General features: G+C 44.6%; 1 protein-coding gene across 3 annotated transcripts; it reads left to right on the top strand.

Moving 5' to 3' along the window:
• The first annotated feature begins 12,822 nt into the window (after positions 1-12,822).
• LOC120040961 (zinc finger protein 609-like) lies at positions 12,823-100,377 on the top strand. Of its 3 annotated transcripts, none has more exons than XM_038985932.1 (9): positions 12,823-12,905; positions 32,193-33,061; positions 76,897-77,119; positions 88,355-88,442; positions 91,538-93,929; positions 94,149-94,521; positions 94,659-95,015; positions 95,137-95,215; positions 97,015-100,377. In XM_038985932.1, the coding sequence occupies exons 2-8, from the start codon at positions 32,315-32,317 to the stop codon at positions 95,208-95,210; spliced, it is 4,254 nt and encodes a 1,417-aa protein (XP_038841860.1). In that variant the 5' UTR covers positions 12,823-12,905; positions 32,193-32,314; the 3' UTR covers positions 95,211-95,215; positions 97,015-100,377. The 3 variants fall into 3 exon arrangements, with proteins under 3 accessions (XP_038841860.1, XP_038841859.1, XP_038841861.1); XM_038985931.1 differs by having other exon boundaries at positions 94,146-94,521; XM_038985933.1 differs by lacking the exon at positions 32,193-33,061 and having other exon boundaries at positions 12,829-12,905; positions 94,146-94,521.
• The last annotated feature ends 24,214 nt before the right edge of the window (positions 100,378-124,591 follow it).

Here is a 124,591-nt window from a genome sequence, read left to right as displayed (position 1 = left end):
ACCAGGTCGGTGGTGATTCAGCATTAGCGCAAGCACGATCCCACTGTATCTAACACACTGCGTCGCTGCTGCACCAGTCACTCTGGCTCTCACTGTAAGAGCCCAGGATGATTGATGACCACTGGGGAGCTGGCTCCTTACTGGAATTACTCATGTACACAGGAGGAATCTGTTTCCCTCGGTTGGAGCACATTAGTATGGGTGACCCTTGTCACTGGGAGATTTTTCACTGGAAAACCTCCAGTCAATGTTATGTGAGTAGGTTATAGAGTTATTAGACCAGAATGTGCTCCCTCCTTCTCTCCCTCCTTCTCTCCCTCCTTTTCTCTCTCCCTCTTTCCCCCTTAAACATGTCCATTCTGGGCATTCTGTCCATTCTGGAAGTGGCCAAATATCCAGGAGTAGATTTCTGAAACGCTTCTTGATTATTTAAACCAACTAATTTGAACATGGTGTCTTCATAAGAGTTGTTCTGCTATTTGTCTGGCCAATCTCCTGGAAAGAGATGCTGTGAAGCAGGATTAATACCATGATGAAGTCATAGAAGAAACTATGGACGCCACACATGGCAGCCAGACTGATTCCCTCCATTTCGGCTCATTTCACTTCCATCGGCTTTAGCTCCCCATGTAGCAGGGTAAACCTCCAGGAGAATTGTTAAATATGATTCCACAAAGCACTTTTCTATTCCTCTCTATTCTCATTATTGTCTCACTTCCCCTCCTTCCAACCACCTGAACCCACCACCCATTCCCTGGACAAGGTGCGTGGCAGCAGGTGTGATCGACGGAGCGTCAGCCCCTATTTGGGACAGCGGCGTAAACACGTTGTCACCCTGCCTCGGAGTCGCTAGCTACCCACGCTCTGTCATTTGCCCTTCCCTTCCTTAACTGCCAGACTCAGGCTGCCGGTCCGGTTAGCCTAGCCTGTTGTGTGACTGACTAAAGCAGCGCTGCAACAACAGCAGCAGTAGAAATCACTCAGCCATTTCAGCCCCTCGGTGTCTGTGAAAACAGCTTGAGGGGGAGAGTAGAGAGAGAGGGGAAGAGGGAGAGATCCTCCAAGGGGAAGCTGCCTGCCTGCAAGTCGACTCACACAGCAGTACAACCTCCACTTGTAAATCTACCAGCCAGGGCTGGAAGAGAATGTAAATTAGGTGTGACTAACACCGGGATGAGAATCCAGGCAGGTTTCTTTCTTTTCCCCTCCCTCCTGCTGAATGATGTGTACACATCCACTTGGCTGCAGTAGTCAGTGTAGAGCCTGGAGATGTAGTCTAGGTCTGGCATGTAGGGATTCTCTTGAGGCTCACTGAGTACGAGCTCTATTGGAAAAACCAGAAACAAGATGGATGCCATAGTGTCATCCCCATGCCTTGGCTTTAGGCCCTATCTACACATAGATTTATACCCTGGGTATTCTCATGCCTGGTTGTATTCCTAAGCAACATTAGAATATAGACTATTCTTTAATAGGCCATCATTGTAAATAAGAATTTGTTCTTAACTGACTTGCCTAGTTAAATAAAGGTTAAATACAGAAATATAATAATGTATTTGTATGCTTTTTCTCTCCTCGTCCTCATCACAATCCTCTGTTGGTGTGGAGTAATTGCCTGTAGTCTGAGTGTATCAAGCTTTGGTTATATTTGCATAGCAATCATAAATCACCTTAGTGAATGGGGATTATCATTCTCCAATACAAGGTATGAATACAAATAGCTCCCTAGCTGATTCATTGATTGGCATATCGGATATTCATTGTTCCTTGTTTACGCCTAGAATTATTCCATTATCCCTCAATCGACAGTGAAGTGTTGCCTTTCAGTGTTTATGATCATCTCAAGGCCATTGTATTTAATTGGTGCGGTTGTCAATGGTCCTCCGTTACAGGGTAGTAGTATACAGACAGACCTCTTGGCGCCATCTCTTGGGTTCTGAGGCTGGATGTGAATATCAGAAACGTATTGGGCTCCTTCCCATCGAGCTGTAATGAGAACAGTGTGTGTATAGTATAGGGTCAGAATAGTAGTTTGGAGTGTGGCTACATATCAACTGGATAGTCTGTCCATAAGGGAAAATGCTATATTAAGCTTAGGTTCAGGGTTACAATTAGAGTAAACAGGGTTGGGAGTTTGGGTTAGAGTTAAGATTTAGGGAAAATATGATTTAAATGGAAATGAATTTGAGGTCCCCATGAGGATAGAAGAACATAACGTGTGTGTGCGCTCAAATAGGGGTGTATTTTACAGGCTTGATGATGTAGCGCTAGCCCTCTGCAGACACACTCCACCTATTATTGGACCTCCCCGGCTGTAGTGTGTGGGTAATAAACCTCTCTACAGCAGCCCCCAAACAGACCAGCAATCAATGGGAAATTATCTCACCCATCCATGTGACAGCCTCTCTCTTTCTGTCTCTATATCGCTTGCCCTTTCTCTCTCTGTCTCTCTTGGTCTCTCTCTTCTCCCCATCTCACGCTTTCAGCATCCACTCTGAAATGCTGTTGCTCAGCAGCCCACTCAGCAGCCCCTCCAGCCATTAACAGAGGAACTAGACTGAGCTGGTGTTAGCACTTCCCAGACACAATCAGCCGAGCTGGCCAAACGCTAACTCTTAATTACGCACTTGACAAGTGAACTATCAGCTTGCCATTCTGGCTTGTTGTTGTTCAGCTCCGTGGGTGTCATGGTAAATCGTTTAGGGGGGAAATACTAGTTGATTTTATATTGAGGCAGAGAAGCAGTCAAATACTGTTCTTGATTTGGTATGAGTGAAACTAGTGTACATGTTCTGTTAAAACCAGTCACCTGGTTTGGATTAGCCTATGCAAGAACACCATTTTTCTGCAAGAATTCATGTTAGATGTACAGTATGTACACAACTTCAGGGAAACTGTTATTTTTACTCAGCCTAGAAACAAAGTCCTCTGTGTGGTGCAGGGCATTGGTTTGTGACATAAACATTCCCAAGCATTCAACATTGTCACTTGGGCAACCACTGTATTTTTAGCTAGTTGCCAGAATCCAGAGGCACTCCCTTTGCTGTGGAGATTTGGCTCCAGGCATAACAGAGAGACACACAAATAATACATGTCAGTATTTGAGGCAAGTTTGGAAATGGTGAGCAAACAGCACTTCTCCTTAACAGCGTGCTTACACAGCCACTACCAGGGCATGGAGTTGAGCTCTAATGTGATGGGACACATAGAGAAACAAACAGAAGTGACAACCACTGCTGCCTGTTATACATACATCATGTTTGTCCTACCTCAGCCCCTTGGAAAACCAACCTCAGTGCGAACTGTCTGAATAGTATGAGTGTTTCTGGGCTCCGCCGTGCTAGATTACAATGTGTTTAGTTGTTAACTGCTGCTTCCACACAGATGATCTAACCTAATATGGCTTGTAGTGGCCAGGGATTACTTGAGGGGCCTATGTGGTGTGAATGACCTCTGTTGGGGGAATAGAGATGCTCAGTTTGGCACTAGCTACAGTATTAACGTTTTGCAAGGGCTTTGAGAATAAATAGGTAGGGTTATGTTAAATGTAGAGCCAGGTGACTAGTTGAATAAAGAAGAAATGGATGGGCAATGTTGGCGCTAAACTCCCAGATGGCTTCGATACGGCAATGAATAAGTACTGCTGAGAAATAGCCATGCTAAGAGCAACGCAAATGCTAATTCAAGACTTGCAAAGAGTTCAATGTCACCAGAGGGCCTACAAAGCAGAGACCAGCGTACAGCCAGCTCTTGATACCTGTTGTGCCGCTTGAATATCCACAGAGCTTTCTAGGTCAAACAGCCGCTGCTACATTTCAGTTTGAGTGATTTAGGAGACGCTCTTATCCAGAGCAGTTTACAGGAGCAGTTAGGGTCAAGTGCCTTGCTCAAGGGCACATCCACAGATTTCTTTACCTAGTTGGCTCAGGGATTCGAACCAGCGACTGTACCCACCTGGAGAGAAACAGAACCAGGGTTAAAACACTACACTAACCCTCCAACGCTCTTAACCACTAGGCTACCTGGCTGCTAGCCTGCCATTGCAGATTAACTTGAGTTTTCTGCACAGCGTGCCATCTGCCACTGGCCCAGGGTTGGCTTTCAACTGCTTATCTTGTTTGTGTTAACAAGCTAACTAGTAAACATTGCTTAACCTGCGATTACAAGATATCATGACTATGCTGCGGTCCTGATTGGTGTCAAAGTCTTGGCTGTTCAAATAATCCAGTCATACAACTAGGCCTACTGCAACATAATACTCTTCTGCTGTTTTGTACAATCTATCCTTGCCAGCAGCAGTCATATTGAGCCCTGTCATCACCCAAAGAGGAAAGTCTGCCTAGAGAGATTCTAGTGGATGACTAACTTGAAATGGTTGGGTAGGATGAGAAAAGGCTGGTACTCACTACTCAGATATACTTCAGAAAAGCAATCAGACTCATGTTTGCAATGAAGGAAGGGACAGTATCTGCTGGACATGTCTTGAATTGATGGTGTCAAAGACCTGTGGAAAGCTTCTATTAGGCTCTTATCTCCTCCATTGCAGGCTATGAGGCACGTTAGTGTATGTATGGGGGGTTTCTTTGCCACTTTGACTGGTCCATAAAGCCTATTAGGAAGTCAGTCAGTGGTGTAAAGCTGGGTTAACACTATGCTCTGTATTGATGGTCCTTTGAATGTAATATGCTGTCACCGTAGTAGCCTAGCGCCCTGTGAGGACACTTATCAAATATTTAACCATTTTTATTGATTTTCCACTGCAAAGGAATTGATCCCCACTCTGATAACCTTCCAGTATATATTCTTAATGATGAACTGGGTGGTTCAAGCCATGAATGCTGATTGGCTGACAGCCGTGGTATATCAGACCGTATACTATGTGTATGACAAAACATTTATTTTTACTGCTCTAATTACGTTGGTAACCAGTTTATACTAGCAATAAGGCACCTCGGGGGTTTGTGGTATATGGCCAATATACCACAGCTAAGGGATGTATCCAGGCACTCCTCGTTGCGTCGTGCAGAAGAACAGCCCTTAGCCGTAGTATATTGGCCATATTGCTTAAAAGTGAACCACCTCGTATAGGAATGGTTCTGTCCAGATGGCCACTATAAGCAGGGGCTTATTAGACCTAGTTATAAGTGTAGTGTGATTTAGCCTAGAAAGACTTGACTAGATGTACCCAGAACAAAAAGCTGAAGGCTAGTCTGTGGTAACAGCAGGATAAACAGCCTCGCTGGCCTTTTCCCTCCTATCTGCCCTGGACGCCTCTAATCAGCAGGCCTTGAGCTCTCCGAAAGGTCATTCTGTCCCTTTGATGGTGTTTTGATTCATTCCTCCCTCCCTCTCTCCTCCCCCCTCCCTTCCTCTCTGCTTTCCCCCTTTCACAGTCAAGCTGGAGAGTCAATATCATAGGGGTGCGAAGATGGGACTGGTTCCGTCGGCGGCCGTGTGACGTTGGCGAGAGAGCGAGAAAGCGAAGAGAGAGTATGGACCAGATGGAGGAGAACATCCAGAGTGGGTCATATTCTGACTACTGTGTTTTATCAGGAGTTCCAGCAAAAAATAAATATGGACACACTGGCTATACATGGCGTCCTCTCAAGGGATTTACAGTTTATAGACTATGACTGAGCAGACATTCACCACACAGGAAAGTTATTACCAGGTTCTCTACATTCTATACTGTCTACTCTTGAACACTTGTATTTTCTGCAATAAACAATGTTGAAATTTAATTTCTGTCTTTTATTTTTTGACCGTAGACAGGTTGGTTGTTTAGCAACAAAACCGAGGCGTTTGCAAATATGGGGCAAAACAGATGAGGTTGGCTTAGATTTTTGACCGCTTGTAAGCTACAGTATATTTTGTCTACAATGTTTATTGAAAACATAAATACATTTGCACAATGAGCACTTGTCTTTCAAATACGCTGTTACAGTTGTTGGTTAGCTAGCCAGCTATTTCTTTTTGCCATATTGACATGAAATGAGTCAAAACAGAACCAGTAAAAGGAGCTGAAACGAGCCACTTCTGATTCCCTGCATGGTAGGTTCTTGTCATTCTTGCTAACAGTCTGGTATCCATAATCACAACAACCCGCTGACTTGTACACCATGGAGACATGGTCTCATGACGTTGTCAGCTAACCCATCTATAATGAGGGGAAATCCAAACTAGAAAATGAATCTAAAAGAAATGTCAACCATAGCATCAAACTTGCTCTCTTGTCCTATCAGTCATCCTCTTGTTCACTCACTCAACCGTCACCACGCATTTTTTGTACATTTGTGAAATATAACTCTTTCCAGAAAAAAACACTCCTTTCAGATGTAGTGGGGCGGTGGAGGCCGAACATGGAATTCCGTGGTGACTGACGGACCAATTGGCCACAAGCGATTAAGTTCCTGTTCTCTCTCTCCATTATATAGCTGTCAGAAGCAGGCCTCTTGAAGTCATGTCAGGCTGGCCCTCGGTGGGATTGAGTGTTCTCTTGGTGACAGGAGCGTCTTTACCTCAATAGGAAATTAACAAAGGTGCCAAACGAGCATCATGACTCCACACAGAGGCACAGTCATTGAAAGCCAGCAGCGTTGGAGCCCATTAAATTAGTCTTATTTAGTCTGATTTGCACCGTTCTCACCTTCAAGAAGTCACTCAATTGTAATTTTCTTCAAAGCATGTGAGGTTTTCACAAGTTTTGATTTGTTTTTGTGTCGATGCATAGTAATTATGTGCTTCTGTGTTTTAACCACTTTTGCTCGGCGGTATGGTTATTTCCATCAAGATGTTTTGTTTGAGTGGTTGTTTGACTAAGTCCTTTCTTGCCCGAGGGGGTTCTTTGCCATGAATCACCTCACACACACCCATTGCAAGTTGTAATGTGTTTGTGTATCCATGCCTAGCATTGTAATTGGCCATTGATTAGCCTAGATTTTCTCTTGTTTGAGTTGCAGATTAAGCCACAGCCCTCCCATAGACAGCCTTTACCATGAGCCTACCTAATTGCACCAATCCTCCCAGTCATCTTCGCCACCCAGAGAGCGTAAGAGCTCTCTTTTGTAAAAGTTCCCCCCCACAAGGCTGTACAAGAATTCTCCAAATTTCAGCCTGACTGAATCAATGATGACAGCTACTTGCCCTGTGGGTGGCCTTCTTTCCTCACCCACCAGATCAGGGCTTTCACTGGATAACAACAGACACCCGGTTCATACAAACACAGGCCCTGTTTGTGTTATTCCGACATTCAAACATTTGCAATGTCACTAAGCATGTTTTAAATAAACACGACTTAAATCACTCACGGCGTTCCTCGTGCGCAAAATGACAGAGAGATCTAATGATGTTAACAAAGGGCCAAGTGTGAGACATTATAATGAGAAAGGGCCCGGTCCTCTGCTCTCTGAAAGGAGAATGAACTCTAATAGGATGGAATGTGAGCAGCAGCGGCACTTCCTGTTCTCTTCCTGTTCTCAGTCACGCCAGCTTCCTAACAGCAGTTTTCCCGTCTCTCCCCTGCCCGAAGCTAATGCTAGTGCAACTACTTCACACGTCCCCCCCCTCTGTTATCCACTTCCCTGAATGGGAGAGGACAGACACATGACTACCTGAGGCTATGAATAAGGGGGGCTACACCCAGGCCTCTCACGAGCTAAGACACCCAGCGACCACCTGCTTTATAGTGGGGGTTCCAATTCCTATTCAATTATTTCCAATCCAATAAATTGACTAATATGCAATAAGTAGCAGCAACTAGTTCATATTGGTCTTTTTCAATTATATTCCACTTGAATGTCTGAGTTTGAATGTAGATCAATTGAAATGGGGTGGGCTCTAGTAGTGGTAGCAGCAGGTCTTTAGTGTTGTTGGCTGAAGGTTGATTGGAAAGGGGATTGGGGGAAATCCCTCCCCTCTGGGCTTGGATGTGGAATGAGGAATTGTAGGAGGCGGCTGGGGAACAATGCAACACAGGAACGGCTTGTGGCGCATCATCCATTACTCTGTCGTCAACCGCCCCCCCTATTTTGGAACAATGTACCTTCAATTAAAATTCTTCATAGTCTTCCATATGGTTGAGAATGGTATTTTGAATCACCTTGAAATTGGCTGAAATTTGTTCTCAAGCTGCCAACATCTCAACAAACCTAAGATTTTTTTTCCATAGTAAAAAACTAAACTTGTTCACCACTTGTGAAACCCACCATAGATTGTCAGTTACTGTCTGCTCTCTGTCTCATCCAATCCCTCCTCCCAAGGTCTTGTGTGTGGAATGCATCATTTCCTCATCACACCCTTGATTGCCTGTGTGTTCGGCATGCCACGGATTCCTTGATGTAAGACTGGCTGATAAAGCTGTTAAGTAGAGCAGAAGTCCTGTCTGCAGCCGTGGCCTGCCAGCTCCAGTGTTCATCTGCACAGCCCGCATTGGGGCTCATGGCTCGTCAGCTTCAGTTAGTCAGGAGGTCGCAGGCAGGCCCAGTCAGAGGAAGTGAAGCACATGAACCTTTGAACGAACTGCCTGGCTGGCTCCCCAAAGGCAAGTCAGTGTGTAAGATGGAGAGGGAGAGCATTTTTATATCTGACATTCTCCTGTTATGGAGAATGCAGCTAGTCACCGTCCGCGGCAGATACTCAGATCTACAAGTCAGCCAAACCTCCAAACAACAGGGCATAAAGATGTAGATGCCAGGCTAAGATAAGTGAATCTGTGCACCAACCCTAGTGAACAACTCCTCCGGCTCCGCTTGATCATGGGTATTGGTTTCCGAACATCCGACAGCTGTGCAGAAGCATTGATCTATACCTTATGGACGTGTCCATTACAGATTGACTTTATCGCCAGGCAAATTCAATTGGCCCAATTTGTCTTCACCTCTTTTGACCTGACCAACTAAGATAGTAGCTGCAACAATTGTCAAATTTTATGGGGATTACTCAAAATGGTACAGGCATAGTATCGCCTTTATGCATGAAATAGCCAAAGCAGTGCTTCTTTGCCTGACAATGAATCTAAACCACATGCAGAGATACAAGGCACATATGCAGGATATACTATATGGACACCAATGCCATTATCATACCTGGACATGTCTACTCTCCATACTAAGCTTCCTACTGGGACTTTTTATGGAGCTTTTCAGAACTGTATTGTATTACTCTCAGCTGCAGAGACGTCTGTCCAGACGAGTCACTCCAATTTGGGACCTAATCTGTCATCAGAACTAAATCGGGTCACATGGGTTGGTCTAGCAAACAGCCAGGCTCTCTGTAAGCACTGCAAAGGAAAAAAAAAATTGCTATCCATCTTTCAAGCCTCAGGGATGGGTTCTTAGTCAAGTATGTATTATACTCTATGTATTTATAGGAGACTATCATCACAACATGATGGGAAAGCAAAGCACTGGTTGTTTACTGCAGGAGCTAGAGACGGTCGTTTTCTCATTCATTTACTCAACCTCAAAAACTGTGATGGAATGATAGATGGCATAATTGGTGCAATTTGCCAGCGGAGAGAGAGAATGAAAGAAAGAGCCACAGCGGAGGTGAATAGGAAACACCCTGCCATCTCCATCCCAATACTGTAGTTAACGTCTTCTGAAGTGTTTTTCAACACCAGTCAGGGAGATCAAATTGAATACACAGTTGTCTCCTCATGACTGTACTGGAATCAATGTGTGGCTGTTGTGATAAAATGCCCTTGCCTACCTGCCACATGGTTTCTGCATTCTCACTCTTGGATTCATTTGTAGTGTTTCCATCCGTCTTAGACACATCGTGCCAGTCTGAAGAGGTAACATTCTCCTCTGAGCCCTCCATTATAGTACTTTAATGTATGATTAATGTGGCCAGGACAGGAGTAAACAGTATTTACATTGTTTGGTTAGAGACACACTCAATGCCTTTTAGATAGCAACCACAGTGAGGACATCCTGTAATCAGATACGGTGGTGTAGTCCAGCTCAACTGTCATTGAGTACAGGTATATCACCAGGGTATGCTGATTACCTTCTCACTCCTATCTGGAACATCTTGTTCCAGGGGTTGGGGTCAATTCCATTTCAATTCAAAAAGTGAACCAAACTCCAATTCAAATTCTAATGTTTCCTCATAGAAAAGCATTGAAGAGAATTGGAATGTTAGTGTACTTCCTGAAATGACTGGAATTGAAATGGAATTGACCCCAACCCTGCCTTGTTCATCTTCAGTGTATGCTGTACATGATCCCATGCTTCTTAAACTTTAATCTACCCATATCAACCATATTCATATTAACACGTTCTCCTTTGCCAGACTGAATTTGAGCCATCATCTATCCTTTCTTTCTACTTTCTAAATGAATTAATGTTTATCACCAATCCCATTGTTGTGACAAGCAGTGTTGTGGACAAAAAAAGAAAGGTGCATTATTTGAAAATTACAAAAATTCGCTGTTGGCTCAAATTATTCGTAATTTGTGTTAGAACAATGCCTAAATGAAAAGAGTGTTTATCATCCCTGGGTGAGCTTCAAGGCTCACAGTGTCTCTTTAATGTGCTAATAGAAGATCACACTCCACAAATCAAACCGGTGCTTCTGTTATTCCAAATGACTGATTGATTTGCCATTTTTCAGCAAGGGAAAAAATATTACACTGTCGACACAGCTTGTTCATTTGGGTTCTGGCTGGCACGTCAGGCAGACAGACAGAGAGGGGCCTGGTCTAATGCCTGCGACTTGAAGGGCGAGTCATCAGTGATCTCTCTCTCCCGACTGTGCTCATTCACTGACTGTTATTTATCTTTCCAATGGAGACTGGCTGCTCCTTGGGGGAGGATGAGTGTGCCTGCCAGCGGGGAACGCATGGGAAGATGGAGGACGGTGGCTGACTGCTGCTTTGGCTCTGTGTGAAAATGAGCCCATTAATTCAGTTTCCCCCCAGGCCTCCCTGTGCCTGTTGTCTCTGTTTGTTAGTGAGATGATTCCTTCTGTCACGTCAAAGGGAACATTATCATATTCTTGTTGCCGGGGAAACCGTGCAGCAGCCAGAGAGAGGGCGAGGATCTCTTTAAGCCGTTTGAAGCGGGTAAACATGAAAGGTTATCTGTGGCGCTTTATGAGAAATGGCAACATGACAGACACATTTTTTTCCTTGTATCTCCTTCCTGTACTGTAATTCTTCTGCCTGCTTCCTAAAATGATACAACATAAAATATCTTGGTTGAGATGTAAGTCTTTCTGAACAATGGAATTTAGGTACTGTGAGTGAATCTTGTGAGGCCTTCAGACAGCTCATTCCATCAAAGTTAGGCTTATATAAAATCTCCAACTGACCTGCACTTCAAATAGTTCAAAAAAAGGAGTGAGGATCAAACATTTTGCTTTCACCTCACTGAAATGTCTTCCTGTGTCAATTGTTGTGTAATTACCTTGTTGTGTGCAATCAAAACCATCAACCCTGCAGTGAAAACTCTTGGAGATTCATCAATCCAGTGTAAGCCACACTATACCATTGAGGTCCCAGGCCATAAATGAAGAGCCACACTGACCTGGTCCAAGAATGTCTCCTAGGCACTTCTGAAAAGGCTTGAATAAGTATAAGCAACATGGGGAACATGTGGAGCTACTATATTGCTTATGCTTAGCTATCAGTTGAGGCTGCTGAGGGGAGGATGGCTCATAATAATGGCCGGGATGGAGTATATGGAATGTTATCAAGCACATGTTATACATTTTTTTGCATGTGTTTGATACCATTCCTTTTACTCCATTCCAGTCATTATTATGAGCCATCCTCCCGTCAGCAGCCTCCACTGTTAGCTATCCAATTCATTCAGATATACAAAGTGCCTACAGGGTGTGGGGTCTAAGGGTTGTTTCTGGACTGGACCTGTTTAAAGACAATAAAGAACAGATCAACTCATGAGTCAAGACATAACAGTATTGCTGGTAGTATCATTCTCTCGTTACATTTTTAGCCCAATAAAATATTTCCTATCATCTCCTCAAAACCAATAGCTGACAGATATATTCTACCCTGAAATATGTCATGGCATCCACATGGGAAATGTATTCTGCTCTCCAAATATACAGTTCTGAGTACATGGTGTCAAATAGGCACTGGAGAAATTGTTTTTATTATCCCTAATTGAAGGAGGCACTCTATAAAATACAATTTCCTTTAGGAAATAAATAGGTCATGCATGTTTTATTAAATGTTCTTATTATGTTATGCATTTTTTGTCAAATGTTATGATAAATTGTCACTCATAATGCAAGAGGACACATAATTAATTTATCAAGCCAATGTTTTTGTTTGCCATATAGTTTATGTATTATGAATGTATTACTTGGAGATGTGTGCAGATTTCATTACATTTTAGCAAACATTTGGTCAAAACAACAATATAATCCATTCAAATTCCAGATCTGTCTCTTTTTACTCAAGCACACCCCTCCTGCAAAATAGTTCAATCCGAATGGAACGTTTGTCCTGGATTTCCTAGCAGCTCGTTCTGCTTGTTGGTTACGTTGTATCAATCTCCAGTATCGGATGGTACTAACAACCAGCAAGATACAGATACATCGAAAGCAGAGGAATTAACCCGGGGAGGAAATCTGTTCAATGTTGGATTTACTGTACAGGGGACCAAAGGGAAATATTAAATCCTTGAATGGTTTGAGATTTAACCTAAAAATGACCGCCCGAGCCGGTATTTTCGATTTGGAACGGGATTCTCAAAGTGTGATGGCAGCAGTCCAGTGAATTGCTGGCCTCTCCTTTTCCTTGCCGTTGGATTTCTTGGGGAGTGCATTGGTCTGTGGTTATTTTGACAGATTTTAGTTGTCATTCTCGTCAATTACTTTTACTCTTTCTATCTATGGAGTGTACGTAATCCGTCGTTGTACTGGGGTTTGTACACGGGGTAAGTGTCGCCTAAATATAATTATCTTGTATTTTGATATGTGGTGGGACTGGGAGAGACTGCTAGCCAGCTAGCAATGAAGCTAGCTAACGTTAGCTAACTAGCTTTGCCCTGAGAACTCATTGTTTGAGAGACCTAGCTAACTAGCAATAAGTTTGTCACAGAAAGCAACGTTATTTGACATGGATACAGTTTAATGCTAGCTACGATATTAAGGAACTAGCTAACCAATATTTATTTTAGACGAAGTCCTTTTGCCACGAACACAGAACAATATTCTGAATCTTGGTATCAAATCGTGCAGCTAGAAGCCAACTAGCATAGCTAACGTTAGTTAGCAAGCTAGCTTGACACGCTTATTTCACAATATGCGACAGGGTAATAACAGTCTTTGGAAGTTAGCTAGTTAGCCATATTGGCATTATGTACATTTATAAACTGTGAGGTGATTGGGGTTCATATCTTCGTTCTATGCTAACCAGTAACCTAAGGTCAACTCGAGCAGCAATGTCAGGGCTGAGATTAACACCTCATGCACGCTGTGACATTATTTGATTGCTCAGCCACATGTATTGCAGGGATTGCCTGGAGTGGAGCTTGTTGGCCAACAGAACATTGCATGCCAATACAACTCTCCCTGGCTCTACATGTGTAAGCTTGCTAGCTAAACGCTGTATTCAAATCTCATACCATTTCCCAATCTCAAGCATATCTGCTATTATTACAGTAAGTACCACATGCTAGAGACTGACAGATGATTGATCTAGTTTGGACATGGCTGTGGGTTTCAGCAGCCAATACTGGTATAGGCTAGGCTTTGAGAACACTCACTGCTTAGTAAAATGATGAAAGTACAATGTCAACATGATATGAAGTTATTCTAGTACTTGAAATTAATTAGGAAAATAACAAGACTTTGGCTGAATGCCTTGGAAGTCTGATGGGGATTAGGCCCATGTTGGCGCTTTTAAACATTTCCACTACTAACAAATCAAACCAGATGTGGAAAAACATTGTTTATTGTGAGCCACACTTATCTTGGTTACTTATCATTACCTTCCCTAATACATAGTAGACAGTACTTTCCCAATAGTTGTGTGTGTATTCCATAGTACTGCTAGATATCCCTAGTGAGTCAACGCATTGTAAAGGCTACAGGTTCCATGCATGTGGGCAATTCCATGGTAATGGAATTACGCTGAGACTCAGATTTTTCACTTTAAAATGTAAGCCAAACAAACCCCCCCCCCCCCCCCCCTTTTTTTTACTGTAATTCTGTGACCAAACTTTGCACAGTTTTTCCAGTAAATGTTTTTTATTTAACTGTAAATTGTTCAAAGTAGTCATTGTTCATAGAGCTGTATGGTTTATTAAACTCGGAAATCAATGGTTTTTGTTTGGCATACATTTTAAAGTGTGAAACCGGTGTTTCAGCGTAATTCCATTACCTTGGACTGGCCCACATGGGTGACTCAGTGATTTGTAGTCTACTCTATTCTGACGATGGAGAAATCAAGCTTGCCAGCAGGACTTTGAGTGTGGACCCACGGAAGGAGTGAATTCTACAGTGACTATGTTCCATGGGATATAATGGTATGTCTCAGAAACAAACATGTTTTCATCTTACCTGTCTTGGATCAGCCAATCACCTATGAGCTCACTTTGAGAACCAGGAACAGTAGAGCATTAAACTACACTGAACAGTTATTTTTCAGCCTGTTTGTTTAGAGGCCTGAAGCATCCGATAGTTTTATTTCAGGAAAGGGATTACGTCAGTGTGGCTCCAGTCATCTGATGGTAACATCAGCTGATGACAAACTAGAGAGGATTTACATCCTAAAAGGTAGCTGGCAATTTGAAACCTCAGGGGAATCACTAACAGTCACTTGAACAAAGCCAATTCTCAGAGGTTGGCTGGAATTGAAATGAGGCTAAAAGGAGGGTTCCAATTGATTAAAGAATGTGTTTTTGAAATGTGCAGATTTATGATTGAATTGTTTTCTCAATTGTGTTTGCTTAGCCTTATTCAAGGATGTGTATTTCTGACCTAGCCTATAGCCTTACTTGAAGTGTTTTGCACACATTTTTCAGCTCCCCTGCCACTTTCTATTACAGTTTGACAAAGCTTTCAGTCCGGTGGGCTTTACCTTTATCAACAGGTCATGAGTAACACGGCTTCTTTACTGTACATCAGCATCTCTTATAAATGCACAGATTCCCACTGGCCAACACACACAGCGCTCCTCTCCCCCAACAGAAGTTCCAGGTATACAACTTCAAAGCCTATTGACCACAGGGTGAAGGTCTTGTTAAAACTCCAATGGACTCTGTGCAAATGTTGCGATCTTTATCCAGATTTTTAAAGTTGATCCATTTATGGATTTATGTTCTTGAAGCTTGTCCTGTTTAATTGCATTGCTTTATGTATCATTAACAGCTCAATAGCATTGAATAGCAGAAAGCGTGTGGTGAGACATTGAGTTTTGTGAGAACCTCAATTTATATTCAGTAGGCTTTGCTGCATTACATTTTGTAACTGAACTTTAAGCCTTTCTGAAGTCTTATGTCAAGGATGTGCCTGGTTTGTCTACTTTTATTAGTCTCTGTTGTAAGCCGTTATTGGACACACTACTCACATACACTGAGTATACGTACGGGATAAATGCCAACGTTCTGTATGTTACCTTGGAATTAATGGACGACGCAGCGGGAAGATGTGGAGCAGAGTTAATTTTTCCAAGGTAATGTACGGAACGGAGGCATTTATCCCGCTTATACCAAAGTTGCTAAAGAAAACAATATAAAAGCACTCTGGTAGAAAAACGTTAATTGATATTTTTCAATGCAAATTCATTCTTTCTCATCTTTTGGTTGCTAGAGACGTGACCCAGTCGTTCGTTCTTTGTTCCATTGCCATGCTCATGCTCAGTGGCAATGTTCTTATTCTTGCTTGCTGACACGTAGCTAGCCAACTAGCCATGGCTACACAGTCATGACCTCTGCAGCCAGAAAAACAGCAAATGCGCTGTTTTCTGTTGACATTCATTTGGATACATCCACAACCATGTGCTGATCATGCCTGATATTGCCTGGCATAGCTAGAAGAGTTTGCCTTTTCGTCAGGACACTCAACACTGTCTGTTAATTACGAGGAGATCGCTTTGCATATCAAACACTAGACGCTAGCTAAATAGTTTGTTGCTAGCAAAACTGCCAATATGACAACCGAATTAAAAAATCAGTTGCTGAAAACAGCTGGTCAAACTAGAAACATGGGAGGATTTGACAGCTTGAGTGGCGGAGGGGACAGGAGAAATTCATGTTAATCACCCACCACGTTAGGTCAGATGCTCAATTGTCTCTGTAAAAACAAATCAATGCTAGCTAGCTACGTCTTTTCCTCGGTGGACCTGCGTTTACAGTGTATCCATTTTCAGTTTGTTTGATTGTTGGTTTAGCTTTCTGTAACTGTGTAGCAAGTAGTCTGCATGTGTAGGTGCATATTGTCATGATTTGAAGGTTTCCCGATGTCTGGTTGTAATGTCCATTCTAGAATGCCCTTCTAGCCAATCAAAAACGACTATTCAACAATGCTGTGGTATAAAAAACTTTCCATGACATAGTCTGACCAGGTGAATCCAGGTGAAAGCTATGATCCCTTATTGATGTCCCTTGTTAAATTCACTTCAGTCACTGTTGATGAAGGGGAGGAGACCGGTTAAAGAAGGATTTTTAAACCTTGAGACAAGTGCCAAAATTAAAAAAATATTTCACAAGAATATGATTGTGTCATTATTTACACCCCTATTTTCCCTCGAGTTCAGCCACCCAGAGAGCATAGCAAATATTCAATTCCACTGCAATACCAAACTACTGTTAGAAATTCACACAGGATTCCTTTCAAGCAAACAAATTTCTGACAAAGAAATGTATGTGTATGTGTGCCATTGAGGGTGAATGGGCAAGACAAAGGATTTAAGTGCTTTTTGAACGGGTTTTGATAGTAGGTGCCAGGCGCACCGTTTTTGTCAAGAACTGCAACGCTGCTGGGTTTTTCACGCTCAACAGTTTCCCCTGTGTATCAAGAATGGTCCTCCACCCAAAGGACATCCAGCCAATTTGACACAACTGTGGGATGCATTGGAGTCAACATCAACCAGCATCCCTGTGGAATGCTTTCGACACCGTGTAGAGTCCATGCAACTCAATATTAGGAAGGTGTTCCTAATGTTTGGTACAGTGTAGTTGACAGCGATGAACTGGTGTGTATAGCCATTCTGTCCGACTATCGAAGGACCTTTCTCATCATTCAGGCTAGTGAGGTTTTCAATTGTCCACAGATTTCTGTATTACTTCTCCCTTACTGAGCTCACTTTGCAAAATACCGGTTTGTGGCCAATTCACCCAGTGTTCTGGCAGTGCCTCTTTGCATTGGTACTGATTTACGCAGCAGGGAGTCCTCTCAGTGCAGGAGGTAAAGTCTGTAGCGGTTTTCTAGGCATTGGTCACAGTGAGCAACTGTCTGGATCAACAACACGTCTCTGTACTTGCCCCCTAGTTTATTGTGGCCTCTGCAGATAATTGGATAAGTGAGAGAGAGGCAACGTTTTGCTGTATACTGCTTCCTGCCAAATGGAAAAGGATTCCAGTGTGTTTTCATGCTAATCGCACCGGGCCTAAATTACCAGCTCTATAATAATGTTATCTAGCTACTTCTGTTGGACATAATCCCACACAACCTACCTCATTCTGGTTTGGTTAGGCCTATTACTAGAGATTTTTTGAACTAAACCAGGATGCAACACAGTCTGTTTCAAATGGGAACAAATGAGCCATAGTGGGCAGAACAAGCAAGGAGGTGGGCAGTGCCAAGCACGAGCTAGCAAGATCCTATTGGCGCGTTCTAGCATTAATCTGCATGTTTCTGTTGGGGGAACGCCTGCTCTGAAGTGTGCAATAACTTAATTCGCCTTTGCACTCCTTCTAAACAACATTAATAAAAATAAAAAAATAAAAAAAACTTTAGGAAAGGGTTAAGTCTGCTAAACTTAGTCCACTCTGTTCGTAACAGATTGTAGTTTTGGGAACAGAACTGTATTGAGATCCAATGTTTAATCGGTGAGTAAATTGCCAGAATGTCGGCCTAAATCCATCTTCTCCCACTGCCGGCCACTGGGCTTCTTCTCACTACCATATTTGGTAGTGAGTGGAAACGCCATCCGGATGCTTCATATTTATACATCAGTTGAAATATCTGTCTCATTGTTCTATCTGTGCTATTAGTACCTGTTGCCTGGTTTGATCTAGCCATCTGACTGAAATGCATAAGACTAGGACAGTTGATAAGGCTTAGTTGTCTGTCTGTCTTTTCCTAGCGGTTTGTTTACATTGTTCACAGCAAGTGATTTGCAATGCCAGTTGTGTCAAACAGAAAGCTTATTCTCATTGCAAAAGATGCATTATGGGGACTTGGGACTAGCCTCCATGTACGGTCACTGCAAACAAAGATGTTGCTTATGATGAGACAGTAGTTCAGTTCATAGAATAACTAGTGTAGAAGCCATGGCCTTGTGGTGTCCCCCTTGTTAAACTAATTATTATACAATTGGCCTGTTTCTAGACAGGTGTCGGGCTATTGACGAACTGTTAAAATAAGGTGCTTGTCTGATTTGCGTTAAATACATTCAACACGTTATTGCTTTTGAAATGTGTGTGAGTGGTACCGTGGATTTTATAATGGTCTTTAATCCCCTCTTATAGCTCTGAGCTATATAGCAACATTAATCACTCACCCCACATCAAGATGCTGCTGTTGTCCAGGCCTAGGAACCCCAGGAAGAGTAGCTGCTGCTTTAGCAACAGCTAATAGGATCCTAATAAAATACAAAAAATGCTAGGGGCTCGTCTCTATTCAGTGTGTTTTAACATTTGACTTACCATTCTGGTTAGCCTCGTTGTTAGGTGAGATGTTCAATGTCCCCCATACAGACTTATGAAAGGAACAGTGTCTATTTCCAGTGAGGTATTTGGCCCATGTCCTATAATCCAATTGTAGGTATGGTATTGATTGACCAGATACTGGTATGAATGTAATTTTTAGGTCTAATTCTCCTTTATCATGCTGAACACAAGGAATGTCCCTTGAATTGGTCAAGACTCAAGTCTGTTGGAAATGAATTATGTTTGGTGAATGGCCCAGAGTCTAGATTCAGCCTAGTTCAGAATATTGACACACATTTGAGTCACTGTTGTCTAGATCTACAGATGGACTCTTGTTGGCTGCTCACTCACACAAACGTTCATGCAGTGAATCCATCAAGTCTATTGTGAATAAAGTTGAACTATGCAATCTGGAGAGGAATCATTCAAGATGTCTGCTGGGTTTGATCCAATTCATCTAGGAAACTAGGTGTTTTTTGTTGTCCCATCTGAGCTTTTGAAACGTTGAACATGCTGAATGGGGTAGGCTAGGTCTTTTATATAACGTATATCAGGGTATTTGGAAATAGCCATGGGATGGTTTTTCAATACCATCAATACTTTGAAACTATTTATTTTGAAGTTTTTCAATACATTTTTATATTTGTAGCTACTGAAGTGAATACCTGCAGTCAACTTGTGTGATGTGATAGATGAAATGAAGAACGTGATCTCCTTTATCTGTCACGTTATTTTACATCATGAAGCTTTTACCATAATTCCCCAGAACAGTTGAGCCAGTCACTTGTTTGTAAATAGCACAATGGTGTAAGCGGGAGCAGGTAAGTCAAGCTGTCTATTGACGGGTCGGCTTTTCTATTGAAAGAGAAGTGGGTTTTTTTATTTCATTTTTGCATAAATATAGTGATCAGGGACGTGCAACTTGTTTCACAGAAAATACATCAGTGCAACACATTTGGCAGAAAATAGCTTCATTTTCATCAGATGACAACAGAAGTGCAACGCTATTTGGCTGGTAGCCACAGTGAATTAGTAAACGAGCTGACAATGAAAAATCAAGTTTTTTTTGTTGTTGCTAAAACGATGCATGTCCATCCTATTTCTAATGTTTATTATAGAAAGAATACAGCCAGCTACATTTCCTAATGTTATGCTTAAAGTTAATCTTGCATTTTACCAGAGAAAAGTAGACTACACCAGTCAGAGGTCTGTCTGCTGATAGAATGCCGTTCTACTGAAGCACAAAATGAGTCTGATGACAGCAGAAATTACAATAAGAAGCATTTTAGGTCTGTGTTTATAAAATACATTGATTTCTTATGCGTTTTATGAAAAATAAAGAATTCTGTGTTAGAGACCCCTTAGGTTTAACTTGCTAGTTATCTAAATAAGTGTCTTAATAAGGTGATGGTGCATCATATTGTGTAAGCTTTCTGTCGTCTTTGAGAAGTCAAAGCCCTTTGGAGGAGTTATCCGTACAGCTGCCACTATCTTGATATCCTCTTCTTTCTCAGCCTGTCTGACCCTCCCTCCTCTGAGCAGAGCAGGCATTCCCTTTCCCTTGTGACTCCAGACACACGCGTGTGTGTGTGTGTGTGTGTGTGTGTGTGTGTGTGTACATGCTGCTTCAGAGCAGACAAGCAGTCTTCAAAACTTTGTTCATTTGGACAATGTCTCTCGTTCACATTCGCTTTTAAGTGTCCAAACTCACCACAAATTACATTCTGTAGCACCTACCTAGGCAATCCAGCTTATAAAGTTATACATGTATGTCTTTTAAATGTGTTTATTTTCGTTTGCGCTCCTTAGCATATTTAGCTAGCTGCCTCCATGGAAATTCTGTTACCAGAATGCTAACACAAGTAACAGATGCCCAATGGTGGGGGGGGTGTATATCGATACAGTTAGGCGTTTTGGCGCAGGTACCTACATATCGCAATATTATTTTGGACAATATTACATCGATATTCTGACTCAAAATATCGATTTGTAAAAAAAAATCTAGGTAGCGTTAGCGCCAGTCGGCTCTACCAGTGCCAAAACTCTGGTATTTTTCATCTTATAGCTTGTTCTCATCTTCTTTTTAAATTGTGAGCCAACATGTTTTCAGCACTTTTATGTCCATGAATTATCAAAAAATAATTCTCATGCTCTCTCCTGTTCCTCTTCAGCAGAGCATTATGTTTGGAACATTGAATCACAATACTTAGGCGCCGATATGGTATTGCGATTCTAAGTATCGTGATAATATCGTACCGTGAGATCCCTGGCAATTCCCAGCCGTACATGTTATCATTTGGTTGTGTTCAAACCCAATCAGATCAATTATTGTTATTATGTTTCAGTGGGTTTTATTTGAGTTAGGCAAATATTTTGCTTAGGCTACCTCAAGTAGCCTATTACGCAGAGCTTTTTGGTTTCAGAAATAGGCTCTTGTAGTCAGGCAGGCATGTGTTTTTCATTTTCATGCCAAGATTGCATTGGAGGTTTCCCTTTATGAAAATGTCTTCTCATGATTAGAGCTGTTAGCGATAAGCTGTTTCGCCAGCTGTTAAAAAGGTATGCTAACACATGGAACATGAGGAGGCCTGTCAACTAAGTGAAGGATCTCTTTGCTTGAATTCCTCTAATTCCGCATTGGCAAGTAATGCAGTTTCTTTGGGTGTAAAATGAAGGTCAGATACCTTGTACCAGGAAGAATCATCCAGGTTGATGTGATGGAATAGACCTAGAGATTGCTTTTATGAGCAGTTGGTATTCCTTACTGTGTTTTTGTTGTAGTTTGGAAATGTGAAATGGTCTAGGCTAATGCTGTCCTCCAGGAGCAGATGGTGCTTGATGTAGGCCTACTTGACTCCATTTAACTTACTCCACTTATATTAAGGTACGTTATCCTATTGATTATTGCCAATTGGTTAGTTCCGGCCTCACATTTTTTTTGTCAATGTGTAGCGTATTTCAGCCATGACAATTTATTAGGAAAAGTAGTCTTGCTTAGACTGTAATAATCTCATGTAGGCCCTAACCTATGTTCTGCATACAATGTGTATTAACATGTCTTCATAGAAAGTGGCCTTAGGCAGTGAAACTCTGGTGATAGGCTAACTATTCAGTTGTCTGAGTTTCTGCTACACAGGGTTATTTTTTCTCTGGGTTAGCTAGTGTTTCTGAAGTCCCAAAGCTCTTTGATGGGAAACTTGTTCTGTTGGCCAACTCACAGTAAAGTTTGGGGAGGCGAGAAATTGGTCTTGAAAAGCAGCGTGAGTCGACTTATCCATCGACCTGGATAAGGTTCAAGTTCAGAACAAGCTTCATTTTCACAATTGGTGTGTGGGGTATTACTGGGAGAGTCCATGACTGTGAGAAGGTCACTTCTGGTTACTGTTTTAAAGGACATTCTACTCCAAAAATCCTTTGAGACTCAGTTGAATTTAATCTCTTGATCTTAATGACGTCACTAGCCCGGCGTTACTGGATTTGATTGATTTTGTTCGTGCTCGCTGTCGACAAGACTGAATTATGCCGAAATCACAATTACATTCAGACAATAGTACATTCAATTAAAAATGTCCTAGCTTACAAGATTTTAGCTAACAATTATTTTCGCTGTGCACCCTTTTACTAAATTAAATATAGGAGAAACACTGATCATGCTGCTCAGATTTCAGTCTGACTTGGGGATTTGAAGTCAGTTAGTTAGGTTTGATTCAGTGCAGGTTTAGTGCTGATGCATTTGGCCTACATCGTTTAACAGCTGCAACAGCGTGCTTGTATGTCTTTACATTCCTTACACCATCTGCAAAGATCAACTGGGAGTTTTCCTTGAAAGTAATTTCGTCTGAAAGTAGACCAGAAGGAAGGATTGAGAAAGGCAGAGGTAAGGAAAGAAGAGACCATATGGAAGGAGAGAGACAGAAGGGACCATATGAAGGGAAAGAGAGGGTGAAGGAAAGAAGGGACCATACAAAGGGAGAGAGGGTGAAGGAAAGAAGGGACCATACAAAGGGAGAGAGGGGGAAGGAAAGAAGAGACCATATGAAGGGAGAGAGAGGGGGAAGGAAAGAAGAGACCATATGAAGGGAGAGAGAGGGGGAAGGAAAGAAGAGAGAGAGGGGGAAGGAAAGAAGAGACCATACGAAGGGAGAGAGAGGGGGAAGGAAAGAAGAGACCATACGAAGGGAGAGAGAGGGGGAAGGAAAGAAGAGACCATACGAAGGGAGAGAGAGGGGGAAGGGACCATACAGAGCGGGAGAGCGAGGGAAGCGGAAGGCTGAGGTGCAGTAATGTCTCCCTGTGTCTGGGGAGTTCTCTGAGATTGCCTGCTGTTATGGAGGAATCATGTCTGAATGGCGCTGCTGAGCCTATTAATGGAGTTGCTCTTGTTTCTGCCAACTTGTCAGCCTCTGAAGAAGGGTCCTCCCTTCCACCCCACCCCCACACCCTACTGTATCAACTACCTGGAAGAAATCAGTGACATGAGGGCACAGACAATTTCTCTTCAGGTCCATTAGCCAGAAGGCCTTCACTCAATTTACTGAAGCATTTTCCCCTTGGACTGGAGGTGTGATGACAAACGTTATTTGACTCAAGTACATTATCTCCCGAGCCCAGCCATAGTGGCAGTACATTACCTCCTGAGCCCAGCCATAGTGGCAGTACATTACCTCCTGAGCCCAGCCATAGTGGCAGTACATTATCTCCCGAGCCCAGCCATAGTGGCAGTACATTATCTCCCGAGCCCAGCCATAGTGGCAGTACATTATCTCCCGAGCCCAGCCATAGTGGCAGTACATTATCTCCCGAGCCCAGCCATAGTGGCAGTACATTATCTCCCGAGCCCAGCCATAGTGGCAGTACATTATCTCCCGAGCCCAGCCATAGTGGCAGTACATTATCTCCCGAGCCCAGCCATAGTGGCAGTACATTATCCCCCGAGCCCAGCCATAGTGGCAGTACATTATCTCCCGAGCCCAGCCAGAGTGGCAGTACATTATCTCCCGAGCCCAGCCAGAGTGGCAGTACATTATCTCCCGAGCCCAGCCAGAGTGGCAGTACATTATCTCCCGAGCCCAGCCAGAGTGGCAGTACATTATCTCCCGAGCCCAGCCAGAGTGGCAGTACATTATCTCCCGAGCCCAGCCAGAGTGGCAGTACATTATCTCCCGAGCCCAGCCAGAGTGGCAGTACATTATCTCCCGAGCCCAGCCAGAGTGGCAGTACATTATCTCCCGAACCCAGCCAGAGTGGCAGTACATTATCTCCCGAGCCCAGCCAGAGTGGCAGTACATTATCTCCCGAGCCCAGCCAGAGTGGCAGTACATTATCTCCCGAGCCCAGCCAGAGTGGCAGTACATTATCTCCCGAGCCCAGCCATAGTGGCAGTACATTATCTCCCGAGCCCAGCCATAGTGGCAGTACATTATCTCCCGAGCCCAGCCATAGTGGCAGTACATTATCTCCCGAGCCCAGCCAGAGTGGCAGTACATTATCTCCCGAGCCCAGCCAGAGTGGCAGTACATTATCTCCCGAGCCCAGCCAGAGTGGCAGTACATTATCTCCCGAGCCCAGCCAGAGTGGCAGTACATTATCTCCCGAGCCCAGCCAGAGTGGCAGTACATTATCTCCCGAGCCCAGCCAGAGTGGCCGTACATTATCTCCCGAGCCCAGCCAGAGTGGCAGAATTGAAAATAAAAGTACAGAATCTTCTTTATTATGCAGCATCATGGAGCCACTTGATTGATTGTGAGTGATGGGTTACATTGAGGCAGCTGGCCATGGGTCGGCACCGTCCATTACACTGTTGTTAACCAGTATATTGATTCTCCCCTTTTGGCTCATGTGCTGCTGAAAAGACACTGCATTGCTTGATAATGTTCAGCGGTGTCTGGCTTCAGTTCTTTTTCCACACACACAGAACCGGCAATGGAAAAGATTACTTTTCATAACATCGCTCACAAAATTATATTGCTTTGTTTATATGTATCCTGGGACTAGATAAAATCTACAGGAAATAGCCTACTTGAAGTGTTTTCACCGCTTAGGTTTTAGACTGTGTACTTCACCACCGTCTGAGCAATGGGGATGTTTTCAAAGCACTGTAGACACTTCACACACAAGATGGGAGTGTGGTTAGTCTACATGCTACAGTTGAATCAGATTAAATGTGTCAGATTGGGATGTGGCAGCTGAGCATTACTATTGTCGTATTGATGTAGGGCTTCCCAGCTACGTGGCAGAAAGGCAGTAGCAAGTTAATACTGGCAGTATTGTATGTCAATATAGCAGTAACCATTGCTGCCTTGCAGACACATAAACCAGTAGTGGACAGACTGGACTTTTTAATGAGCTCTGTTGCATGCCACAGGAAATGGAAGTCCCACTGTGAATGGGAGCTTGTTCTCCCCAGGTTGACATTAGCTGATATGGAAGCTGGCTGACCCGCAGGCTCCTGATTCCCATCACCTGGAGTTCCCTGTGCAGTTCTATTTTGGTAACCAGCTCCAAGCACACAATCCAATTACAAGGAGGTTACTGTTTGGCTCTCTGGACGGGGACCTGTCTTATACCAAGAGGCAGGGAAAACTTGCTCCTGTGCCAGGTTCTGCACTATTCAATTGAGGTTTTATTGGGTTATTACTCTGCCGCAGTAAATTATTGGGAAGGTCTTGGCAGGTGCCACAGAATATCTTTTTAATCTGCCGACGACTGTCAGCTTTCTCTGCATCGTAACCCTGTGACTTTTTGCACACTGGTGTTGTGTGGTGAGAAAAACCTCCCTTTATTTCATGGCACTCAAACAGCCAATGTGTTGTTGAGAAACTCTTACCCTGGAACTGTTCACTGAAACTGGGAGTGGTGCTCTGCTAACTAAGAACCGGGTGTGTAGCTTTAACATCCGATCCATTCCAATAAGACAGGGTTAGGAGAGAAGGGCTGAATGAGTCTAGCGGTGTTGCTTTTCACTGATTCTATTCAGGTTCTGTTGGTGTCTGGTTATCCATGACTGATTAGCCTGGGCTACGTGTTCTAGTCCCTAGTGTCTGCACAGATGGTACCCTCTAACATTAGGATGGAGAAACTAGCCTATATCAGCTCATTTTAATTAAAGGGATACTTACATTTTTCTACTTACGCAGTCGATGAACTTGTGGATACTATTTATATGTCTATGTGTGCACTATGAAGGAAGTTTAGAGGCTGTTTCGCCAATTAACTAGCGTTAGCGCAATAACTGGAAGTCAACAGGTAAAGTATACACTAGCGTACTTATAGACTTCCAGTCATTGCGCTAACGCTAGTTAGCACTGGCTTGTGAAACTACCTCCAACTTCCTTCATACTGCATGCATAGACATAAAATTATATCCACAAGTTCATCTGACTCTGGGTAAGTAGAACAACAGCTTCATTTTAAAGGTAACTCTTGTAGAGTTGGTACATTCTGTGTGCAAATAATATAACATGGACAAATCCTTTCTGTAAAGAGGTGTGTGTCTTTGTGCAGGCCAGATATAATCCCCACCCTGACATGGGTGTCTGATGGATTGCTGGGGAAAATTGGATCTCTGAGAAAAAGACAAGCACCGAGGGAGGTACATAGCCTCATGCCTTCGGTCAACAGGCCGCTCACTGGGACGTTTCCTCTGTGGCTCTTTTCAAAAGGCTTGCTCTGCAGTTCTGGCGAAGGGCAGTACAGTAGGTCAACCGCAAATAGAGCTACAACCCCTCTTTTATGAAGGTGTCGGATGATTTAGACCCCACCACTGTTTAGCCAGCCAAACGCCACAGCTGCAACCCCCCCCCCCCCCCGTTTTACTACACTTCCATGTAGGCTCATCATATGGCAGTTTACCTGTTTTACTACACTTCCATGTAGGCTCATCATATGGCAGTTTACCTGTTTTACCTCACTTCCATGTAGGCTCATCATATGGCAGTTTACCTGTTTTACTACACTTCCATGTAGGCTCATCATATGGCAGTTTACCTGTTTTACCTCACTTCCATGTAGGCTCATCATATGGCAGTTTACCTGTTTTACCACACTTCCATGTAGGCTCATCATATGGCAGTTTACCTGTTTTACCACACTTCCATGTAGGCTCATCATATGGCAGTTTACCTGTTTTACTACACTTCCATGTAGGCTCATCATATGGCAGTTTACCTGTTTTACTACACTTCCATGTAGGCTCATCATATGGCAGTTTACCTGTTTTACTACACTTCCACGTAGGCTCATCATATGGCAGTTGACCTGTTTTACTACACTTCCACGTAGGCTCATCATATGGCAGTTTACCAGTTTTACTACACTTCCACGTAGGCTCATCATATGGCAGTTTACCAGTTTTACTACACTTCCACGTAGGCTCATCATATGGCAGTTTACCAGTTTTACCACACTTCCACGTAGGCTCATCATATGGCAGTTTACCAGTTTTACCACACTTCCACGTAGGCTCATCATATGGCAGTTTACCAGTTTTACCACACTTCCACGTAGGCTCATCATATGGCAGTTTACCTGTTTTACTACACTTCCATGTAGGCTCATCATATGGCAGTTTACCTGTTTTACTACACTTCCATGTAGGCTCATCATATGGCAGTTTACCTGTTTTACTACACTTCCATGTAGGCTCATCATATGGCAGTTTACCTGTTTTACTACACTTCCATGTAGGCTCATCATATGGCAGTTTACCTGTTTTACTACACTTCCATGTAGGCTCATCATATGGCAGTTTACCTGTTTTACTACACTTCCATGTAGGCTCATCATATGGCAGTTTACCTGTTTTACTACACTTCCATGTAGGCTCATCATATGGCAGTTTACCTGTTTTACTACACTTCCATGTAGGCTCATCATATGGCAGTTTACCTGTTTTACTACACTTCCATGTAGGCTCATCGTATGGCAGTTTACCCATTTTACCACACTTCCAGGTGGAGGTTGCTGTGAATCGGCTGTTGTTAGGCTGCCATGAAAGCGCCCATTTGGGAGTCTACCGTTAAGGAGAGCTGAATAATGTGGACGCCTCCTGCTTCCTTTCCTCCCACCTCCATTAGGTCAGCAGGGACAAGCCTGAGAGCTGAATAATGTGGAGGCCTCCTGCTTCCTTTCCTCCCACCTCCATTAGGTCAGCAGGGACAAGCCTGAGAGCTGAATAATGTGGAGGCTTCCTTTCCTCCCATCTCCATTAGGTCAGCAGGGACAAGCCTGAGAGCTGAATAATGTGGACGCCTCCTGCTTCCTTTCCTCCCATCTCCATTAGGTCAGCAGGGACAAGCCTGAGAGCTGAATAATGTGGACGCCTCCTGCTTCCTTTCCTCCCATCTCCATTAGGTCAACAGGGACAAGCCTGAGAGCTGAATAATGTGGACACCTCCTGCTTCCTTTCCTCCCACCTCCGTTAGTTCAGCAGGGACAAGCCTGAGAGCTGAATAATGTGGACGCCTCCTGCTCCCTTTCCTCCCATCTCCATTAGGTCAGCAGGGACAAGCCTGAGTGCAATTGTGTCAAAAGCAGAACAGCTGATGTCAGGGCAGCTAAAGCAGACGCTGAGAGTGCGTCTGGAGCACAGGAGGTTGGTGGCACCTTAATTGGGGAGGACAGACTCGTGGTAATGGCTGGAGCAGAATATGTGGAATGGTTTCCATGTGTTTGATGCCATTCCATTCATTCTGTTCCAGCCATTATTATGAGCTGTCATCCCCTCAACAGCCTCCACTGGTCGGAAGTCATTGGAGAAAGTGGCCAACTGAATTTAAAAAAAGCTGTTTCCAATCAGAAGATCCACAAGGCTTTGTCTGCTCAAGTAGGGGAAAAGATGCAATAGATTTGATCATGGCTTTCCTCCCTCACACAAGCAGGAGCCTGCTGAGCACGCTTTCTGAGAGCAGCAATTCAAACGTTTCACGGCAATGACCTTCCAAATGGTGCAGATTCTTTTCATTTAATTTCAGATCCTAAATTACATCTCAGCGACAGAGGAATTAGAAAATGAAAGGTTTTGGCCAGCTATCAGAGGCAGGAGCCTTTTCTCTCCACAAACAGGTTGGCTGAAGTCCTGTTGTGTACACTGTTTGGCCCTGTGTTTTTGTCAGTGGCAGTGTGCAGCACAAAGAGAATCATCAGAATTCAGGCCTCTGAGGCGGTATTGATCTCATCTCCACAGACCCCCTCTGAAGAGTCTTTTGTGCTGGGTTTATTTGCCCCTGCACGTTCCTTATCACAGGGGGAGATGAGCAGTGCAGATGTGAGTGTTAATTATTTACTGGTTTGTGTTGGAGGGAGGGGTGCTGCAGGGGCAGAGGGGTCACGATGCTCAGACAGGAGGCAGTGTCTTCCACTCTGCTCCTGTTCAACCCAGCCAGCCCGATGCTCAGCGACGTGGAGGAGAATGATAAATGAGTTTCTGGAAGTTGTTTAAAGCCCCTGAAAGGGCAGCAGTAGCACAGACATGCTAAAATCCGCTGCGTGTGGAGCTTTTATAGGAGTCCGTGGAAAGGACCACGTGTTTGGGCTAGAGGGATTTATTGTCTGTTACGTGCTGACCAGACCGCGTCCGCCCGCCATCGCACACATTTGATTTTGTCCCCCCACACCAGACGCGATCAGGACACGCAGGTTGAAATATCAAAACAAACTCTGAACCAATTATATTAATTTGGGGACAGGTCGAAAGCATTCAACATTTATGGTAATTTAGCTAGCTTAGCTTGCTGTTGCTAGCTAATTTGTCCTGGGATATTAACATTGGGTTGTTATTTTACCTGAAATGCGTAAGGTCTTATACTCCGACAATTAATCCACAGATAAAACGGTAAACTGAGTTTGTTTCTAGTAATCTCTCCTACTTCAGGCTGCTTCTTCTTTGGAGTTTTTATGGCGGTTGGCAACCAACTTTAAGGTGCATTACCACAACCGACTGTAGTGTGAACCTCAGTTCATCTTTCAATCACCCACGTGGGTATATGCTCCTAAAAAACAATGAGGAGATGGGGGAGGTGGGACTTGCAGCTCGTCGAGCATCACAAATAGAACCAAATTTTATTTTAGCGCCTGGCTACATAGATGTTCGTTGACTCGCGCAAGCTATGATTGAATAACATGTATGTGTAAATATATTTTGCAACGCAGGTGACGCAAGCAGTGTGGTCAGCATGTTAGAGCAGGCATGTATATATATATTTATCCATCCATTTTTAAGTGAATTACAAATACAGAGGCCATGTTGGAGAAAGCCTTCACATCTGGTGCAGTAGACTGTATTTGAAGAAATGGTAGGCCTAGGCCTAGGCTATATGAAGCTAAGTGCTAACATGATCACAATGCGTTTGTGTAAGGCATGCCTTTTAACAGCGCTTTATTTAGCCTACATTATGGTGTTGGGCTGTGCCTTTCTTCTGGCATCATTCAAGTGTTTTCTTAAGCTGCCCTGTTGATGCAGAGGTTGTCAGTGTCCACTTGACAGAGTATGGCTATGTTAACTCTGTGAGGGTGAGTAGTGAGGCCAGTTAGTCTTCATCCGTCACCAGTGACATTATCAGCAGTCCTTGTGGAATGAGCCAGTCACTCAGAACAGTGGGGCCACGGTTGGCCGCCAATCAGGATTTACGTTTCCCAGGGTTGCCATGGTGACTGTGGGAAATGGTTATGGAGATCCGGATTTCTGTGCAACGCTGTAGCACCTTTGAGATTATGGTGGAGTTTGGGCAGCTTTTAGATAATGTAGTGTTAAAGGATGGATCATTGTCCCTGTTTAGTCACATTTGGTTAACAAAATGCATCTTTTGCTACAAGCATTTGGTTGTATTTAATCTTGAAAACAATGTCTCTACTACTGGGTAAAGAGAACTGTGGCTCCAGGATAAATAAGCCTATTTACTTACTTGCAGGACTAGTTGAATCTTTCTTTACCTTACCCCCGACCTTCTTGATTACCAGTTTGATTGAATAGGTCCCAATGTAATGGCATGTCGTTGTTTTGTTTTTCTTGCTAGTAAAGACATCACAAGCCTTCCTAATCCAAATAATGTTAGATCAAGCTGTAGGCCTGTGTCAGTTGTGTGTAGTGTTAGATCAAGCTGTAGGCCTGTGTCAGTTGTGAATAGTGTTAGATCAAGCTGTAGGCCTGTGTCAGTTGTGTGTGTAGTGTTAGATCAAGCCTCTAACTTGAAGCATCAGCTGTTAGAGCAGCTTACCGATCACTGTACCTGTACACAGCCGATCTGTAAATAGCACACCCAACTACCTCATCCCCATATTGTTATTTATCCTCTTGCTCTTTTGCACCCAAGTATCTCTACTTGCACATCATCATCTGCACATCTATCACTCCAGTGTTAATGCTAAATTTGAAAATGTGCTATTTATTTATTGCCTTTCCTCCCTGCTCTTCTACATTTGCACACACTGTACATAGATTTTTCTATTGTGTTATTGACTGTACGATTGTTTGTGTAACTCTGTGTTGTTTTTGTCGCACTGCTTTGCTTTATCTTGGCCAGGTTGCAGTTGTAAATGAGAACTTGTTCTCAACTGGCCTACCTGGTTAAATAAAGGTGAAATAATAAAAAGCTGTAGGCCTATGTCAGTTGCATGAATGGAGGACATGTGCTTAAATGTTTTGCCTTGTGGTCTGCACTCAGTCTTCATAGAGGTCTGGAGGGCTGCACTGAAATGTTATATTTTCTCATTAGAATTTGCAATAGCCCTCTGTCCATTTAAAAAAAAAAAAAAAAAAAAAAAAAAAATGTTTTATCCAATGTTCCCTGACTCTGTAGCTTTTGTTTCAGTAGTTGTTTGCAAGCTGGACAGAGTGAAGTGACAAATTGTAGGGCTGTTATAATTTCTACACAGTTTCGGTTTGGTTTTAGTCATTTCAATGTAGATTTAGGGCTCAGACACACCAATATAGCTTTTGCTGACCGAGAGAACTTAGCACCTCTGAACAGAGAGCCGGCTGTAATTTGCCAATCGAATGCACACCAATTTTACCTGTAGAATTGCATGAAAATGTCAGCAGTCAGACATCTACAGCGGGTGGTCCCTAAAACACAACGAGCTGAACGATTGGCAGACCAACGCTAGATCCACATTAGTGCAATGAGTTTGAGCCTTTAGGTTGTTTTCATTGGCAATTAAAACAACTCTTGAACCTTTATTCTTCATTGCTGTGAGAAGTTGCTGTAAGGTTTTATCACCTTCAAACTTTCTGTGAATTTTTGTTGTCTTCTGTGGTGCTGCTCAGCCCTTTTTGTTTTATGTCATTGGTTGGCTGAGCATTACCTACTGTATTGGATAGATGTAACTATTTTTCTCTTTTTTCCCCCCCAGGGCAAAATGTGGGTAAATAGGAAGGGGATACCTAGACCCTAAGGATTCTCTCAACCCAGTCCCCCAGCAGTCAGAGAAGGTGGCGGACCTCATTGAGGCAAACCTGGGCCGTTGGCACTAAAATGTCCTTAAGTAGTGGCACTGCAGGCGGGAAAGGTGTGGACTCGAATGCGGTGGACACTTACGACAGCGGTGATGAGTGGGACATCGGTGTAGGAAATCTGATTATCGACCTAGACGCTGACTTAGAAAAGGACAAACTTGAGATGTCTGGAACCAAGGACGGCGGGGGTATGACGGCTCCGCCCAGTGCTGTTGCAGCTTTGCCTGACAACATCCGATTTGTTAGTCCTGTACCTGGCCCTCAAGGCAAGGAGAGTAAATCTAAATCCAAACGCAGCAAAAACTCAAAAGACAATACTAGCAAGGTCTCAGCTGGAGATGGGGCCAAGAAAGAAGGGCAGACGCGAACCCAAGGGGAACCAACCAACACTGGTGCTACTGCAGGAGCCACTAGCAACAATTCCACTACTGGCAAAGGAATGGAGAAGGGTGGCAAAGTCTCTCGGAGCAGTGGTAAAAAAGACAAGGAAGGGGCAAGTGGGAAAAGTAAGAAGGAGAAAAGCGAGGGAGTGCCAGTGGTGGTAATAGCTGCCACTGAAAAGGAGGTGGTTTCTCAAGTAGCTTTGGGGGTTAACCGTAGTGCCCCCTTTGAGAACACACAATCTACAGACTTGGTAGGGGACGATCAGCTGGGAAATATTGCACTTGAGTCTGTTGGGATAGTTCCAGCATTGACAATTAAAACTGAACCGCAGGAGCTGGACAATGTAGAATGCAGAACATTAAAGAAAGTGAAAAATGAAAAGGTAAGAGTGCTATTAAACAAATGATTCCTTGGAATGTTTCAGCTGAATGTGTATCACTATGCAAGAGACCAACTTCCAAACCTTTGCCAAGCTGTAGGTTCGGATCTCATTCCATTTGAGATGTGCTTTTTGGTTGAACTATATTTGAACTTTGATCTTTATTGGAACATGATGTAGCCTTGTCAGGCGTTTGGAGATGTGCCTGCTGTTTCTCACCACTTTAGTTTTGTCTAATTGAAGACGTTGCCCTCATTTCACATCAGTTGTGAGTATCAGTCAGGACAATCTGGTCATGATGGCTTTTCTGAAATATCTTGTCTTTCGTTAAACAGGAAAAGCCTGGAAGAACTTTAAAGTGCTTGGCTACAGTTCATTATTATTACAATTGTGTCTGTGGTTATTAAACTACATAAATATCATAACATGTTCTACACAGGATATTTGTTTTTCAAAATGAATCAATTAGCTTGCTGACTAGCTAGGTGATTGCTGATGGCAACGCTAGTTTTCCTCTTTTCAAACATAGACATTGTCATGCAAGAAACTCATGAACAGTTGCTTAACTATTTACCAGCACTTATCCTGTCTCCTCATTGAGCTGGTCTATCAGTGTGTCTATTGTGTGCTCAGAAACAGCCTTTTCATGCTCTGTTAGTACCAGCAGTGGAGGGAGGTGCTGGGGATTGTTTTGTCTGTCGTCGTGTTCCATTCTTAATCCCACAAGCCCCGGCAATGCCTGGTGGGTGGGGGAGGGGGTGGCAGAGCACGCCCTCACTTTCGCTGCTGCTCTGAAAGTGAAGTGGGGGGAAGGGCCTTCGAAGAAGCAAGTTTCCCTCTGTCAGGAATGCAAAGCTGTGAAGTCTCCTCAGATAACTCAAACAGGGAAGGAAATCTAAGGACAAAAGGCTTAGCAATCAGAAAGTACTCGGGCAACCCAATGAGCTCAGCATGGATTGGTTGATGACCTTGAACAAAGGGTCAGACTCAGCACTGGGTTCTTAGACTCATCAGGGTCTCCAGAAAACGGTTGCCGATAGTGTTTCACTGAATTCATATCTGATTCCTTGAGATCCGATGGAAGTTGTCCAATGCCACGTTCTAGATTCGTAAGCTAAAGGCCTACGTTTAAACTGAGGCCTCAACACGTTAATTATGTTTTATGACATTGACATTTAAAAAATATTTTTTTAACCTTTTATTTAACTAGGCAAGTCAGTTAATAACAAATTCTTATTTACAATGACGGCCTAGCATCTGGACAATGGGTTTAACTGCCTTGTTCATTGGGCAGAACGACAGATTTTGACCTTGTCAGCTCGGGGATTCGATCCAGCAACCTTTCGGTTACTGGCCCAACGCTCTAACCACTAGGCTTCCTGCCGCCCCAAAAATATGGCATATTCAATGTTGTTCAAATGCTAAAATTAACCTAATCTTTATCAATGTTGTCCAACATGTCTCATCTCCATGCCATGGGTGTTCCAGAGTTCAAGTCACATTTGCCCAAACTGTGAACAGTATCTATAGTACAAGTCAATAAGATATTTGAATAGCATGTTAAGTCATCCAGACGGTTCCCAGTTAGTAGCTTGTTAGAGGTTCTGAGCTGTAGCTTAATAAAGGTGTTGTACGTGACGAGGCACGTGCTCTGCCTTCTAGACATTTGACAGTCACTGGGTGGGATTTTGTTATTCATCATCTCAAATACATTATTTTTTAAATTTAATGATGACTTACTAACTCATGCTCTTATCCTCTGAGTGTGTGACTGTGCTCGCACTGTCTCCATCTTCGGACAGAGCTCCTAAAGCATTGGCTCTTGTTTCTGAAATAAAACATCTCTGCTCCCTTAACTACAGCACTGCCCCCCCCCCCCTCTCTCTCTCTCTTGCTCTCTCTTGCTCACTCATTATACAAGCCTGGAGGAGCCAGGCGTTCGTCAGCTGCCTCGACATGATGCTGGCCTTGACGAATGGAGCAGCTCTTATGGAAAATTACATTAGCAATGTCAGTTCAAAAGAGGAAGGAGGAAAAAAGGGTCTGTGCTTGAGAGTGAAAGAGCCTGGTCACCACTGTGTAGTCGCTGATGTGTAGTTAGGGGAGAAAGGAGTCTCACGACAACTTTATTTCCTTTTCTTGCCTCTGACTTACTGGTGCTATTGTGTTACAGCTCATTCCTTTTAAATAACACCAAGGCTTTGAGGACTCTGGACGAGGAGGGAGGGATGATTGGATTTGAGGGGAGTGTCAATTGCGTAGACGAGGGTAGGCTATACTTGTTCATATATGCTGATTAGCCCAATTCCAACAAGAGACCTGATGTGTAGTCCTAAACACAGAACTTAATATTCTCCCATTTACATTTTTATTTGGAAAAACAAGGCGACACAGCAAGCAGGGATTGGGGAAAACCTGTATTTCCCCAATCTGTTCAGCCGAATCCTACCTGGAATGTTAACTTGCTTGGTCCTGCTGAGGCACCTTGCCATGAAGACACATTGTTTCAGCCCTAGCACCATGACGGTGCTTTCTTTTCAGCTGTTAGTCGTCTAGCCTAGACGTGTTCCGTTTGAACTGCTGAACAAAGCATTATGAAATGTAGCCGAAATCTACTCCATGTCGACCTGTTCATTTCAATCAGTTATTTTTATAGATATTTTACCACCTTTTTCTTCCCCATTTTGTGATATCCAATTGGTAGTTACGATCTTGTCTCATCGCCGCTGCAACTCCCCCAACGGACTCGGGAGAAGCGAAGGTCGAGAGCCATGTGTCCTGCGAAATATGACCTGCCAAGCCGCACTGCTCGCTTAACCCAGAAGCCAGCCGCACCAATGTGTCCGAGGAAACACCGTCCAACTGACGTCCGAGGTCAGCTTGCAGCCGCTAGAGTAAAATGAGCCAAGGAAATTCCCCCCCGGCCAAACCCAATTGTGAGCGGCCCTATAGGGCTTCTGGCCACGGCCGGCTGTGACACAGCCTGGGATCGAACCCGATGCTGTAGTGGCGCCTGAGCACTGCGATCCAGTCCCTTAGACCGCTGCGCCACTCGGGAGGGCCTCCATCATGTTTTGGCCCTAGCACTATGACGAAGCATTCTTTTCAGCGTCCAGCCTCGAACGTGTTCCTTTTCAACTGCTTCCTCACCAATATCAGTCTGGGTTCAAACTGAGCATTATGAAATGCAGCCTAAGTCTACTAATGAGTCAAATGTTAAATGACTACACTTCGCCCCGTGGAGCGCACAGGGACTGATTCTTTTTGCCCTCATTTCAGAGCAGAGAAACCATCCGATAAAGAGGCATGCAGCGCAGTGCTCTGTTGTCGCCTCAAGCGAGTGTGGAGAAGTGATTCCTCTTGATCAGCAGACTTGTATGTTCCATGTGATTGCCGCAAATGAAGAGCCCCCATTCAGGCTGTCGTGAGAGGCCTCTGTAGGTAATGGGAATCGCACAGTGAAATTGTTATCTTGTTAAATGCTTTGAAGGCAAGAATGATTGAATATCCTAATGCTTGGAAATGTGTATCATAGTTTTACTATGTTGAATCAATGGTATTTTCTTTGCCTTGGTGGTAACTATCCATGCTTGAATTGCTTTTCCTGGTATTAGCAACCTTGATTTCTCATTCCTCAAGGTGTTATTCTGTTCACTAGGTTCCTGACAGCCATCTGTCTGTGGTATAATTCATTAGCATAATAGAAAATCCAATGTGGAAAGTGAAAAAATACACTCCTTCCCCTGGCTCTCCTTAGCTCTTTGCCTGTGGTTGGCCTCCACCATTGCCCGGCTTCAATTTCATTGAAAACAAAGCTTGTTGGCCCTACATGCCTATTTTCAGTTGATTTGACAACCTACTGTTGAGAGAACCTGCATGAGTGTTTAGATACGTGTGTGTGAGGAACAGATGAAGGGAGGCATTTTGCAGCAGTGGACTCAGTCAGCGCTGCTGTGATTCCTGTAGTGCTGCCTCTATCTGTTAGAAACTCTCTCCCACAGGGAGCCCCCCCTCTCTACTCCAGTAAAAACACTCGACACTAATTGTTTTCCACGTCTGTCATTAGCCTCTGTCTCCACAACAACGTAAAAGGCTGTGAGGCTAAACACAATACAAGGGAGGGTTAGTGACGGCAAATCTACTTTGCCCACCTATTTAGAAAAAGCTATAGCCTTGGATTATTGAGGCTAGGTCAGTTAACTTTTGACCCCTTAATGGTGTTAAGGAGATAAGGATTGTAAGCTGATCTCTGACAACTTTTTAGTTGAGCTAGTCTGTTTCTCTCAGATCCAGAAACATTGAGGCTAGAGTTTGCCTGAAGTTGCGGTTGAATTCAGTGTTTAATGCGTTTCCTTTTGTCTCTTTATGAAAAGGACACATTCATTATCCTCTTTGTTTCCTCAGAGCATGTGCAGGCAAGCTGTTAAATGCCTTTTGTCTCGGCTCTTCTGAATTTCTCTAACTGTTGGGAAGCATAAACACGTTTCCTTTCAGTCTTTTATATAAATTGAGATCAGACAAGCTTTCATAATACTGAGGAACAGACCCAACATTTGTCACAATCTTTAGGCTGTCAGTTGCTGCAGATAATTGCCATAATCTATTCACATCAATATTATGCTAGATTCATTTTTGGCATGCCAGCAAAAAGCAGCCTTGAACCTGGAATTTGTGTCAATGTTGCTACTGGCTCCTCTGCAGTATACGTAAGGAGTTTTCTTCGGTAAGTGGGTCTTGTTTCCTTTCCAACTTTCCCCACTTAAGAAAGCCTTGTTATCTGGGGTTGCTATTGTCGTAGGGTGATGAGGCAACACGATGAAGTGGGAAATACTGATTCCTACTCCTCACGCGGGTGAAATCCTGTCCAGGCATATTCTGCTGTATAGCCACCACTTAGCCTTCTGCTCTCTCTTTACACTCACCCGCTTAGTCCCTCCTATACAAATGCGTTTCTTTGTTCTGTAGGCTAGATGGTGTGAATGATTCATTAACAGTCGGTCACAAATGTCTACCCTCAAGTTGTCTATATTTAACCAGCAATTTGCAAAAACGTTTCAGTTTGCTGTCAGCTAGCACAGTTCTCTCTAGTCCTTTTCCAAAATGGTACAGGTGTGAGAATTTACATTACTGCCAAGAACGTCTCACCAAATGTTTGTGCAGTGGCCTCAATGTACCATTACAAAAGGAGCCTTAGCTCAGGGCTATTTTTTGTCTGGGTGTTGTATTCCTGGTGTCCAATGTCACTTTACTGTGGCTGGGATTAAAGCCACGCCAGAACAGTGACTGTAGTTGTAGCAGAGCCATTCCCAGAGCTGGTTCTGCCTCAGGAACAAGGTTCCTCCCCATCCCCCACGGTCAGACCAGAGGCCTCGTCAGGGAATGGGAAAGCTGCGGCCCACTGAGTTTATAGTGCTGTCGGACAGTGTTCCAGGAAATCCTTGTCAAGAGCCTTGAGAGACCCTTGTGTGGAAATATTTAATATTGTAACCCAGTCTATGCTGGTCGTAAACTGTGTCTGTAGACATTTAGCAGGCTCCTTGACCTGGAAACGCACGGGCTTGATTTGTGCCCTCTTGTTCCTTTCTGAAGGCTGCTGAGAGCACTGAAAGATCTGCTTTTGTACACGAGAAGACGTTTACTTCCAGCTAGGTTTACATTGAATAAAACAAACTCTCACCGTCATCACAAGGACTACGATGTATTTCTGAAAGACAACACCATTGTCTTAAAGAAGAGTTGAAATGTGTTAGGCCTTCTGTGCGTTCTGCCTTCTATTTGCTGTTGCTCATAACCTAGAACGGTTTGGAGCAGTCTATTTAAGCTAACCATTGTTGGCCTAATCATTGTAACCATTTTAATCATGGATCTTTTGAAAATGGATAACTGTCAGCCTGTGCCTGTTCTGTAAGCTACTTTTAAGATTGTTTTCGTAACATATGGGGTCTTTGTCAATAGGGGGATGTGCCTGTTTTTAATTTGCTCCTGAAGGTGTCGCAATAAAATGTTGACTTTGACAAAGCTTGTGGAGGAGCCTATAAACCTCGCTGCACCGTGCTGGGAGGCCACATGCTATTTTGTTCCTCCTCTATTGGGATAACAAGGAGACTTTTCTGGGAATGGCAGCACTGTAGCCTGAGCCTTCATGCTGAAATAATGTCACTATCAATGTCCATTGTGATCATTTCACAATTCATGATGTTCTGATATCTAACAGAAGCATACAGTTATTTACTTTCCTAATGAGCAGTAAACTGGGTACCACCTCGGAGGCTAGATTGTAGATTAGATTAATGTATAGCAAAGGAAATGGAGGAGTAGGCTTATAATAATTGTGAATGAGCCTGTGAATTGATCTGTGTTCATATGGTTTGAGTTGCTGAGGAAGTCTTTGAATGCCCTCATGTTTTCCTCAGGTACCATAGGCTATTTGTTAAAACTAGATGTCGACCGATTCATAGGAATGGCTGATTAATTAGGGCCGATTTCAAGTTTTCATAACAATCGGTAATGCCGATTACATTGCACTCCACGAGGAGACTGCGTGGCAGGCTGACCACCTGTTACACAAGTGCAGCAAGGAGCCAAGGTAAATTGCTAGCTAACATTAAACTTATCTTATAAAAAACAATTAATCTTAACATAATCACTAGTTAACTACACATGGTTGATGATATTACTAGTTTATCTAACTTGTCCTGTGTTGCATATAATCAATGCGGTGCCTGTTAATTTCTCATCGAATCACAGCCTACTTCGACAAACGGGTGATGATTTAACAAGCGCATTCGCGAAAAAAGCACTGTCGTTGCACCAATGTACCTAATCATAAACATCAACGCCTTTCTTAAAATCAATACACAAGTAAAACATTTTTAACCTGCATATTTAGTTAATATTGCCTGCTAACATTATTTTTTGTTAACTAGGGACATTGTGTCACTTCTCTTGCGTTCTGTGCAAGCAGAGTCAGGGTATATGCAGCATTTTGGGCCGCCTCGCTCATTGCGAACTGTGTGACGACCATTTCTACCTAACAAAGACCGTAATTAATTTGCCAGAATTTTACATAATTATGACATAACAGTGAAGGTTGTGCAATGTAACAGCAATATTTATTCTTAGGGTTGCCGCCCGTTCGATAAAATACAGAACGGTTCCGTATTTCACTGAAAGAATAAACGTTTTGTTTTCGAAATGATAGTTTCCGGATTTGACCATATTAATGACCTAAGGCTCATATTTCTGTGTGTTGGTTATATTCGAATTAAGTCTATGATTTGATAGAGCAGTCTGACTGAGCGGTGGTAGGCAGCAGCAGGCTCGTAAGCATTCATTCAAACAGCACTTTCCTGCGTTTGCCAGCAGCTCATCGCTGTGCTTCAAGCATTGCGCTGTTTGACTTCAAGCCTATCAACTCCCGAGATTAGGCTGGCAATACTAAAGTACCTATTAGAACATCCAATAGTCAAAGGTATATGAAATACAAATGGTATAGAGAGAAATAGTCCTAATTCCTATAATAACTACAACCTAAAACTTCTTAACAGGGAATATTGAAGACTCATGTTAAAAGGAACCACCAGCTTTCATATGTTCTCATGTTCTGAGCAATGAACTTAAACGTTAGCTTTTTTACATGGAACATATTGCACTTTTACTTTCTTCTCCAACACTGTTTTTGCATTATTTAAATCAAATTGAACATGTTTATTTATGTATTATATTAAGTTAAAATAAGTGTTCATTCAGTATTGTTGTAATTGTCTTCATTACATATATATATATATATATATATATATATATATATATATATATATCTATAAAAATCAGCAGATTAATCGGTATCGGCTTTTTTTGGTCCTCAAATAATCGGTATCGGCGTTGAAAAATCATAATGGGTCGACCTCTAGTTAAAACGTGAGCTGTCGCTGTGTACACCTAGCAGCATTATCCTCATAGAAAATGTATGGGGAGGATGGCTTCAAGGTTGCAAAACATCTTTGGCTCGTCCTGTAAAAGTGATCACAGTTCTGAGAAACAAAGCCCTTTCATGTTTTGTCTCTCTCCACCCTCCTCTGTCTCCCAAGCTTTGTACAAGGCTAGGCGTGTGCGTGTGTCTGGATCAGTGTGCTGTCAGGGAAGCATGTGGGGGGAAGGGAGAGAGGCTAGCCCACGCTGCTAATTCAGCTCATGAAAGACTTATGCAGTGAGAGCAGCTGTCTTCCATTGTCAGCCAGCAAATTTCCAGCGCGCCTCATTTCGCCTATCAATGCGGGAGTAGCAGGAAAGCCCGGGGGGGGGGGGGGGGGGGGCAGAGGGAAACAAACAAACAAAGAACGAGTGGGGAGAAAAGGGAGAAGGCCAAGATTTGAGATTTTGATGGTCTGGAGTCGATGTATTTTCTCTGCTTAGGGGTGGAGAGGATGTGGTGTTGGTCAGCGGTCCAGTAATAAACCATCCATCTATTCATACGCCAGCTACACAAGGAAAAAGGGCTCTGCTGTTATGAGGGAAGAGAGGGCACATGATGGCTAGAGGAGTGAGGGAAATAGGGGGGTAGAGGACCAACTGGGGTTAAGGATAGGGGAGGATAGCCTGAATGGATCACCACTAGCGGAGTTGCCAATAACCGGATGAGCTCTCCGTTCAGGCGTTTCTTTTACGCCAGCTACGTTAGGTTATGAATGGATGAAGTCTTTAACCCCCTACACACTGAATGGTTTGTCTGCTCAGCTTCAGCTGCGTGGGGCTGGTGGAATGACAGGGAGAGGCTGGCTGGAAGGGCTGCTCTATTAAGACGGACACAGTTCCAGGGTTCTTGAATCCTTGAGGCATTTGGTCTGATTAGCAGAACAAAACCCACACAGTGGGGAGAAGCAGACGTGGCTTTCCCCTGGCCTGGAATGTTCTGCCTGTGAGCGAAAGCTGGCACAGTGTCTGTTACAGAGTCACTCTTGTTGTACTGTGTGTTTCAGGATTGTTGCCTGTTTTCAAAGGGTTTGGCTTAGTGCATTCTGTGGTGTGTCAATAATTTAGACCTAGGCTGTGCAGTACATGAAAGTGTCTTCCCCAGGCCTTAACTCATTTAGCACTTTGTCATTTTGTTCAAAGTGTTAACTGCATTATGAAACCACTCACTGTTGGACAAGCTTCCTCCACAAGGAGACATTCATGACTCGACCACTCATGGAAAAACTATTTTCAGCTTGAAAGAAATGTAGATTTGTGCGTACTGTTGGTGAGGCAACTCTTAAGAGGTTTAGCTAGGGCTTTCAACGTAGGAATGTGAAACCCCCCCCCATTGAGTTCCTTGCACAGAAGTGCAGTGGGAGAGGAGGAGGACTAGAGGCAGCTTCTAGAAGACAGGGAGATAAAAGAGAGATTGATGTCTGTGTGCTGCGAACCTGCGGCTGCCATTAGTAATCTTGTCTTTTTGCCTTCCCACTTTGCGTTAGAAAAAAATAATGATTTTAGAGGTTTCTACTTATACTATGAGCGGTTCTTTTACATTATGGGTAAACCAGAGGATTGCCTTTGAACAGTCAATTTACAGGGCTAGTTTTAGTCTGATTTGGTTTTGAGAACTTACATTGGAAATCATCTAGGTTTCTGCTTGTAGTTTTTTTTAAAAGCCCTTATGTTGGCCACTAATTGAAAAATACCCAAATCCCTTGGAAATGTTATTTCCACTTAAAGCCTCCTGCGTCAATTGAATGCTCATCCTAAGCATTCGTTGAGACTGGCTGAGATCTGCTACTCCGCTGCATACTGTACTGTATACTGGATTCTAATGGGTGTGCTGTGTCCAGTGGCCAAAGCATGCCTGCTATTTGCTCGTGTGGTTAGCCTAATTAGTCAGTTAAATCGAGTGAGTCAGAATGAAACACTGGCATTCATTTATATTTATCACCATGTTTCTCAAGCTACTTTTATAGGCTTGAAATGCAAGTGGGAATGTACAGGTTAGCCTGATGTTCAACTTGAGGAGTCGTTCCCCATTCCTTTCCCTTGTAGCAAGTCATTTTACTGCAGATTGAAAGAGTCTGGTTACAAATAGGATTATCTTCATAAAGGTAGGCTATATATCCAGTTCTGCGCTCATCTTGAAAGAGAGGCTTTGGTATTTTGTTGGTGACTGAGGCTCCATTCTACCCTGTACTCTTGACACAAAACCCGTGTCTCATTCCTTGATATAAGAACCAGGGTAGCAAGGTGTCAGGACCTCACATTTCACCCTGGTACTGAAATCACTACCATCATTTAAAAACTAGACTCTGAATGGTTAATGCCAGCTGCTCAATACAATAAGGGTAGCTGTGAAGTCTAGCCTAATGCCTTTCTTTTCCTCTTGCCATTGGGCCTCTGTACCTTAGCAACTGTACCTTGGCAACGCTCTCTTACCAATAGACACCATTCTGTTTTCACATTGAAATACTGGTGAACCAACATAGGAGGAAGACCAAGACATTCTCCATATTTGCAACATGGACTTAGCCCTGTAACTGAGACTGTTTGCCTTGTTATCCCATAGGCTTTTTCAAACATACTAATTAAAGCACACTTGCTGTGTACTGTCCTACTGTTAACTTCAGGAAATTGCTGAGGAATTGTTTACGTCAGCAAGGTGGGTTACATTTCTGGGCAAATGGGTTCAGTCTGGCTGGGCTGGTTTTGGCTCTATGCATTTAAATATGTCCAACGAGGGACGATCAAGTACAATTTATATGTGGGTTAGCATTCGCCATTTGGTGGAGCTAATTTAAAAAACGACAAAATAATGTGCAAATACTTTGAAACAAAGAGGGAAAATCATATGGAAGTGTTTCTTCAGGAAAAAACACTGCTCTTGTCACAACAACTATTGAAAGTACGTCAATATTTTCAGGTTAGGTTAGTTGACCTTGGAATTGTATAGAATAAAGGCTTGTTCTGTATTAGAAACAGACCAGGAGTAGGCATTTGGAAGACCCTCTCTCTCTTGCTGTCATTTTTCACCAGACTCTTCATGCTCCAACCACAATTTCTTCTATGTTAAACCACTACTCCATCACATTACTCAAACCCTATTTAACTCCAACCACAATGTCTAGCCACATTGTTGCTGTTTTCATCAAGGCCTTGTAGACTATCTGCATAATCCTCCAAAATACTTTGTCGGTGTAATTGTTACTAAATATGTTGGTCACTGTGGGCTTTTTGAAATGCCAAATAAACCCGGGTTTCAAAGCAAATTGTATTAGTCACATGCGCCGAATACAACAGGTGTAGACCTTACAGTGAAATGCGTACTTACGAGCCCCTAACCGACAGTGCAGTTTCAAAAAATACGGATAAAAGTAACAAGTAATTAAAGAGGAGTAGTAAAAAATAACAATATATACAGGGGGGTGCCGGTACCGAGTCAATATGCAGGGGCACCGGTTAGTTGAGGTAGTATGTACATATAGGTAGAGATAATTAAAGTGACTATGCATAGATGACAACAGAGAGTGGCAGTGGGGAGGGGGAGGGGGGGGCAGGCGGGCAATGTGAATAGTCTGGGTAGCCATTTGACTAGATGTTCAGGAGTCTTATGGCTTTGGGGTAGAAGCTGTTTAGAAGCCTCTTGGACCTAGACTTGGCGCTCTGGTACCGCTTTCCGTGTGGTAGCAGGGAGAACAGTATGACTAGGGTGGCTGGAGTCTTTGACAATTTTTAGGGCCTTCCTCTGACACCGCCTGGTATAGAGGTCCTGGATGGCAGGAAGCTTGGCCCCAGTGATGTACTGGGCTGTTCACACTACCCTCTGTAGTGCCTTATGGTCGAAGGCCAAGCAGTTGCCATACCATACCAGTTGCCATACCAGTCCAGGATCCAGTTGCAGAGGGAGGTGTTTAGTCCCAGGGTTCTTAGCTTATTGGGCACAATGGTGTTGAACGCTGAGCTGTAGTCAATGCATTACATTCTCACATAGGAGTTCCTTCTGTCCAGGTGTGAAAGGGCAGTGTGGAGTGCAATACAGACTGCATCATCTCTGGATCTGTTGGGGCGGTATGCAAATTGGAGTGGATCTAGGGTTTCTGGGATGATGGTGTTGTGAGCCATGACCCGCCTTTCAAAGCACTTCATGGCTACAGATGTGAGTGCTACGGGTCGGTAGTCATTCAGGCAGGTTACCTTAGTGTTCTTGGGCACAGGCACTATGGTGGTCAGCTTGAAACATGTTGGTGTTAGACTCGGACAGGGAGCGGTTGAAAATGTCTGTGAAGACACTTGCTAGTTGGTCAGCGCGTGCTCGCAGTACACGTCCTGGTAATCCGCCTGGCTCTGCGGCCTTGTGAATGTTGACCTGTCTAAAGGTATTACTCACATCGGCTACAGCGAGCGTGATCACACAGTCTTCCAGTACAGCTGGTGCTCTCATGCATGTTTCAGTGTTATTTGCATCGAAGCGAGCATAGAAGTTATTTAGCTCGTCTGGTAGGCTCGTGTCACTGGGCAGCTCTCGGCTGCGCTTCCCTTTGTAGTCTGTAATGGTTTGCAGGCCCTGCCACATCCGATGAGCGTCAGAGCCGGTGTAGTACGACTCGATCTTAGTCCTATATTGATGCTTTGCTTGTTTGATGGTTCATCGGAGGGCATAGCGGGATTTCTTATAAGCTTCTGGGTTAGAGTCCCTCTCCTTGAAAGCGGCATCTCTAGCCTTTAGCTCAGTGCGAATGCTGCCTCTGATCATGTTTTTTGGATTGGGTATGTACTAGAGCTCGACCGATTTAATCGGAATGGCCGGTTAATTAGGGCCGATTTCAAGTTTTCATAACAATCGGATATCGGTCTTTTTGGGCGCACCGATTTGCCGATATTTTTTTTTTACACCTTTTTATTTAACTAGGCAAGTCAGTTAAGAACACATTCTTATCTTCAATGACGGCCTAGGAACGTTCTGCCTCGTTCAGGAGCAGAACGACAGATTTTTAACCTTGTCGGTTCGGGGGATCCAATCTTGCAGTTAACTAGTCCAATGCTCTAACACCTGATTACATTGCACTCCACGAGGAGCCTGCCTGTTACGCGAATGCAGTAAGCTAAGGTAAGTTGCTAGCTAGCATTAAACTTATCTTATAAAAAACAATCAATCAATGACTGTCATTGCTCCAATGTGTACTTAACCATAAACATCAATGCCTTTCTTAAAATCAATACACAAGTATATATTTTTAAACCTGCATATTTAGCTAAAAGAAATCCAGGTTAGCAGGCAATATTAACCAGGTGAAATTGTGTCATTTCTCTTGCGTTCATTGCACGCAGAGTCAGGGTATATGCAACAGTTTGGGGCGCCTGGCTCTTTGCGAACTAATTTGCCAGAATTTTACGTAATTATGACAAGGTTGTAGGTTGTGCAATGTAACAGGAATATTTAGACTCATGGATGCCACCCGTTAGATAAAATACGGAATGGAATAAACGTTTTGTTTTCGAGGTGATAGTTTCCGGATTAGTCAAAGGTTTATGGTTTAGAGAGAAATAGTCGACGCGTTATAATTCCTGTAATAACTTGCGGCTGAACTTGAAAGGGGTTCCTTAGTTATTTTACCGTTCATGTCTTCCATAGAGAATGGCTTGATCTACTTCAAATAAGGTCTGTGTTTCGCGGAGGAGCAGACTGACAGGGGACCATGCAGACAAGCTCTGCTTTCTGCACTACAACCTAAAACTTAACTGGGAATATTGAAGACCCATGAAAGCTGGTGGTTCGTTTTAACATATGTTCTCATGTTATTTGAGACTAAATTGATTTTATTTATGTATTATATTAAAATAAGTGTTCATTGTTCATTCAGTATTGTTGCAATTGTCATTATTACAAAAATGTGTGTATGATATACACTGCTCAAAAAAATAAAGGGAACACTTAAACAACACAATGTAACTCCAAGTCAATCACACTTCTGTGAAATCAAACTGTCCACTTAGGAAGCAACACTGATTGACATTCACATGCTGTTGTGCAAATGGAATAGACAACAGGTGGAAATTATAGGCAATTAGCAAGACACCCCCAATAAAGGAGTGGTTCTGCAGGTGGTGACCACAGACCACTTCTCAGTTCCTATGCTTCCTGGCTGATGTTTTGGTCACTTTTGAATGCTGGCGGTGCTTTCACTCTAGTGGTAGCATGAGACGGAGTCTACAACCGACACAAGTGGCTCAGGTACCGTAGCTCATCCATTTTTTCATCCATCCTCATTTTTGTGTTCCCTTTATTTTTTTGAGCAGTGTATATATATATATACGTTTTTTTTAATCGGCCGATTTAATCGGCATAGGCCTTTTTTGTCCTCCAATAATCGGTATCGGCGTTGAAAGATCATAATCGGCCGACCTCTAGTATGTACGTACGGTCACCGTGGGGACGACGTCATCGATGCACTTATTGATGACGCCAATGACAGATGTGGTGTACTCCTCAATGCCATTGGAGGAATCCTGGAACAAATTCCAGTCTGTGCTAGCAAAACAGTCCTGTAGCTTAGCATCTGCTTCATCTGACCACTTTTTTATTGATCTAGTCACTGGTGCTTCCTGCTTTAATTTTTGCTTGTAGGTGGTGTAGAATTGTTTTCGCTCTCGTTGCACATTTAACATGTTGATAGAAACGAGATAAAACTGATTTAAGTTTCACCTGCATTAAAATCCCCGGCTACTAGGAGCGCCGCCTCTGGGTGAGCGTTTTCTTGTTTGATCATGGTGGAATACAGCTCATTCAATGCTATCTTGGTGCCAGTCTCTGACTGTGGTGGTATGTAAAACAGCTACAAAGAATATAGACAAACTCTCTGTAGGTAATGTGGTCTGCAGCTTTTCGTGAGCAATGGCTCGAGACTTCCATAGATATCATGCACCAGCTGTTATTTACAAAAATACATAGACCGTCGCTGTTCTATTCTGCCGCTACATCGTATAATCAGCCAACTGTATGTTGATATTGTCATCGTTCAGCCACGATTCCGTGAAGCATAAGAGGTTAGTTTTTAATGTCCCGTTGGTAGTTTAATCTTCCCAATAACGCGTCCATGTTATTGCCCAAAGATTGCATGTTTGCGAGCAGATTTGATGGGAGTGGAGGTTTATTCGATCGCCTCCTACTCCTCAGAAGGCAGCCCGTCCTCCGGCCTCTTCACGCAGATCATTGGGGTCGGAGCCTTTTCCAGAGGGAACCTGTTACGCACGCCTCTAAGAAGAGGGAACGCAACACCCTGCTACAACTCAACTCCCCGTGAAGTGAAAGAGATATGGGACTGTAGGTGCGAGTAAGGATGACAAAAGGCAGAATTTACCGTTTACTAGGAATTTATTCCTTCACACGGTAATATGGGGAAACGGGGCTGGATGGAACCAAAGCAAATAAAGTAAATATCAAAGCCCCCTCTCCTACCTACCCAACTTAGCGCTAACCAAAATACAGGGTGTGGTCCGCCCAGGTCTTACCTAGTGTGCCTAGACAGTGAATATACTACAGGTATATGTATGCCCGCGGGCCTCTTGCCTAAGCACTCCCTAGGTGCCTTCCCCTTCCCCCCTGGGAACAAATGAAACAGAATATTAAACAATTTCACAAATAAACTGAGAAACACAGGACATCAAATAAGCTCTATCTGAGCAACAAACTAACACCGAACATACCAAATCTGCTCCCATCATTGATCTCTCTGAGAACACAACCAGCATATGATATAACCCTCTGCAATGATCCCTCTCTCAGCAAGAATCTCAGGATATACAATCAATCTCTCTCTGCATTCTCCCTTCTGAACAGAAAACTGGCTTTTATATAGCTTCAGAAGAAATGGGTAATTGGAGACAGCTGCGTCTTGACGAGGGGGCGGGGTCAGCTCCAATTAGCCTTGGAGTTGACCAATCAGCTGCTTGGGGAGAATTCAGGAAGCCATCTCCTGAAACACACAAACTACAACACAGAAACTGGGGAATGTAACAGAGTCGTTTATCCTTCGCCTCGGGTTTTTCAGAGTCGTGAAAGAAGGGAAAGGATTCTGCTAGTCCGTGGTGAGTAATCGCAGTCCTGATGTCTCAAAGTTATTTTTGGTCATAAGAGACGGTAGCGGCAACATTATGTACAACAATAGGGTTTAGCATAATCGACTCACCCCAATAGCGTTACACAGCAAATTGGCTAACCCTCGTGCAACAGGTAGGCCTACCCTGACACATCTAACAGTTTTGTGCAGTGACTTTGTGGTTTCAACTTGCTTTGCTCTAATGAGGTTAGTGTCACCTAGCAGGAATCCTTTAATGTGATTTAAAAGCATTCTTAAAGACTGGCAACAGACATTTGATGGGAATGACATGCTGTTTTTTTCCCTCCACTAAAGGCGTCCGCGTGCTTCAGTTCGGCTGGCGCCTAGCCAAAGTCGGCGAACCGAAAGTGTGCTCGCGTACTTCCTTAAAAGACCTTTGCTTGAAAAACGAGAAAAAAGCGGCATTGTACTGTTTGTCCATTTTGAGACGCCATAGCCAGTATACACTTCTTTAAAATAGTCAGAATTAATGTAAGAAATCTATCATTCATTTTAAAGTTTTTGCAGAGGAGATCTTAGTCACACAATTTTACATCTAAGATGTTTGATGCAGTATTTCTCAATGAAGAAAAACTGTGCATGAAAATGAGTCGTCTCGTTGAATGACAAGAATCCCTACTGTTGACCAATCACGGACGAAGGGGCGTAGTCTCCGGCTTGCCTCCAGAAAAAATGCCAACTCACAGAAGTCCAAAACTAACGAAAACATCCCAAAATGTAATCATATTATATGCACAAACTCTTCTGAAATGATTCTGCTGGGAAGCATGCGGACACCTTTAGAGAAGTCACTCACTCTGCAAGCAGCATGTTTACCGCAAGCAGCACTAATGTAATTGTTTGAAGAATGTCTTCTCAGAAATCACACTCAGATGAAACATGTCTCTCTAAAATGAGATTGCCAAACAACCGCAGACAAACAAGTGATGGTCGTGGGCCTTTCATTATACCATGCAGAACATTTAACAGTCAATGCTTTAACTGTAGATAATCTGTCATGATGTGGGAATTGTGGTTACTTTTTATGTTTTTCAGTAGTAACAATAAAGAATTGTAGGTCCATTGTTGCGATATAGTCAAGGCCTAGACTTTGTCAGGGAGACTTTGGTTTGTCCCACCTGCTCCTTCCTCTGGTTTCTCAGTTGCAGATAACGCCCATATAATGTGCTGTTATGACCATGAGTCAGTCCTGTCAAAACGCCTCCACACTGAGGTTAGTCCATAGAGCAAGTCTTTCATATCAGCTTGTCTTCAATCTAGTAGATTAACTATCGTTATAAACAGAATTTAATCATCTGTCATCTATTTAAACAAGGCAAAGATGACTCGTTTTCTTTACAGAAGATAATTTCACAAAAAAAGACATTTCCCCATCTGGTGTATGTGTCAATAAAACGTGTGTGTGAGAGAGAGAGCTGGGAAGTGCGGATCTGAGATGAAAGGATTTTCTTTGCCATTCTAATCCACGTAGACCACAAGGGCCTTGGGATTATTACCAGCCCCTTCTCTCTCCACTCATCTCTTTGAATACGGCGCCTTTCTAATTCACCCTAAAAAGGGTTTGAAAAGGGGATTATGCTGCTGATAGAAATGAAAGAGGGTACATGGCCGTCCTTGGGGAGCAATGTCTAACACTCATGATTATTGGTGGGAAGCACAGTGCACAGTATGCGATTTTTATTCTGAGAGACTAACTGTTGCTGCTCATATTGGAAACCTGAGCTACCCCCCCATCCCCCACTCCGTTCCAACTGTAATAACATTAACCCACTGGCCTGCTAGTATGAAATGGAAGAGATTACACTGTTATACAATTGAATCGTTATGTTCTGTTTCCAGTTGCCTGTTTTGTAAATGTGTGATCTGTGCAACCCCCCCAAGAAAAGTTTTTCGTTTTTTTTATCGGATGGTACAATGATCTTACTACGAAGGGTCTCCCTTTTTTAAAGCCTCTGCTAATTGGTTTAAAGGAATTAATTTGATTGGAGATCATCTTGGGAGCTCTTTTGACCGAGAACAGGCTTGATTGAGCTCTGAGCTGCACAGTAGTCATGGCTACAAGGCTTGTCTTCAGAGTAGCACAGTAGAGCTGTTGTTGAAGAACATGGAGAGACCTTGTGTGTGACCGAGGGAGGGGAGGGAGGGAGGAGCATACTATCCTGGTCTTTGGACAAAGGCCTCATCACCACAAAATCACAAAATCCTCACCCAAATCAAATGCCCCCAGATTAGATTGTTATTTCGGAGCATTACTGTCCCATTCCTGTTGAAATCTATTTCCGTTCAGCACTGGTTGCTGCCAAGTTGTTCTAAACCCTGCGACATGGAGCCATTGGCTTTGGCACAGTCCACCAGTCAGTTGGTGTTTACATGACATTTACATCTATTCAATTGGCACACACACTGCCTTCATGGCCAAATTGGCTGAATGCATTAGAACAAGGCATGTGAAGAGAAGTAGCCTATAGATACCTCATAATACTCATATAGTTACGAGGGACCGGCAGGGAGGATGTATAAACAACCTAGTCAAACACACAGTTTGGAGTGCACGCTAAGTTTCAAGATATTTATTGCCGTACACGAGCCATAGCATGTTTACAGAGCCCAGCTGAATCGTGGTCTCGTTTCTGTCAGCGTACAATTTGATGTTTGTCTTTCTGCGAAAGGCAAACAGTTTGAGGAAACTATTAAAGGAAGCCATTATTATTTAAATATCTCTTTATTCATAAGTGCTAGTCAAGCGACATTGACATCTCCTACTAAACTTCATGATACATTAGCAGATTCTGTAAAGCAGCCAGTGAAAAATTGTTCAGGAAGTCTAATGGTATTTCTTTACAGTTGAGGTGAGAAGAAACCCTTTCGCGGGTCTGCTTTTCAGAAGACATCCTCAGCATATCGTATCTAGATCACAGGAGGCTGCTGAGGGGAGGACGGCTCATAATAAATGGCCAGAACAGAGCGAATGGAATGGCATCAAACACATGGAAACCCTGTTTGATGTAGTTGATACCATTCTACTTATTCCGCTCGAGCCATTATAACGAGCCCGTCCTCCCAAATGAAGGTGTCACCAACCTCCTGTGATCTAGATTCTTGATCTCTGTATGAATTACATTTCATATTTATAAATGAGTTACCACTTGAAAAGCACTAAATGCCATCAGTGAAAATGTAGCTCATCGAGTGGCACAGCGGTCTAAGGCACTGCATCTGGTTCGAATACAGGCTGTATCACAACCGTCCGTGATTGGGAGTCCCATAGGGCAGCGCATAATTGTCCCAGCGTCGTCCGGGTTTGGCCGGTGTAGGCCGTCATTGTAAATAAGAATTTGTTCTTAACTGACTTGCCTAGTTAAATAAAGGTCAACAAATAAAACATATCTCCTGCTTACTCTCCTCTAACCTTGGTTGTGTGCCAGTGGATTTGATGTTCTCAGGAAGGACAAGGTTAGATTTTTTTCCCTCCTCACTGCTATTTTCTACAGACGATAGTACCAGTACAGTCACCCAGCCGATGAAGAGCTCTCTGATGAGCTCTCTGATGAATGCTGATGTGCTCAGTGGAGACTGCGGTGGAGTGTCCTTGAATAAGCTGTCTTTACACTGTCTGTTATGGACATGAAAAGACTCCTTGTCAAAACACTTATCTCTTTGCTCCATCTCCCCTTGATGCATTTTTCTTCCACCCCCAACCCGACCATAAGATCTGGATCCTGATCCAGGACCTGATAGGAATGGATTCTACCAACTCATTCCAAAGTCTTTCATCTTTGCCACACAGACGCAGCCCACTTTTAATTAAACTACAGGGATATTTGTGATAATTACATATTTTTGGTTTCTCAGTATTCCCTGTGGTGTTTCTCGATTTGAAGGGATTTAGAAATTAAACCTGGGGTAGTTTCAACATTGTAGAGAATGCATGAATGTGTTCTCTGATAACTCGATGTGAAGGATCAAATTCCTGAATTATTGATTGACTTTGGTCTGTGTGGTAACTTTGATCTGACATCCAGAATGTGTTGCCGCTGAACTAGACTGCGTTCTTTTCTAAATAAACAAAGCATTTACTTATCTGCATTATTTAGGAACGGTACGCTCTATTTACAAAGCCTATGTATGAGAAAATAACACTCTGGAGCGTCTGCTAAATGACTCAAATGTTAATGTCATAAGGCTCCCAAAATGGCTTCGATGCTGTGTTTTCTGCAGAGCCCGGGAGATGATGAAAGGCCCCTGGATCAATAAAGGTGAAGTTAGAAGGGAAGGAGTTCATTGGAGAGGCTGGGGACTTGCTCAGTCCTTGGATTATGCTGAGCTCACACACACCATTATGTTCTCCCATCTGGAGAACCAAATTCTATTTAATCATGTCATTTAGCTTTATGTCTTTTAAGAGAATGAGACGGCCTGCTGTGAAGTCTAGTCACTCGGGTCAAATGTAATCGTTGTGGCATTTTACTAACGTTAACAACATAGCCAATGCTAATAGCGGAGAAGTCGTAGAATGTGTTAAACCCCCTATAGGATGAACTGATGATACAGATCCTCATGCCCTGCTAGATGACCTGATGATACAGATCCTCATGCTCTACTAGATGAACTGACGATACAGATTCTCATGCTCTACTAGATGAACTGATGATACAGATCCTCATGCTCTACTAGATGACCTGATGATACAGATCCTCATGCTCCGCTAGATGAACTGATGATACAGATCCTCATGCTCTGCTAGATGACCTGATAATACAGATCCTCATGCTCTACTAGATGACCTGATGATACAGATCCTCATGCTCTACTAGATGACCTGATGATACAGATCCTCATGCTCTGCTAGATGACCTGATAATACAGATCCTCATGCTCTGCTAGATGACCTGATGATACAGATCCTCATGCTCTGCTAGATGACCTGATGATACAGATCCTCATGCTCCGCTAGATGAACTGATGATACAGATCCTCATGCTCTGCTAGATGACCTGATGATACAGATCCTCATGCTCTGCTAGATGACCTGATGATACAGATCCTCATGCTCTGCTAGATCAGCTGCTCTTGGTTTTGACCTCTGAGAATAGCCTCTGCTTGTTTTCCTTCTCCTCCATACTGATCGAATACAGTAGAACCGGAGTTGTTGACATCAGAGATTGGGATGATTGTTATGCACACTGGAAGCACTACCCAATCTGGTCTTTAGTTGAAGTGTTGATATAGGTCTCAAGGCAGAATGCTCGCTCCTCCCTTTGCAGGTTTGTGCCAGTAAGGACTTGGTGCCAACCCCTTCACTCACTGAGAGATTGGTTCATGCAGTTTGACCATGCTCCCTGCTGTAACCTCAATGGCCGTGACAGTATCAGCTGTGCCCGTGGACAGCAGCTGTAGAGGGGGGAATACTAGCAGGCAGCTGTCCTCCCAGTTTTCTTTTTATCCGAGCATTAGCAGATTAGGGACTGGAACTAACGAGGTCATCAAACTATGATGGCTGTGCAGACTTCTGGGACTGTCGGGGTGTGGGGGGGAGTTAGAGCTGTATTTTCAGAGGTAATTTACTTCATTTTTCTCTTCCTTGACACCTCCCACTGACTCCACTGTTCCTTAATGATTTGAATGGCATGTAGGTGTCATTTGTTTAGTGTGATCCCTTACCTGTGGCCGCTCGCTGTGGTCGACCCGCACGTCTCTGCACGTCCTACCAGTGGCCGCTCGCTGTGGTCGACCCACACGTCTCACTGCACGTCCTACCAGTGGCCGCTCGTTGTGGTCGACCCACACTTCTCTGCACGTCCTACCAGTGGCCGCTCGCTGTGGTCCACCCACACGTCTTGCTGCACGTCTTCTGATTTTAAGAAACTGTCTTGGGGATTTCAGGGGCCTCCATGTGGGATCACAGCTGTGCCCTTATCGTTTATTGTTACACCGTAGTCCCCTATATCTCCCTGAAAAACCTTGACAGGCAGATTACACTAGGCTAGATTTAGGAGCAACATGGTTTGTCAGATTTGGAGTGGCTTTGTCACATGAATTCACACCCACCTGCCCCTTCCCTTCCTCCTCCATGTTTCTACCTCCTCCATGTAGAACAGTACTAGTAGAAGGCCTGTTTTAATCAGTATGAATTGATGCTTGCAGCAGACTACCACCTACTGTGATTCTGCTCATTACTCTATGGCACATGTGTCAAACACATTCCACGGAGTGCCGAGTGTATGCCGGTTTTCACTCCACCCTTGTACTTGATTGATGATTTAAGGTCACTAATTAGTAAGGAACTCCCGTCATCTGGTTGTCCAGGTCTTAACTGTGGAATGAGTTTGACACCCCTGTTCTATGGCCTTTGGTGCAGTGTGTGTTTCTACTATATCCTGTAATGCCATAGCCCAGGAACTGCTCTTTGCAGTATAGTGCACATCACCATCCATCAAGCTTGAGGCCTAGACATGGCTCAATAGAACCGTTGTGAGACGCCCAACAGAAAAGGTTTGTCATTGAAACAGGATGCAGTCTGTGTGAGAGAACAGGGGACTGTGTTAGTGTGTCTATCCTGTCTGCAGACAGGGATCAACCCCTATACAAAAGGTCGTAGTTCACTCCCAGCTCATCTGCCCATCTGTCTGCCCTGTAGAAGACCCCATTGGCTTTTTTTGTTTTTTCAGTCAACAAACAATTGTCTGTGGATAATATTGTAGCTATAGCCTTGGCTCCTGAAACAGCCTCCAGAATTATACTTGTATTTTTACATCACAATATAGTAAGGTTATGGGTCTGCAATTTCTGTTGATGGGTGATTACATTTTTGTTATCAGATTTCTTTTCGAAAGCAAATTATTTTTAACCTTTGTCTAGAAATGCAACCAAACTTGTGAAAGCATCGATGCTCAACTGAAGGATAGGGTTTGTAGTTCCTGTGGTTGGATGACGCACCACCCACAGAGTAGCATCTGCACAAAGGGAACAGGCAAATGCAGAACATGTCTCTAAATAGTTTTGTGGTTGTGGTCTCTGGTGAAATCTCACAGGCTGCATAACAACTTGTTTTGCTTGTTTTAATATGCGGGCTAGTAAAATGTCTATTGTGTTCTAGCCGTTCACTACCTCGTAGGATCCATCCAGTAGTGACTTGAAGGCCAGCGCCTTATTGTTGTAGTTTGACCATCCAAAACCCTTCAGGCGTTTAGCCTTTAGTCTTAGCTTCAAAGAAGAACCTCATACAGGCTCCAGTGTTGTGTGAAAGCCTCCAATAACATTGGGGGGAGAGAAACTATGAAGTGACCAATTTGGGGGTTTGGTTCTCGTATTTGAATTAATACCGGGGTCGCGTTAATGCAGAATTCTGTGTTTTCCACATAAAATAAATAATAAAATATAAAACGCATAAGAATTATTTTGATGCGTTTTATAAATGCAGATCTAAAATGCTTCTTATTGTAATTTCCGCTGTCATCAGACTCATTTTGTGCTTCAGTAGAACAGCATTCTATCAGTAGACAGCACTCTGACTGGTGTAGTCTACTTTTCTCTGGTAAAATGCCAGATTAACTTCAAGCATAACATTAGGAAATGTAGCTGGCTGCATTCTTTCTATAATAAACATTAGAAATAGGATGGACATGCATCGTTTTAACAAAGACCTTGCTTTTTCATTGTCTTCCCATTTACTTGTGTTGCACTTTTGTTGTCATCTGAAGAAAATGTATCTATTTTATGCCGAATGTGTTGCAGGAAAACTATAGTTCCACTCCCCTGATCACTCTATTGAAGCAAAAAACGATTGACTTTATATATAAAACGCAGGTGAAAATGTTTAAAATGCAGATTTTGTGATGGTCTGCGTTTTGACAATGGAGATTTCTGAGCTCATAACATTACCTCTGGAATACAGCGGACTATGCTTAGCAAATAGCAAGTAGCCTATACAAACAACTGTATCAGTTCTCTGTTATGGAATTGTACTCATTTCCTACTAGAGATTTATCATGTCATATTATTTGCAGATGAAATAGTTGCATAATGCACAAATGAGTAAACAAATGTAGGCCTAGCGTTAGCAAATTACCCATAAAGCTCGCATGTTTTTCAGCTTCTTGTCTACACATTGGCTATCCCAATCACCTTTTTGTAGTCCTGGAATGATAGGGGTGTGTTTGGGTGGGATTTCATCCTGCTCAGCAGTGGATGGCGGCTTCCTGGTTTGTTGTCAGGTTTTTCCCTTTGGTGTGAGAAGGTTTATGACTACAGAGAGGGCGGGGAGACAGAATCCTTCCAGGCTCAGTACAGCTTATCTGGATTTCTGCTCCCAGACTCAGCCTCTCTCTCTCTCTCTGAGCTTGAGTGGGTGACCTTGACAAGAATGTGGCTTATTATTGTAATCGATGCCGTTGTTTTGGAATGACTTTCTGTCAGAGTGGGAGGCTGGGCATGGGGGAGGGAATATCCAGTATTTTCCACCACACAGATGGGACTTTGTTGGAGCAGGTCATGGTAGTATTGACATTTGTGTTTCTTATAACAAGGCCAGACTCAATTCATTGGATATTCACAGTAAATATTTAGTTGATAATGAAAAAGAGCTGTAACAATATTAGTGTTGCAATATGTTTTCCATGGCAAAAACACGAAGCAACGCTTTGGTCCTTTTAAAAACCTGCTATATGTTAAATGTGAGCTATAGCTTGGAAAATAAATACATGTGACTCTCTGGAAGACAACATAATTATGTTTGTTTTCAGCATTAGGGCTGTTTCCCTAAAGAGAGTAAATCCACTTTGCGTTTTGTTTCCTTGCCATGATACTAAGGAGTATTGAGATAATGGTATCGTCCCGGCCCTATAACCAAGGCTGCCCAGCAGTAGAATCACATTGTTCTGTTGTTTAACTACCAGTAGCACTATGAATGGAACTCCACACTGCCAAGCTTGCGAACTAGGCAAGGGAAATACTTCCTGTTTGAAACAAGGCAAGGGAAATAGAAAGAGGAACTGTTATAGCAGTGGGGGAATAAATGGTTGCAGGCAATTACCCATGCAGTCATGCACCACCTTGGTCTGCAGCAGTGCATAGTTCAGGTTGCTCCTCAGGGAAGAAGGAGGCCTTCTCTGCTTCCAGTCTTCACAATATATCCTCTGACTCCAGCCTACCACACCATACTCCAGTCCTGCCCAACCCCCACCCTGACAGCTAGCAAACAATACCAGGCACAGGCACAGCCAGCTGCGCCTGAGGAAAGTGGGAGGTTTGGGGGGCAGGGTCAAGCTGGATCTAACTTTGACAAGAGAATAGTGTACCAAAACACCTGCTGGGTGCAAGCCAGCCAACCAGACAAATCTCAGAGCTGAGGAGGTACAGCTGCAGTCCACCTCCCTGAAAATGAGTTTACGTTAGCAAATTAGAATGAGCTTTCCCCAAGCTGTGCGAGTTAGTCTATTGCCAGGATGCTGTTGTGGCTAAGGGAGAAAGACGATCACCTCATGGAACTGGAATTATTTCAAGTCTTGCTCTCGTAGCTACAGAACGGTGCTTTAGAGTTAGGTAGGGAGATATGAACGTCAAGCACATTTTACCTCCATAGTTGGAGTTGATGTTTGATTGGCGTGATCAAACTAGGTCTATTCTGGAGAAATGGTTATCATGGCAGTTTATATTTGTAATGTTTCCTGTTTGTCTGGCCTAGTTTTCCCCCAACCCTTGGACACAGTAGAAGCTGTAGTATGGCCTTCATGATGAGCCATTGCAATACTTTGACAATCCCAAGGAGGTTATTTATTGTGGAACAGCATGGTCAGTCCCGGCTGATTTGATGGAAGCCTACATCTGAATGGTAAGCTGTAAGCCCATCACCTTATCTTGGTTGTTGTGCCGCCTACAGATAAGATGCTTAGCCTCCCCTCTCTCTCCACTCACTCACTCACAAATGAAAAGCTCTTCTGCTTTCTTTCACAAGGGTGGAGTAGTGTCGCTTGAGGAATGTGTTGCCTGTCTGGATGCCCCAACGAGGCACCGCTTTTAGACTGGGTGTTTAATCTTTCATTGTCGATGTTGAAAGTGCTAAATTAGTGGTTGCTAATTTCCCCCTCTCTTCTGCCTGACCTAGCTGCCTCAGAGGCGTCAGTGCCGTTTATGATTTAGGCTGAGCTGTGTTGTGCTTCGGGGCCTTCAATGTTTTGCAAGAATTTTGGCTCAATTGTTTGTTTGATGTGCCTGTCAGTTAGGCTTGTAGGGAATTAAATGAGCTTTTGTGTGAGTTTGTCTCCATTAGAGCAGACAATCTGTTTGTCTTTGAATGCAGAGCTACTAAAGGTAGAAATTATGGATGTAAATGTCAGTACATTTTGCTGCTGACTAACCAGCCCTCATTAACCAAACGGTACGTTTTTTTTTCCCAAAAAAAGAAATGCCGTGACCAACAGAAAATATGATGCATGTATACAAGGGTTGGACTTAATGAAAACATGCAACAATAGCAAGCCTATTGTCTGACAGGGCCTAATGAAGTAGCTAATAAAAAGTCATTTTCAAACATTTGCCAAAATTCTGTTTGTAGGAGTTGGAAACAGTGCAGTGGTTCCATATGTGACAGGAATGAAGCTCTCTGTTAGAAACCTAGAAAGAGACGGCAATGAAGCTCTCTGTTAGAAACCTAGAAAGAGACAGCAATGAAGCTCTCTGTTAGAAACCTAGAAAGAGACGGCAATGAAGCTCTCTGTTAGAAACCTAGAAAGAGACGGCAATGAAGCTCTCTGTTAGAAACCTAGAAAGAGACGGCAATGAAGCTCTCTGTTAGAAACCTAGAAAGAGACGGCAATGAAGCTCTCTGTTAGAAACCTAGAAAGAGACGGCAATGAAGCTCTCTGTTAGAAACCTAGAAAGAGACGGCAATGAAGCTCTCTGTTAGAAACCTAGAAAGAGACGGCAATGAAGCTCTCTGTTAGAAACCTAGAAAGAGACGGCAATGAAGCTCTCTGTTAGAAACCTAGAAAGAGGGGAATTCAATAGCAACAACTAGGATGGGTTGCTCCCGATTTGGCTCTTCGTTCTAAGGCACTGCATCTCGGTGCAAGATAGTACCTGGTTCCATTCCAGGCTGTATCACAGCCGGATGTGATTGGGAGTCACATAGAGCGGCGCACAATTGGCCCAGCGTCGTCCGGGTTTGGCCGGAGTAGGCCGTCATTGTAAATAAGAATTTGTTCTTAACTGACTTGCCTAGTTATAGGTAAAATAAAAAAAATATGACTAGGATGGTGCCTTTGGTTTCTGGACAACAGAAGAAAGTTGATAAGAATTCAAGGCCCTCAAGTTTCCATTATAAAGTGGTGTGTGATTCCCAGATAGCCTGCCTACCCTTCAATATATCCTATACACTCCAATGGTGAATGGGAGGCGTACTTTTAATTACAAGTTGAGATTGAGAAATGAAAATGTGCTCTTTTTACATTTTATTTATTGTGTTTCATCAAAACAGTTTAACATGGGATTGCATTTAGAATGGTTATTTGTTGCGCAATGACTGGGCTTATAAAAGCCTGCTTCACTCCAGTAGCAGCTTTTTGGGGCGGCAGGTAGCCTAGTGGTTAGTGTTGGGCCGGTAAATGAAAAGTTGCTAGATTGAATCCCTGAGCTGACAAGGTGAACATCTATCATTCTGCCCCTGAAGAAGGCAGTTAATCCACTGTTCCTTTGCCATCATTGTAAATAAGAATTTGTTCTTAACTGACTTGCCTAGTTAAATAAAAAATGTGAGTGGCTTCTCACACTGACAGGTGATATGCTTTTCCATTCCTCAAACTAGGCTCCGTATGCTGTGTGATAAGGTACGTGACGACTAACGACAATACCTCCCTTATCCACACACTGTCTTGGGCCTTCTGTCTGCCTCGGTCACCTTCACTCTCATTCACACTTCTTGTAGGACAGAGAGGAATCTAGTGTCTTTGTGAAGCACCTGCTGTTCTTTCATCACTGAATACAGATGTCTCTTCAGGTAAAGCTCTTCACATCTGCCTCAAGTGGCTCCTCTGGCTGCTTTCCCTTCCCTGCCTCTGCTCTTTAGCCTTGGGCAACATTGGGTAGGTGGTGGTGTCAGGTTGACACTGTCTTTGTTTGCTTAGGAAGAGTTCCTTAATTTGCAAGGAAGTGCTATATTTCGTTCCACTTAGTAACAGGTGAGCTGCAACCCAAAGTGATTGTTAAGGACTGTTAGATTGATGGGAACCCACATGGTACATTCACATCTCATGTTTGTGGGGCGGCAGGTAGCCTAGTGGTTAGAGCGTTGGACTAGTAACCGAAAGGATGCAAGATCGAATCCCTGAGCTGACCAGGTAAAAATCTGTCGTTCTGCCCCTGAACAAGACAGTTAACCCACTGTTCCTAGGCCGTCAATGTAAATAAGAATTTGTTCTTAACTGACTTGCCTAGTTAAATAAAGGTAAACAAAAAAATCAAATGTTTAGTTTTTTAGATGTGTTCTTATCTTGTTTGACTCACCTAGTCACAGTTTCTTAGTCTAGGTTGTCTTGCTTGGCTTCTAGGCTACATTCTAGTTCCTTTAAATATATGATCTGAAGGTGCCTTGTGAGATGTTCTTGTAAAGATTGTCAGAAGCAGAATTGTAATATTTTTTAAATATCGATTTTTTTTTACATCTAGGCTAGTAGCTGATAAACCATATCAGCCATCTTGTTTGATGTAGCCCATTTAGTCTCCGGGAGAAAAATCCACTTGAAACCTTGGCACAGGCCTATACATGCAAAGGAGCCATATGGCATAGAGTGTATTTCTTGTGTGTGTTATCTACTAGAAATGAGCAACTGGCTTACTGTTCATGGTTATGGGTGACTGACTTCGTCACAGGTTAGTTTTTCTTCTGTATTATTTATGAGTGTTACAAGTGTGGTCCTAAAAGCCTACGGTTAGCAGCTGAAACAGAGAGTTGCCTAGAAACCGAAAGTGCCCGTTTAGCAGCTGGTGGTAATGGGTCTACTTCAGGTTGTTTGTATTCTGTGTAGTTCTCTTGCAGTGTCTGGAAGCTTCAGCGTCTGCAATATTGTCAAGCAGCCTTAAACAGTCTTGCTCTCTGGAAGCTTGCTACATCCATGATTGTCATATTAGGCTTTTAGTCACCTCAAATGTGAGGAGTATAACCATTTTTTTCTGAGGATCATTGGTTCACTATAGGTACTGCAATTTGTACACTCGGTCCAAGTATATCTTTTGCATATGAGTCATCGCAATCAATGCAGTACTAGAGAATCTCTAAGTAGACTAACATGGCTTGAGAGGATCAAATGACTTAGCCGAGACGTAGTGTCCTCATTGAAACTGCAGCATAGGGACACAATCAGTGTGGCAACATTCACATTAGTGTTTGATTGCAGGATGGCTTTATTTCAAGAGATCATCAAGCACGGCTGTTTTCATCCACTGTCTTGTACCAGGAAACTAGGCTACTGTGTGTTAAAGTAAACATGAAGATCTACTGACTAATCTAATAAGGAACATGGCTGCTGTTCTCCATGAACCGCTGTGCTTTACTGGTAGCCGCTGATGCAGAGAGGGGGACTGGTAGCCGCTGATGCAGAGAGGGGGACTGGTAGCCGCTGATGCAGAGAGGGGGACTGGTAGCCGCTGATGCAGAGAGGGGGACTGGTAGCCGCTGATGCAGAGAGGGGGACTGGTAGCCGCTGATGCAGAGAGGGGGACTGGTAGCCGCTGATGCAGAGAGGGGGACTGGTAGCCGCTGATGCAGAGAGGGGGACTGGTAGCCGCTGATGCAGAGAGGGGGACTGGTAGCCGCTGATGCAGAGAGGGGGACTGGTAGCCGCTGATGCAGAGAGGGGGACTGGTAGCCGCTGATGCAGAGAGGGGGACTCTGGACTCTCACGGCTCAGGCATTTAGGTGAAGCCGACAGAGGGTGACGTCACCTCTGATGGCCTGACTCCAGGGAAGCCACCGATCCACAAAGCACTTTCCCTGGCATCAAAATGAATTGTAGAACTGAAGTGGAAACATGCAGTTTGGCAATTTTCTAAGACTACGGGCAGTTTATTTCCTGCTTAATCAATCATACCCTCTTACCTCAAACTCACACGTTTCCTCTTCTTTCTTTCTTTGCTTTCGTTCTTTCTTTCTCTGGTGTTAAGATTAAATTCCTCATACCTCACCCACGCTGAAAATGGATACGGATGACTGTTCAATGCTCAACATACCTCATAGTAACTGCTGTTTTGCATAAGCCAGGGGGCCGTGTTTGAGGTCTGGAGTTGTGTTTGTTGCTGAGTTTCAACAGGGCAGGAGGCATTACAGTTGATGGCGCAACCTTGTTACTGTGGGATTTGGGATTTGCCGTTTCATTCTTTTTCATCCTATTGTATATAGAATATTTATGTCCATGAGTGTAAGCAAATTACTAATTACTGGGACGCTCCAACACAGAGCTTGCCTTCATTACTGGGACGCTCCAACACAGAGCTTGCCTTCCATTACTGGGACGCTCCAACACAGAGCTTGCCTTCCATTACTGGGACGCTCCAACACAGAGCTTGCCTTCCATTACTGGGACGCTCCAACACAGAGCTTGCCTTCCATTACTGGGACGCTCCAACACAGAGCTTGCCTTCCATTACTGGGACGCTCCAACACAGAGCTTGCCTTCCATTACTGGGACGCTCCAACACAGAGCTTGCCTTCCATTACTGGGACGCTCCAACACAGAGCTTGCCTTCCATTACTGGGACGCTCCAACACAGAGCTTGCCTTCCATTACTGGGACGCTCCAACACAGAGCTTGCCTTCCATTACTGGGACGCTCCAACACAGAGCTTGCCTTCCATTACTGGGACGCTCCAACACAGAGCTTGCCTTCCATTACTGGGACGCTCCAACACAGAGCTTGCCTTCCATTACTGGGACGCTCCAACACAGAGCTTGCCTTCCATTACTGGGACGCTCCAACACAGAGCTTGCCTTCCATTACTGGGACGCTCCAACACAGAGCTTGCCTTCCAGTCCAAACAGCCTGATTTGATTCAGCTTGCGTTGTAATTCCTTTCAGAGGACTATCTGATTTTGCCGTTCTGATACGGTTATTCGATCCACAAAAGAGAACCCATCTTGTCCAAGGCAAGCTCCGGGGTTTTGCTAAATGAGATAAAGATTAGGTTAACTACTCCCTTTTCCAAAACACTAATTGTACCCTCTGACAAACAAAGCTGGGTCTTGTCTTTGTGTTTTGTCACTGTTGTATCTCTGGATGAGTTGGTACTGTAGCTAAGTTGATTCAATTTGGGGTTCAAATGAATTTACAGCCAGTTGATCCATCTGGGATATCTCAACCTGTCAATCTAGAAGTAGGCCTACGTTGTTTCCAGAAAGCATAGCCTACTCTTCTGTACTGGTGGATCCTACTTACTCAACCTTTGTCATGGGGAGGATCCTACTTACTCAACCTTTGTCATGGGGAGGATCCTACTTACTCAACCTTTGTCATGGGGTGGAGCCTACTTACTCAACCTTTGTCATGGGGAGGATCCTACTTACTCAACCTTTGTCATGGGGAGGATCCTACTTACTCAACCTTTGTCATGGGGAGGATCCTACTTACTCAACCTTTGTCATGGGGAGGATCCTACTTACTCAACCTTTGTCACGGGGAGGATCCTACTTACTCAACCTTTGTCATGGGGTGGATCCTACTGATATGACACTGCAGCGTAACAACCCAGACGGGTGTCTTGATATGACACTGCAGTGTATTTATGGCTGAGCTCTAGTCAATGAACAGCATTCTTACGTAGGTATTCCTCTTGTCCAGATGGGGTAGGGCAGTGAGATGCCGATTGCATCATCTGTGGATCTGTTTGGGTGGTATGCAAATTGCAGGGTGTCGGGTAAGGTGGAGGCGATATGATCCTTAACTAGCCTCTCAAAAGTACTTCATGATGTGTCACGAACCGGCTCGAAGCCCGTAACAAAATGGAGACAAAGAATAACAAAATATATTTATTAACTGAAGTAAAGTAAATACAATTAACAATGGTGTGTGTGTAGTGTGAGTGGCCGCGTGTATACATGTGATAATGAGGGGTGTTGAAAGGTGTCAACGAAAACAAGCCAATAGCCACAAAAATGCCACAACCAAAATCTGTCTATGTCTGCATGGAGAGAGTCTCCCCAATGAATGGGGAAGAGGTGCATTTATCCTGGGACACACCCGAGCCCAGGTGTGTCCCGTTTCACTGACGACCCTCCCGGCTCTGCCCACCGACATCCTATTAACTTCTTATGGCTGCATCCCGCTAACGGGATCGATATGACAACAGCCATTGAAAGTGCAGGGCGCCAAATTCGAACAACAGAAATCTCATAATTAAAATTCCTCAAACATACATGTGTCTTATATCATTTTAAAGGTAATCTTGTTGTTAATCCCACCAAATTGTCCCATTTCAAATATGCTTTTCAGCGAAAGCACTACAAATGTATATGTTAGGTCACCACCAAACCACAATAAGCACAGCCATTTTCCCAGCTAAATATAGCAGTCACAAAAAGCAGAAATAGAGATAAAATTAATCACTAAACTTTGATCTTCATCAGATGACACTCATAGGACTTCATGTTACACAATACATGCATGTTTTGTTTGATAAAGTTCATATAAAAAATTCTGAGTTTACATTGGCGCGTTACATTCACTAGTTCCAAAAACATCAAGTGATTTTGCATAGCCACATCGTTTCAACAGAAATAATCATCATAAATGTAGATGATAATACAAGTTATACACATGTAATTATAGAAATACCTCCCCTTAATGCAACCGCTGTGTCAGATTTCAAAAAATATTTGCGGAAAAAGCAAACCATGCAATAATCTGAGACGGCGCTCAGAACAATAGCCAAATTAGCCGACATGTTGGAGTCAACAGAAACCAGAAAATACATGATAAATGTTTCCTTACCTTTGATGAACTTCATCAGAATGCAGTCCTAGGAATCACAGGTCTACAATAAATGCTTGATTTGTCTGTTATTTATGTCCAATTAGCTACTTTGGTTAGCGCGTTTGGTAAACAATTCCAAAGTCACAAAGCGCGTCCACTATAACGTGACGAAATGTCCAAAAGTTCCATAACAGTCAGTAGAAACATGTCAAACGATGTACTGAATCAATCTTTAGAATGTTGTTAACATACATCTTGAATAACGTTCAAACCGGAGAATTAGATTGACTTCAGTTGAGCGATGGATCGGAGGTGCCTATCATGTGAACGCGCGCGTGGTCAAAGCATGGTCAGCTCGTGGCAGTGGTGACTAATTCCTGTCTCCTTCGGCCCCCCTTCACATTGTCTGATGACTAAAGTTCTATTGACTGTTGACATCTAGTGGAAGCCGTAGGAAGGGAAAACTCATCTATCTCGCTGTAATTTCAATGAGAGCATGGTTGAAAATCTGCCACCTCAGGAAAAAATCCAAACAGGAAGTGGAACTTCTCAGTTTTTTGCCTGCCATATGAGTTCTGTTATACTCACAGACATAATTCAAACAGTTTTAGAAACTTCAGAGTTTTCTATCCAATACTAATAATACTATGCAAATATTAGCAACTATGACTGAGGAGCAGGCCGTTTACTCTGGGCACCTCTGTGCACCTTTCATCCAAGCTACTCAATACTGCCCCTGCAGCCATAAGAAGTTAAGGAAAACAAGAGCAAAGAGCGAATTTGGCAGACAGAGTGGAAGGGTCATCACAGGTGACAGAAGTGAGTGCTACGGGGCGATAGTCATTTAGTTCACTTACCTTCGCTTTCTTGGGTACAGGAACAATGGTGGAGATCTTGAAGCAAGTGGGGACCGCAGACTGGGATAGGGAACGATTGAATAGGTCCGTAAACACTCCAGCCAGCTGGAGGACGTGGCTAGGGATGCTGTCTGGCAGCTGGTCTACTTATGCTCTGAGGACGCGGCTAGGGATGCTGTCTGGACCGGCTGCCTTGTGAGGGTTAACACAATTAAATGTCTTACTCACGGGCCTCCCGAGAGGTGCAGAGATCTAAGGCACTGCATCGCAATGCTAGCTGTGTCACTACAGATCCTGGTTCGATCCCAGGATGTGTCGCAGCCAGCCGTGACCGGGAGACCCATGAGGCGGTGCACAATTGGCCCAGCGTAGTCCGGGTTAGGGGAGATTTTGGCCGGCCCAGTTGTCCTTGTCCCATCGCGCTCTAGCGACTCCTGTGGCGGGCTGGGCGCAGTTCACGCTGACTCGGTCGCCAGGTGTACGGTTTTTCCTCCGACACATTGGTGCGGCTGGCTTCCGGGTTAAGCAAACATTGTGTCAAGAAGCAGGGGTCGTGTTTCGGAGGACGCATGGCTCTCGACCTTCGCCTCTCTCTCGAGTCCATACGGGAGTTGTAGCGATGGGACAAGACTGTAACTACCAATTGGATAACATGAAATTGGGGAGAAAAAGGAGTAAAGCTTGTCCGGGAGCAAGACGTCGGTGTCGTGGCTGGTTTTCCCTTGATGATCTGTGATTCTCTGGAGTCTCGTGACTGAGCCGTTAAAATGTGACCCCACTTTGCCTCTGTACTGACGTGTTTGATTGCCTTACGGAGGGTATAGCTGGACTGTTTTCTATTCGGTCATATTCCCAGTCACCTTGTCATGGTTAAATGCGGTGGTTCGTGCTTTCAGTTTTGCATGAATACTGCCACCTAGCCACAGTTTTTGGTTTGGATAGGTTTTAATCGTCACAGTGGGAACAACATCCCCTGTACACTTCCTGATGAACTAAGTCACTATATACGTCAATATTATTCTGAGGCAACATGGAACATGTACTAGTCTGTGTGATCAAAATAGTCTTGAAGCATAGATTCTGATTGGTCAGACCAGCGTTGAATAGACTTTAGCACGGGTACTTCCTGTTTTGAGTTTCTGCCTATAGAATGCGGAGGAGCAACCCAGCCAGGTGTGTTGATATTTACAGGGTAAATCCCTTTGTAATCCTTGCCCTAGCAATAAGCTCAGTTTCTAAATCCCAATTCCAATAAACAAATTGAAGCCAAGGTTTATGTCCGGCAAAAAGTGCAGCAGCATCCCCAGTCAGGGGAAATTACTGTGAGAAGATGAACTGAAAATCCATGCAAAGATTTTCCTCTCAATCTAATACATTTAGTCATTCTGTCAGCAACTTGGTATGCTCCACATCACTCCCCAATCTATTCAAAATCCTTTCACTCAGCTAAACATCTTTCTTGGCCATTGTGGCTTTCTCAAGAAATTGGCATGGGGCTGTTTTTGAAGGGAGGGCTCGCGTGACACTGCAGAAACCTCTCAAACATTGTGGTTTGGGGGAGTTTTTATAAACCAGACTGTAAATCCTGTGGGAGGGTAAAGCTACTAAATTCAGTGTTGGCTGAGTGTTGAGGCAGACTTGTTTAATCTATCAGTTTTGTCCTTTCCTCACCATGCGGCTGTTGGAACCCCAGAATGGACAAGCACTTCGCTGTGTGTGTACAGCCTGCCACGGAATGAAAGTGTTTGTTGTTTTGTGCGGAGTATGAGGGAACCTAGAAATAGAGTTAGTCATCTCTTGTCGTTTCCCTGCGCCTCTGGTTCAGGAGGACGTCCTTTCCGTTTCATTCTCCTTAGTCATTCAATACACGAAGCAACTTATCAATGAAAGTAGTCTGAATGTATCAGGTCATTTATCATGGTATTTTATATTCTTGGACAGGCATGGTGAATAGAATTTCACAGTCCCGTATCATTCAGACAGTAAGAGCGTTCAAGAGTATCTAAATCATTATCACCCTCAGAGATCCTCAAGTTGGTGATGTACCCAACTGTTCCAGCCTCTCACCACGCACAAGGAAACAACCACTCAAGGACCAGGAACCAACCATCACCACTCAGCCCTGTGTCTAAGTGAACACTACTACTGTACTATGCTCAAAGTACAGAGGATGTTAATGGCTTCAGTGACCTTAACTCTTCAGTTCAGAGGTTGGCTAGGTTAATCCACTGTGAACATGAGAACATTTACTCCAGTATTAAAATCCCTATAGAATTTCTTAGACACGATTTACACTCCAACAGCCAACAGACTCTGAGGCCTCAGCACCCAGCGTCTTATAGAAGCTTCTGTTGCGGCCCCAGCTCCCAGCATCTTAAAGGAGCCTTCTGTTGAGGCCTCAGCTCCCAGCGTCTTAATGGAGCTTCTGTTGAGGCCTCAGCACCCAGCGTCTTAATGGAGCTTCTGTTGAGGCCTCAGCACCCAACATCTTAAAGGAGCCTTCTGTTGAGGCCTCAGCTCCCAGCGTCTTAAAGGAGCTCTCTGAGACCTTGTGGTGAACAAAAGGCCTCTCCTACTGATGCTTAGTGGTTGCCATCTGGAGAATCCCTTTAATTCAACACCTCCTGGACACTTAACCTGTCATCGTCACCCTGTTGTTTCTAATGTCGTTTCCATGCCACCACGATGGTCTCATTAGTTTCCCAGGGATCTAAAGGAGGCTGTAAATTAAGTCACAGCCCAACTTGTGATCATTCTTGCCTCAAATTTGCAAAGGAGATATGATCGAGGAAGAGCGGCCGATTCTCTCCAGGGTAGTTTCTTTTAACCCTCTGTTGTAGCCCGCTTGTTTTATTTATTTTCCATCTAGCCAATCTAGAAATCAAGAATGAGCAATGAGTGGACTGCAGTGTACAAAATAATATTATTCTGCAGTAAGTTTCAGGACTAGCCTGCTTCTGTAATGCCTGTCTGGAAACGTGGTTTGAGAAGCAAAGTGCATTAGAAGAGTTGTGTTCTGTTCTGTTTGCGTCTGTCTTTATATGGCTTTCACTTTGAGGATAGGGTTCTTTGTGTAGGCTTGCCTGCTGGCTCACTGTGTCTCCATAACGCCCAGGAACAGAACAGGTTGACAGCAGGCTGATTACCTGTCCTGTCCCATTCACTCAGCACACTGCAGCCACAGTTTGGCCACATCATGCATCATAAACTGACACAGAGTGATTACGATGTCGTTAGGCCCCTCTCACCGCAGCTCGCCGCCACATTGATTTGCTAGCTCTTCTCTCCCAGTGAGTGAACAAAAATGTACATATATTATCTCCCCACAAATATACCCACAGATCAAACTGGAATGATGGTATTTTGAGTATTCAGGCTGCATTCTGTCACACGGTTCCGGCCACATTCTGTCACACGGTTCTGGTTAAAGTTTGGACAACTACTCATTCAAGGGTTTTTCTTTATTTTGACTATTTTCTACATTGTAGAATAATAGTGAAGACATAAACTACGAAATAACACATACGGAATCATGTAGTAACCAAAAAAGTATTAAACAAATCAAAATATATTTTATATTTGAGTTTCTTCAAAGTAGCCACCCTTTGCCTTGATGACAGCATTGCATTCTCTTAACCTCTCTAGGGGGTGTGGGACGGTAGCGTCCCACCTGGCCAACATCCAGTGAAATTGCAGAGTGCCAAATTCAAAAACAGAAATACTCATAAACATGCATAAAACATACAAGTGTTATACATCGGTTTAAAGATTAACTTCTTGTTAATCCAACCATTGTGTCAGATTTCAAAAAGGCTTTACGGCGAACGCATACCATGCGATTATCTGAGAACAGCACCCACAGACAAATCATTACAAACAGTTACCAGCCAAGTAGAGGAGTTACACAAGTCAAAATAGCGATAAAATGTATCACTTACCTTTGATCTTCATACGGTTGCACTCACAAGACTCCCATTTACTCAATAAATGTTTGTTTTGTTCAATAAAGTCAAAAACCAATAAAGCCAAAAACCTCAGTTTTGTTCAGTAATCCACAGGCTCAAAGGCAGTCAAAACAGGCAGACAAAAATCCGAGAAGTATCAATAAAGTTCGTAGAAACATGTTTATAATCAATCCTCAGGTTGTTTTTAGTCATAATAATTAATAATATTTCAGCCGGACAAAAGCTTTTTCAATATAAAAGGAAATCAAGAAAGGCGCGCTCTCGGTCGTGCACATGAAGAACCGCTGGGACACTGCAGTGTCCACTTATTCAGAGTGGTCTTACTCCCTAATTTTTCAGAATAAGCCTGAAACAATTTCTAAAGACTGTTGACATCTAGTGGAAGCCATAGGAAGTGCAATTTGAGTCCTAAGTCAACGGAATCTGTATAGGCAGTCAATGGGATAACTACAAACATTTAAAAAATCCCACTTCCAGGATGAATTTTTCTCAGGTTTTCGCCTGCCATTTCAGTTCTGTTATACTCACAGACATTATTTTAACAGTTTTAAAAACTTTGGAGTGTTTTCTATCCAAATCTACTATATGCATATCCTAGCTTCTGGGCCTGAGTAGCAGGCAGTTTACTTTGGGCACGCTTTTCATCCGGAGGTGAAAATAGTGCCCCCTACCCGAGTGAGGTTAACCAGCTTCATGAGGAATGCTTTTCCAAAAGTCTTGAAGGAGTTCCCACATATGCTGAGCACTTGTTGGCTGCTTTTCCTTCACTCTGCGGTCCAACTCATCTCAAACCATCTCAATTGGGTTGAGGTCGGGTGATTGTGGAGGCTAGGTCATCTGATACAGCACTCCATCACTCTCCTTCTTGGTCAAATAGCCCTTACACAGCCTGGAGGTGTGTTTTGGGTCATAGTCCTGTTGATAAAAAAATTGTCCCACCAAGCACAAACCAGATGGGATGGTGTATTGATGCAGTATGCTGTGGTAGCCATGCTGATTGTGTGCCTTGAATTCTAAATAAATCAGACTGTCACCAGCAAAGCACCATCACACCTCCTCCATGCTTCACGGTGGGAACCACACATGCAGAGATCATCCGTTCACCTTCTCTGCGTCTCACAAAGACACAGCGGTTGGAAGCAAAAATCAAAGCATTTGGACTCATCAGACCAAATGACAGATTTCCACCGGTCTAATGTCTATTACTCGTGTTTCTTGGCCCAAGCAAGTCTCTTCTTCTTCTCTTCCACTTTAGTAGTGGTTTCTCTGCAGTAATTCGACCATGAAGGCCTGATTCACGCAGTCTCCTCTGAACAGTTGATGTTGAGATGTGTCTGTTACTTGAACTCTGAAGCATTTATTTAGGCTGGAATCTGAGGCTGGTAACTCTAATGAACTTATCTTCTGCAGCAGCGGTAACTCTGGGTCTTTCCTGTGGCGGTCCTCATCAGAGCCAGTTTCATCATAGCGCTTGATGGTTTTTGCGACTGCACTTGAAGAAACATTCAAAGTTCTTGAAATTTTCCATATTGACTGACCATGTCTTAAAGTAATGATAGACTGTCATTTCTCTTTGATTATTTGAGCTGTTCTTGCCATAATATGGACTTGGTCTTTTACCAAATAGGCCTATCTTCTGTATACCACCCATACCTTGTCACAACACAACTGATTGCCTCAAACGCATTAAGGAAATAAATTAGGCACACCTGTTAATTGAAATGCATTCCAGGTGACTACCTCATGAAGCTGTTTGAGAATGCCAAGTGTGCAAAGCTGTCATCAAGGTAAAGGTTATGTCGTGTCTTTGGCTATGCCAGATTAATTGCTATGACATGCTATTCTATAAAATAATTTCTCCGTAATTAATATTACCTGATTGAACTAATCATGTAAATATAATTAACTAGAGGGACACCACGAAATAATATTTATAGAGCTGTTATCTTCCGAATAAACTCTTAAAGATTTAGTAATATTTTACATCCATAGCAGTCACATTAATCGTCATTTTATTCAGTCTCATCTGAAAGTGGTAAATCCTTGGTTATCTGCAAGAATCCTGGCTAACAAGTTGAATCAGCAATACAAAATTGGGTTTAATTATTGATTTACTAAATACCTAACTAATTACACAGAATCACACATACACAATTAAATCCTAACTTGATCACAAATTGCCGTCATAAAGAAAAACGTCCCTAGCGGGCGGAATAGATATGACAGCTTGTTACACAAAGGGAAGGGGCTGAGTTTTAGTGAAAGAGCGGGAGACTGGAACATAGGCGAAGCTGTACCATCGTAAATACAGTATCTTATGCATTCTAAATTACCACCCATTTAGAAAAGGAAAATGCAATAAATATTTACTCTGAGCTGCGCTTCAGTAGGTTGGTGGTAGATGGAAGACCGTCTTGCCAAACCGAGTCCTCTGTCCTTTGAAGAATGTCTCTGGTGGTCACTGGATACGTTGGAGTAACGTCGATGTGTAGTAGACGGGATACTCTGACTGTCCTTCCTAACCTGCGTTTGTAGCAGCTGTTGCTAACTCAACGGCTAGGAGGTATCACTTCTGTAGTGAATACGAGTTCAAAGTTCATACCATTCACAACCAAAGTTCATGCTGATGTTGGCTTAGTTCTGTAGTTATTATCTGAACCATTCTGACATCGGATCGTCATCCTAAATGTACCCGGAACAGGAAGTTATATTTTTGTCAATGGCTTTTATAGTGGAGGGAGAGGGGTGTGTCTGAAAAGTTTGTAACCCATGTCTCTTCACAGGGGCGGGCCCCTAGTTGAGCAGAAGCCCAAATTTATGAAAATCCAAATCTCTCATTTGGAAGCTAAAATTACATTTCATCTCTTCACAAATAATTTCATATTCAGGCATTTGAATTAAACAACAATTCCATGTGAATCCGATACCTCTGACGTTTAGACTTTCCACAGTAGAGTTTGTCATTCTATCATTGATGAGAATGTGTCAGAGGGCAACCGAACTGACATAATATACCTTAAGTACCACCGCATATGTTCAGTGGGTCGGATTACCAGAATATAGTTCATTTCCCCCAACTTCTGATGTTCCCAGAATCTCTATGTTAACCAAGGGGTTTTCTTATGTCACATCAGTTATAGTAGGGAGAGGGAAAAAGGGGGAAAGAGGTATTTATGACTGTCATAAACCTACCCCCAGGCCAACGTCATGACAGTGGCTACTTTGAAGAATCTCAAATATATTCTGATTTAACACTTTTTGGTTACTACATGATTCCATATGTGTTATTACATAGTTTTGATGTATTCACTATTATTCTACAATGTAGAAAATAGTAAAAATAAAGAAAAACCCTTGAATGAGTAGGTGTCCAAACTTTTGACTGGTACAGTATGCCAAACAACCATTGCTTTCAAAGTTTAACAAACCATACAATTACGTGGGAATATCTCACCCCGGTTTTTATGCGACCATATTTTCCAAAAACTCATCTGTTCTAGATTAACATTCAAAGATGTCTGCAGATAGAATGGGTTGTCAGCTATGACATTGCACCTTGAGTTTGAAAAATATATATATTTTGGTTATTGAACTACAGTAAGTGAAGTGGATTTACATCTGGTAACATAATTACATCATGGGTCCCTGATCTATACTACACAGAAATGCATCAGTATGGATATGAATGTCATTCTCTGTTTTACAAGTTTGGACATCACTGCACAGCACAATACAGAATAGTAGAGTACAGTGGAGTTCTGTACAGTAGAGTACATTACAATATACTGTGCTGTACTCTTCTTTTATTGTACTCTATTCATTGTACTGTGCTGTCCAAACTTGTGAAACATACGTCTACAATAAGTTCAGATTTGGTCCGGTCCGGTCACGTCTGTGGACGTTAACATCAAGTCCAGGATGGACTGACCAAGTTTCAACTACTTTTCAACGTCTATGGACGTCCGGTGTCGGTCGGTGCTCAGTGGCTGAGGATGCTGGTTTCAGGTAATGGAAAGAGGGGTGGGTGTCAGTAAGAGCTGGGAGAGGTGACATTTAAGTGTAGAGAGAGAGAGAGCAGTCTGACTGTTTTAATAGTCTTGGTTTGACCAAAAGAAAGAGCTGAGTTGAACATAACAGTATGTCAGTGGAAGGGAGGACAGTAGCAGGTGACCCAACTGTGATTTGTCACTATTTTGAGTTCCCGTTGTAGCCAATTCCATTGCAGTAATTACCTTAATAACGGAATTACAAGTTTCTAAATAATTTCATGATTTATAAATAAAATGTCAGTAATACTTGTTACTCCTGTGAACTTGAATTATCCTCCTCATGAGAGAAATTACAAAAATGTCTGAAAGATATATCTGGGTTTTAGGTAACGGAATCACAAGGCAGAAAGCAATATTTCTTCAACTTACAGAAAGTAAAACATTTCTCAAATGAAATATGTGATATTAGTTTGCTGTGGTGTTTACGTCAACGTTATTGTGGTTTGATGTATTTCTGATACCTTAAGACGTTTTCTGGTAGATGTTTATCCACAAATATAAGCCTTTACTTCTGCCCAAAAAATTTGTGATGGAGTATGTTTGAAAAATGTATCTATCCTTAATTTCCCCAAAAGATGCACTCTTAGCTTTCATTATACACCCAATTTAATATGCTCCTATGAACTTCTCATGTTGATTCTCAAGGGTCTTTTTACATGGAAATGCCCAGTGGTGGCAGGCAAATTGTTGTATTTAAACATTATTCATGTGGTCAATAGGCCTATAAGCTGCATGTCAATTGTTATTTACTCAAGCCTAATTGGATCCTGCATTTGCAAAAAAAAAAAAAAAAAATTGGAGCAGGGAGTGGTTTATGCCCAATTAATGCACAGTGTTTGGCTGTGCCCTGTTCCTCACGCAGATCAGAGCTAATCATTTTGAAGCACTCTAATGTTGACTGCCTTGAATTAATGAGCACTGAGCTCAGTGTCACCATGGAGCTTAAATCAGCCGGTATCTCTCTCTCGTTATATCTCTCTCTCTGATGCATTGAGAGCACACACACACCATCTCTCTTTTCCCTGTACCGTCATAGTGCCTCAGAATCAATTACTGTCCCTCGCCGCCTGTTCCTTCACCACAACCAAGTCTTTAATTGAGGGAATTAGGGATCGTGTCCATGAGGTGATGCGGTGTCAGATCTGGCTGAATTAGTGACAATCAGTCCATGAGGTGATGTGGTGTCAGATCTGGCTGAATTAGTGATGATCAGTCCGAGGTGATGTGGTGTCAGATCTGGCTGAATTAGTGATGATCAGTCCATGAGGTGATGCGGTGTCAGATCTGGCTGAATTAGTGATGATCAGTCCATGAGGTGATGCGGTGTCAGATCTGGCTGAATTAGTGATGACCAGTCCATGAGATGATGCGGTGTCAGATCTGGCTGAATTAGTGACGATCAGTCCATGAGATGATGCGGTGTCAGATCTGGCTGAATTAGTGACGATCAGTCCATGAGATGATGCGGTGTCAGATCTGGCTGAATTAGTGACAATCAGTCCATGAGATGATGTGGTGTCAGATCTGGCTGAATTAGTAACGATCAGTCCATGAGATGATGTGGTGTCAGATCTGTGTGGCAAGAGAAGAGCGGGAGAGACGAGAGGGAGACCAGAGGAGGGAGAGTGCTTAACACCAGTCTCTCTCTCCTTCTCTGACCTCCAGTGGTTGGGATTGAAGCAGTTCAATGCCTTCCTGTCCACTAATCATGGTGGTGGAGCAGAGAGAGGAAGGGGAGAGAGGGGCCAAGTCCACACAACAACCACCCTTTGACTAATCAAGGCATCAGTTTACATCAAGGCCTTACTGGCATTCCTGGATGTCTCCCATGCGTTGAGACGCACTTCCTCTCTGTGGCATCCCCTCCCACACAGTATCTGCTGCTGTATACAGAGCTTTTTAAGTGATGTGTCTTCCCCCTTCTCTCTTGCAGATGGAATCTCCTGTCTCCACACCGGCCCCTCCCCCCCTCCACATCCTGGCCGCCGTGGGCGACAACATCGCGTCCCCGTGCGAGCAGATAATGGTGCGCACGCGCTCGGTGGCGTCCAACACATCAGACGCGTCCCTGGCCACGGAGCCCGATTGCCTTGGTCCCTGCGAGCCCGGGACTAGCGTCAACCTGGAGGGCATTGTGTGGCAAGAGACCGAAGACGGTGAGTAGGCTAACATTAGCCACTGCATAGCCCGACAATTGTTGCCGCTGGTGTTCCTTTTGAACAGACAGAACAGCTGTGTTCTATTGAACAAAACGTGTTGAGGCCCAGTCTGGGCCTTGAAGATAACAGAAAGCACTTGTATTACTCTGCCCACGGGTAAAGACGCACACGTGCATCACCTCTAACATTTGGCTCATTCAAGCCTTCCACTGAGGTCAAAGTTCAAGGTCTGTTGTTATTATAGTCCCACTAGCTTTCTCAGGAATTTGCCTAAAGGTTCATGTTATGCTGCAAAAACTGACCTATTGAAGGTCTCCTGACTCAAACCATGACTGGTGAAGCTGCTTTCAGTCAATGAAATCACACAACTGGGGGCGGGTTTGGCCTGACTGGGGGCGGGTTTGGCCTCTTTTATATTCCATGTTGCACAATTCGGACAATTTTAGCAGTAGTTGGCACTTGGCAGGTAGATGGGATCTTCCTGGATGGCCTTAATGATTTGTTAGTATCCATACTCAACAGAACCCCTGGCAACACAAAGCCAGACTTCTTTTCAACTCTGCCTGATGGGTAGGAGGCCATTGGCAACTCCCACAACGTCGGTCTGAGTGAAATGCTACTTCTGTGATCACACACATGCTATACATTCATTCCATTTGAAATGTATATCACCAGCAGACCCAGTTTACAGGGCCTGAATAACTTCCCATAATCTTCTGTCACACATGCAAAATAATGCAAACACCTAATCTTCAAAGCGGTGCATGTTCAATCGCTCGGTAGGCATGCGGGGTACAAATCGCCCACACTGCCACAGTCAGTGCGCCCTTCGATGCGCCCGTTCTGCGCCACTGAATATAAAGGCCGCCGCCTCATCAACATTCCCAGTCTTCCATGACGGCTCCAGCCGTGGGCACTGGGTTTTATTCATCCCAGTCCTCCATGGCGGCTCCAGCTGTGGGCACTTGGTCTTAGTCATCCCAGTCCTCCATGGCGGCTCCAGCCGTGGGCACTTGGTCTTAGTCATACCAGTCCTCCATGGCGGCTCCAGCCGTGGGCACTGGGTCTTAGTCATCCCAGTCTTCCATGGCGGCTCCAGCCGTGGGCACTGGGTCTTAGTCATCCCAGTCTTCCATGGCGGCTCCAGCCGTGGGCACTGGGTCTTATTCATCCCAGTCCTCCATGGCGGCTCCAGCCGCTACTACATCTGTTAGTGACATGTCCGTAGCTGCAAGCCAGCCAGCCAGCATCTACTATGAGTGCTGTTTGGTTCGCTCTCCCTGGGTGCTGTTTGGTTCGCTCTCCCTGGGTGCTGTTTGGTTCGCTCTCCCTGGGTGCTGTTTGGTTCGCTCTCCCTGGGTGCTGTTTGGTTCGCTCTCCCTGGGTGCTGTTTGGTTCGCTCTCCCTGGGTGCTGTTTGGTTCGCTCTCCCTGGGTGCTGTTTGGTAGTGGTTGATAGACCCCAGTGTGTTAATGTGACTCCACTCTGCTGGGCTCAGGGAGTAGGTGGGAGGGGGTCAGTGGTTTCAGAGGTGGGAGGGGGTCAGTGGTTTCAGAGGTGGGAGGGGGTCAGTGGTTTCAGAGGTGGGAGAGGGTCAGTGGTTTCAGAGGTGGGAGGGGGTCAGTGGTTTCAGAGGTGGGGGGTGGGTCAGTGGTTTCAGAGGTGGGGGATTGGGAGAAGTACTCTGTTCTGCAGGTGTAGACTGTTGTTATGGTCCCCGGTGCTGGAGAAACATTTGGGGTTGCCTGAGTGCATATCCCCTCGCTTTGAAGCCAGTGTTTTGTCTCTCTGAAGTGGACAGATCTATATCTCAGTGACACCCTGTGTGGGTGGACAGTGGAACAAACAAGTCCTCTGGTAGAGATGACATAGATAAAGCACTTTAAAACACCTCCCCATAGCTTGTAACACATCTCTACATTTATTTGTGTTTAAAAAAAAAATATATATACCTTTTTTATTTAGTCAGGTAAGACGGGTAAGAACAAATTTTATTTTATAATAGCATAGATTATCCTGTGCTAGTTTTATCCACAGTTGAACAACAACCTACTGGCTAGGGTTTAATCAGAGCCCAGTTACTCAGTTCCTTTTCAAGGCTCTATGTTCCCCTTCTCCCCCGAGAGAGACTTAAAAACAGACAACTTAACACATGGGAACCAAATGAGTAAACCTAGGCATGAGCAGAGCAACGCTACGCAGAGCCCCAGAGCCAATCAGAGAACAGTGTGATTAGCCGTGATGTTAAGCAGTTCTGCCTCCTGCATGGCAACTCTCACATGGAGCTGCTCAGGCATGCAGTGTGGCGAGCATGTAGCTTGTTTAGCATGCCGCACAACAGCTGCATTTTCACCTCTGCCTTTTGCCCTTGTGGGAGTCAATGAACAACAGACACCAGTTAAACATCTGCACCTCGCCGGAATGAAGAGCGCCAGAGAAAGGAAAGGTGGTTGAGGTGGAGGGGGAAAAAAGAAGAATCTAGTCCCAAAAAACATGCCCTGCCGGATTCACCTTTTCCCCAGGCTTCTGATATTATGTCTAGTCTTAGCATGAATGATTTATCCAACGGAATTTGCGCATAAAGGTAACAACCTGGATAGATTTGACCTCCAAATAGCCACCTTTTAAAGGTCAGTTATGCATCCGTATGTGAATCAATTAGCTTTTCACCCATGTCAAGGAGCTGGTAGAGTCTCCACTCTCTCTGACACATTCAACCCTGAACATGAGAGAGAAGAGAGGAGAGTCTGGCATGGAGGTGTTTGAGTCGGATGGCTTGCAGTGCAGGAAATGAAGACCAAGGGAGGAGCAGGAATGGTATTTTAAGGCTGAGCTCTGACACACATCCCTCAGCGTGGATATGGTGACAGGCTAGGGTCTCCGCTGCAGTGCCCTGGGCCAACCCTCCCAGGCCTCGCACGCCGCTGATACTTCCAAAATGTCAGCTCTGAAAATCGTAGGAAAGTTTATTGCTCTTGAAGCGCGGCCCAGAAAGCCGCTCGCTCCGAGGGCCAGGGAACACAGCTGATTCCCAGCCAACGCTGCAGCCCACGCCAAAGCTGTGTTACCCCTGTCAACCTCTCTTTCTCTCTCCACACACAGCAGGCTATTCCACTAGCGGTCACACAGGCACCTTGCCTTAATAGATCAATAATACAGGCTGATTGGGAAAAAATGTTTCCAGGATTATTTATACATTTCCATCATTGGAGGATTAAGACTGTTAGCTTTAGCCGCCATAGTTATTTGGCGTCGGAGCAGAAAAAGAGGTCGCTACAGAACGGGTATTATCATATAAACATTTGGAGAAGTCTTAAGCAGCGCTGACTCTAGTCAGTGTTTGGAGGAAGCATGTTGTATGAAAGGTCCTCTGGGTTCTGGAGCGCACTGCCGGTCATGCTGTCTTACTCTTTTCAACACCACCACCTTTCAAAGGCTTCATTGAAATGTTTTTCTAAAGGGCGGCGTCTTGCTCTCCTTGAGCTTGCTCAGTGCTATGCCCTTGCTGTACCGGAGCGAACATTGACAAGAGGCCCGTAGCTGTCTACACTGGCCAGCGAGGAAGAAGGGGAGGAAAATAATCTAACACCAAGAGCTCTTGTTTTAACAGTAGAGGAGGACATGTCAGGAAGAACGGAATAATTAAATGGATGTTCAATTGAGCCTTCACTTTCTCCCTCCCTCCCTCCTTCCCTTCACCTCCCTCTCTCTTTCCCTTCACCTCCCTCTCTCCCTCCTCCCTTCTGTAGTCTTCACTCCATATCAATTGTCAAAGTGGCCAATTTCCCAAGTGCTGCTTGCAGCTCACCACACAAGACACATTTGGAATTGAAATTCCATGCTGTTCAGAGGGCAGGCCCATTTCTTTCTGGCTGACAACTGCATTCTTCCATACACTCCAATAGACCGCAACCTTAACCCACTCCAATAGACCGCAACCTTAACCCACTCCAATAGACCGCAACCTTAACCCACTCCAATAGACCGCAACCTTAACCCACTCCAATAGACCGCAACCTTAACCCACTCCAATAAACCGCAACCTTAACCCACTCCAATAAACCGCAACCTTAACCCACTCCAATAGACCGCAACCTTAACCCACTCCAATAGACCGCAACCTTAACCCACTCCAATAGGTTGCAACCTTAACCCACTCCAATAGACCGCAACCTTAACCCACTCCAATAGGCCGCAACCTTAACCCACTCCAATAGACCGCAACCTTAACTCACTCCAATAAACCGCAACCTTAACCCACTCCAATAGACCGCAACCTTGACCCACTCCAATAGACCGCAACCTTGACCCACTCCAATAGACCGCAACCTTGACCCACTCCAATAGACCGCAACCTTAACCCACTCCAATAGGCCGCAACCTTAACCCACTCCAATAGACCGCAACCTTAACCCACTCCAATAGACCGCAACCTTAACTCACTCCAATAAACCGCAACCTTAACCCACTCCAATAGACCGCAACCTTGACCCACTCCAATAGGCCGCAACCTTAACCCACTCCAATAGGCCGCAACCTTAACCCACTCCAATAGACCGCAACCTTAACCCACTCCAATAGACCGCAACCTTAACCCACTCCAATAGACCGCAACCTTAACCCACTCCAATAGGCCGCAACCTTGACCCACTCCAATAGGCCGCAACCTTGACCCACTCCAATAGGCCGCAACCTTAACCCACTCCAATAGACCGCAACCTTAACCCACTCCAATAGACCGCAACCTTAACCCACTCCAATAGACCGCAACCTTAACCCACTCCAATAGACCGCAACCTTGACCCACTCCAATAGGCCGCAACCTTAACCCACTCCAATAGGCCGCAACCTTAACCCACTCCAATCGGCCGCAACCTTAACCCACTCCAATAGACCGTAACCTTAACCCACTCCAATAGACCGCAACCTTGACCCACTCCAATAGACCGCAACCTTAACTCACTCCAATAAACCGCAACCTTAACCCACTCCAATAGACCGCAACCTTAACCCACTCCAATAGGCCGCAACCTTAACCCACTCCAATAGGCCGCAACCTTGACCCACTCCAATAGGCCGCAACCTTGACCCACTCCAATAGGCCGCAACATTGACCCACTCCAATAGACCGCAACCTTAACCCACTCCAATAGACCGCAACCTTAACCCACTCCAATAGGCCGCAACCTTGACCCACTCCAATAGACCGCAACCTTAACCCACTCCATTAGACCGCAACCGTGACCCACTCCAATAGACGCAACCTTGATCCACTCCAATAGACCGCAACCTTAACCCACTCCATTAGACCGCAACCGTGACCCACTCCAATAGACCGCAACCGTGACCCACTCCAATAGACCGCAACCTTGACCCACTCCAATAGACCGCAACCCACTCCAATAGACCGTAACCCACTCCAATAGACCGTAACCCACTCCAATAGACCGCAACCGTAACCCACTCCAATAGACCGCAACCGTAACCCACTCCAATAGACCGGAACCTTGACCCACTCCAATAGACCGGAACCATGACCCACTCCAATAGACCGAACGTTTTGAGATTTAACCAATACGTCAGTATTTTCTTTGTTCAGTGCCGCTCCAGAAGTAATTTATCATGTACATTCAATAGAAATGTCAAACAGGAAATGTTATCAACTTATCCTCTCCTCTCCTGTATGTTGCTTTCAGAATGTTGAGTGCACATTCGTACAGAGTGACTTACACACAATAAGACCCAACAGGAGCTCATTTTCAGGTGAAAAACGTTGTTCTGCTAACAACATTATAACTATGTGAAATGCATACAAATAAGCCGGATATCACCCAAACCAAGGAAAAATATGACCTTTTCAGACTTAGCTTTTCTGGTGAAATGTTATTACGGCAAGTGAATCAAATGTTGAACTGAGGTCATAGTTTTAGGATGTGCTACACACACAGCGCCCAATAGAAACGTATGTATCTATTAACCCTTCATCACCCGATGTGAGACAATGCATGATGAAACAAGCCTTGGATTTCAACTTCCACTCTGATTTTAATGTATGGTGGCTGATGGGAAATCAATGTTACTAGTATGCTTTCGGACATTGACAGCACAAGAACTAAAGCCACTGTGTTTTAAATTGAGACTCATATTTTAATTTGAATGCTACTATGTTTGATGTATATCTTGCGCACATCAAATGTATTTCACCGTTTCAAATGACACATGAATTGAATCTTTCTAGATAGATTTTTGTTGCACACCATTAATGCCAGCTCCAGTATTAGCACAATGCCTGTATCATTCCCCTGTAGGTAACTGATGTGTATCCACACCATTTTTCTCAGAGTTCTCTTATCTCCACGGTCCCTTGATGAACCAGGCTGTCATGGCAACATGGCTGGTGTGAGCAAAGTGCTTTAACCCCCACAGGGACACGTAGAGGTTTACAAACCTTATTAGCAGGCATATTTACATCAGTCGCTCGCTGTGTGTGTGCACAGGGATAATTACCTCAGCTGATTGTACGGCACATATGAACGATTGAGCTTTTTCTCAGGGCTTTTAGCAGGATTATTAAAGCAATTTACAGAACCTTTTCTCTTAACCTAAACTTTAAATAAAACCGTTTGGTGAATGATGTACATTGACGTGTTCAACCGTCTCTTATTTCAGTGACATGATGCCATGATCGATCATTTGGCTTAGCTGCATTTGTATCAGTTAAAGAGATTGTAACAAACTCATATTAGCTCTGAACCTGAAAGGGGCAAAACAAGTGGCGGGGTGACCAGTTTGTTGTGGTTTCAACTGCATATCAAATGAAATCCAATTTGATTTGTCACATGCTCCGAAAACAACCGGTGTAGAGCTTACGTGAAATGCTTTCTTACAAGCTCTTAACCTGCAGTTCAAGAAATAGAGTTAAGTAAGATTTACAAAATGAAAAGTAACACAATAAAATAACAATAACGATGCTGTATACAGGGGGTACCGGTACCAAGTCAATTTGTGGAGGTACAGGTTAGTCAAAGTGACTATGCATAGATAATAAACAGCGAGAAGGAGCATTGTAAAAACAAAGGAGGTGGGTGGGGGGGTGTAAATAATCTGGGTGGCTACCCTCTGTCAGGATGCTCTCCATGGTTCAGCTGTTGAAATTCTTGAGGATCTGGGGACTCATGTCTCCTGAGGGGGGAAAAGGCTTTGTCGTGCCAACTGTCTTGGTGTGTTTGGGCTACGATAGTTTGTTGGTGATGTGGACACCAAGGAACTTAACTCTCGACCCACTCGACTACCACAATGTCAATGGGGGCCTGTTCGGGCCTCCTTTTCCTATAGTCCACAATCAGCTCCTTTGTCTTGCTTACATTGAGATGAGAGGTTGTCGTCCTGGAAACACACTGCCAGGTCCCTGACCTCCTGGCTACAGGCTGTCTCATCGTTGTCGGTGATCAGGCCTACCACCGTTGTCGTCAGCAAACTTAATGATGGTGTTGGAGTCGTGTTTGGCCACGCAGTCGTGGGTGAGCAGGGAGTACAGGAGGGGACTAAGCATGCACCCCATGTTGAGGATCAGCGTGGCAGATGTGGTGTTGCCTACCCTTACAAAACTGGGGGCGGCCTGTCAGGAAGTATAGGATCCAGTTGCAGAGGGAGGTGTTTAGTCCCAGGGTCCTTAGCTTTGTGATGAGATTAGAGGGCACTATGGTGTTGAATGCTGCGCTCTAGTCTATGAACAGCATTCTCACATAGGTGTTCATTTTGTCCAGGTGGGAAAGGGCAGTGTGGAGTGCATTTGAGATTGCATCATCTGTGGAGCTGTTGGGACGGCGAATTGGAGAGGGTCTAGGGTTTCCAGGATGATGGTACTGTGAGCCATGACCAGCCTTTCGAAGCACTTCATGGCCCCCGACGTGAGTGCTTAGTCATTTAGGCATGTTACCTTCGCTTTCTTGGGCACAGGGACTGTGACGGTCTGCTTGAAACGTGTAGTTATTAGATTCGGTCAGGGAGAGGTTGAAAATATCAGATTGCCCCTTTGATTGGAATGGTCAGAGTAAAGGCCAAAGCCATTTGGATCCATGTGGAGAAGGAGAAATCTGAGGTACCTGAAGGACTTGGATTAGCTTTAAACCTTCATAATCGCAGTCGGAGACGGAGAATGCTGAGAAGCGGCTAAATGTGTGTAGAGTAGGAGAGGTTCAGGGGTCGGCCGTGTCCCTGTGGCCGGCAGGCTTGACCAGCTGCAGGGGAGCTGATTATGGAGCTCCCAGTAACCTAATGAAACGTGTCAGTGGGGACCTGGGAGCCGCTGACCCATGCATCCAGGAGCAACCTCCTGACTGATAGTCTCTGCCATTAGGGTCTTATTCATTAGTAGTATACAAGAACCAAGGAGTCCAGTGGTGGAGCGTTTAGGGACAGGGGCACTATTTGTTGCTCAGTGGGAATTAGAGGTGAAATACAGGCCAATCGTTCTCATTAATGTTGGTTTCAATCACTTGGCTCAGGCGACCCTAATGAGGTTGATGGAAAGGGGGGGGGAGGAGTGAGAGGGTGGGGGGAGGAGGGAGAGGGTAGGGGGTGAAGTGAGAGAGGGAGGGGGGAGGGTGGGCCACTGGTGTCTCTGCCTGCTTCCCCCACTGAACTCTCATTTCAAAGGGTTGGCCTTGTTTTTTTAACTGACCCCGTCTGGTCCCTTTACTGCCAACAAGTCCAGAGACTACACAGAGACTACACAGAGACTACACAGAGACTACACAGAGACTACACAGAGACTACACAGAGAGATCACAAACGCACGTCTTCCCGATAATCAAGCTACAAACACCTTGAGGATTTCAGCCTGTCAGTTTTAACTGCCTTCTGAACTGTTGAAATGATCTGCTTCATTTGTTATGTCCTAGGATGACTTTGTTTGCTGATATTGGCGTTGGGATTTTGGCAAGGAGTGCATTGGTGATTATTAAGTTATGTTTCCATATGTACGCCGACACGGCTACAATAAACCCCTCTCCTAACCTGATTAGCTGTACAGTTTAGCAGATAGTATTTCCATCAAAAAAAAATTGTTGCTTTGAATACGTATTAACATGCGCATACAAATTCTGCCAATATTGGAGCACAGTCACTGAGTGAGTTAAATGCTGACAAAATGCCAAAGACAACATAGCTGTTCAGTTGCTTTTTCCTATTCAGCCAGTATTGGCTGCCAGTATCATTTTGCATTAGCTTGTCTGTCGAGACAGGGGTGGGCAGGGTGTTAAAGGTGCTGGATAAGCCCTCTAACATCACGCAAGGCCAAACTCAATGGCCTGGCCGGCCCATCACAATGCTTTCCAGTTGGTGCCGGTTGAAAGAGCAAGAGCTGGGGGTGAGCACTAGTGTTTACCATCTGGACTGGAGTAGGACGGGGCCAGTGGCCAAGTGTCACCAGGTTCCTGTAAACGTATGTAGAAATGACTTCTACTCTCACCAACTGGCAACCACTTTCAGTGCCAGAGGCAGTCCTGCAGCAGAAAGACAGACGAGACCTGCACTAGGGAAGATGGAGGGGAGAGGGTTTGACACAGGAAAGGGAGAGGGGGGGACGGGGGGAGGAGAGGTTTCCTGAGCTAATAAAATACGTGCAGGAATGGAAGCTGCCAGCCAGCATTCTTGTGCTATTAGACAAGTTACTTCACTGCAGACTCCAGTTTCTACTGCAGTGCTGAGATGGCATGCTGAGGTCACCGGGCGGTGGGCTATGGGGTAATAAATCTAGGCTGTTTTTAAACCGGGAGACTACTTACTCTCGTCTGCAACCCTATGCTTTTTTTGTAGGTGTTTTTATTATTGAATTTGTCAACGAAAAAAATGACTTGCCTTGCAAATGATCACCTGTCATAAATTCTGATCAGCTTTAGATCAGTTTGTGTCATATTATGATCAGCCTTAAACAGTTATGTTTTTATTTTATGCGTGGTCATTGATGAGTAACAAAGTTATGGAGAAAGGTGTAGCACACTTCCTAACCTATCGGTGTTGGTGAATATTGTATTCTCCAAACTGATCTGTGATTTCCACTAGTGTGTGTGTGATATAGGCTATTGTATGATCTCACCCCAAGTCATCACATTGGATGATCTCACCTCAAGCTAAAGTTGGATTTAACGTGCCAGGTCATGTATCTCCTAGCCTGGCCATGCATGCCTAGAGAAACTAGTGGTTCTGAGTGCTGCCAACTTAACACCAGTGAAATGACAACACAGTAGCCCCCTAGTCAGCCACATACCAGAAAAGTTGAGGTTATTTCTGTACTGGGTTCTTGCTTCTCTCCTGCAGCGCTGGCTGCTGATGCCCAGAACATCAGACATTAATTTAACAATATCTTTGCTTTAGCACTCTGCTAAGGGCTCCTAGCAGAATCATTAAGCTCTGCTGGATCGTTACACCCTCAGGCTGAATAGGAACTACAGAGCCATCACTAAAGCAAAGGCCTCATATGTGTTTTTCCCTGTAATAGCACAATCTTTTTCTCTCTGGGAAGTCTGATGCTTGGTAGCAAAGTCAAGATGGAGGACGGCAAATCATTTTACATACAAATAAGAAAACTATCTGTGCTACTGAAGGATCTTGCAGTGGTAATGTAGAACTGACAACATTATAATAGACAGCAGTAATGGAGAACCGACAACATTTATAATAGACAGCAGTAATGGAGAACTGACAACATTATAGTAGACAGCAGTAATGGAGAACTGACAACATTATAATAGACAGCAGTAATGGAGAACTGACAACATTATAATAGACAGCAGTAATGGAGAACTGACAACATTATAATAGACAGCAGTAATGGAGAACTGACAACATTATAATAGACAGCAGTAATGGAGAACTGACAACATTATAATAGACAGCAGTAATGGAGAACTGACAACATTATAATAGACAGCAGTAATGGAGAACTGACAACATAATAGACAGCAGTAATGGAGAACTGACAACATTATAGTAGGGATCCTGCTTTGAGAGTATGCCCAGGAACCCCTGTCTGATCTATTTAAATGGGGGCTGTTGCGGTGGCCCCGGTTAGTTGAAGAATACAACGTGAGGTCATTCTTAATGATGGAGCAACTGTTAAATTCTGTCTTGGCACTATGGTGTGAATGTGAGATCGTTAATCCAGATGATGTATAGTAGTCTCGTTACTCTTATGAATGACGAATTAAGACTTGTGTTCTTTTCCCACAGGCATGCTGGTGGTGAATGTGACCTGGAGGAACAAGAGCTACGTCGGTACCCTGTTGGACTGTACTCGACACGATTGGGCACCTCCCAGGTAAGCCCGTATCCATACATTATCTACACTGTTATTCCAGACTGGTCACATTTTGGTACTTTGTCTTTCATTAATTGTATTCAACTGAACATTTTGAAATCGATGTTAGGCATATGGCTTCCGTATACTGAATTGTATTTGAAAAATGGTCGCTGGCCGTAATCTTTACACAGTATCATAAGTCATGTAGTTATTAGTGTTTGATGTCAATAAAGAGCATTACCAGGGGCCATCAAACATCAGATACTCCATTTCTTTTAAAATCATTTACCCTTCCAGCACTTGGTTTCTCACCTTTCCTTGCATAAAGAGGGAACTCCGATATGAATCTACCAATCTGCCATCTATATCACGCTAGCTGTTGGATATTAGTCCTCACCTCTGTCTCTAGGGGGCCAGCAGTGCTTGCCTATCCACTGTAGTCTTTAACTTGGGCTCGGAGATACATTCTGCAAACTGCTGACGTCCCGAGAGGAAGTGATAGAAATAGAATCCTCCAACAAGCCAGATTGCCGGATCCAATTATTGCGCTAATAGCTTTTCCCAACACTGTATCACATTCTCCACTGTCGTGGTGAGACCACACCGCCTATCAGCAGCATTGTCTCAGCACTGGCTCATTTTCTCATGCTCTTTTTTTTCCTACACGAGATATCTTAATTCCTGGAGTCCCCATCTCATTTAACTACCGCAGAGAGTTTAGCTTACATTTTTTGATAGACCATACCACTCAAGGGCTGCACGTCCACGGCCAACTTGAGTCACTCTCAAAACGGCTCACTCTGTACAAGGAGACGTGGGAGAATGACTGTGTGTTTGGAAAGTCTATCGCTTTTATCCTGTGACATACTGGCTTTCAGAATTGCATTGTAGCTGGGCTTACTGTGACACAGTTTGATTGAAGGCTCTCAGCAAAGTAACAGCTCAACAAACTTTCAGGAAACCAAATCCGCAGGCTCTCCAGCTCCACGATGAGTAATGACTAATGAGTCTGGATTCCTCAATCTCCGAGGGCCTACGGATTTACTCTCATCCCCTGCTGCTGGTGAAATAGTTTGGAGTGATTGGAGGGGGAAGTTATGAGTCATCCCAGGCCCCGGTGTCTTTGTCACGGACTGTTAACCTTCACTGCTGGGATAATTACATTATTATCATAGAGACATGGGGGCCCAACTCTATTTTAGGGATGTGAATTATGCTACTTATGATTTACCAGGTAGGTACACTGCATAACCAAAAGTATGTGGACACCTGCTCGTCGAACAAATCATTCCAAAATCATGGGCATTAAGAGTTAGTCCCCCCCCCGTTGCTGCTATAAAAGCTTTCCACTAGATGTTGGAACATTGCTGCGGGGACTTGCTTGCTTCCAAGTTGCTTCCAACATTGCTTCCAAGTTCTTCCACACCAATCGACAAACCATTTCTGTATGGACCTCGCTTTGTGGACGGGAGCATTGTCATGCTGAAACAGAAAAGGGCCTTCCCCAAGCTGCCATTGTATGCTGTTGCTTTACAGTTGGCACTATGCATTGGGGCACAGGTAGCGTTCTCCTGGCATCCGCCAAACCCAGATTCGTCCGTCGGACTGACAGATGGTGATGCATTATTCATCCAGAGAGCGCATTTCCATTGCTCCGGAGTCCAATGGCGGCGAGCTTTACTCCACTCCAACCGACGGTTGCCATTGCGCATGGTGATCTTAGGCTTGTGTGCAGCTGCTCGGCCATGGAAACCCGTTTCATGAAGCTCCCGACCAACAGTTCTTGTGCTGACGTTGCTTCCAGAGGCAGTGTTGCAACAGAGGACGGATGATTTTTATGCACTTCAGCACTCGGCAGTCCCGTTCTGTGAACTTGTGGCCTACCAGTTCGCGGCTGAGCCGTTGTTGCTTCTAAATGTTTCCACTTCACAATAACAGCACTTACAGTTGACTGGGGTAGCTTTAGCAGGGCAGAAATTTGACGTACTGACTTGGTGAAAACGTGGCATCCCATGACGGTGCCACATTGAAAGTCACTGAGCTCTAAAGTAAGGCCATTCTACTGCCAATGTTTGTCTATGGAGATTGCATGGCTGTGTGCTCGATGTTATACACCTGTCAGCAACGGGTTTGGCGGAAATAGCCAACTCCACTCATTTGAAGGGGTGTCCACATACCTTTTGTGTATATATAGTGTAGATGTTCACCCTCTTCCTTCTGCAACTAATGTTCACTCTTTATTTGGTCAAAACGAAAGACAGAAAGGAATTCCACCCCATATTTTTTGTGTAAGGCTTGATGATACAGACCCAATTTAATGCTGTCTTATCTAGAAATGTAGAATTTGAGCAAATCATTAACCAGGTTTCCTTCCAACCATTTCATATGAATGAATTACCTGATGCATGAAAACAGTCACAGCTGGGCTGATGGAAACAGGATATGCCGATACAATTTTAAAAACGGTGACAGACTATTTGTTTGTTCGACATGGTGGGATCTTTGTGTCGGGGAAATTGATTATGTGAGAAATGGCGATCGAAGCGCCTTTTATGCGCAAATATTGATGTAATAACCATCATATTGAAATAACTTATGTTGTGTGGTCCTCCCACTATGACTCAGGAAAGCATGCAGTTTATTAGGCTACAGATGAATTAAGTTATGATGAACTTCACAGGGTGGTGAAAGTGCACGGTGATGAGCTTGATGCTCCTTTCCAATAAATATCAAGGGTCTTATTCTGGTGACATGATGATCGAAGCTTTGCTGCCATTTGACAAATACAAATAATATTGCTCTTCTCCATAATAATCTCATAATGCAGGTAGCCTACCCACACTGTATCTGCCAGCTGTTGGGTAAAGTGTACGTGCCAAGATCAGAGTGGGCACCCTCGCTCTAAAACAACAGGTTTTGTGACAAAATATATGTTTATGTGCACTATGTCATCACACACAGCCTTTTATCCACAACAAGTCTCTGGTGGAAAATGCGCATATTGTGTTATGCACAAATTCTGCCTACATTTGTTAGTCAACCCTTTTAAATGACGTTTGTTTTTGGCATGCGTAATGTAATTTGCTAACGTCTACGTCCTCTTGTCTCCTCAGGTTCTGTGAGTCTCCCACCAGTGACTTGGAGATGAGGAATGGCCGGGGCCGGGGAAAGAGGATGAGGCCCAACAGCAACACACCCGTCAACGAGAACAGCAACTCGTCGGACAACAAGGGCAGCGGCACCAGCAAGACACGCGCCGCCAACAACAACAGTAAGGGCCGGCGGGGCAGCCAGACGTCGTCGGAGCGCCGCACGCCACCCAACAGCAACACAGAGGACGTCAAGGCCAGCCCCTCATCGGCCAGCAAGCGCAAGTCCAAACCTGCCTCAGACATGGAGCCCAACTCCAGCTCTGAGGACACCAAAGGCAACAAGCGCATGCGCACCAACTCCAACAGCGGCGGAGGGGCGCCTCCCCCTGTCCTTCCCCCCATCCCCTCAATTAAAACTGAGTCCCAGCCTCCGACGCTCGACCGCAACTGCCCCTCGCCGGTCCTCATCGACTGCCCACACCCCGGGTGCAACAAGAAGTACAAGCACATCAACGGCCTCAAGTACCACCAGGCACGCGCACACAACGACGACGACGACATCAAGCTGGACCTGGATGGGGACAGTGAGTACGGGGAGGACTCCACGCTTCACCCTGAGCCGGGAAACTGCAACGGGGCCTCCAGTTCTCACAAAGGCTGCCTGTCTCCCGCACGGTCCGTCACCCCAAAAGGAAGGGGCTTTGACTGCCAGAGTCCGTCTCCTTCCCCTGGCAAGTTTGGTTCCAAACAGAGTAAAAAGAAAGGTGGTGACGCTGACCCTGAAGCAAGCGGCATGCCGATAGAAGGCTGTGACGACGGGCCCTGTCTCACCGACGAGGCCAGCAACGACGGCATGGAAAAGTCCAAGTCCCACAAAAAGTCCAAGACCGACAAACTTTCTCAGAAGAACATGAAGTCATCGTCCCGGCCTGTACCACCAGGGAGCGTAGCTTCCCAGCAGCTCTACTCCCTACAGGCCACCTCTTTCCCTGCAGGGGGGAACCCCAATGTCTCCCTAGGGATCCCCCCTATGATACAGGGCATCCCCAAAAGCCCCCAGATGAAGGGCGCCCAGCCCACCAAACCTCCCGCCGCGACGGGAGACCCTCCCGCGCTGAACCCTGCTTCCGGTGCCTCAAAAGAGAAGAAGAAGAAGGAGAAGAAGAAGAGAGACAGCAGGAAGGAGGCAGACAGCCCCAAGCCTCCGGGTAAAGGGGGGAAACCAGAAGAGGGCAAGAGCCCCTACTCTGAGTCCTCAGAGCCAGGAAAAGGTGACGGGCTACTTAACGGCTCCTCTGACCCTCACCAGAGCCGTCTTGCCAGCATCAAGGCAGAGGCGGATAAGATCTACAGCTTCACCGACAACGCCCCCAGTCTGTCCATAGGGGTGGCCAGCCGGATAGAGGGCACGGGAATGCCTCAGCCCCTCACGCCTCTCCACGTGGTCACCCAGAATGGTGGCGGAGCCGACAACTCCTCGGTCAAGACCAACAGCCCGGCGTACTCGGACATCTCGGACGCAGGGGAGGACGGCGAGGGCAGACTTGTGGAAGGGGTGAAGGTCAAGGTGGAGGACCAAGGCATCAGAGAAGGAGCCAAGAAAGCCTTGTTCCCCAGCCAGACGCCCAACAAGGAGTCTCCGTACTATGCCGGCTATGAGGCCTACTACTCGCCCAACTACACCTGCCCCAGCCCCGGTGCCGCCAACCCGGGCATGCCGCACACCGAAAGTCCGGCGGTGAAAGTGAAGCGTGAGGACGAACAGGAGAATGTGGAAGACAAGGTCAAAGTGGAGCCTCACGAAGATCGCAAACCCGAGATGAACGCCTCCAGTCAACAACAACAACATCATCATCAACAGCAGCAGCAGCAGCAGCAGTCAGTCATCCAACAGCGCTCCAACATGTACATGCAGCCTCTCTATTACAACCAGTACTCCTACGTTCCCCCGTACGCCTACCACCCGGACCAGGCCTACCACAACCACCTGCTCAACACCAACCCGGCCTACCGGCACCAGTACGAGGAGCGCCAGCGCCAGGTGATCTCTGAGCAGCACCGGGCGGCAGTGGCAGAGAAGAAGAGCTCTGACGCGGCGGCCATGAAGGAACGCGAGGCCTCCATGAAGGAGGAGTGGAAGCAGAAGGCCTTGGGGCCGCCCACTCTCTCCAAGGCCCCTGGCAAGACAGACAGCCTGGCCAACAAGACCCAACAGAACCAGGGTAAGACCAGAGACTCTCCATCGGAGCCCTCCAAGGCCTCCGCCACAGGCCTGAAAGGAGAGGTATCTAAGTCCCAGCAGGCCGAAGGACTGAAGATGAAGCTGAGTGAAGGGGGGCACCATGGGAAGGAGGACTCCAAGCCAAGCCTGGACTCCAGAGCGGGGATAGAGCAAGCCATGTGGTACAGACAGGTAAAAAATATATATATAATTACCCTATTATTTTTCATACTTAGGTGTGTTCTTATATTCTTATTTGTACATATTTTATTATAATGATTGTAATGTGATGATTGATGCTCATTTTAGATCATGTTTAGATCACTTGTAGCCCTTCTAGAAAGTTGTGTAGTTGTTTTAGAGAGGTATCCCTGAGTTAACTCATTCACACCATCTGTCTACCCCAAGCAGACCCAGATGGAGGACGAGCAGCAACAACCACCACCACCGCGGTGGAAAGACGAGCGAGACCGAGAGCGAGAGAGAGACCGCGACCGCAAAGGGAAGGACGACAGGCCCAACAGGCCCAAGGAGAGTGGCGGTCCCAAAGAGGAGGATGGCGCTGGTCCGAAAGAGGGCCCAGACCCCAGAACGTCTTCTGCTGAGGACCAACGGGCCATGGGCAAAGACCCTCGCGCCAATGCCCACATGCAGTTCTCCTCAGCCCTGGCGCAGCATCAGGGCTACATGCCCTATATGCATGGTTACCCTTATGGGCAGGGCTATGACCCCAGCCACCCCGGGTACAGAGGCATGCCCACGGTCATGATGCAGAATTACCCAGGTAACCACACCAGATCAACTATTGGTATAGAAAGGAACCACTTGGGTGAAAGTGCATTTGCCCAAAAAATCTCTCTACACATTTTTTGATATTAAGCCATAAATGGAATTAACACAATGACCTGTCCCCCATGTTAGGTTCCCCCTACCTGCCCGCGGGCTACCCGTTCTCCCCTTACGGCGGCAAGATGGCCGGCGGTGAGGAGGAGGCGAGGGGAGGTGACAAGTCGCGCGCCAGCCCCACGGTGAGCGGCAAGGCAGCTTCGGTGGACTCCAAGGCCCTGGACATCCTGCAGCAGCACGCCAGCCAGTACAAGAGCAAGTCCCCCACGGTGGGCGACAAGCCGTCCCATGAGAGGGACAGGGGAGAGAGGAGCGGCGGGGAGAGGGACATGGAGCGGCCACGCTCCTCGCCCTCCCAGCGCATCATGCCCTCCCATCACCACCTGGGATACCCGCTGCTCTCGGGCCAGTATGATCTGTCCTACACTACAGGTCAGTCGCAGCCAATCACCACTCTCACTGTTATGACTGACGAGGCTCTCGGAAACTCTGACTGATACACAACTGATGTACCCACCCCAACTGATGTACATGCATTTTCCGCCTCGCACAGGTCTCTCGTCATCAGCTATTGTTGCCAGTCAGCAAGCCGCAGCTCCCTCCCTCTACCCCCCGGCGCGGAGATGAAAACGGTAAGGCCCGTAGTCAGACAGACGGACACACAGACAGAATAAGATGGATCTTAAAGAGAAAAATACATTAGCAGACAGAGCGCAGTTCAATAACCAAATGGACGGTATCACACCAAATACTTGGTACTGTGTACACACTAAGCAAACTGTGTCATGGTGTGTCTTAGGAGACAGCTAGTCCTACTGGAGTCTGACAAATATAACGACAAAGACATTACAGACAAAATACTTTTACAATTTACATACTTTTAAAACATGAGCATATAGTGTGTGTGTGTGTGCATCTATCGGTTACACATACACGTCAGTACATACACACAACAAGTAGGTCACACCAATGGGAGTATCACGGTCTCATTAGCCAGACAAATAGACACTCAGACGGACACTGGGGTCAGATGTGGCCGTATGGACAAAGAGTGTGGTGGCAAAAGATGTAGACATGCAGTACTTTGACAACCTGTAGCTTCTATGCCTCATTACATAAGAGAAATGATGCTTTCCTTTACAATCGCACTGACTTAGTACTACTGTCCTGTATAACAGTCTGATACACAGCTCCCTGGGAAAATACTTAGTACTACTGTACTGTATAACAGTCTGATACACAGCTCTCTGGGAAAATACTTAGTACTACTGTCCTGTACAACAGTCTAATACACAGCGCTCTGGGAAAAGACTTCAACAAAGGCCCGACGGTGCTAGCTAGCAGCCTCAGTATGCAGCAGCAACAGCTCTTATGCCTTCAGTTCAGTTGTTCGTCCTAAGCAGGTAGGACAGCAGCAGAGCCCAGTGAATCACAGTGGTGATACTGTAATAGAGACAGCGTTATCACAGGCTGCCCTGCCCTCTAGTGGCAGAACTCTGCCTTGTTTCTGGATGTGGAATACCTTATCTAGAGTCTTCTGTTGTATTTGCTTCCTCAGCTTGGTATTTAAGTGTAAAATGTCACTCACATAGACGTCACAGTGGTCAAAACGGCTGCATTTAAATGTTTTAGCGATTTCTTTACTATTATTACTTATTTTTTTTACATTTTGAGGTAATATTGTAATTTACAATAGTAGTCATTATATGGGGTAATCTACGTGTCATTATATTGGGGTAATCTACGTGTCATTATATTGGGGTAATCTACGTGTCATTATATTGGGTAATCTACGTGTCATTATATGGGGTAATCTACGTGTCATTATATGGGGTAATCTACGTGTCATTATATGGGGTAATCTACGTGTCATTATATTGGGTAATCTACGTGTCATTATATGGGGTAATCTACGTGTCATTATATGGGGTAATCTACGTGTCATTATATTGGGGTAATCTACGTGTCATTATATTGGGGTAATCTACGTGTCATTATATTGGGGTAATCTACGTGTCATTATATTGGGGTAATCTACGTGTCATTATATTGGGGTAATCTACGTGTCATTATATTGGGGTAATCTACGTGTCATTATATTGGGGTAATCTACGTGTCATTATATTGGGGTAATCTACGTGTCATTATATTGGGGTAATCTACGTGTCATTATATTGGGGTAATCTACGTGTCATTATATTGGGGTAATCTACGTGTCATTATATTGGGGTAATCTACGTGTCATTATATTGGGGTAATCTACGTGTCATTATATTGGGGTAATCTACGTGTCATTATATTGGGGTAATCTACGTGTCATTATATTGGGGTAATCTACGTGTCATTATATTGGGGTAATCTACGTGTCTTGAACATGGTTTTGAACGTGAATTTAACCAACCATTTTCTGTCTTTTGTGCCATTCCCACAGGGAGCCGACACCTCGCCACCCTGCAAAGATTCATGTGACTGGCTCACATGAGGAAGCCCTGGGCTCGGAGTCCATTTTAGACATCAGTTGAATGGTGTTTCTATATTTTTAGTTCTCTGCCTGAATGTCCGGCAGATTCTTTTTTTCTTCTCCTAGCAGCATCTTTTTCCCTCGTTTCCCTCCTGCCCCACCGTGGACTAGGACTGACCTCACCCAAGGTTCAAAGCCATCACTGTCTGCCCATGTGCACACCTCCGCTGATATCTATTGGTCTTTGCACTGTTGATGAACGAACACATGCAAAAATAGACCAACTGTGACTGCCTGAAAAGCTGAAAAGGGTTTCTGACTGCATAGTCTTTTTTAGTCCCGTGCAGAACGGGGCTGGGGGGGTGATGGGGGAGGGGTCAAACTAAAATAAAGACTGACAAAACTAAACAAGTGAATCATGTTGAAATGTTTGAACTTGCTGTTGTTGGCCTGTTGTGCGCAGTGTGCCAGTATATACTGACAATGGTCATTAGTAGGTTTACTGTGTGTGGTGAGAGGACGCTTGAGGAGAGAGGCTCAACCTCCTCAGACTTCTATAGGTGTTGAAGGGTTTGTTTTCTCGTCCCTCAACCAGCCATTTGCTCGCTAAACACCTCTTGGTTCACTTTTCAGGGATAGACATAATTATTGTGTGAAGGGAACACATTCACCTCAATACAGTTCATGTTTTGTGTTTTCTTGACATTTGCATTGTTCATTTCACTGCATGAGTGACTTTTCTTTCAGTTAACTTGATTCCTCCCCACTTCCCAATCCATCCTTTTAATGTGTTTTTGATACGCCAGTCTCACTTCACCCTTTCCGTACACTGAATCAACCTAATCACACAGATACCGTGGCTCACTGATCAATATTGCACTGACTGATGGACAGTTGTAACCATGGTTTCTGTTCAGAAGTGTAGAGCTGTTTGTTACCTCAGAACACTGGGGATCATTTACTGAAGAGGTCGGCCATTTTCACCTGTCAGCATACAGTACCTTACTGGTCCTTCAATCGGCACAGCAAATGGACCAGCTCGTTATCCTGTCAATTTCCATGGAGGAAGAATCAAACAACTGATTGCAGAGGATGCGGAAGGATGCACAACGTAAAGTCAAGGCAGAACCAGGGAGGAGCGATGCCCGGCTAGACAACACACAGCCAACCACGCACATCTAGCTGCTAGCTCAGAGCGACCCCATCCCGTCAGCAACACCGCTTCACTCCTATATATCCTTGGCTTAGCAACCCTTCCCCTGTGTTACAGTAGTGCAGCACTGAGCCAATGGGGGAGTCCCAGTAGATTCAACCAAGCCTGGCCCATGTTTGGCACTCCTTTCACTTCAGGTGACAACTGCCAGAGACTGTTACAAGATCGCATTACCGCTGGGCTCCCCTCAGTAGAGGGACATCACCTGTCTTGACTCCCACTCACCTCATTCAACCCCCTGTCGCTGCCACTCACCTCATTCAACCCCCTGTCGCTGCCACTCGCCTCATTCAACCCCCTCTCTCTGCCACTCGCCTCATTCAACCCCCTCTCTCCCACTCAGACCAGTGGGGCAGTAGGGGTTTTGGAGATGAGGGGGGAGTGTAGTCTCTCAGACCAGTGGGGCAGTAGGGTTTTGGAGATGAGGGGGGAGTGTAGTCTCTCAGACCAGTGGGGCAGTAGGGTTTTGGAGATGAGGGGGGAGTGTAGTCTCTCAGACCAGTGGGGCAGTAGGGTTTTGGAGATGAGGGGGGAGTGTAGTCTCTCAGACCAGTGGGGCAGTAGGGTTTTGGAGATGAGGGGGTGTTAATCAAAGGTTATTTAAAAACAGTCACAGTGATCTTAGATTTGTTCTTTGCCTGTTTATTTATTCAAGAACCCTTTTTGAAGAAGATCTAGGGATGTTGTCTGGATTGAAGCATGGATGAACTCTTGAGTTGAGAAGCTTAATTTAACCTTTGTGCCCATTTAAGCAAGGAGCCATGAAATGATGCCTCCGTAGTGGGATACAGCACTTAAAACACAATGTCCTCCCCTCCACTAATGTAGGCCCTGCAAAAAGACTCCTTTCCTATTCACACAAAGTAGTCGCTATACAATGTATAGAAAAGGCTTCATATGGTGTGTGAGCTGGAGTCGTTGAGAGTGAAGCTAAACCAGTCATTTAAAGTGAAAGATGTATATTTATTTTTTCTATTTTCAGGGAGGGGTACTTGCGCTATAGAAACGAGGCTTGTTGACAGTCTGCCCTGTAAGAAACAATGTGGAATGTTCCAGAAGTCAACATACTGCTGGCCAGAACATTATCACGATTGTCAGGTAGCTTCTTTTTTATTTCTGTTCAGTATTGAAGTACATATACACCTGGAATTCACTAACTTGAACCTGCTAGCTTGGTGGTGTAACCCCTTGTAAAGGACTAGGACAGTTAACATATTAGTCTCATTGTGTTGCTAGTTTCTTGTCCTAAAGGACTAGGACAGTTAACATATTAGTCTCATTGTGTTGCTAGTTTCTTGTCCTATAGGACTAGGACAGTTAACATTTTAGTTTCTTGTCCACAAGTGTCATGGTTCATAAATGGAATGGTGTTGCGACCTGTATATCTGAATGTGACAGTGTGTTGAGATGTCCTGTACAACTAATATCTAATAGAAATTTAGACCGCTGTGACGTTGTATGACGCATCAGTGGATTGTCATTTCTACATGTCCCAAGTAGGTGGAGTAAGAATGGCGTTCCACTATACTGGAGGAAGAGACTTGTGCATTGCTCCAAAGGACAGGGATTTAGACTTGGTTGAATGAGAATCGTATTGCCTTGGGGGTATTATAAAGCCACACAAGCAAGTACTTTCTATCCAGCAAATTAAAGGAAAAAGCTCTTGATTTTGTGTTATTTTTGGAGGACATCCTTTCTTTGTTAGCGACTCTTTGATTGAGTTGTTTTTTTGTTCTCCAGAACGGCAGTTGCTTCAGTTGTCTCAATTGGTGCTTATGAAAACATCCTTTATCCCTTGGGAACAAAGACACTCTTTCTGACGTCTTAAATTACCAGATCATGTCTCGTCTCCCTCACCTTCCTCACGGGCCCTCTCGTGTCACTCAAAACCCTCAAAGTATCAGTCACTGGTACTTGCAAGGATGTTTACAATGGTTTTCATTTCTATGGTTGAGCCCTGTCTCCTGTGGTCTCACCCCTTCCCTCCCTCTTCTCCTTCATCCTCCCCTTCAGGAGTTTATGTAAAGTGTGCATTACCACCACGGTTCTTTTTTTATACAATACTGTAAACTTGCCTTTGTACATTTGGGCGGAAAATAAATCTTTTTATGAGACAATCATATCTGTCATGTGTGACTGGCTTGCTTTATTCAGTCATTATAAGGGGTTGCATATGTTGCAAAATTATTTTGTTTATCAAATGCATGTCAATGCTTCATTAACTTGAATGTCAATAATTGACAAACTTCTGTTAATATGATCAAATATATGAAGATGTGAAACTGTGGTTCAACAGTAGTGTGTTGACTTGGCACTGTTTCTCAACCTCTGGTTCCAGGACCAGCACCGGCCCCTGGGATGTTGCTGATTGGTCCCTTACAGGGATGTATTAAAGCAATGAGCTAAAATAACCACTAGAGGGTGGTCTTCCCAAATTATTATGAGAAGTAGGGTATTATGCAAATTGTCTACATAGAATTTCATAATACGCACCGGTAACATTAAGCCTCCATTGACCTAAACAGGCAATTTACTAAGACTTACCTCAAAGTGAAATTTGAGGCTTAGTACAAAGAACATAACATTTTCCTCATCGATCACCACTTCATCCATACTTCAATGCACCTTTTGGTAAACCTTTCAAATGTGTAGTTTGTCTTAATGGGTGCTGAACCAGCCCAGCCAACAGTTAGGATGATACAGTCCCTTCTCCCCGTCCAGGGTGCTCCGCGGGCAACAACGTGATGATTCTGCTGCAACAGCGGGGGAGAGATTATGCAAGGATGATTTTGTTCAGTGTAAATGTGAAATCTGATTATCCCTTGTTCCCAGTGGGGGAGGGAGAGTAAGGTCCGGGGGGAGGTGGGTGAGCGGGGTTAGCTAGAGGAGAGAGGGTGGAGATGTGCTGAGGCAATGGCTTTTACAGCAGGCGCCTGGGAGTAGGAGGAGCAGGGTAGAGACTTACTGGCAGGGACGACGTGGGGACGCGGTACGGCACAGTAGTACGCAGCGGAGGCTCCTCTTGCTCTGCGACGACAAGGGTGCGGTGGCCGACAGTGCAGGGGTTAATGGGATGCACTATCTACGCAGCCAGCCCTGAGGCCCTGCCAGGCGACGAGGCCACAGGCCGGGACCACCGACACCACCACCACCGACCCCATGGTCCCTGCAACCAGAAGATACCAGCCAGGTCAGTCAGCCCTGTTACGTGTTCACTTTCTTTGGTGAGGAAATACTTAGCTCGGTTTCTCAGACCCAGATTAAGATCATTCCTGGACTAAAAAGCACTCTTGATGAAGACTCTCCATTGGAACTTGCTGTCTAGTCCAGTAGTAGCCATATTTTGGGTTGAAGAAACCATCCTGTACAGTCCAAACATAAGGAACAACGGTGGGATTTGTCCTAGTGTGGAGGTTTGTGTAATGACTTCCTTGAACTAAGATGCAACTTCTATTTACTTGATGTGACTTTTCCCTTGAACCTCAGAGCTATGGAACATCTACCTTCTATACTACTAGTAAAGAAGGTCTATGCTAGCCTCTTCTGTACGTGTATTAGTATGCTCACAGCACACAGGCAGGTGTTGTGTATTCACAGTGTAAACCGTGTCTGTCCTCTACGTTGACTTTATTCACCCCTGACGTTGTTCTATGATTAATAGAGCTCAAGGGGGTGAGTGTGTGCATCCTCAGAGTGGCAACAGAAAGGTCAAAGGATATCAGAGACCCATGTGTTCTGGTAGTCAGTTAGCCTATAAGCACTGGTAGGAGTACATTGAATAGAAGGAATACAGTAACAATATGAAACTGGTCCGGTGCAGGAAATGATATTATCAGGATAGAGAGTGGAATAAAGTAATGGTAGTGATGGTATGGCGTTCCTTACAGGATGGAAATGCTAGTAGCAGGATTTTCAGCACCACAGATCTTTGTACAGTGTCCTCCCTGTACAAGCCAAATAACACCAATATGCACTGTTATTTAAAATAACTTTTGGACTGTAACAGACCAAATACAGCTATATTTGGGGGGGAGGCTTAGACCTACTCAGGAAAATGATATGGCATTTTATTGATGTATAATTTATTCAACTCAGACATGGATTTATCAGTTGTACCACCATATAAAGTCTGAATCAACTTCATATAACAATTATAAACATCTTACTTGAAAAGGCTACTGTGGTAGGCCTAATGTGATTTGCTTACACCACTCAGTAAGGTTAAAAGGTGCAGTTACGTTCTGCCTTGGAATATAAGAAATAGATCGATTTAAATTGCATTCGGTTGTATCATTACGATCAGTACAAGCAAGCGTAATCGCACGATTATGTTATTTTAAATCCGTTGATCAAAGCTTTACCATGCCATGAATGACACAGCGGTGGCGTATTCTCAACCAATCTCACTCATTCCCTGCGCAACAAGTTGACAAGCGGCCAGTGTTTCTTATCTCGCCGCATGTCTCTTTGCTTCAAATTGTGTCATTTTTCGCAATTCAATTTCTTTTTTTCCCCATGGACATTTCGCTATAGTTACTTTGCGACATGTGAAGCTGTGGCTGGTACCAATTCAACCTTGCGGAGGACATGACAGTTACTGAATAAAATAAGACGACTAGCCTACCTGTGCAGCGGTACGTTGCGGAAGGTTATTCGTAAAGGCAAAGATTGCGTGAGTTTACAGTCTGTCTCATCTCTAGAGTTTGTCGTCTATTTTTTATTGACAGTTGTCAAACGCATAAGTAGTTTATAATGAATCTAGGCCCTAATGTAAGTACCTCAGGTGTATGAAGTAGGTCAGGCTGTCTAAGCAGGTTATTAGCCTAGTTTCTAAATTAATTGGGGCAGTCCCGCCAATAACATCATTATTGTATACCTTGTGTTTACTTTATCACAGCCTACAGGCTTATAACTGTATAAAAATGGTCAGATTTATTTTATTTATCACATTTTAGCCTCTATACTTTCTATACTTAGGGCTCAATGAGTGACATTCCTACAATATATTTGTTTCTGAAAATTATTTGAAGCTCGCATTTGTTGACAAAGGATCAACAAAATTGTAAATAATGTAGGTACAGTATGCTACTTTTTTACAATACGTTTTTTGGTCAAAAAAAGGGTAGACAGTCATGCCATTTGCGTATTTGAGTCATGTTATTCAAAAACCAAGGGGTTAGTCTAAGATTTCCACAACTAATTAGATATATGTGGCTTTAAATCTATCTAAGCGTCAGTGACGCTTGTTTACTGTAGACAGTAGCCTACCTAATCAGAGCCATTTGAAGGGGCGCAAGTGATGTCACCCTGTACACACTCACGTTTGCTTGAAAGGAGCCCTCAATGTAGCTCCTTTGAAATTCAAATTACTTTTATTTCCTGTAAGAGAACTTTATGTGTGGACACGAATTGTTCAAGACACATCAACACACAACATTAAAACATGTAGGCTACAGTATACATGCAAGCAGATGTGTCAAACAAAACATGTTGCAAAGGATCTGGCCTTGCAATACAAGTACATCCTGTCTAGGATTCTGTAGAGTAACTGTTAAACTCACAAACAGGATATTGACCAACCTCCACTCATATTGTCATCTTGTTTATCTTGTGGGGAGAGAACAGGTCCAGAGAACCGGTCCAGGATGCCTATATAGTCTACAGTCTCTGCTTGTAGTGTAGCAGTGTGGATACAGTATCTCACAGGCCAAAGTCCTTCTTTGTGTTATGGTTTCATAGACAACTACCTGCATCACAATTTGCCTGATTTTAGTCCATATGTATGCTACAGGTACAAATATGGACTAGCCTTCATAACTAATAATAATGGAGGCTACAGATATATTAGGGATTAGGCCATATCAGGTCCACAATATGACAAAACCCAGCTGCAGCCAATTATGCAAAGCATGCCTTTTTCAGATGCAGGTGGTAGCTAAAGTACTCGGGCCCCTATTAAATCCAACTCCACTTCCTCCCTTACCTTCACTGAGCACAACTGTAATTAATAGGCCACCCGACTGCAGGCGTTCAGCTTGAACGAGCCCTTTGGTTTGCACAGCTGTGGTGAACCATGAGAGAGGAGAAATGGTTGATCACATTCTGTGTTCTTTTTAATACATGCTCTTATGGATAATGTATTGCCCATGGTTTGGCTTAGACTTCAATTTGTCCTGCCATTGCTGACTCTTGTAAGCGTCAGCTGTTCTGGAATAAGATAGCTGAGATTGATAATGATCCTTGTTGAGGCCTGCCTCTCTCAGCCCCGTCTGACCCTATAGTAAAGTGACACCACCAGACACTATCTGTGATCAAGAGGGAGCAGCGCATCATAGCCTCTTCGGGTTTGAGGGGACACCGAGAGAGAGAGAGAGAGTGTGAGACTTTGAGGTATAGGCTTCCACTGACTGCTTACGGAGTATATTGGTCACAATTAACAGAAGATGGATGATATGAATGGCTTCATCATCAATGAAAGATGACATGATCTGTATAGTATGTATCATTATACTGTAATGTGTAATTAGATATCATGATATACTGTATTATAGAGGTTGTTGTATTGTTTTGGCTCATTGCAACTTCTACCTGGAACATCATTGACCTTGACAGCCTATAGCTTCCGTTAGATTAGATTGTGTCCATGACTCAGACCTGTTTGTTTGCTTTCCCCGTCTCTCTAGAGAAGACCACGAGACAGGGAGGTGAAGGAGAAATGGTGTGATGCACCTTTAACAGTAGAGGTCCTAGAAACTGCAGCTAGCTTAACTAGATTAGAGTTAATTCGATTGGAGGACGTCTTGTGATGGCTCTGTAGATGTGCCCTAATCAGCAGGAGGACAAGGAGGAGGAGAGGGATGAAGGCTCACATTTAACATTCATATATGGACAATGGTGTGGCCTTTGTCACTGTTATAAGCCAAGTCAGAGTGAGAGTACTCAGTACAAGTAGCCAAGAGGTCCGGTTGGATTCGTATTCCACAGATCGTTTTCTTGTAAGTATTCCAAACTAGTTAACATCTCAGATCATCATTGCTTGGTGTCTCAACCACACAAACCATTTTTTGTTTGCATATCTTGGTGTCATTTTCATGTTGTTTCTGGTCATTCTGTTATAACCAAAGTTGACATTGACAAGAAGTTCCATAGCTTGTGATGCGTTGGCTACCATCTCTTGAAACAACATTTTCAGGTTGTGTTTGTGCTGCGTTCACAGAACACAAAGAGACTTGGTCCACAGAAAAGTCTGCACTCTGCAACTTAAGGGAAAGGGCTCATCCCACCACTCTGCCCCACTGTTAAATAAGACCAAGTGTGCACAACTCAGGGCCTCCAGTTCTGCTGTCCTGATGACTTTCTGTTTGTCCAATTGAAAACAACGAGTCACACAAAGACGTGACAAAATGTCCCTTGGTCTTCTGACTGTTCGGGGAATGGAGGGGTTTAATTGGGTATTATGGGTAAACAATGTCCACGCCAACGGGCCGTAAAATTTGGGGACATTTTGTGGAAATGATGATACCCAGCCCTGAAGTCGCTCCCTCCCGGCCAGTGAAGGTTTTAGGAGGATTAAAGATGTCTTTGGGTTAAGAGGGGTTTAAGATGACCCCTCTCATATTCCCCAATGTGGAGCTATGATTCATTACTTTAGTTTTCTCCCATCTGCATTTATTCTAAAAAAGTTTGCTTCTGTTTCCTTACTTTTAATTTACCATAGACACCTGTTTGCAGCTGGAATAGTTGAATACAGCAACCAAGAAGCTATTGTTCACCAGCCTCATCTACTTTGACTGGCTAGCTACAGTTCATTGGTTATGGACAGGGTGGGGGATTTCTGTGGGAACCATTGAACTAGGACCTTCCGCAACAGGAAGAGGCTTTTTCGTACAGAGAAGTCATTGGTTCAGATGGAATGAACCAGGCCAATTAGAGATAATAAGCAGGAAACTCAGCATGTGATAAATGGCCAGACTGAGTCAGGGGTTTTGTAGAAAACACAAAGCTATTATCATTCAGTCTCACCTGTGATTATACAGAGGATGTGGTAACTACTGCCTTTCTCCCAAAAGGGTCACGGTTTCATCCAGTGCACGTGTGTGTGAATTAGTGGAATGGTGTGTACGTGTGTGTGAATTAGTGGAATGGTGTGCACGTGTGTGTGAATTAGTGGAATGGTGTGTACGTGTGTGTGAATTAGTGGAATGGTGTGTACGTGTGTGTGAATTAGTGGAATGGTGTGCACGTGTGTGTGAATTAGTGGAATGGTGTGCACGTGTGTGTTTGAGGAGCACAAGTGGTTGCTCAACAGTGTGCATGAAAGAGCATGAGAAAGTCACCCAGGCCCTGTGCACAGCTTCATTAACCTGTGTATATTCGCTTGTATATTGATGTAGAATTTGCATGAATGGGTGTGTCCACGCATCGATATGAGCTGTGTTAGAATACGACACATGCTCTGAGCCTGTGGATAACTGATGACAGCTCAACACTGTGTGGTCTGTGTGTTCAGGCTCAACACCATGACGGAACACCAGGAGCAGAATGAAGAGGGAGTCCTCATCTCAACACAGGACCTGGAGACCACAAAACACCAGGATACTCAAGGAGGCCATCCACAATTCAGGTAGGTAACATGTACACACACACACACTATTTTAAAGGATATTTGTCTATAGGAGTTAACTCGGACGTCGATGAACTGGTTGGTGGCTGAATTTAAATACAACTAGAAAGAAAGAATTTGGCTGATTAGTTCAACTCTCATCTTGTTTGATTTTTACACATTATTATGAGTGTTCTGCCTCATGTCCACAGCAACAGGTCCTCTGTATAGACTATTAACACAGACAGACAGGTCCTCTGTATAGACTATTTCACACAGACAGACAGGTCCTCTGTATAGACTATTTCACACAGACAGACAGGTCCTCTGTATAGACTATTAACACAGACAGACAGGTCCTCTGTATAGACTGTTAACACAGACAGACAGGTCCTCTGTATAGACTATTTCACACAGACAGACATGTCCTCTCTTGACTATTTCACACAGACAGACAGGTCCTCTGTATAGACTATTAACACAGACAGACAGGTCCTCTGTATAGACTTTTAACACAGACAGACAGGTCCTCTCTACAGACCATTTCACACAGACAGACATGTCCTCTGTATAGACTATTAACACAGACAGACAGGTCCTCTGTATAGACTGTTAACACAGACAGACAGGTCCTCTGTATAGACTGTTAACACAGACAGACAGGTCCTCTGTATAAACTATTTCACACAGACAGACAGGTCCTCTCTACAGACCATTTCACACAGACAGACAGGTCCTCTGTATAGACTATTTCACACAGACAGACAGGTCCTCTGTATATACTATTTCACACAGACAGACAGGTCCTCTGTATAGACTATTTCACACAAGCAGTCAGACAGACAGGTCCTCTGTATAGACTATTAACACAGCCAGGTGTTGTGTAACCTGACTCCACGTCACGGTGGTGTAACCTGACTCCACGTCACGGTTGTGTAACCTGACTCCACGTCACGGTTGTGTAACCTGACTCCACGTCACGGTTGTGTCACCTGACTCCACGTCACGGTTGTGTAACCTGACTCCACGTCACGGTGGTGTAACCTGACTCCACGTCACGGTGGTGTAACCTGACTCCACGTCACGGTTGTGTAACCTGACTCCACGTCACGGTTGTGTAACCTGACTCCACGTCACGGTTGTGTAACCCGACTCCACGTCACGGTGGTGTAACCCGACTCCACGTCACGGTGGTGTAACCCGACTCCACGTCACGGTGGTGTCACCTGACTCCACGTCACGGTGGTGTCACCTGACTCCACGTCACGGTGGTGTAACCTGACTCCACGTCACGGTGGTGTCACCCGACTCCACGTCACGGTGGTGTCACCCGACTCCACGTCACGGTGGTGTAACCCGACTCCACGTCACGGTGGTGTCACCCGACTCCACGTCACGGTGGTGTCACCCGACTCCACGTCACGGTGGTGTCACCCGACTCCACGTCACGGTGGTGTCACCCGACTCCACGTTACGGTTGTGTCACCCGACTCCACGTCACGGTGGTGTCACCCGACTCCACGTCACGGTGGTGTCACCCGACTCCACGTCACGGTGGTGTCACCCGACTCCACGTCACGGTGGTGTCACCCGACTCCACGTCACGGTGGTGTCACCCGACTCCACGTCACGGTGGTGTAACCCGACTCCACGTCACGGTGGTGTCACCCGACTCCACGTCACGGTGGTGTCACCCGACTCCACGTCACGGTGGTGTCACCCGACTCCACGTCACGGTGGTGTCACCCGACTCCACGTCACGGTGGTGTCACCCGACTCCACGTCACGGTGGTGTCACCCGACTCCACGTCACGGTGGTGTCACCTGACTCCGACTCCACGTTACGGTTGTGTCACCTGACTCCACGTCACGGTGGTGTCACCCGACTCCACGTCACGGTGGTGTCACCCGACTCCACGTCACGGTGGTGTCACCCGACTCCACGTCACGGTGGTGTCACCCGACTCCACGTCACGGTGGTGTAACCCGACTCCACGTCACGGTGGTGTCACCCGACTCCACGTCACGGTGGTGTCACCCGACTCCACGTCACGGTGGTGTAACCTGACTCCACGTCACGGTTGTGTCACCTGCCTCCACGCCTGACTCCACGTCAAGATGGTGTAACCTGACTCCACGTCACGGTGGTGTCACCTGACTCCACGTCACGGTGGTGTAACCTGACTCCACGTCACGGTGGTGTAACCTGACTCCACGTCACGGTGGTGTAACCTGACTCCACGTCACGGTGGTGTCACCTGACTCCACGTCACGGTGGTGTCACCTGACTCCACGTCACGGTGGTGTCACCTGACTCCACGTCACGGTGGTGTAACCTGACTCCACGTCACGGTGGTGTCACCTGACTCCACGTCACGGTGGTGTAACCTGACTCCACGTCACGGTGGTGTAACCTGACTCCACGTCACGGTGGTGTAACCTGACTCCACGTCACGGTGGTGTCACCTGACTCCACGTCACGGTGGTGTAACCTGACTCCACGTCACGGTGGTGTCACCTGACTCCACGCCTGACTCCACGTCACGGTGGTGTCACCCGACTCCACGTCACGGTGGTGTCACCCGACTCCACGTCACGGTGGTGTCACCCGACTCCACGTCACGGTGGTGTCACCCGACTCCACGTCACGGTGGTGTCACCCGACTCCACGTCACGGTTGTGTCACCTGACTCCATGTGGCGTTGACAGGTTCTACTCTAGAGTCCCAAATGCCACACCCTATTCCCTATATTGCCATGGGACTCTGGTCAAAAGGAGTGCACTATATAGGGAATAGGATGCTCTAACTGTGGAGCTGCTGGGGCTTATATAACCAGGATCTAAGGTAGGAGGGGCATTCTAATCCTGGTGAAGCTGTCCTGGGATGGGATTTGGCAGGGTAGGCTACCGCAGTGTGTTGTGACTGTGGTGTGTTCTCTCTGTCATTGACTAGTGGGTGGGAACTCTGAACTGTGTTGTTCATGGGTGTGTCTCATTGGTCTACAGTGGATTTATTTTCATGGGTGTGTCTCATTGGTCTACAGTGGATTTATTTTCATGGGTGTGTCTCATTGGTCTACAGTGGATTTATTTTCATGGGTGCGACTCATTGGTCTACAGTGGATTTATTTTCATGGGTGCTTCTCATTGGTCTGAAGTGGATTTAATTTCATGGGTGCTTCTCACTGGTCTACAGTGGATTTATTTTCATGGGTGCTTCTCACTGGTCTACAGTGGATTTATTTTCCTTATTTTGTTTCCTTCATGAATTGATGTGAAAGACAGAGAAGGGAAAGAAAATGGCTGGCCAGTGTCCACCATGTTGCGTCACCTTTCCTATGGTTTTAGATGAATACAGACGCTAGGTTTCTGTCCTAAAGGTGATAGTTCAGCCAAATTACAAATGGAAAGGGGATAGTTCAAGTAAATACCAGAACGACACAGAGGTAGGTTATGGCATTGACCTCTCACCTTTGACCTCTCAGTGCTCTTTGTCCCATTTTCTCTTTTCTTCATCTGAATTATTGACTGTGAATCTGTCTTTGTCTGCCTGAGGGAGGTATTCCCTTTCTAATGTATCATTCCTCAGGCTTGTAATTAGTTATGCTATTCAGCGCCGCAGCTAAGGACACTTTGAGACACACATACACACACTGCGGCCCTGGTTACACGTTCCACTTCTCACAGGAAGATAAACAATGCTCCTGCATAAATCAATGTCCTGTTTTGTTTTCAACCTGATGACTAAGGTTCAGGTAAGACAAGGGAAATATACGTTTGATAGATTTTGAACTGTTGGACTCTGCTGGACTTGAATATTGTTATTCAGATCAGTCTTGGTATCTTTATGTCTTCAAATATCTAAAGGGAGTCTTCTAGTAGTTTACAGCAGGGAGAGGGAGATGGAGGAAAAGAACAGGAGAGAGGGAGTCTTCCAGTAGTTTACTGCAGGGAGAGGGAGATGGAGGAAAAGAACAGGAGAGAGGGAGTCTTCCAGTAGTTTACTGCAGGGAGAGGGAGATGGAGGAAAATAACAGGAGAGAGGGAGTCTTCCAGTAGTTTACTGCAGGGAGAGGGAGATGGAGGAAAAGAACAGGAGAGAGGGAGTCTTCCAGTAGTTTACTGCAGGGAGAGGGATATGGAGGAAAAGAACAGGAGAGAGGGAGTCTTCCAGTAGTTTACTGCAGGGAGAGGGAGATGGAGGAAAAGAACAGGAGAGAGGGAGTCTTCCAGTAGTTTACTGCAGGGAGAGGGAGATGGAGGAAAAGAACAGGAGAGAGGGAGTCTTCCAGTAGTTTACTGTAGGGAGAGGGAGATGGAGGAAAAGAACAGGAGAGAGAGAAACAGAGCACAGTGCCTGTGTTTTTCAATAACCATGCTTCCCTCCACCTGGGAACCAGACCAGCTGTTATTTATAGCCAGCCTCCGACAGGCAGGCAGACAGGCAGACAGGCAGACAGGCAGGCAGACAGACAGACAGGCAGGCAGGCAGGCAGACAGGCAGGCAGACAGGCAGGCAGACAGGCAGGCAGAGGGACAAACTGTAGCCAACAACTCACCCACCTCTCTAATATGGTGCCTTCCCACTATAGATATCAGCTTTGTTGTTCAAAGTAATAATACTCTTAGCACCTGTTGATGACAATACATATCTAGAGGAGTGGAGCAAGCATATTGTCTTAGTCTATACTGTAAAATATTACAGGATAATAAACCCTTCCGGATTGTCCCCACCAAAACTGAAACGTTGAGGAAATCAATTCAGCAGAACTTCCATGCCGATGTTTATTGTCATGTTTTAATTATTTCATTGGTGCCCATAAACATTTTAGAACCTTTTATAAACATTCAATCATTACAACTAGAGGTCGACCGATTAATCGAGAATGGCCGATTAATTAGGGCCGATTTCAAGTTTTCATAACAATCAGAAATCGGTATTTTTGGACACCGATTTGGCCGATTTTTTTAAATCTAAAAAATAAAAAAATGTACACCTTTATTTAATCTTTATTTAACTAGGCAAGTCAGTTAAGAACACATTCTTATTTTCAATGATGGCCTAGGAACGGTGGGTTAACTGCCTCGTTCAGGGGCAGAACGACAGATTTTTACCTTGTCAGCTCAGGGGATTCAATCTTGCAACCTTACAGTTAACTAGTCCAACGCTCTAACCACCTGATTACATTGCACTCCACGAGGAGCCTACCTGTTACGCGAATGCAGTAAGCCAAGGTAAGTTGCTAGCTAGCATTAAACTTATCTTATAAAAAACAATCAATCATAATCACTAGTTAACTACACATGGTTGATGATATTACTAGTTTATCTAGTGTGTCCTGCGTTGCATATAATCGATGCGGTGCGTATCGTTGCTCCAATGTGTACCTTACCATAAACATCAATGCCTTTCTTAAAATCAATACACAGAAGTATATATTTTTTACCTGCATATTTAGCTAAAAGAAATCCAGGTTAGCAGGCAATATTAACTTCTGACTGCAAGCCCGAGGCCGCCCACAATATGACAACAGCCACTTCAAGTGCAGGGCGCGAAATTCAAAATATATTTTTTAGAAATATTTAACTTTCACACATTAACAAGTCCAATACAGCAAATGAAAGGTACACATCTTGTGAATCCAGCCAACATGTCCGATTTTTAAAATGTTTTACAGCGAAAACAGCACGTATATTTATGTTAGCTCACCACCAAATACAAAGAAGGACAGACATTTTTCACAGCACAGGTAGCATGCACAAAGCCAACCTAACTAACCAAGAACCAACCAAACTAACCAACAAACAACTTCATCAGATGACAGTCTTATAACATGTTATTCAATAAATCTATGTTTTGTTCGAAAAATGTGCATATTTCAGGTATAAATCATAGTTTACATTGCAGCTACAATCAGAAATTGCACCGAAAGCAGACAGAATAATTACAGACACCAACGCCAAATACATAAATACTCATCATAAAACATTTCTGAAAAATACATAGTGTACAGCAAATGAAAGACAGGCATCTTGTGATTCCAGCCAATATTTCAGATTTCTTAAGTGTTTTACAGCGAAAACACAATATAGCGTTATATTAGCTTACCACAATAGCCAGAAACACAAGCCATTTCCCAGCAGCAAAAGTTAGCGATCGTAACAAACCAGTAAAAGATATATCATTTTTGACTAACCTTGATAAGGTTCATCAGATGACAGTCCTATAACATCAGGTTATACATACACTTATGTTTTGTTCGAAAATGTGCATATTTAGAGCTGAAATCAGTGGTTATACATTGTGCTAACGTAGCTACTTTTTCCCACAACGTCCGGATTTTTTTCTGACACACATATTCTGACCAAATAGCTATTCATAAACATAACTAAAAAATACATGTTGTATAGGAAATGATAGATACACTAGTTCTTAATGCAATCGCCGTGTTAGAATTCTAAAAATAACTTCATTACGACATCCAGCTTAGGTATGGCGAGAGAGTACCCAAAAGCTGGGCGCAAACGACTAGTTCACATGTTCGACAGATATATGAAATAGCATCATAAAATGGGTCCTACTTTTGCTGATCTTCCATCAGAATGTTGTACAAGGTGTCCTTTGTCAAGAACAATCGTTGTTTGGATTTAGAACGTCCTTTTTCCCTCTTGAATTAGCAAGCGCACTAGCCAAGTGGCGCGAAGCTCTCCTTTCTGAACAAAGGCACACAACGCAACACGCCTAACATCCCGAATAAATTTCAAAAATCTAATAAAACTATATTGAAAAAACATACTTTACGATGATATTGTCACATGTATCAAATAAAATCAAAGCCGGAGATAGTAGTCGCCTATAACGAAAGCTTTTCAGAAGGCAATTCCAGGTCCAACCTCGCGCCTTCCTGAAAACAGGAAATGGGTGACACGTCATTCCAAGAGGATTCATTCCAATTCAGACCAAGATAAACACTCCATTTCTTCTCTCACCGCCTCTTGACATCCAGGGCAAGGTGTATGACGTGCATGTATACTAATACGTATCATGCCCATTTATAGGCAGGACCTAGAAGAGAGCATCGATTTCAGATTTTCCACTTCCTGGTCAGGAAGTTTGTGCCAAATGAGTTCTGTTTTACTCACAGATATAATTCAAACGGTTTTAGAAACTAGAGAGTGTTTTCTATCCAATAGTAATAATAATATGCATATTGTACGAGCAAGAATTGAGTACGAGGCCGTTTGAAATGGGCACCTTTTATCTGGCTACTCAATACTGCCCCTGCAGCCCAAACAGGTTAACCAGGTGAAATTGTGTCACTTCTCTTGCGTTCATTGCACGCAGAGTCAGTGTATATGCAACAGTTTGGGCCGCCTAATTTGCCAGAATTTTACATAATTATGACATAACATTGAAGGTTGTGCAATGTAACAGGAATATTTAGACTTATGGATGCCACCCGTTAGATAAAATACGTAACGCTTCTGTATTTCACTGAAAGAATAAATGTCTTGTTTTTGAGATGATAGTTTCCGGATTCGACCATATTAATGACCTAAGGCTCGTATTTCTGTGTGTTATTATGTTATAACTAAGTCTATGATTTGATAGAGCAGTCTGACTGAGCGGTGGTAGGCAGCAGCAGGCTCGTAAGCATTCATTCAAACAGCACTTTCGTGCGTTTTGCCAGCAGCTCTTCGTTGTGCTTCAAGCATTGCGCTGTTTATGATTTCAAGCCTATCAACTCCCGAGATTAGGCTGGTGTAACCGATGTGAAATGGCTAGCTAGTTAGCGGGGTGTGCGCTAATAGCGTTTCAAACGTCACTCGCTCTGAGACTTGGAGTGGTTGTTCCCCTTGCTCTGCATGGGTAACGCTGCTTCGAGGGTGGCTGTTGTCGATGTGTTCCTGGTTCGAGCCCAGGTAGGAGCGAGGAGAGGGACGGAAGCTATACTGTTACACTGGCAATACTAAAATGCCTATAAGAACATCCAATAGTCAAAGGTTAATGAAATACAAATGGTATAGAGAGAAATAGTCCTATAATAACTACAACCTAAAACTTCTTACCTGGGAATATTGAAGACTCATGTTAAAAGGAACCACCAGCTTTCATATGTTCTCATGTTCTGAGCAAGGAACTGAAACGTTAGCTTTCTTACATGGCACATATTGCACTTTTACTTTCTTCTCCAACACTTTGTTTTTGCATTATTTAAACCAAATTTAACATGTTTCATTATTTATTTGAGGCTAAATTGATTTTATTGATGTATTATATTAAGTTAAAATAAGTGTTCATTCAGTATTGTTGTAATTGTCATTATTACAAATACATTTTAAAAAATCGGCCGATTAATCGGTATCGGCTTTTTTGGTCCTCCAATAATCGGTATCGGTATCGGCGTTGAAAAATCATAATCGGTCGACCTCTAATTACAACATTATAATAAAGAATAGATATAGCCTTGCTAAATGTTATCCATGGAAGATAAATACAGGCATTCTCTGTTGACTAGAGGATTATATGAGTGAGGCAGAGCTCTGTCCCAAGAGGAGAAATTAAAACCCCCAGCTATCCTCCACAGGGTTGCTAAGATCCCCCGTTTACTGCAGATGCTTATAGAATGAAAACATTGCCTTTTCCTCAAACAACCTTTCCAGAGAGAGAGAGAGAAAAAGAGAGCGAGACCTTTATCTGTTATTTTTATTTGTCTCTAGTCAGCAACTGACGAGAAAATCTCTCCATTGGATCAAATCAAAAACTGATCCTAAAGACAAAACCGGTCAACAATGCAGCCCAGTTGACCAGGATTGTGCACATCCATACTCAACCTCTACAGTACTTGTGCCTACTGATTTTAGCTTGCAGTAGGCGATGGTCTCACTAGCCCCGGGGACATGCGGCCCCTTTCCTCTCACAGCCGTGGTGCTCAGCTGCAAGCAGGATCTATTTTCTCTCCTCACAAACCCCACAGGATGTCTCAACACCTCTCAACTCTCCCTGCTGCTCAACTAGAATGAACCAGCAGAATCAACTAGAATGAACCAGCAGATGTAGACATACACTTTATTTCTACACTGAGGGTGGATGGATGAAAAGGCTTGCTCATTCAACATTTTGTAGTATAGTTACTGTATAAACCAGCACGCCATTTTGATTTGATTTGGGGGTTTTCCATGAATTTTGTTTAGTTGATGTATGTTTGTATTCACATAATAACAGGTAGTTTGTTAAAATAGATCAGAGTTGAGAGTACCGTGATGTCTCGTGGGAAGTTGTTGGTGTATTGGTATATATTGGTGTGTATGAATCAATGATTTATATATACATGCCTTAGACTGTTGACAACATGTAAACTATATATTGTCTCCAATGTTTATTGATAACATTCATAAATTTGCACTATGAGCACTTGTCTCTCACATATTGTTACAGTTGTTGGTTAGCTAGCGAATTTTAGCCATATTAGCATAGACGTGACATCAGTCAAAACACATAGACGTCATTGATATGAATACACCAGTCTAAGGGCTGTTTCTACCTCAGAGGTTTGATAGAACAAGATCTATATTAGTTGCCTGCTAACTAGCTAAATGTCCCCTAAGAACAATGTGATCAACTTTTCTGGGAGCCCCTCTCCTTCTTTATAAAGGCGTCCGCATGCTTCCCAGCAGAAACACTTCAGAAGAGTTTGTGCATATATTATGACCACATTTGATGACGTTTTTGTTCGTTTTGGACTTCGGTAAGGGTTTTCTCCGGCTGTTCAGGCACAGAACATGTTTTTCTTGATGCAAGCCGAAGTCTACGCTCCTTCGTTGGTGATTGGTCAATTGTAGGGTTCTTCAATAAGGTCTTTGTTGTCATTCAATGAGACGACTCGTTTTCATGCACATTTTTTCATTGTGCACCAAACATCTTAGATGTAAAATTGCGCGACTAAGATCTCCTTGGCAAAACGTCAAAATGAATGACAGATTTCTTGAGTTATCTTAGATTAATTTGGACTATTTTGAGGAAGTGTATACTAGCAGTACTATTGCCGTATTCTTTTTGTTTTTCAAGCGGAGGTCTTTTAAGGGAGTACGCGGGCACACTCGTTTGGTAAACTGAACTGAAGCATGCTGACGCCCTCTCTCTCTCTCTAATTCAATTTCAATTTAAGGGCTTTATTGGCATGGGAAACAAATTTAAACATTGCCAACGCAAGTGAAGTAGATAATAAACAAAGGTAAAATAAACAATAAAAATGTACTGTAAACATTACACTCCCAAAAGTTCCTAAACAATAAAGACATTTCAAATGCCATATTATGTGTGAATAGTTAAAGTACAAAAGGGAAAATAAATCAACATAAATATGGGTTGTATTTACAGTGTGTGTTTGCTTGCTTGTGTAACCGATGTGAAATGGCTAGCTAGTTAGCGGTGGTGCGCTCTAATAGCGTTTCAATTGGTGACGTCACTCGCTCTGAGGCCTTGAAGTAGTTCCCCTTACTCAGAGAGGGCCGCTTTTGTGGCACTATGGGTAACGTCGTGGGTGTCAGTTGTCTATGTGTGCAGAGGGTCCCTGGTTCGAGCCCGGGTCGGGGCGAGGGAACAGACGAAAGTTAAACTGTTACACTTGTACACATGTTGTGCTTGTACTCATGCTTGCCGGTCACATGTACGAAAGAGTGTGTGTGTGGTGGGGGGGGGGGGGAGGACTGAGTTTGCATAATGTAACAAGTCAGCCCAGTTATATAAAAGCACATTCACCTCCCTTTATGTGTGGTCGTGTTTGTGTGGTCGCGGAGTGTTTGTTTCTGTTTGATTGAGTGAGATACCATTTGTCTGCTGTCACGTCTGCTTCCCTTCTCTACAGTCCTGCACATGTTTGTCTGGTAGCCGACCCTGAACCATGCCGACATTACTGTCATAAACAGCCTTCAAATATACACTACTACTGTTTGATTTGATGCTGAGGTCAGAGTTCACAGATTACAGTTGGATCAGATTATAGTTGAAATGTCTCACTATTCTCCAACAAGATTAAGATCAAACAAATGATCCAATAGGAGTTAATGAGACCAATACAATCCCTGTGGACCAGTGGAAAAGCTACATCACCATGATATTCACGATAGTGTTTAGTTGAGTCTATGTCTCTAAACAAACAGTCACTGGCCTGATATATTAAAACACTAACAGATGTCTTCTTTTCCACACCATTTCCTTCTTCATTTCCTTCACAGGTTGATTGACGACCTATCATATGAAGATGTGAAGAAATGCTACAGGGGTTCGGTGAGTAGCAGGTTTCCTTTCTAATGTATTATAGATCATGTCTGTACCTTATTGATTTTGCATATTGACTAACAAAGATAAGCCAATTACAGCCGAGTTGGATGCAGGCCAAGTCAATTGTCTATTTCCTATCAGAGTTAAATTATACACTTTATATTTGTTGACCCTTACCTGACATATGTACTGCACATTCTGGAATAAAGTTCATTTTACCTTTTTATGCACAATTAATATGCACTGAGTGATTTTAAGACCTGTGTGACAGTGAACCCTGTCATTGCTTGCCTTTAGGAGTGGTCCTTTGAGGAGTTTCCTAGTATCGAGGGTGACCGAGGCTAAACTACAATTTAAAAGAGCCATTGTGATCCTGAAGTACAAACATGTATTAGATCTGTCTATAGACTTAGACAGATCAAGGTTTGATGGTATCCTTGAGACTCAATTAAGCATCCCACCTCGCTAATCCAGCCCCAACAACTGATTATCTCCAGCCATTAAGATGTAGTACCGGTGATTTGATTGTGTTCTTCAGGCTCAGAACTCAACGGTTATTCAATAGGTGAGGAGGTCATCCATTAACTCAAACACACTCTCTTTTGGCGAGATCAGCAGGCCATCAGGCCAGATTAAAGGAACTGTACCGTAGTTGCGATTATTATCTCCATGTCTCCCAAAGGGGAATATTAAGTAGAGCTGCTGAGCCCCACAGTCACACCAGCTGGCTGCAGATATTAACAGGGGTGACAGTTCTGACTGTCTCATGTGCTTGGTGAGAGAGGAGGGAGGGAGGGAGGGGGTGGTGCCTGTGGGCAGCAAGCTGTTATTAAGACAAGGATAGGAGGGTAAGGAGGCGGCAGCATGGGTTGGGCTGGCATGGTGTGAGCACAGGGGGGAGTCACTGTGCACTGTCGTGTTGAAACAGCAAGAGAGAGAGGCAGCAAGAGAGAGGCAGGAAGGGAGGACTCAGGGTGTCTGTGGCTGAGAAGGGCAGTGTGTGAGAGTGTGTGCGGTCGGGTTTCAGACCAGTGTTGAAGGGTGAGAGAAAGAGAGAAAGGGCTCAGTGATTGTCTGAGGTGCACACTGTGTCGGACCGGAGTGGTGTGTGTGTGTGTCTAACGGAGAACTGCCCCCTCAAACCTGCACAAAGGACACCGGTTGACATCTGACTAGTTGGAGGACAGTCTGTGTCTTGCAGTGGGGTCCGCCACGCCGTCGATGTGTGTGTGTGTGTGTGCGGCTGTGTGTGCGGCTCCAGCATGCTGAGTCTGGTGCAGCAGAGCTCTCGTCCTCTGAGAGAGAGGGCGGCCGCCAGTTTGCCGGTGCCGGTGGGAGGGAGGCCAGCCAAGGAACTGCTCATGACTCTGCCCTGTCCCTCTGCTCAGACTGTCAGCAAGTACAACTCGCAGTACCACAAACTCTTCCAGTGTGTTCCGAAGGACGAGATCCTAATGAAAGGTACTGTCAACAACAATGCTACATGCTAACATCTGTTGTAGTATCTCTGTATGATGTATGTTTATTTAGTTTAACATGCTAGTGACTGTAGCATGTCTGTAGCTTACTGTCTATATGCTGTGCATTGACTTCAGGCTATCGCCCTATTAGCTCCATATGCTGTGTTTATGTACCGTTGGCTAACTTGCTAGCTACGGTAGCATCAATTTTTTCCCATGGCAAAAATGAAAACAAGAAACACACCTAACTCTTTGGTCCTTTAAAAACCTGCTGTATGTAAAATATTGTAAGCTACAGATGGAAAATAAATACATGTGACTCTGGATGACATCATAATGATGTTTGTTTTCAACATTAGGACTGTTTTCCTAAAGAAGTTAAATCCACTTTGTGTTTTGTTTCCTTGCCATGATACTACGAGTATCGCAATACTGGTATTGTCCCAGCCCTAATTACTATTATTAGTAGAAGTACTTTCACTGTCAAATGTTGTTGTCTGTAATAAGTATATACTTTCTCTTATATTTCTGTCCCCACATAGTGTGAGTTTTAGTCATTTCATTTTTGGTTTTGGAACTCTATGGGCTACTCAGTGTGTTTGAAACCATCTTTCTGAGTTTCTGGTAAGGATTTCTGGTAAGGGTAACCAGTCCTCAGGCCCTGAACAGGAAGTTGTATGGTTTGAGGTCAGGTTATGCAGATTAGGTCAGGGTTGGGTTTCCCAAAAGCATCGTAGCACTCAGAGCAACTTTCGTCCATTTAGATTCAATGGAATGAAGATGATCCTAGTGCTACAATGCTTTTGGGAAACCCAGCCCTGTTCTATTTTAGACTAGGGGTAAAGTGATGATGGTAAATACAGTTTTGATCTGTTTAACTGATATGTACGTACCAGTTACTTTATTCAATGCCTATGAACCTATTTTAGAAACATCTATAGGCCAAGTCAAAGACATGAGCTATAATTATATATAATAAGTGCCGTTTAGCTAACGCTTTTACCCAAAGCTACCTTGTCATGTGTGCATACATTTTTCGTGAGAAGCTACAAACAGTGTTAGCAATGTGCTTGTCTTGAGTTAGCAGCTACTTTTAACCTGTTTATGTCTCGTCTCCCTCAGTATACTCCTGCGCTCTGCTCCGAGACATCCTGCTGCAAGGCCGTCTTTATATCTCCAGAAACTGGCTGTGTTTCTATGCCAACCTCTTTGGCAAGGACATCAAGGTAAGTCAAGGCCTGGCAGATAATAGACAGATCGTCAATAATGAATAATATATAACACTTTTATCTGAGTGCATACATCTTAGAATGTGTGACCCCAGCTGGAACAAACCCACAACCCTGACATTGCTAGCACCACACTAATACCAACTGAGCCACACAGGACCGCAGGACATCTAGATGGACAGACAGAGAGAAGTAGACAGGACCGCAGGACCCTCGATATCTAGATGGACAGACAGAGAAGTAGACAGGACCGCAGGACCCTCGATATCTAGATGGACAGACAGAGAAGTAGACAGGACCGCAGGACCCTCGATATCTAGATGGACAGACAGAGAAGTAGACAGGACCGCAGGACCCTCGATATCTAGATGGACAGACAGAGACGTAGACAGGACCGCAGGACACTCGATATCTAGATGGACAGACAGAGACGTAGACAGGACCGCAGGACCCTCGACATCTAGATGGACAGACAGAGACGTAGACAGGACCGCAGGACCCTCGACATCTAGATGGACAGACAGAGACGTAGACAGGACCGCAGGACCCTCGATATCTAGATGGACAGACAGAGACGTAGACAGGACCGCAGGACACTCGATATCTAGATGGACAGACAGAGAAGTAGACAGGACCGCAGGACACTCGATATCTAGATGGACAGACAGAGACGTAGACAGGACCGCAGGACATCTAGATGAACAGACAGAGACGTAGACGGGACCGCAGGACCCTCGACATCTAGATGGACAGACAGAGAGAAGTAGACAGGACCGCAGGACCCTCGACATCTAGATGGACAGACAGAGACGTAGACAGGACCGCAGGACACTCGATATCTAGATGGACAGACAGAGAGAAGTAGACAGGACCGCAGGACCCTCGACATCTAGATGGACAGACAGAGAGAAGTAGACAGGACCGCAGGACCCTCGATATCTAGATGGACAGACAGAGAGAAGTAGACAGGACCGCAGGACCCTCGATATCTAGATGGACAGACAGAGAGAAGTAGACAGGACCGCAGGTCCCTCGATATCTAGATGGACAGACAGAGACGTAGACAGGACCGCAGGACACTCGATATCTAGATGGACAGACAGAGAAGTAGACAGGACCGCAGGACACTCGATGGACAGACAGAGAGAAGTAGACAGGACCGCAGGACACTCGATATCTAGATGGACAGACAGAGACGTAGACAGGACCGCAGGACCCTCTATCTAGATGGACAGACAGAGAGAAGTAGACAGGACCGCAGGTCCCTCGATATCTAGATGGACAGACAGAGACGTAGACAGGACCGCAGGACACTCGATATCTAGATGGACAGACAGAGACGTAGACAGGACCGCAGGACACTCGATGGACAGACAGAGAGAAGTAGACAGGACCGCAGGACGACGATATCTAGATGAACAGACAGAGACGTAGACGGGACCACAGGACCCTCGATATCTAGATGGACAGACAGAGAGAAGTAGACAGGACCGCAGGACCCTCGATATCTAGATGAACAGACAGAGACGTAGACGGGACCACAGGACCCTCGATATCTAGATGGACAGACAGAGAGAAGTAGGCTGAGACTTCCAAGGCCAACTATGTCACTACTCACCTTCAACCTTGCCCACTTCCAGTTGGAACAATGTGCTGGGAGCTGTTAGTCAGGCAGCTGATAGAGCTGTTAGTCAGGCAGCTGATAGAGCTGTTAGTCAGGCAGCTGATAGAGCTGTTAGTCAGGCAGCTGATAGAACTGTTAGTCAGGCAGCTGATAGAGCTGTTAGTCAGGCAGCTGTTAGTCAGGCAGCTGATAGAGCTGTTAGTCAGGCAGCTGATAGAGCTGTTAGTCAGGCAGCTGATAGAGCTGTTAGTCAGGCAGCTGATAGAGCTGTTAGTCAGGCAGCTGATAGAGCTGTTAGTCAGGCAGCTGTTAGTCAGGCAGCCGACGGAGCTGTTAGCCAGGCAGCCGACGGAGCTGTTAGCCAGGCAGCCGACGGAGCTGTTAGCCAGGCAGCCGACGGAGCTGTTAGCCAGGCAGCCGACGGAGCTGTTAGCCAGGCAGCCGACGGAGCTGTTAGCCAGGCAGCTGTTAGCCAGGCAGCCGACGGAGCTGTTAGCTAGGCAGCCGACGGAGCTGTTAGTCAGGCAGCTGTTAGCCAGGCAGCCGACGGAGCTGTTAGTCAGGCAGCTGTTAGCCAGGCAGCCGACGGAGCTGTTAGCTAGGCAGCCGACGGAGCTGTTAGCCAGGCAGCCGACGGAGCTGTTAGTCAGGCAGCTGTTAGCCAGGCAGCCGACGGAGCTGTTAGTCAAGCAGCTGTTAGTCAGGCAGCCGACGGAGCTGTTAGCCAGGCAGCCGACGGAGCTGTTAGCCAGGCAGCCGACGGAGCTGTTAGTCAGGCAGCCGACGGAGCTGTTAGTCAGGCAGCCGACGGAGCTGTTAGCCAGGCAGCTGTTAGCCAGGCAGCTGATAGCCAGGCAGCCGACGGAGCTGTTAGTCAGGCAGCCGACGGAGCTGTTAGCTAGGCAGCCGACGGAGCTGTTAGCTAGGCAGCCGACGGAGCTGTTAGCTAGGCAGCCGACGGAGCTGTTAGCCAGGCAGCCGACGGAGCTGTTAGCCAGGCAGCTGTTAGCCAGGCAGCTGATAGCCAGGCAGCCGACGGAGCTGTTAGCCAGGCAGCCGACGGAGCTGTTAGCCAGGCAGCCGACGGAGCTGTTAGCCAGGCAGCCGACGGAGCTGTTAGTCAGGCAGCCGATGTCCATGAGCAAATCATGTGCGCCCAATCAAATCAAAGTGTGTGTGCGTGTGTGCGTAAGCGTGTGTGTGCAGGTTTTCAGTGAATTTATGTCAATCATGAAGTTCATCTGCAGTGCAGGAAAATTCTCAGCAACAAAAGAGTGATCAAATTAAGACCCGGCACCTGTCTCTCCTGCCTCTGGCCTGCATTCAGCTGGTTAGTCAGAGTGCATTCCCAGCATTCTATCTGCAACTAGACACATATCCTCCTTATTCTGCCCCTTCTCTCCAACATCAGGGGCTTTCCCCTCCTTTATTCTGCCCCTTCTCTCCTCCAACCAACTGTAATCCAACCCCACTCTCTCTCTCTCTCTCCTTCTTTCTCTCTGGCATTCCCCCATCCGTGTCTCCTTCTGTTTAACTTTAAAACCATTTTTCCCCGAACCTGCCTCTTCCCCTGTCCAGTAATTCCCCAGTGTCTGGTACAGTAAGTCCCCCGTGTCTGGTCCAGTAAGTCCCCCGTGTCTGGTCCAGTAAGTCCCCCGTGTCTGGTCCAGTAAGTCCCCCGTGTCTGGTCCAGTAAGTCCCCCGTGTCTGGTCCAGTAAGTCCCCCGTGTCTGGTCCAGTAAGTCCCCCGTGTCTGGTCCAGTAAGTCCCCCGTGTCTGGTCCAGTAAGTCCCCCGTGTCTGGTACAGTTAGTCCCCCGTGTCTGGTCCAGTATGTTCCCCGTGTCTGGTACAGTTAGTCCCCCTCTCTACAAGGTATAATATTGTGTCCTCTTTTTTCCCACCTCTTTCCCCCATCATAGGTTGCTATCCCCGTGGTCTCTGTGAGGCTGGTAAAGAAGCACAAAACGGCAGGTCTGGTGCCCAACGGCCTAGCCATCACCACAGATAGCAGTCAGAAGGTGAGCGTTAGCCTCTTAGCGCCTCTGGGCACAGTGAATGGAAACACGGCTAACTGGCATTAGTGCCGCACCACGTTCTTTCCACTAAGCACAGGTAGATGGAAAGTAAACAACA

Source organism: Salvelinus namaycush, unplaced genomic scaffold (assembly GCF_016432855.1).
Source record: "Salvelinus namaycush isolate Seneca unplaced genomic scaffold, SaNama_1.0 Scaffold395, whole genome shotgun sequence".
Lineage (NCBI taxonomy): Eukaryota > Metazoa > Chordata > Actinopteri > Salmoniformes > Salmonidae > Salvelinus > Salvelinus namaycush.
This window is presented reverse-complemented; position numbering and strand designations above follow the sequence as displayed.

Excerpts from the sequence above, each read along its gene's own strand:
- LOC120040961 (XM_038985931.1), top strand. The coding sequence starts at position 32,315 with ATGTCCTTAAGTAGTGGCACTGCAGGCGGGAAAGGTGTGGACTCGAAT. Across the intron at positions 93,930-94,145 it reads AAGCCATGTGGTACAGACAG|CAGACCCAGATGGAGGACGA; the intron begins GTAAAAAATATA and ends GTCTACCCCAAG. Across the intron at positions 94,522-94,658 it reads CATGATGCAGAATTACCCAG|GTTCCCCCTACCTGCCCGCG; the intron begins GTAACCACACCA and ends CCCCCATGTTAG.